The sequence below is a fragment of the Ixodes scapularis genome, unplaced genomic scaffold (assembly GCF_016920785.2).
Source record: "Ixodes scapularis isolate PalLabHiFi unplaced genomic scaffold, ASM1692078v2 PGA_scaffold1__304_contigs__length_218370807, whole genome shotgun sequence".
Lineage (NCBI taxonomy): Eukaryota > Metazoa > Arthropoda > Arachnida > Ixodida > Ixodidae > Ixodes > Ixodes scapularis.
The window spans coordinates 56,422,232-56,566,410 of NW_024609846.1; the positions used below are offsets into that span (position 1 = coordinate 56,422,232).

The 144,179-nt window shown below is 46.9% G+C and overlaps 3 protein-coding genes and 5 pseudogenes across 4 annotated transcripts; all 8 read right to left on the bottom strand.

Annotated features, from left to right (window-relative positions):
* Nucleotides 1-5,856: 5,856 nt before the first annotated feature.
* On the bottom strand, nucleotides 5,857-6,501 carry LOC120837524. The gene has a single exon (XM_040206952.3). The coding sequence runs from the start codon at nucleotides 6,499-6,501 to the stop codon at nucleotides 5,857-5,859; it is 645 nt and encodes a 214-aa protein (XP_040062886.3).
* Nucleotides 6,502-13,919: 7,418 nt separating this feature from the next.
* Nucleotides 13,920-17,157, bottom strand: LOC120837521. Of its 2 annotated transcripts, XR_005714919.3 has the most exons (4): nucleotides 16,976-17,157; nucleotides 15,941-16,204; nucleotides 15,102-15,276; nucleotides 14,496-14,910 (listed from the first exon to the last, which is right to left on the bottom strand). XR_005714919.3 is itself a non-coding variant. In XM_040499670.2 (3 exons), exons 1-3 carry the CDS (start codon nucleotides 17,090-17,092, stop codon nucleotides 15,202-15,204), a joined length of 456 nt encoding a protein of 151 aa, XP_040355604.1. In that variant the 5' UTR covers nucleotides 17,093-17,157; the 3' UTR covers nucleotides 13,920-15,201. The 2 variants fall into 2 exon arrangements, 1 of the variants encoding a protein (XP_040355604.1); XM_040499670.2 differs by having other exon boundaries at nucleotides 13,920-15,276.
* Nucleotides 17,158-21,836: 4,679 nt separating this feature from the next.
* On the bottom strand, nucleotides 21,837-23,047 carry LOC115325863 (annotated as a pseudogene).
* A 3,579-nt stretch (nucleotides 23,048-26,626) lies between these two features.
* Nucleotides 26,627-28,116, bottom strand: LOC120837525 (annotated as a pseudogene).
* Nucleotides 28,117-53,808: 25,692 nt separating this feature from the next.
* Nucleotides 53,809-54,681, bottom strand: LOC115325870. Its single transcript, XM_040206946.3, has one exon. It carries the CDS (start codon nucleotides 54,679-54,681, stop codon nucleotides 53,809-53,811), a length of 873 nt encoding a protein of 290 aa, XP_040062880.1.
* Nucleotides 54,682-58,051: 3,370 nt separating this feature from the next.
* LOC120837526 lies at nucleotides 58,052-58,882 on the bottom strand (annotated as a pseudogene).
* Nucleotides 58,883-81,529: 22,647 nt separating this feature from the next.
* On the bottom strand, nucleotides 81,530-85,985 carry LOC121046030 (annotated as a pseudogene).
* Nucleotides 85,986-95,839: 9,854 nt separating this feature from the next.
* Nucleotides 95,840-117,350, bottom strand: LOC115325861 (annotated as a pseudogene).
* Nucleotides 117,351-144,179: the final 26,829 nt, after the last annotated feature.

A 144,179-nucleotide genomic window follows, 5' to 3' on the forward strand; every position in this document is an offset into this window, starting at 1 on the left:
TTTGCTTTTTTTTTCGTAACGGCTCTGGCGGGAAAGTGTGCTTCGGTGGCGGCTAGCGAAAATGCAACGATGCGGAGCATTTGCGCACTTTGCGATGGCGACTTCCATGATTTGCGGGAGGCGGGGTACTTAGGCTCTTCATTGTTCAGGTTTCGTTGAGTTGCTTTACATTTTTCTGCAGCTTTTGCCAAATTATTTCGCGACAAACAAAGGCCCGTTATGTCGACTGCACCATGTTGGATAAAACAACAATGATATATTTGTCATAATGTATGACAGGTGGCAGTATAAATATTTGTACTATGCAACAATAGATGACGACACTTGCTCACAAAAGGACTTGTTAAAGCAGATAGTCTTAAGGTGAGAGTTTGAAAGTGATACTTACAAAATGACTTATAAAAGAAATAAAATAAGCAAAGTTGATGAAAATTACTACACATCTCCGGGATAACATTTCAATTAATAAAAAATAGAAAAATGAAAAAAATAATTAAATTTTTTTTAAAATTTTTATTATTTATTTATTTTTTACATTTCTACCTTTTTCAAGGAAGTTACTTATCGCAGAATTTTCAATTTTGGTAGGCCGAAAACTGTGGTACTCCTACGTTCCTGGAACTAGAAGTTATTGTTTTCGTTAAAAAAATGAGGAGAAAGAATTTTTTTTCATGTTTGGTAAAATAAAATCGCCGCCTTCCAGTGCTTTTTGTTTAATGAAAAGAACAGAAATCAAAATCAACCATTGACTCTAGCTCCAGCGAAGCTCAATATGTGAACACAGCTATCCTAAAGAAATCATTGAAGTAGACTACATAGTTTTTGTGAAAAAGGTACATGAATGACATAAATGTATGTTCTGAAGAAAAAAGACTTAAAGAAAATAGAAAGAAAAAATATCAGAACATTCCAGGATTGCAGTCTTTTTCTTGGGCAGCGTCACTGTGGCCTTTCTCTTTGTTTCTTTTGTCTTTTCTGTGCTGTTTGGCTTCATCTGTAAGCTTGTAGTTCGCTTTTCAGGATGATGATGATGATGATGATGATGTCAGTGTAGATACACACAGTGGACCAGGGGTGGCACCTAATTGCTTCAACACTTTGATTCGTGACATGTTTCCATCATTGAAGCAGGGGACGGCGTCATCAACAACTGTCTGATCAGTCTTAAAGCTGCCAAATGTTGTTTTCGGGCATCTGGCCTAGATCATTTGGTTGAGTGCCTCGTTAGCGTTTTGTGTTCTGCCATGAAAACACCACCTTGGACTCCACCAGTCCGCTGATGCACAATGAAGCGTGGTTATCACAGTGCGCATAAACCAAATGTTTTTAAAAAAAAAAACAATTGGATACTGACGTTGATAAGGCAGTATACAAGCACACTGTCATTGTCAGCAGTTGCTTCAAACCAACCATTCAAGTCTATTTTCGAAGATGAAGCACATGACTGTGGCCGTACCTTCTTTGCAGGTCTCTCGGACGATTGTGACTCTCCGTAGCGATTCATATGAAATTTCCTCTTTGCTGTCAGTCGTTGCAATCTTCCCGTTCGTAATATCAAAGAAATCACAGCAGTACCATGTTCACAGTAGCATCAAATACGCTTCGAAGGTCAAACTAAACGTTTGAACGTTTCTACCGCCAATTTCGTTCAAACGCGCTACAAAGAAACCACTAGTGACTGGAAAATGTGCGACGTACAAGAAGAAAACCGTGAAACCGAAACTTTGGTACACACAAAACAAGATTTTTGGTGTGAATTGGAACATTTGTGGAGTTTTCGTGAAACCACACCCACTTTTTTGCTTACACAGAACATGAAAGAAGGCATCAAGAAGCATTTTCCGCATTACTAATCCCCACATGTTATATATGATTTGAAAGCTAAGGAAACAGGCTATAAAAAAAAAAAAGCAAAATTCAAAAACAGGATTTTTGACTAAACAAAGTCTCACCCCACCTTAAGTGATTGAAGATGGTGATCTGATCCTGCAGAAAGGTCATGCCTATTTTAATCAAGTCCAAGGTCAAATGTTTGCTTGCAGAGTAGAGCATGCAGATTTTGTGATATGGAACTAAAAAAAACTAACATTTAACAAATTTATTGGAATGATACTTTGTTGGCAGAAAGTTTCCTTCCTCGTTTTTGGTTTTCTCCCTCATATTTTGTTTTTTCTTTTTACTATTGACTTGGTATGCGTCATACAAAGAAGTGAGTCACTTGCTGAAGATCTCGCGAATATTTGTGGCACGGTCTCCCGACCCGTAGGGTGGGGTCGAAGGGTCTGCGAGGGAATTGAATTTATTCTAAAAAGATACCAATTTCTTCAGACAAAAAGTTTCGAAGATGTACACACGTATGCAGTATTCTATGATGCCCAAGATAATTTTTATGTGGTTAATAAAGCTTTTTTTAGTTTTATATGACAGGGTCTGTTATATGAATGTATTAAAATGTCAAAGTATATGAGGGCTTACTTTATGTCGAATAGTTTATAAATGGAAGAAAAAAAGAAAAGGTTGCAGTATTAGGCTGTGAGGCACTTGGGCTATGAGCGACACGCCAAAGACTCCTTGGGGAAAAGAACACAGGGTTCAAACCCTCGGCTTTGTGCTCAGGAGGCCGTAACGGAACCTCAGCACCTGGGAAGTTCGTAAACAGGTCTTCACGTGTTTAACGTAAAAAGGAGCCATATACAAACAGAATTTTTTTGTCATAACCCATGCTCAATCAAATGTCTTAAATTGCTGCAAAGTACTCATGCAAACGTTTCAGTTGTGACCCTTTTTTATTGTACACATGCAAATGATAAAAACGTCATTGTTTTTATCATGGACATTCAAATTGCTTTCTTTGTACCTGATCTTGTTTTTACAGGCACGGCTCAGATTGGTGTTAGGCATCCAGTTTCTCTGTCACTGCAAACCTTTTTGTAATAGATCTTTGTTGTGTGGGTCGCTCAATATTCACTGCCGCCTGGTCGGTCTCTGCCCCACCCACTCTCCCAAGAAGTTACATGATTGCACCGAATTGGGTAAGCATATTACTTTAGGTCTCAGGCTAGCCCAGCCGTCCCCGATGTCCCATAGTCGGGTCGTCTGCGGTGGGGTCTCCGAGGCAGGCCTCTTTAGGTTCTGCCACTCTGGTCTTTTGGTATCGCTCGGTGGCAGTACTGTCGTCCGACGCCTTCGTTCTTCTGCCGCGCACCATCCGTCTCGCGCCTCGTGCATCACGGCTGTTGGTCTTGTGTCTCTTTTTGACGCTCCTTTTTCCTTTTTTCCACAACTGTCATACACTTTCCATGTTGTAGGTTACATCTCGTTTCTTTCTCCTTCAGATATTTATCAACATTAACACGTGCCACAATATTCATTTACTCGGGACTGATATTTTGTTGACTAAATATTTTAGTTTGTCTCTCGCTGATGACGTCACCCCTTTCGCTTCTGCTAAGGAGATCGGGATGAAAGCGTGGAATCCCCTTGTTCTGGGAAGGCCTTTCGGATGTTGGTAGTGGCTTGCGAGGTTCTCTCATTCAGCGTTGATGTTGTCCTTAGATACCCAGATGGGTTTTACACTGCAAAGGCTTCCCACTGCCCATTCATACAACTCTCAGGGCATGCAAGTCTGGTCATTGAGGGGGCATTGGAGGCTTGCTTTGGCAGCCAGTTTCTTTAAGGTTCCTCCTACCTGATCTCATGGACCCTTTCCATGTGGTGTGGCAAAGAAATGTCGCACTGCCTCAAGGCCAAAATCTTCATGGTGGAAGCAGAGATTGATGAACTTTTTCTTACTCTTGTTCTATGCAGCTGCGCCATCTGTGAAGTAATGAATTTTCGTTACTTCTTTCTGAGTGCATTGGAAGAGCTCGATCACCTTTCTTTGAAACAAATGCACGGCTGCATTATCATGTGTTAGGTCATCAGAAATTATTGTGAAGGTTTGGTGCCGAATTTCCTTTTCGCCTTGCGCCGGGTAATATACAACGTGAATAGTTGCTTGAGTTTTTTTCCAGTAGAAATACTGGGGAGAGTCTTGAACAAGAAAGTTGTAATTTTCAGCAAAATCTATTAGAAAGGTGGCTTGATTTTCGAGTAAATTCTGCTTCTATTTCCGTTAAAAACTTGACTGTTCTTTGGCAACGAAGTGATGGGGCTTCAGAGACAACAGCTGTCTGGTGAGGTGGTTCACAAACTCTTCAGATGGAAGCTGCACCGTTTCAAGTGTAGTGCGGTTTCCGGAGATCCACTTTTTGAATTTTATGGTTTCGGCCTCTTGCACTCTACGAAGATTGTCACCCAATAAAGTTCTAAGACTTTCCAAGCCGGGGCAGGAAAAGCATCGGCCAAACATGCAGTCTTCGTTCTCCATACTGCATACAGCAGAACGTAGTAGCTCCTTGTAGTTGTCGTTTACTCCTGCAGCGTGTAGCAGGAGCTCTATGTTCTGGTGATAGGAGCAGACGCAAACTGTGCGTGTGCCGGGTGCTCCTGATAACACGCACCACCATGGTCGCAATGAGGCGAAACTGGAAAATTTGCACTGTGCGTCTATTGGCTTTTCCATTGAAGAAAAGCCTCCTTGAGATTAATTAGCATTAACCGTTTTTGTTTTCTGCAAATGACGTCTTTTTTTTCCTGGCCTGCTGTAGCTTACTGCGTCATCTTCATAAAACTTTCTAATGGAGGTCTTTTGGTCAGTTTTTGGCGTCTGGTTCCGAAAGTACTCCGCCATTCTTGTGGAGCTTCCTAGCTTCGTGCACCATCCATTTTGTTGCACCAAAGAAATTGGCCACTTGCAACATACTCCCATGGTGCCGGTGCTAAGATCAAAATATACAATTTTTTTAGCTCTTGAGGTTTTGTACCTGAATTTTTTTTTAACTCGCAGAGAAGACCTAGGTGGTCATCCACAAGGGTCTCAACACAAGTTGTACTTGGGACATGAATGTTTAAGCTTCTATACAGCTTTGCTGAAAAAGTGTTTTGCATACTTTTTAGCTTTTTCTTAGCGTAGCTTTGCCGTTGTTTGTAGGACCTCTTAAGGGTAACTTTGGCTTCCCTACGGCAGACAACGAAGCTTTCAAGGATTCAAAGTTTGCATCGGGCTCAAGCGACGTTCCATCTGTACAAAAGTTCCCCTCGTGTTCACTCAACTGACCTGGTGACAGCTGTGCACTTCCAGCCTGACGGTGTCTACCGACCAGGAAAACCGGGAATTGTCAGGGAATTTTAAGACACCTGGAAAAGTCAGGGAATTGTCAGGGAAATTTCCAAAAAAATTGCCGAGTCAGGGAATTTATCCCATGCTCGCCCGCTTACGCTAGAAGCGGCAGGCACGGGCAGGCATAGCCACGAGCGCAGTCAAGTGCGGCGTCGCGACCCGCCCAATTTTCCACGCGCTATGCTTCACACGAGAGCATGTGCGAAACTGGCGACTCGTCGTTGTTTTAATACACTCTAAAGCCACTAAATAAGCTACACTTTAGGGTAGCAACGCTAAAGTATGGCGGCTAAGGAGTTACTCACAGTTACTAGTGAAGCAGAGTAGCAGCGGCAATTTTGTTTAGTTCGTGACTCTAATCAGGTGGTGTTGCTCTAGTACGAGGAGAGACAGTTGCTCTTGATGTCGAGTGTCAGCCCATACAGGCAGGCCGCCTTGTTTTCAGAGAATGCTTCAAGTGGGCTTCCGAAGCCGCCTCATCGTGTTGCTGCAGCCGTTTTCGGAGAGGCAGGGTTGCATACTAGGTCTCGGGAGTCAGCCCACACAGGCAGGCCGCCTTATACGCAGAGAAGGCTTCACGTGGGCCTCCAGCAGTTCCCGGAGAGCACAATGGAAGAAACACTTTGCCACACTGCTTACATATTAAGTGGCTCCACACCTGGAATGTGTGGCTGGCCTAATCCAGAGACAACTTCATCGCAGCTTTCATCTTCATAGGAGTCGTCGCTGTCATCTCCGGCATTGATTTCGATGATGATTGGTGCAACCTCTCTGTCCGACAGGCTGTCATTCTCCCAGAACTGCTTTTCCATCTTCTTAACATGCTGTATAGCAACGGTCCAGTTGTCTTTCGTGACATTGTTGATTGCCTGCTCTAGAAGCACCTTCACATCTTTTAGTTTGAAAGACGAGTTGCTTCGTGCAACCTCATTCTTCACTTGCCCCCAGATAAGCTCAATGGGATTCAGCTCACAATGATAAGGGGGCAGCCTAAGAACCGTGCACCCAACAGTTTCAGCACGTGTGTCCACTCGGTAGCTGAGGAACTTGTGTTGCACTTGGGAGACTAAAGAAATTAGTTCCACCTTGAGCATGTCTTTGTCCCAGTTAATTCCCTTTGAGCTTAGCCATTCTTGGATGACACTCTTGGTTGAAGATTTTGTGGGGACACACTCCACGCGTCTTGAGTGGTAGGAAGCGTTATCCATTACAATAACGCTTCCTGGCAATACCTTGGTCAGGAACAAGTCAAACCAATGTTCAAACCTGTTGCCATCCATCTCGTCGTGGTAATCGCCCGACTTCACTCCATGAAAAATGTCGAGGCAACCTTCCACAAAACCTTGGTCACCCCCAACGTGAGTGACAATCAGTCTGCTGCCTTTGCCAGATGGATTTTTGAGACCGGTGCTGAGGCCGCGATTTCCTGCTTCTCTGGCAGAACGCACCGTCGTGTCGACCCAGATCTTGTTGACGGTGTGTCCGGCGTTGACCCACGTTTCGTCGAGATAATAGATCGCCTTACCCTCTGCTCGAAACTTCAGGATCGAGCGGAGGTACTTCGCACGCCACACAAGGATGTCGTCCTTCTCAATGAGAAGAGAGTTGCGACTCCTCTTCTGCAGCTCGAACCCAATGTCATGCAAAAGACGGTACACAGTCGATAGACTCGGTTCCACGGCGACCTCATCATCCTTCAGCGCTTCAATGAGGGCTTCGGGTATCTTCGTGACGGTCGGGGTTTCGTTCCTTCGAAAGAAGCCGTGCACGCAGGATTGCAACGCAGACAGCACAAAAGAGTCGTACTGGACCAGGCGACGACGGGTGCCAACCGACTTTGGGCGCTTACCAGTTGGAGTTCGAAGGAGCCCGGAATTCGTGATGGCTTCCTTCTTTATGGCAACAACTGTCCGTGCTCCGACGCCAGTATACTCAGACGTCAGCTGGTATAAGTCGTTCCTCAACCTGTCCGGGTATTGTTCTCGCAGCTTGGCGTACACGGAAAGAACCATCTGCTTGCAATCGCTCGAGAGCTTGCGTCCTTGCCGATGCTTCTTCCACAAATTTATAGGTGTCGTGGCGGCTAACTTACGTCTCGACGGCGGTGGAGATGGAGCCATGGAAGCTACCTCAACGATATCCACAAAGGAAATACGCTGAATAATAAAACAGAACGATAAAGTTGTAAAAAATATCTGAACACGCAGAAGAAGAAGAACGCAATCGGGCCGAGCGCGTCGAGCATTCGATTCCCCGAATACAACAACAACATGACGTCACCGAGTTAACCGGACGCGTTCGTAAATTCAACAGAAGTAAAGAAATAGACACTCAGGCTGCAAGTCTTGCGCCGTTTAAGTGGACAGTTTGACGGTACAATTGTTTTATTTGAGAAAAGATGTTAGCCAAGTCGGGAGTGCTGGATTTATTAAGAAAGCAATTCTGTTTGTGAACGACTCACTCTTCCGTGAACAAACGAACGCAGTCAGTAGGGCCTCAGTCACCGCGCAGCGACTGCGTGCGATTCGTATTTTAAAAAGAATCACACCAATAAATTTGGACATATGAAAAATTAAAGCTCAAAACGTGCTACATCATAAGCCCTATTTAAGATGATTGGATTATCACGATTACGATGCTCGTATAGAACTTTTTCTTTGTAGACACTTTTTTGTTTATATTTGTTTCAAAAATGGCGGAGGAGCGCTTCGTGGTGGTGCGACGGTGACTGGCCAATGCGCGGCCTGTAGAGGTGAAGCCTCCCGTGCACAAGTTGGGGTGAAAAAGAGTATAGCCGATACAAGGTGGTGCGAGTCACCACCAGGGTGTAAGATAGACAGGTGGGGAAACGAGAGATAAGTGAGCGACCGAATTGTGTACCCCCTCGGGTTTCTCTTTTCTTGTGGCGCCATCTATGTGGAGCACCGCGAACTCTCACTCTAGGTGGGCGGCCGGTGGCGACCAGCTAAACTGACGGGGATAATTTCTCGTGAATTTTCAATGGAAGACTGTCGTGCTCTCGGTTTGTTTTGCGCACTCTCATAAAGAATTCCATGCAAATCCGATTCCGATTTTTTTTCCTCTCTCCGCAGCGCCATCGGTCGCAAGTCGGGGGTACCTGCAAGCAGACTAGTACACAATCCGGTCACGGCGCCACGGTAGACTTCTATGGGCCGTTTCCCCACCTGTCTATCTTACACCCTGGTCACCACTTACTCGAAAAAGAACAGCTGTCGTTCATTCATCTACCCTCTGAGAGGCGCGCGCCTAGCGATCCATTCGTTTGTCAGATATGGTGCTTTCGCGCTTCCCCGTTAACGCAACCTGGACGCCTGTACACTACGAGCTCTGCCACGTGCTTTGTGGCTGTGGGTTGCGCTTTCTATTGTGTTATTTTCCGAAAGTGGAGGTATGTGAAAGTGACTATGTCGCTGTCGAGAAAGTGCTCCTTCGATCTCAACTGGACAAACCCGGACATATGCACGAATGCAAGTTGGATTCGGCCCATTCCAAATGATCCAAATAGTGCTCACTGTGCAATGTGCTGCAAGAAGTTCTCCCTGAGCAACATGGGGGATAGGGCGATTGCTACTCATCTTGAGGGTAAGAAACATCAAGCTGCTATGAAATATCTGCAAAGCGTTTCCCAGAGCCGAGTCGTATTTTTCAAAACTGCGACAAATGTGGACTTGCCTTCCGCGACAGCAACGGGTGTTTTTTGTCCGGTGGTAACAATAGTGCTTGTAGGGCTCCGGCAATGCGTCTAACCACTGCCACGGAAGCTCTTAACCCCTTTGTGAAGACGTGGGTGGTGGCTTTTTATTGAAGAAGGAAGTCGCAAAGGCCGGGGATCATGTGGTGCTTGAACACTATAACAACTCATGAGTCTTTCTGTTCAGTGGCAGCGTCTGCCTCGCTGTTTCCGTTGATGTTCCCTATGTGTGAGACCGCCAGAAAAATTCAGCTTGGAAAAGACAAAGTGGGATATACAATTTGTCGTGGTATCACCCCTTACTTTCAAGACAAGTTACTAGCAAGCCTTTTTGACGTGCCATATCTGGTGGTTGCTTTTGATGAGTCACTGAACAAAGTAACTCGGAGAACAAATTGATGTACTGATCAGGTGCTGGGACCAAACTCCCTGAAACAGTAAACCCGGGTCAATGCTGTATTCTAAACATCTTCTAAAGTTTGCTTTATCTAACTTAAAGAAAATATTTTACGTTGTGAATAGTGTCTACCTATCTATCATATATTGTGTTTTGGTGTCGGTAGTTGTGGGTCAGGAAATTCAATTAAAATAGTCAGAGAAAACCTGGAAAAGTCAGGGAACTTAAGAAAAACAATTTGGTAGACACCCTGCCTGAATGCTTCATTTCGTCGTGCACACGAATGTTGCATTTCATGCATAGGTAGTTTCCAACTATTTGCTTCGAATAAAGAACTGCGGATTAAACTTTTGAGGTGATCACCGTCGTTCCACAACAAAACTTCTTCTGTAAAAGAAACGGATCATTGGACCGTGGCATCCTGTTAAAATCAAGATCAGTTTTTTTTTCACTTTACAGCGGTTTTGAATGATGCACGTTCTCTTGCTTGTATTTCACTTTACAGTGCTTCTGAAAGATGCGTGTTTCCTCACTCGCATTTTTGCCAGACGTCCAAAAACTAATGCCGTCTGCAAAAAGTTTAGCTTGCCCTTTTGTAAAAAACATTCCTCCGCCTTCAAGTCTTTGTTACTCGTGGCGTGCATCAATTTAAATAAAGCCTCGGAACACTTTTCTTTATATTCTATTAGGATTTGGACTGTTAAGACCAATTATGTCATTCCAAGAAATTCTCACAAATTTAGTTTCGGTTACCTTTCATTAATGTGAGTGTGGCATAAGAGCTGGCCCTGCAATCAGATCCTCCGTCTGCTTTACCGAGCGCACATTGAAAATGAATGGTAAAGGTTTTTATTACTATAATGCATTACCGCTGCTGTTCTAAAGATCAATAAAATAAATTGTAATGGGTGCTCGCTGCGATCCATAGCATTATTGTCTTCACCACTTCAAATGCATTTGCATGTTTTTTTTCTGTCATGCAACTAGCCTGCTCAAAAGTGCTACGCCAGATCACATCTGATTATCAAAAGGAAAAAAAAAAATTTCTTTAATTTCAGACAAGTACCTTTCTACATTTTTGATATTTCATTGATTTGATTGATGTATTCTCATAAATATGAATGCTCACCCTAAAATCGTCCGAGAAACTCGGCGCCTGCACGTACCAATGTCAAATTTTCATCAACGGTGTATTTTAGCGGTGAATTTGACCTTGTTAAATTTCAAAGTGTTGCTTCCTTCCAGTAAAAAACGACACCAACGAACTTGACCGGGTCAACGGCGGACGCGTTCGGGGTCTACTAAGTCGTCGTTAGCGAGCGCCGATGACCTTGGGAAGTCTGTTGGTCTCGTTTTTTACTGGAAGGGAGCAACACTTTGAAATTTTATAAGGTCCAATACATTTTTAATAAATATCTAAAATCTATACGTGCAGCCGCCGATTTCTGAGCGAGCCTCGGCAATGATGTAACCCCACTTCAGGCTGTGGCTGGAGGTCTCAAAGAAAAAAAACAACACGAAATCGGCCACACCCGTCTGTTTTGAGTCTTACGCATGTAGACAATGTTGCAAACATTTTTTTTTACTCGATACATGTATGAAGACAACACATCAAGTCGATTCTTCCCTCTTTCTTATTTAACCACAAGGCCGGCAGATGCGGTCGTGGTAGGAAAACAACTGCTCCCGTTTCTCTTTCTGGGTATGCGCATACAACAAACTGTGCAGCTTAGCCACTTTATCTCAATGTTTTAGAAATATTTGGAAACTGTGGGCGATTCTAACGTTTATAACAACCAAAAAGCAGAAGGCAGTTAGCGCAACAACGCGAGACTCACTTTAGCAAGCAAAAACGTGCGCCAGTGTAACGCACCATAATAGAAACGCTAACTCCGAGGCGCTCGCTCTTTGTGGCACATTAGCGACACAGCAGCATACCTAATCAATCTGCCGACTTGTATTTTCACATCAGTAACAAATAAGGGAACAAAAAATTGAACCTTCCTCGAAGTGGCAACTGCAAACATTCCCACAAATGTAGAAGTACATTCTCCAACATACGTTAGAGAATGTACCTCTACATTCTCCAACAGGAGGTCATGATCTTGATCAGCTTCGACCTCTTCAGGATAAATGACTCAGTATGTTGCGCTGGGCCTTAAGACCTTTCAGTCTTCTTGCGATAAAAAAAGAGGCCTCTTAGCACCTCCTCATTAAAGAGAGGGAGTGCTGGACCAACCCTCATCATTTCAAAACCGTTAGGAAAAAAAAAAAAAATTTGCTGATGTGAGGCCATAACCTTCATGTCACATTTTCACAGTCACTTCTCCGAGCCTTTCTAATGTAGTCAGCGTGCACAGGACCCTTCAATGTGTCGAAACCAGTGTCTATAAAACCGATCTAGCAGATACTTTACAAAGTGTAAAAAGTCTGGAAAAAAAAAAAGTAGAGTATGACTGTCATGACTGGCCTGCATTACATTAGCAGAGTCTCCCTGTCACTCCTTTTAATGTTGCGGGATCATGACTCGCGCCGATTGAACTCGAGAGGGGCACGAAAAAGGGAACGGGCTTTTTTTGCAGGACCGGTGGCCACTGTTGCGACCCGGCACAGGACCCAGGAATTGAAATTAGGGGAAAGTACCCCCTAATTATTAGGGGGTACTCCCTAATGGTTAGGGGGTACTCCCTAAGAGTTAGGGTGTATTCATAATTATTAGGTAGTAATAATTATTAGGGAGTAAGAAATTAGGGGGAAATTAGGAATTGAAATTAGGGGGGGCGTTGAGAATATAAGAGTCTTTGTGAATTAAGGGGGTGCCTTCGGAAAAACAAGGGGGGGGAGTACACTCCCGTAGGGGGATGTAGCGAAATCACTGCCCCGGCACAAAACACGTCCCGTCTCTCTTGTCCCGCCGTTTTTCTGTGATTGCACGTGTTGTCTACATGCCACTAAACGGCACCAATCGCAATCCATTTCACTCAATCATTAAAAAACAAACAAAAAAACACTGCAGCAAAACAAAGCGACGACGCGAACCACGCGGTCACAAGCAGTATGGCAACACGGCAATCCGAGCGGGAAAGAGCACGCCTGTTACCCGCAGCGCCCCCTGCCGTCCTTGCGCGCCGTCATCGCTGCGCCGATCTCCTCCCTTTGTTGCTTCTCGGCGTGGACGACACACTGCCCAGTTCTAGTACACCATAACATAGCTTCTGACACACTGTCGCTGAGGGCATGGATGCTAGCTGGATAACCTCCAGCCACTTCGAGTGTGCATCCATAACCAGTAAAAAAACTTTGCCTTGGAAGGGTCCCACAAAATCTTAGCCTTTTCGGTTAGAGGTGCTTGCAGGTATCCATGTGTAAGATCCAAGACTGTGTAGAGCGTCGCTCTAGCAAGTCCTTCAAACTGGTCATTGATGTTGGGTAAAGGGTATTTCTCCTCCACTGTCTGGGAGTTCAGTATCCTGTAGTCGACCACAATCTGTTTTTCTTCATTTTTCTTGTCAACTACTAGCACACGGCTAGCATAATCGGATGTTGTCTCGGTAACCACACTGAGATTTTTCCACTCCTTAACAATCTTCCGTATTGTTTCCCGTCCTTCGGCGTTTGTACGATATGGCCGCACAGCAAAAGGGGTGGTTCCCGAAGTCTCCACAAGTCCGTTTCCACGACTGATGTGCAACCCAATTCACGTGGCGTCATTGCAAAGCACTCTCTGAATTCATTCAACAGTTCTACTAGTTCAGACTCAATTCAATTACTCAATTTCTAAGTGGTCATTGATGTTGGGTAAAGGGTATTTCTCCTCCACTGTCTGGGAGTTCAGTATCCTGTAGTCGACCACGATCTGTTTTTCTTCATTTTTCTTGTCAACTACTAGCACACGGCTAGCATAATCGGATGTTGTCTCGGTAACCACACTGAGATTTTTCCACTCCTTAACAATCTTCCGTATTGTTTCCCGTCCTTCGGCGTTTGTACGATATGGCCGCACAGCAAAAGGGTTGGTTCCCGAAGTCTCCATAAGTCCATTTCCACGACTGATGTGCAACCCAATTCACGTGGCGTCATTGCAAAGCACTCTCTGAATTCATTCAACAGTTCTACTAGTTCAGACTCAATTCAATTACTCAATTTCTAAGTGAGAGATAAAAAAAAGGAAATAAACTGTTTCTCTCTACCTGCACCACCTGACGGTATAACAGGTTTGATCCAATATAATATAAAAAATGAGGGCCGTAATTGACCAAAGGTTTCTGTTGCAACTTGGTTACTGCAGGTCCAATGTTAACTTCTGTCCCCTGGATATATCGTTGCTCGGTTTTCCTCGCCTTGTTTTCCTCGCCACCAATATGGACTTCAGAAGTGTCCTTGATGTCAACCCGCAAGATCTCAAGTTGCTTGGCTCACCCAAGTGGTTGTCCCTTCCTGATGACCATATCACCATTACTTGCAGGATATATAGGTATCGTGACCTCACCGAGAGTCATGTCAATTAGAATGTCTGTCCTGCAGTGTCTGTAAATGACAGGGCCTGTGACCCTTTCGTCTGCCGTCAGAGTTATCCAGTTGACCGAGTCTTTCTGGAGAATGACCTCCTCCCCTGCTTTCAGTTGTAGTTTTTGGTGGTGCTCAAACGGTTCTAAGTGCGCAAACGGGCAGTCACTCAAGTGCCAGAATCGAAAACAGCCTCCAACTCTTGCACATGTCAAGGAGGGCAGTTCAGTAAATGTTCGTCCAACCAATAGGCCCACTGCCTGGGCTTCATCCGAGACAACAAGAATTGGAACGTCCTTCGCGATGACACCATCAATCTTTATGTCAGCTTTGCATCCTCCAATGCTCCTAGACACAGGCACACTGCTGTTTCCAAAACCATACAGGGGTGTTGACTCCTGAACGAGTTCTGTGCCACATCGAGCTGCCGCTGACGCACGAAGTAAACAGCCGGAGCTGCCCGTGTCAATCAATCCAATGAGGGAGAGCTTGTCATTTAGTATGATTTGCTTCAGCAAAACACAAACTCTTATTTGTTGACTTGATGGTCCAAGAAGTCACCGTTTTTAAAGTATGAATAAAACAAAGACTTTATTACGGTTAGATAAGGTTAAAGCAATGACAAAGAGTACATTGAAAGGTTTCCGACGCGAACGTCTTTCATCGGTGCCTGGAAGCTGAGTGTCTTCTTTCACCCTCCCGGGCAACGCCCAGAGCCCGCGGGGGTGGTCGAGGCCCCACGGCAGCAGACGCTCAGCAAACGATCGTCCTCCTCTCCTGTCTGAGCACCCCTCCTTGCCAGAGGTATAAACACAGCTGGCCCCCCGTCGGAGTTGCGGTCTCCCCCTTCATGTCCACGGGGTCGGAACACATTCACAAAGAAAAATAAGGTGCACTGTTGTATGTTGTTTTAACACATTGTTTCATTCGATGGTTCACTCACTGTGTTTGCTTCGTTACGCTCTGGTTGTGCCACCTCTCTGCAATGACGTTGGGTATGGTCAGTTCGTTGCAGCGCAGGATTCCATGGTCCCTGCTTCTTCTTCTTCCCTCGAGCCAGGAGACAATGTCCTCCTGGACATTTCCACTCGGGGTCATCACACTTCTCACTATGACAAGTCATGAAGTGATGTCAATCAAAATATTAATTTGGCTGGTCTGCTAGTACTTCCAACTGCCTGCCTACAAGCTCTTCCAATTGCATGTCTCTTACTCTCAATTTGGGTTACCACAATATGGTTTCCATTTGTGTTCATTATGCACACCTTTCTTGGTACTCCTCTGAGGGGACGTAGTCCTTGTCATGCTTGGCTCTAGGATCTTCCCTGCTTGCGTCTGGTTTGCCCAACTCGTCACAGCTGTCCTCTAGATGAGCTTCTTTTGGCTTCCATTGATTTGTCTGGCAAGCTGCATTGGTGTATGGAAAGAATGTCTGCACCCCTGGAAAGTAAACAGGTAGAACATATAGATTATGCACAAAAGATGAACTTCAAAAATTTAAGTTCTCACAAATGAAGAAATGCATCTACTCTGGCCGGTTAACTTATGGTTCAAGACATGTCACGACCTGAAACCATTATAATATGCCTCCTAAAAATCCAGCTTTCTGCAAAGAATAGATGTACAGTATAAGTTATGCTGCAAAAGAACTTGCGAATATTGTTTTTTTCTGGATAAATTAATACTTGACGATATCACATTGTTCCGCATGACGCGGCAGTTTGCAGGAGTCTTCTGATGTATGCTCGGGCCTAGTCGCACGCTTCAGACATTCTGGAAGCAATCACTTCCCTCTTACAATTTGGCTTCAGAACACAAAGAAAGCAGAGAGAACACATAGCAAAGTCGGTATGTACCCTGTTTTGTTACCGTTCTGCCACCTTTGCATTCTGCAATCGCAGAAGTGTCAAACAAGCTGAACTGCGCCTTCTATTTGTGGGTGGACCTTTAGGCGCCACAAATCAGATTATTATAACAGATTGACAAGATAGTTGGAGCACTGAATATTTACAGAATGGTCTATACACATAATCTGTATATATTTAGCCGAAATGCCTGTTCACTGCATCGCTCACATACCAATGTATCACGTGGGAGCCCTTACTTGAATGTGTGCAGACTTTGTCCCTGGCCTCACCAACACCTGCACATTTTTATCCTGCTTAGACGACTGTGAGGTGTCGCTGTTTACAAATGGAACACTGAAGTCTAGGGGAGCACTTGCATCTGGACAATCGCCATCCGCTGCCCCCACAGCCACTGACCCGGTGCAGTTCATGGCCTGAGTCAGCGGCTCTGCTGGTATTTGTACAGCAACAGAGCAGCTTGTGGGTGGTCCAGCCGGTGAAGAGAGAAGCTTTGAAACAGTCTGAAAAACAAATGTGAATCTGATCAGGGGCAGTTTGGCAACAAATTTATGTCGAAGTACAGAGACTAGGAATAATTCAACATGAAAGCAAGCTAGGATAATTAGAAACCCCAAACAATGTCTCATTTAAATTTTTTCAATCTGGTCAATAATATTACTTTGCCACAAAAATGTTGTACTCTGGGAGAACCGATAAACCCGCTGCCCTCAGCGTATCGAAAATCAAGGTAAGCAGATGCTCTAAAGCTTCTTATAATTGAAGAGAAGGTTGGACAAATAATTGCCTCAGAAATCGAGCAAAGGTTTGCTGCGTCGTTTGCGGTGTAGTCTTTCCCCGCATCAGCATTTCTCCTTCACAGCACTGAACAAATTGAATGGACCGTTCTGGACGCTCCATCCAGCTAGTATTTCATAAGTTTGTCATGCGAATTGCTGTTTTAGAACTCGCATCTCCCTGTTATTTCAAAACTGTGTCCAGGAAGCTGATCGACAGCGCACTTACTGAGCATTCAAGTACCGTCCGACAAAAGCATCCGTCTAATTCAGTGCACTTCGTGCTCGAGGCGTTTCCTACACTCACACTTTACTCTGAAACTCATCTACCGGGACACGGGCATGACTTCAACAGCTGCTGGTGCTTGAATGTGCGCTTGGGACTGTTATGCAACAACAAAGCGCGCGAAGTTGCGAATCTGGCTAGCGAGCACCGTTCGGGAGCAAGCATAACCCACAAAAATTATTGTTCTAGAAGTATGAACCAATGCGGCTTACCTCCATCCGCCTTCTCTTCGCAAATGCACCCAGTGTGCGCTGAGCTTGTCTCCTCTTGTGCGAGAAAATGGTTGGCACAACGTCTTGCTTCAGTCGTGGCTTGTAGTCCATGCCCATACTCTTTTTAAGCCATACCTTGTCCTCGTATGCGTCGGCCGTGAAATGCGCCGAACAAAACACGCTCTACTTGCTGGGCTTGGAATTGTCTCTCTGTATGGTGGAGACCCATAACTTGCCAATCCTGGGGTCGGCAGGAAAAACGTGAACATGAAACGGGCTGTCTCTCCGGGAAGAGTTGGAACAACCTACGGCCACACACACAGCTGGCATTGCTATTGCTGCACGGCTGTCACGGCGAAGGAGATGGACAAACAGCAAAAACTAAGGCGAAGACGGAACACCAAAGATAAACAAATCAGTCAACAACGAACGGAGGAATACGGCGAAACCGCGAAGCGCTGAGCACCCTTGCCGAGCACTCGCTAAAAATCGCGCGTAGATGACACCATAGAGAGCGGAGGCATGTATGTATGGATGGACAAATTAATACAACTGTACCCTTCAAATCGGGTGGCAACCTGCGCCATCTAGCCAAAGCTTTTATCTCCGATTATATTCGTTATCAATGGAGAAGGGCAAGCCGGTGCAGCTGTCATGGGATGGGAGTTCCTAATGTGACGTCACTTCCTCCTCTCTCAACTGCTTCCCCTCTCCCTTTTTGCCGAAAGGGCGGGGCTTCCCCGCTATTTTTTAAGTGGTTTTACGGCTGCTCCGCACATCATATTCAAGAATCGTTTTGATATTCGTGGTCCCTCGGGTCATAGGCAAATGATTCAAGCATTTTTTCTTCAATAAAGAACCACTTCAGTTTCCCTTTAATATAACATCAACCATACCTGCCAACTCTTCCGAATTTTTTGTAAAATGTATGAATTGGGACTAATTTTACGATTTTACAAATCTTGCTTCAAATTTTACAAAAAAAAAATGACATAAAAAATTTTTTTTTTTACTTTTTTTTGTAATAATGTTGCTGGCGGTATTTTGTACCGCCACAAGAGGGCTATAGGTACCGTCCATGGCAGCGTTGGGGTTTTTACTATCAGTCTATCCGGTAGTCACGGATCCGAAACCAATCCAAAACCCAAAGCCTTTGTTCGTGTGTTCGGCGGCGCACGTTGGTTCGGCATGTTCAAACGTGTTTGGGCCTCTCTGTTTCGGCCAGTTTCGAGGCGAGCAATGCGGCTTCTGTGTGTGTCTGGAGCACTTGTAATCGTAGCATTCCCCTGGTCGCGGTGGCTTCGCGGCGCAATGTCGAACTCCAAACCTCAAAAGAGGTACTTTGAGGTGTTCCTGAAAGTCCCACACGTCGGAATTCCCGTGCTTCGTGCCGACCAAAAATGGAGAGAAGTTTGTATTCTTTAGCACGTGCACGTGTGACGTAAGCGTTTCGCATGGTGACGAGGCTGGCATTAAGCTGCATATTGCTTCGCCTAAAGACCCCCCCCCCCCCCCCCCCACGGCCGCGTGAGTTTTACGAATTTGAGAGTCCATAGGTTGGCAGGTATGCATTAATTGACAAATAGAGTTAAAACTTGTGAAATTAAACTAAGTATAACTGAAGCTATATCTCCAGTAAGTTCAGGACAGTTTGTTCAAACCAAGATCAGTAAGCTTTATGTAAAGCTTTATGTAAAATTAAAAAAAAATATTTATTTTATTTTTAGAATCACCCAAATTCCTATATGCAGTTTGTGTTAATATTGTATAAACCAATACTGTTACAGCTGAGGTGAGAAAGCATCCTGGTCCCAGCCTCAGCATGCCTTTCCTAAACCTGTCCTGCATATGACCGACTGATTTTGTTTTGGGCAAAACCAGCCCAGAAAAGATTGCTCTGATTGCCGGTAGCAGTGCCCTCTGGGTGAATAGATGTAGATTAGTATACAGCTGAGCACTTTGAATGGAGCGACGGCTCCTGCCCTTCGCTACTTTTTTTAAATATAATTGAAAATATGTAATTTTCATTCCTACTTTCTTTCTCTCTTAATATATGCCCCTCTCTTCATCTAACAAATGAGCGTTAAACATTTTGACATTACTTCTGCCTAACATTGAAATCCGTGCGACGGAACTGCCTCCGCACCCCAGTGCGCATATCTTCCTTGATGACACATTTATCATTTGCAGAATTTATTCACGACAAAGAGTAAGAAAAAAAAATCACAATGCCCTCTCTACGAATCGCCCAGGAAAAAAACAGAATAATTATCACACTTTGAGTTATGTCTCCAGGAAAACTACTTCGACATGACCACCATTCAGGCTTATCAAAGTAAGTTTGCTTAAGCCTCGTGTTTTTCTTTTTCTTGGCTGTTTTTCCACCCCAGCACGTTCACTAAATCAGTCAATTCATTGAAAACTGAAAAGTGAGGCCCTTTACAATGAAGTATCAAAGTTCTCAGCCGTCTCATACCCATCTCCACATACCCCACGCACTTCACAAATTTCCGTGAAAGGGGGGGATTGCTGAGCTAGTTGGTTGTTGAACATGGTATTATAATAGTGCACAAGGATGAGACACAAGACGAAGAAAGGCACAGGACAGATGCCAACATGAATTTTATTTATTTATTTATTTCCAATACTACTAATCCCATTCGGGATTGTTGTAGGGTGGTACATCATACTGAAATATATATATTTTAATATATATATTGTAGAAAATTGTAGAGATTACTGCTTCGAAAATGTATGCAGTTTGTTTTTTGCATGATACAGTGTTTATCTATGGAGGCAACTTTCCTGCTGCTATGCCTTTGCGTTTTGGCGTTGTGACACTTTTTATGAAAAGATATGTGCTTGTGTTGTAGAGACCTGGTAGCGATCCTGGAATTTAAATAAAATACTTAGTTACAAGTTAGCACTTGTCATGTATTTTTCCTCGTCTTGTGCCCACCTTCTAGAGCTATTTTAATAATGTGCTAATTTCCGGTCGATATATTTTTGTCTTACACACTATTATTCTGTTTGGGCTGATGTATGAATACGGTGGACAATATCAATCGAGTGGTAACTTGGGCTGGCAGATGCTTTAAATTCTAATAGCTAAAATATACTAACCTCACATGCTGGAGAATGACAAGGAAAGCCCCTCTTGCCTTTAGCATGTGCATTCCCTGCCACTCTAGAGAAAAAGATACTGGGTTACCGTTTTTTACGGGCATTAGCTTGCACCACCTATCAATTGCTACCCCGATTTCTTCTCCTGTAGAACCCTGAAACTATCACCATGACTCCATAAAGTAATCAAAAACAGTTCATCGTTATCGAAAAAAAGAACAAAATTACGGTTTAAGAAGAAGCCGTTGGACTTCAGGTGCTACCACAGCTTGAAGTCCAACCGCCGTGGTTTTGTTGCTTGTTCGTCGAGAATCTCATTTGCAGATACGGAAACCGCACGGTGAACATTTAGCAATGCCAGTTTGTTTAATCTTAGCACCCCAGTCGTATTGCAGAGGTAGGTTTTAGGCGTCTCAGAGTTGAAAAAGACTCTTGAAAAAGACCTCTCGCTTGTCAGTGTCATTACTGGAAGAGTAGCCATAATTTGAAGCAGCTTTTGTATTACGGGAAACAAGAAAGACGGACATGTTTTAAGTGCCTCTAGTGGACTTGTGGGATATTTGCGTAGCCTTCGGAGCCTCTTATACCAGAGGTGTAGCTCTCCGACAACCAAGAAGTTTCCGTATGCAATATTGGTATGGTAGCGCTCACACAAGAGGTGTCTGCGCCCTCATCATTGGAATTCGGTAGTGGGCTTGACGACAAAGGAAGATGCACTTGAAATTAAGCAAGAATGCTCCTGTGCTTCACAAATCATTTGTCCATTTGCTCTGCAAAAGCTTTGAGGAATGGAATAAATATGCAATGACAGAAGTACTCATCTTGATTCACAGACTCCACATTTCAGCACATTGTTTGCAGACCAACGACCCTCGGCACTTCTATGCTTAAGCCAAGATTTGCACAGTTTGAAGAATTGTGCTCTAAAAGCTTTTGAAATTCTTCGTGAGCTTTGCACCATAGACTTTGCAGATTTCCCAAAACATCCTCAGCCAACTCAACAGCGGATGAAAGATTAAGGTTTATCATTTGCAGGTACTTGCTCAGAGGTAAGCTGAAACTAAGAACCTTCTCTGCCACGAAAAAAGAGAAAAAGTTTGCTCCTCTGTAGTACACTCAGTAGGAGTTGAATATTTGATGATCATTCCAGTTAGTGGCGATATCGTGAAGGGTTACCAAAACAGGTTCTAGGAGTTCTACAAAAACATTGAGAGCGTCATGCCTCTGAACCCTTCGGGCTGGACAAAGCGACTTTGATCGCGTTACGCGAGGCTTGAGTGCCAGCTTTTCAATCTGGTCGCTGAGAGCAGCTTGACGTTTTGGAGTGTGAAAGAACTCGCAGACTTTAGCTATTGTTACCATGCAGTTTCTAATCTGAGGTAGAGAACATGCACTGGACAGGCTCAAGTTAAAGCTGCGTGATCCACAGTGAACATAAATAGCATTAGGAAACTGTTGTTGGATGAGTGCCTGAATGCCATTGTGAGCCCCACTCATTGAGGCCGCACCGTCATACGCTTGAGCTGTCAAGTACTTCATTGCAACACCAGTGTCGTTCAAACTTTTCACTGTCGTGCTGGCGAGACCTTTCCCTGTCATGTCAGTCACAGGAACAAACTGCAGGAACTCCATTAAGGCATGTAGTTGGGCTAGTTGGTGGTACATACTGTTTGGTGGGAACAGCGCAAAAAAGACGTAGGACTAGGACGAAGAAACACACAGACAAGGCACTGACTTACAACTGGAAGTTTATTGCTCGGCAAAAAAAGAAATAAGCTCAGAAGGGAGAAAGGAACGAGAACACACAAAGCAAACCGATAACGATCGGCATCAGCCACGCACACACGCTGTCACACAAACGTGCCACACCTTTTTAACGAAATCTACCTTGTCATCTGCAAGAGCAACGGAAGGAGCGCTCACACAGTGTCAGCTCCAATAGACGCCATAAAATACGCTTCGTCTATTTCCCTCGCATCTTGTTTTTGTGTCGAGACAATATCTGACGGCGAGCTGCCACACCTATCAGAATGGACCGCTAAGTTCTCTGAGGCCGAAGAATGCAAAGAAAGCGAATGTTCCCTTGCCCTTACGTTTACACACTGCCCAGTCTGACCAATATACACCCGACCGCTGGACAGGAGGACAGGAACTCATCTTTTATAATGATCTGCTCCATGTCCATATAGCATGCACACAGCAAGAGCTGTTTCACACCCCCAATGTCCATTGTCTCATCAGCCATGACTGCAAAGCACTTTGCAGCATTCACCTTTGAGACAAGCGTTTGCAAAACAATGCTATTGCATGCCGACATAATCTCGTTTTGGGTCCTTCAGCTGCTGTAGGTCGCATTAGCACTGCATCTTTCTAAATGCTTTTTGAAAGGCTCATTGCCATTAGACACACACAACCTTAGAAGCACCTTGAAATTCTCTTTGTTTTCTCCCAGCTCATTGGATAGATTCATTTTCCCGTGTGTCTATAGCCACGCAGAGCATCTCCTTGTCTTTCACACCAGTCTACCTTTGTGATGACAAGGGTCAGGCATTTCCTGTTTTTAGCTATTTGCTCCTTTAACCCAGAGTCAGTGTCCTGTTCAATAGGATTCTTTCTCCCCTCTGATATCTCCAGAAACTGGCCGGTATCAAGGACGCTGTTTTTATAGAATGTTTTTGTTTTATGGTCCATAAAATCGTCACCTGCATTCTTCCATTTGTGGAATTTCGACAGCACAAGTTTGCCAGCGGGCAATCTTCTCTGGCCCACCCCAGATGAAGCACAAAGGATTCAGTACTTATAAAAGGTGCCATTCTTCGCGTTGGAGTAGACAAGCCAGTTCCATCGATGCAGTCACTTATACTGAAACTTGAGGTTCCTTTTCCCGTTGGCTTGAAAGGGAAGGTGGGGCTTGGCGTCCAGAAACTTGTTGGCAGCACTTTTTTCTTTACGTCCGTAACCTACACAAAATAGGAAGAACATTTATAAGTAGGGTTCAGCCTTGTAACTATACTTTCGGGCTTAAATCAGCTATTCTGATTAACCATCACAGACTGTTGCAGGCAGAGGAAAACGGCTAGGTTTACACGAGCTCATTTCACCAAGCGAACGAACAAGAACTACTGCTTGCGCACGTGTCAAGCGAGCTTCACCATGAGGAATGTATTGTCTGTAAAACTTCATTGTTCAGCATTGCACCAGTGGAACGAAGTTACCTGCCGTGCAGATAAGGCCCGACCTGTGTGCACGCCATCCGAACAACAGCAGCAACGCATAGGGACCAGTCACAGGACAACGGCAGGAAAAAACGTGGCCAACCCGTGGCATGGAACCTGTCCTAAATCCATTATATTATGTGCGAGTTACGAAAACAACATTTATGACTACAACCACTTCCACTTGAAATGTACTCATTAGATTATTTGATTACTTGACATTTGTGTAATGTGATTATTGTGGCTCGTCGTTTTATTTAGTGTGCCAATCTTAACAAACATATAGAGTGGCTCTCAGCACTAGTCTGAGTAAATACACGTAAATCTAAGAAATAAGAAGTTCCGGCAATCCGATTAAGTAAAATATGCAAACCACATTCGCTTAAATAGTCTCAAGGAAGAGTCATAAAACGATTACGGCTTCGCCTTTCTTGTTAGTCAACTCACATAAAAGTGATAAAGTCCACAGAGTCGAAGAAAAGAAATAAAAAAAAAGAGTGCTCGTTGCGACTGAACACATCGCGACTTTACTTTGACTTGTGTGGTCACGTTTTTTTAAAAACTTGAAACATAGAAACTCTGACATAACTTGAACAAGAAAGAAAAACCAAGCAAGAAAGACATCCAAAAAGCGAGGTCATTTCTAATATTCACTAAAAGTTGAAATTAATCAATCCCGAACTTAACATTGTTTATTTCAACTTTCAGGACATTTGATTAATTAAATGCAGCATACAATTTTGAATGTTATGTACATAAAAAACAGAATGAGAAGGATTAAAAAAAAAAAAAAAAAAATCTAGTCACACTTACTGACTTTAATGTAGATCTCCAAGTAATTTGGGTGAGCCACTGCAGAAACTGGAAGATGCTGGGCAAAGACGGATCGCTCAGAGTAATCCAGTGAGATGATGGCGTCTGCTGAATGATCGACTTCTCGATGCTGGGAGTCATACATTCCTTTTTGTCCCCTCGAAAGGAAACTTCCCTTGCCGCCTCGCCTTTCCGTGGAGCTGACCGTGACTTGGTCATTAATCGAGGTGGCATCGTCTGAATCTTTGAGACAAAAGAAGAAATGAAATATCACACAGCACGATGCATGAGCATGAACATGGGTCATAATATCTGTTAATTTATTTTTATTTTGTCTCGAAACCTAAGAAAAAGAAAAGCGCTTTTACCAGCGTGCTGAACTGTACTATCACCTTCAAAAACATTTCTCGCAAAAATACACAATAAATGTGTAACTCGATCCTAGATGGTTCGAAATATGATAGCGCACCAGCCCATGCAATTGCAATCAAATCATGTGGAATCCTTCTGTAAAACCTTTTTGGAAACAAATCTGAAATTTTATGTGTAAGGCATATCTCAGCTTTTTTTATACAACATTCCAGACTACCTACACTACACAAAAGTGAGAAAGCATTAATTAACCTAGAGTATTGAGGCTTTTTCTCTAACTATTGGGAACAGAACGTGATTCAAAAACGACGCAGTGGTTAACCGCTGGAACCCAGCGTCCCGCTTTGTCTTTGGGGAGTTTATTTCTTTAAATATGAAACATGTCCGAACATAGAATTAATAATGATTTTAAATCTCCTACAGTAGAAAGAGAAATCGAAGGAAAATAAAATATACAAATGTACACACTGTGACACCGGCGGTTTTTACATTTTGCTCCAACAGCGTGTTGAGAGACGCAAAATTTTAACATCTAGGTTGGGTCCTGAGATGATCCCATTTTACCATATAAGTAATTGTGAAAATAGTGTAATTTGTCAATGTATGATAAGAAAATCCAGAGCTGACTCCTTCGTACTAACTCTGTCACGCCGTGTACATTATCTTTAATGCAATGGGGGGGGGGGGGTTTCCAATTGACCGCTACAGAACTCTGGGGGGGGGGGGGGGTTAGGACCCTCAAACCTCCTCCCCGATGGGTGCGTCACTGCAGGAGACTGCACACACCGCGACATGGTTAGTGTGAATCAATCATCGGCGGCTTTTGCATTTTGCTCGGACAGTGTATCGAGGGATGCAACGTTGTGACACGTAGGTTGGTGCATCAGATGAGCACTTTTCACCATATAGGTAATTTTGCTAATAGTGTGTCATCTGTCAAGTAAGATTGTATATTACGGAAATGACTCGCTCGTGCCAAAACTCTATTGCGCCGTGCACATCACCAGTGCAGCGGCGAGGGGGGGAAGGTGAGAGGAGGAGGGGAGGAGCGATTAATTCATTTGCCCTGAAAGGTCCTTGTTGCGGACATTATTTAAGAAAAATCGTCAAAATACGGAAACAAAAAAAAAATTTCTCACGGGGCTGGGGGGGGGGAGAGAGGAGGGGAGGTTATGACCCTGAAACACACCCCCTTGGGTGTGCCACTGATATCACCATACACATGCCTCACAGACAACTGATGGTGCATCAGCTAACAGGTCCTTGCATGCATTGCATTGCCACTTCATAGTGTCTCTTTCGCACTTCAAGGACATGACAAACAGCACACCAGCCATCGGTGGCGAAAATCCCTTCACAGAGTCGACACAGAGCCCAGATGGCCTCTGGGAGCCTAGATGGAATAATTTCCACCTTCTCTTTGTCTGCAACAGGACATATATTTTCTGGATGTGCATAAGAGGGCAGAAGAGTTCGGAGCTGTGTTTACCCACAAAAAAATATTTGAGTTTTAAATTTGATTTTTAATGGGCAAGCATTATTACCTCGGTCGCCGAGTTAATGAATGCTAATTTGTGTATTCAAATAGGCTCTAATGTGCAATCTTACTCAGCCAATCGAATTCCTCTGTCCAAGGCACATCTGGCACCTCGATCACCTCCCAACCACGCCAGGACCCTTCCTTGCTTTTCTCTTCCTTCCAGACCTGAGAAGGCTTTCAGAATCCGCTTCTTTCGAGAGTGTCTGATGACCGTGACAGTGAAGCCTGCTAGGCGATCTCGAGGCTTTATCTTTCTTGGCATTTGAATGCCCTGAAGACCAAGCTGATCTGTTGTTGCTACCTAAGGACTTTCGAGCACAATAACTGCAACCATAGAGTTTGGGTGAGCTGGAGGTGCCACTGCTGTTGCTTCTCTAGAAACTGCTGGCAATACATAGTCAGGAAGCATATCTTAAAGTAGCTGGTGTGCCGTCATCTTTACTGGACTTGATCCTGAACTGTCTCTCCTGGACCACAAACAGAATGCCCTCTGGATGATCCAAGGCAGTTGTGGGGGGTGCACCCACCGGTCATCTCATGGGTGAGGGTCAGCGCCGACAGCATTCCAGCACTTGAAAATCTACTTCATCACTCCTCTGTCATCCATGGCAGTTTTGCTGCACAATCTCGACAGAGTGGCCATCTTCCCATTCTTTGATTATTGTCTTCAAGGTTTGGAGGCGCTGTAGAAATCTGTCGTTGGTTTCTTCTGAATCCAACTCTGCTAGGTACCAGTGGGAACACAACTTTGTACTTCTGTTGCTGCATCTGTGGTTGGGGCTTTTTAATAACTAGCATCACAGACACACCCAAAAATTCTGTGCAGGGCTCCTCTTGGTTGAACAACTGCTGTTTGCAGTGATGGTATTTCCTACTCCACCTCTGAGTGTAGAGCTCTTCTTCACAGAGGCTGCAGCCCTTGGACTTTTGCACTGCCAGGATGTGTTGACAGGGCAACATCATTGACAGCCTAAAGCAGCAAGAGCAGCTAGTCATTGTGGCGACAGTTTCCCTAGAGCCTGACTGGCATCGGTACTGGCCTTGGCTGTCTTCCCTCACAACAAGAGACTTGGAGAGCTGTTCTTGCTTCTTGACAAATGGAAAAGCATCAGCAGTCAGACGTCGCTGATATTGCTGGAAGTGCTCCTCGGTTTCCAGCTGTGCTGAATGCTTGTACACTGAATCTGCAGCCAGGTGGTCTCACTCTGGTTGCATTGTGGCCAGTATGCTCAATAAGGCTGGTACAAGCTGCTCAAGAGTGCAGTAGAGAGGAACGGCACTCTTCAGTTTTGCATTGATGCTTTAGATGGTTGTTTGTCGTGTAACTCGTGTTGTTAAAATTTCCAACTGAGAACTGCGGTCCTCGCTACCACTCATTCTTAGTAATGTACCAGTTCTTGTCATAGTATTGCAGTACTGGTGCTGGTGCCGTGGCATCAAGTTGATCTTCAACCTTCGTGAACTCTTCGTCCGATCTTGCATGCACCATCCTCTGAAGAAGCTGTAGGCATGGTCGCGTTGTAGAGCTGTTATGCCCAACTTTGTACAGGTGGTTCCACGTCAAAATGTCTTTTGAGTGTGAAACACAGATCCAAATGTCTGCCTGGGGAACATTCTTTTTAGGTATGACTCTCTCCGGCAAGTCTTTGTCTGCCATTATGTACTTCGTCTCTGTCCATGAGGAATTGAGCTCCTTGAACTTTTTCAGAAGCCACCTCAGGCTGCACCCATCTTCTTGGGGTCTTTTGACAGAAGGGCAGTGGCATCTGCCGACAGCTCTGTATCGGACAGATTGATGGGGGGATCCAGGCCTGCCTTGCGACGGCAGGCAGAACGTGCGAAGATGCCTTGGAGCACGTGTCTCCACGATGTCTCCAGAAGGTGGTCTAAAGATTCCTGAAATATTAACGAAGGTAGAATGTGTGTTAAAGCTCGTGCCGAAGCACCCAGTCATCAGAGGACGTAGCACAGTCCTCATCACAAGGACTTCCCGTGAGATCTTCCTTGTTATTTGTATAACTCTGTAACTGGAAGACCAACTTGATGGTTCGAAACGAGAAAACAGTGAACGGATTCATGGGCCGTGTTGTAATAATAATAATATTCAATCAATCAATCAATCAATCTTTATTATACAGTGCGCAGGAACAACCCTGAGGTCTTGGTGCTGGTACACTGGTGGATAAAAAAAAAACAAAAAAAAAAACACACTATACACATCTCCGCAGAAAATAAGATACATTTCTAGCATAATACTAGGCAGTGCACGAGTAATTAGTTCAATGAAATAAAAACGAGGCAGTAACAGTAGAGACGGAACACAAGACCGAAGGACAACAAGTGTAATAATAATAATAATAATAATAATAATAATTTATTTGTGTAGATATTTCTTCAAATCGAGGCACACACAAACAGTATCAAGCTCCTCATCCAGTATCTACTCTCGAGTGAAATAAAATATGATGAAAAAAAAAGCATACACATAGGTTCAATAACTACACTGTGATGCAATAAATAATAATAATAATCAAGAATCAAGAATAGTTTTTATTTGTGCCCAGGAACAACCTTGCGGTTTTGGCGCTGGCGCACGTAAAAAAAGAAGAAAGACACACACACACACACACAAAAAGGAAAAAAAAAAAAAAAAAAAAAAACCACGGAAGACAGTTTTACATAAAATTCTACAAAAAAAGAAGACGCGAGAAGTGTGTACACAAAATTGTACAGAAAAACAAAACAAAAAAGTGCACAAAAATTGCACAGAGAAATGAAGACATGAAAAAAATTGTTCCAATACATATGGATGCTTCACTTGGACGCAAACAGACGCGAACGTCTGAACACTACACATACAGCTCCGTACAAATAGAAACAAGAAATCAACAAGTCGTAGAAATACATATGGAAACCCGGCAGTTGATTCAAGAAGTTCATCAAAAGTCACAAAAGAGCTTCCGCACAGATTTAACAAAATCGGAAAAGTTGTCAAGAAATATATAGAGATTAAGAGAAGAGTTATTATAAAGGAGTTCCGCACGAGATACTGGATCAAGTGTATTAACTCTAGATGACAGACAGAAGGTTGACGTTTTTCTTGTCGTCACTCGCGGTACGTGCAGAGAAACCTGATGCAGGATGTCGGAGCTATCTATTTGACCATGTATACATTTATAAAGAAAGCAGCTCCGCAGTGTTTCGGCGTCCCTGCAAGTCTTGCAGTCGAATGGGTGAACTATGCACGTCATCAACTGCTTTTGCAAAGTTGAAACGGTGTTTAAAAATAGATACGAATTTCGCTTGTACCCGAGAAACCCTCAATAGATTAGAGTGGCACGTCCCACCCCACACAACAGATGCATACTCAAGGTGAGAACGACACAGGGAAGGTTAAAAATGTTTTAGGGTCACGAAATTCTCGTGATACACGACACACAAGACCCAGGGTGCGCAGCGCAGACTTCACAATATGCATAATGTGACCCTGGAAACGCAAAGCAGAGTCAAATACAACACCAAGATCTCTGATTTCGCCAACGCGGGATAGTTGATTAGTGTTAATTGTGTAGTTAAATGGTACTGTGGCAGTTTTTCTAGAGTAGGTCATGACTTTTGTTTTGGACTGGTTGATCTTCAGGTGATTACATGAGCACCAGCCAACAAACGAGGTTATATCAGACTGTAAATCCATGCAGTCAGGTTCGCCGCCTATTTCTCTAAATATTTTTATATCGTCTGCATATAGCAAGAAAGAAGACGTGGTGATGGCGCTTGCGACGTCATTCACAAAAACAGAAAATAGCAACGGGCCCAGTACGGAACCCTGTGGTACACCCGAAGTTGCGTTATACGTGGAGGAGCAAGACCCGTTCGCACGCACATAACAAACCCTTTCCCTTAGGTAGTCCTCCAGAAGACAGTATATCGGACCGCAAAGACCAACTGCAGAGAGCTTAGATAAAAGTATACTGTGGTTTACAATGTCGAAGGCCTTGCTACAATCAAAGTATATAACGTCAAGTTGACCTCTGTCGCACACAACCTTAGACGCAGCAGTCGCGAATGCCACAAGATTTGTCGTCGTTGAACGACCAGCGAAAAAACCGTGCTGGTTGGTACTTATCGTGCTTTGAAGTGAAAAAGACAGAGACCTGTGGATGACCTTCTCAAAGAGCTTAGAAAACGAGCAGAGTAAAGAAATAGGTCTGTAGTTAGAAGCGTCAGTCCGCTTGCCCGCCTTAAAAATCGGGACCACAACAGCAATTTTCCAAATACTCGGGAAAATGCCCGACTTCAGACAATTAATAAAGGTAGCGCAAAGGACTGGTGTTAAAATGCAGCCGTAAGACTTGAGTATAGCCTGGGGGATGCCGTCATGACCGGCAGATAGCGTCGGACGCATTGCTTTTATACAAGTTTCTACAGTAACCTCGTCTATCGCAATATTACTAACTGATAAAGTGTTTGTGCATGGAAGGGTCTCATTAGGAAGTGCGCCAGTATCAACAGTGTAAACCGAACCAAAGACACCAGCGAAAACATTACATACATCAGTTGTAGAGCTTCCGTTCCCTTCTATGACAATAGCATTTTCTCCTGCGCGATCGCCCCTGCGCGATTTAACTCCTCTCCAAAATCTTTAAGGGTTTCGCTGTAGATCTGACTCTACTGCTTCGGCATCTGCCTGCTTATCACGCTTAAGCAATGCCCTGCAACGACTTCTCACCTCCTGAAATTTAGACTCGAATTCAGGACGGCCTGTTTTCTTAAATTTTCTATGCAAAAACGACTTTCTCTTCAAAGCCGTACGGAGTTCAGGAGAAAACCAATAGGGAAACCCAGAGCGTACGTTTTTTTCTCAATGGGATGAACTTTTTCATTCCCTCCTGTACCACAGCGGTCAGTTGATTTACTTGATCATTCACGTTTGGAGACTCCAGAATGGAACTCCGGTTAAAGTCAGAAAAATATCCATACAGGCCTACGTAATCGCCAGCTGCGTAGTGAAAGGATTTCTCGACGTTTTGGCCACTTGGCATTTGGCGCAGCACTGGTGTTTGAATAGTCATTTTTATATCAAGCGCTGGATGATATTTATCCTCTGGAACGAGAGGAACTTTACTTTTGTCGACACTGACAGTCTCTGAGGTCGTTAGACACAGGTCGAGGAACTTCCCTTGCCAGTTGGGTGTGGAGTTTCGTTGTGTCAGACCTAAGAACGATGAAAAATTTACCAACGAGTCACATTTTGTAGTGATATAAAAATTATTCGATGTGACCTTCCATGTTTTCCAACAAATAGATGGTGCGTTAAAATCGCCTAAGATCAAAACATTAGCTGAGTCAGATGCGGTTACGGTTCTTTCAATCTCCTGAAGGCAGTCATGGAATGTTTCCGGTGACATATGTGGGGGAAAATAAAATGCTCCCAAAAGTATATTGTCTTTCGGACTGCGCACCTCAACCCAAACTGACTCGAAATAAGTCTCAAGGCCCGTCCGCTTAACGCAATCGTAGGACTGATCAAATGCGACCAATACACCTCCACCCTGCTTCTCTTCAGTAGACTGCCTGTCACTGCGAAAAACCCTGAAACTTGGCGGGAAGTAATCGGAGGAGGAGATGTCTGGACATAACCACGTCTCGGTAAGAACCAGAAGAGTTGAGTTTGAGCAAATTAAATTTTCAAAGATCTGCTTAGATTTTGTGTGCAGACCACATACATTCTGATAATAGATATTTAAATCGGTATACTTTAGTTTCATATTACGTTTTTATGCTATGTCATATAATAATAATAATAATAATAACAATAATAATTTTTATTTGCACAGATTGCGATACCCACTCTCCAGCATGCAAAATTAGGCAGAAAGGTTGAGACCCTTACGCAAGTGCGCCTGCTAGTCCGCCGCCGAGTGGGGAAAGGGATGTGGGAGAGGAAAATAGATACAAACACTCAAAACAGAAAGATGCTCATACTAAAACGGGTAACAACCCTGTGCCATTCTAAAGCAAAAAAAGAGAAAGTGTGCGTGCGCCCACGCACGCACACACGCGCACGCCCACACACGCACACACACATGCGCAGGCACACACACACACACACACACACACACACACACGCACACATGTGCACGCAGAGTTTACAAAATTTGCACGCCCGCGACCTTCAATAAAAACGGTTTCGGCCCCGCCAACGCTCGCAGCAGGGCCAACGTGGATAGTTACGCCCTTCCCCCCACGGACATCAGTTTACCATACCTTTTGCACAAGTCCAGGGACTCCTCCCTGCTCTGCGGGAGAGGCTAACGGTCCTTCAGCAGAACAGAGAGGAGTTCCCCGATGGCCGTGGGGAGCGGTGACAGGCCGTGCCTCTTAGTCCAAGTGTGCAGCGGCTCAGGCTGGCCGGTGCCCCTGTTCACACGTAAGGCTGTGGACAGGTATGTGCCAGACAGTGAGCCGTCCAGCACACGACACAACAGATGCATACGGGCAATGCTTCGTCTCTGTTCAAGGGATTGCCAACCCGCTATGTTCACTCGTGTTTCGTAATGTGTGTCGGCAGCACCTATAGCGTGTGCACATAAAGTTCTGGTTTCTCTTCTTTGGACACTCTCAATGCGAGTAGCAAGGTGCTGCTGTGATGGAGACCACACCGCACTGCACTATTCCAGCATAGGCAACAATATCGATGTGTACAATGTGAGAAAAGTCAAAGGGCCATATGGCTTGGACACGCGGGAGACAAAACCCATAGTGCGGCGAGCCTTAGCAACAACACCAGCGACGTGGGCAAAGAAGTCAAGTGTTCTCCTGAAGGTGACACCGAGTATGGTTAGCCTGTCATTCACGGCCAGCGGGACACTGTGGAGACTGTATGGGGGGCCTCCACCCTACGCGAACTGCTAAAACGCAACACAGAGCTTTTAGCAGGGCTCAGGCACAGAAAGTTTTGTAATGCCCACAGGGGTGGAACGGCTGCGCCATTTGCGCCATTTGCGCCATTTTGCGCCAGACGCATGTGTCTGCGCCATCCTGCGCCATGTTGCGGAAACTGCGCCACAGCCAATACCTCGCGCCATTATGCGCCAAATCGCAAAACGTGCGCCAAAAAAACGTTTTATTTTGTCTTGGTTTCGGTTTTTATCGACTCGATTGTCAACAATGAGGGCGTTTAGCCTGGTCGGCCTTGCAATCCCTTGTTCTGTGTATTCCCCTTGTCTATCCCGAGTCGGAAGCGCGCGAAAAAACTCGGATTCTAAGCGCTACACCACCTGCGACTGGATTGTTACTCTTCAACCATAAGCGGTAGGGCAAGTAGGCCGAGGTAAGGTCGAGTCGTTAAGCGTCAGATTGCATGAGGCTCTGCGGCCCGGGGTCCGGACGTCATCCAGTCAAAAGCAAATGAGCAAAATATTCCTTTTAGTGCTTCATCGTTAGGAGTTGGAACCGCATTCTTGCAAGATAAATCGTGATTTGATAGAACTGAAACGCGGTCCGATCCGAAACCTTGCCGGTCAGCAGCTCTACTTATCTGCTCGGCGTACTTTAAGCTTGCTCCTGCTTATCGCTTCAAATACAATAACTTCGCTAATCGTAGTCTGCTGCTTCGATATCGAGTTGCACAATAGGATAAACTCGAAATTTGTTGCCCTGTTCCTCCGTGCAACTGCACGTCCGTTGCTTACGCACGTCACGTGGTTCGCACATATAATTACTATGTCGAGCATGTGTGGGTTGTGCGATAAGCAGAGCTGGTTTGCATTTTGAGCAGCTGAAAGCCACTCAGAAAATATCAGGGACACTATCTTCAGAAACATATAGGCTACTTGCTTTTTGATTCTCATTAAGGCTCACAATGTTTCACGTTTTCGCATCTGTTGCACTGTTATCCCATCTACCTAGGTCCCTAACCGCTCGTGTTCATCTCTGCTGCTAAGCACAATTGAAATTGCTTTCGTGCTTGTCTAAGATACAAGCTGAAGTGCAATGCAAACTGATCTGAGCTGCTCCTAGCCTGCTCCAGAATGTAGTTTTAGCTGCTCCCAACCTGCTCCAAAACAGCTGTTTCAGCTGCTCCCGTGGCTGCTCCCAAGTACATTTCATGAGTTCCACCCCTGTGCCCAAGAACCAATCTTGACGAGGTAGTCCTGCAGATTGTGGTGCGTGGCAGATGAAACTAGTGGGAGTAAAGCAGATTCCCACAAACCGGAGGTGCAGGCGAAAAGACTAATTTTTGACAGGAAGATGGCGGCACGGAAGATTGAGCAGGCACATAGCCAGGGGGGGGCCCATGGGGACCGGGCCCCCCCGAAATCTTCCATTTTGCTGGTACCTCCTCTCCCCCCTCCCCCTCATACAGCATTTTGTCATGGGCGGGCCCCCCCCACCCCCCCCCGAAACAAAATCCTGGCTAAGTGCCTGAGAATGAGGATGGGTCAAACTCCGGGTGATTCAGTTGCTTACCTGCAGGACAGCATATTACATAAAGCTCACTGAAGTACAAGGTAGACGGTTGAGCGTGTGGGTCTAATTTACAATAACGAAAGAGGGACATGGAAGACAAACAGACAACACAAGCTTTCAACTTGCAACAAAACGTTTACTGGTTCCACTTCACCCCCCAAGCTCGATGGGGAGCATCAGGGAGGGAGGGTGGCGGGTGGTGGTAGAGTGAAGTGGTGGGTTAGGATGGCAGCTACCTTTGGGGGGGGTAGGCGTTGAACAAAGTACCTGTCGGGCACGACAGGTTACACGGCGCACCTCGGAAGATGAACTTCAAAGAGTCACGCACGAGCCCGCTTCAACCTTGAAGATTTCCTGCTCGCCCAGGGGTAAGAGAGCTTGACAGGTGCCCTGGCCGTCTAATCAGGGTCTTGAAAATGTTCAATTGGACCTATGCTCCAACACACGCTAAGCAAATCATGTGCGAGATTGCTGCCCCCCCGTGGGGTCTTAAAAATTCTCTCCTATATGTTTGATATTCCAAGACCTGAGCGCGAGTCCCATTCTGCTTACACAAGTATGAGTGTTGCATGCCAGAAAAAGCCAGATGCTCACAAATATTTTGCCTTATCGTTGCACGATGCAGTGCATTCTATTCAATGATCCAAGGGTGTTAAAAATGCGTAGAAACTTCCTGCAGGTGCTTGAAGACAGCCAGGAGTAGATAAGTAAGGCCTGCTTCAGATGGGGCAATTTTTTCCCTCGAGCCGGATCGATCCCAGCAATTCCATGTTTCAGCTCGAGGATCTATGAACATAGGTCGGCATTTTAAGCTGTCCTCACTCAAACTCACGATCACCATTTTTTCTTCAATCAGAACTCACGCCCACTCACGATCACGATTTATTCAAAATAGGATCATCACCCGGACTCACCCTCACGGTTCAACGCAAAACCAAAACTCACTCGCCGTCATCATCACGGTTGTCACGCTCACAGATCATCACGGTCATCACGCTCACAGGTCATCACGCTCACAGGTCATCACGAATCATCAGACTCACAGGTCATCACACTCACAGATTCTCACGGTCCTCACACTCACAGGTCATCACACTCACAGATCCTCACGGTCCCCATACTCACAGGTCATCACGGTCCTCACGGCACTCACATTCACAGCTCCTCACGGTCCTCACACTCACAGGTCATCCTGCTCATCACACTCACAGGTCCTCGTGGTCCTCACACTCACAGCTCCTCACGGTCCTCACACTCACAGGTCATCATGCTCATCACACTCACAAGTCCTCACGGTCCTCACACTCACAGCTCCTCACGGTCCTCACACTCGCAGGTCCTCGCGGTCCTCACACTCATACAGGTCCTCACGGTCCTCACACAGGTCTTCACGCTCGTCACACTCACAGATCATCACGCTTGCCGGTTGCTTTCATTGTGCTTTTCTTTTGTTTCTCTCAAGCCGTTGGTTTGTCTTCGAGTGAGTCGTGCGGCGGCGAAACTACCCCAATACAGTGAACTTCTGAGCCACTAATCCAATTTGAAAGAAATGTACTATGTTAATGTTTATGCTCCGCACATTTCTACCAAATTTCGTAAACCTGGATGAATTACGAAAGAAACTAAATGCAAGCTGACGAAAGTGGGTGCGTTTAACTTTCGCCGGCTGACAAGGGCGGCGGAAAAACACAAACGCGCCTTCCGACAGGTTACACAGACAACGTCGCAGTAATTAGAACATCGCCTCGCTGTGCATACCTCGCTCATTTGTACACAGATAAACAATTACTACATATATAACCCCCGTTTCTTTTTTTGTGCCACCCACAGGTACTTCTACGGAAGTTTATGCAGAATGTATATATAGTAAACATATGCAACGACCCATTTTTTTTTTTTTTGAGGGGGGCGGGGGAGGGGGAGAGAACGGTTATATTAGGTAGGGTGGTTTCACGTGACAACGGTGTGAAATCTCACCATAATCCCTGTTGACAGTGGTGTCTGTCAGTCGTATGCTATTCTATGAACTTAGGCCGCGGTGGCCGAATTTTCTTCTCACTCGAGTTGCTTCTGCTTTTTGTTGATCGACCGTGCTTGCCGGAGTAGGCTGCGATTTAGGGAGAATCATCGGCCGGCATTGTTTTTCAGTCATCTCGGCCTTTATGAAATACTGTCGGCATTTATTATCTTGATACATGCAGCCGTCCTTGAATTGATTTCGTTTGGACTGGTTTGACTTTGGCATGACTTTGCTTGGTTTGGTTTGGGGGTTTGGGGCCGTCCCCATGTGGTTCTTTGTCGCGCTCTCGATCATGTAGGGCGCGCCACTTTTCATGTGGCAAGCCGCATCATTCTTGACGCGCAGTTTTATAATGGGCAATCAGTTAGTCGAGCAAGGTTTCATAGACAGATTGTTTCATTGACACTGCGATGTTTCATCGGCAGATCGTTTCTTCGACATTCGATGCTCGACAGAGCTTACTACTCAGCCATCATATTACTACATTTCGTCGAAACTTTTTTTTTTTTTTTTTTTGCTCGTACGTATAGACGACATTTCTCTTTCTCTCTCTTTCATCGACGCGGCCACGCGGCGTTGGCTCCTTGACGTCATGCGTTCTTCGCGTGTTCGCAGCGCACTACGGTGTCCGCTTCGGACAGGGCGCATGCAGGTGGCGCAAGCGCAAATGCTCCTCACTCTTTGTACGCATGCAGTGCAGTGTGCTGTGCGTGGTGTTGGTGTGCGCTTACGTCGCTTACGTTGCTGGAGTGGTGCGTGCGGCGCGGCATCCTTTTGCACACGTATGGCCGTTTGGGCGCGTGCTCGGCCTGTCTAGCGGATATTTGTTTACGTAAGGAGCGTGCCCTATAAGGGAAGCTGAGGCTCGGCGCTCGGCAGCCAGACGGTCGGACGCAACTGTTGCTTTCTGTCGTGCTTTTGGCCGCGTGCACACTTGACACTCGCGAGATGCTGAATCATTCCAAACTTTGTCTAAAAAAAGTTTTTCTCGACGCAGTGGTGGCTTAGTATACCGCTCATTTTTTGTAGCATCATGTGAGGCTTATTTTGTGCCCAGTAATGCACGCGAAATTTCAAAACTGACGTTTTGCATTCTCGTCTCGCAAGTGTTCCGAAATACGTAGTGACGTAGAGGTTAATCTGTCGGTTTCGGTAGTCTTTATAAGTCCAATGAACGAGGTATTTGCATTGTTATAGAGTCGGAGCATGAGGAGTTTCAGCGAATATAGGGGGCGCTCCGACTGATCCAACATGGCGGAAAAGAGGGGGATAGATTTGCGACGCCCGTAGACCGGTAGCGTATAAATTAAACAAAGCGTGTGTTCTGTTTGTTTACGTGTGCGAGACGATCATCGCTTCAACCAAGACCTACCGTGATGCTACAAATGAAGTGTTCAAGCCAGTCGAAGGCAAGCAATCTTGCCATAGTCAAGATATGTGTGCAAGTGTTCGACGTGAGCTCTCACGCTGGTGCAGCTGTCATCAAGTTGAACCGAATGTACGCGGGTCCAAAGAAAGGTGCATATCAACAATGTTGGCGCGTTGAAACTATGACGCGTACTTTATATAAAACCAAACTTATCGGTCTGCGGCTAGAAACGTTTTCGTTGACGTTGCTTAGATGAAGTAACCATTCAGGCCTCGCATTAAACGGTGTTGCGAACTCTTCGGTTGTTCTAGTTAATTGTGCTAAAAAGCGGTTGGATGAAAAGTATGACAGCTACAGCATACAAGGGACGATTGAGGTCTTTATCCTGCGTTCTATGTATGGAAACATCGGTATCCTTGGTGTTATAATGCGATCAGCTGGTCGCCGATCGTCCTGTTTTTATGCACAATGTAAACAAGCTCCGGAAGCGCCAATCTCATTTCGATGTGCTTGTGCACCCCTACAAGCCTCGTTTTGGCTCTTGTGGAAAACTTTATTGTAATAGCAATAGTCTCATCGGCCGTTCGAGTTGTATGTACCACGGTGATATCTGCTGTGTGTAACCTGCAAAATAAACAAGTCTGTATTAAATGCCAGAAGGAGAACAAAGGTAAAGTTTTTTTAACTTTTTTTTCTTTTTTGCAAAAGAGGGCGAAGCTTCTGAAACAAGAGCAACCTAAGCTGATATTTGAGTGTGCTCAAGAATGAATGGCAAAAGGTGCTTATGCTAAGTGGTAGGAGTACACAGTTAATTTTCTTTTGCCTCTGCATTGTAAATTGAAAGATATGTATCAGCAGAAGACACGTGTCCTTTTGAAACTGTATTTTATTAGGGCAGAAATAGGTTTTCATACAGAACCGAAGAGTTCGCAACACCATTTATTGCGAGGCCTGAATGGTTACATCATCTAAGCAACGTCAACGAAAATGTTTGTAGCCGCAGACCGATAAATTTAGGTTTAGATAAAGTATGCGTCATAGTTTCAGCCTCAACGCCAAACATTGTTGATATGTACTACCTTTCTTGATGACAACTGCACCAACGTGAGAGAGCCCAGGTCGTCGAACACTTGCACACATATCATGACTAGGGTATGGCAAGATTTCTTGCTTGAAGTGAAGATCATCTCGCTACAACTAGCTACGACCACCCACCGCAGCGATGCAGGCGTCGAAGGGGTGTGACGCAGTCAGTCGCCGTCACCCGACGCTGCTCGTTTGACATTCGCGGCTTTCCGCCCAGGTGCCTTCATTTGTACTTGGAACCAAGTGTTATTTTCTGTGCTTATGTCTGTGCTCAGTGGCTGGACATGGGCCTCAAGAGCAGTTCTTCAGGCTCAATAGCATTTGCCGAAGAACTTGCGAAAAAAATGCCACCCAGGAAAAAAATCACGAAGACACAACGCATCAGCTTGGCGGACTATGCACTGGGCGCGGAAACCAGGCCCTGCGGATTATACACCAAATGCAAACTATCTAAAAAAAAAAAAAAAACATTTTTAGGCTTAAATTGGTTTTTGCGAACTATACGCCTGGACACTGCCTGTTATTATGCATTGTATATTCACTACTGTTTGTTGCGGCTTGAGACTGCCTTCCTGTAATGATGCAGAGGGGTCCACTGAACCTTGAAATAAACATATTTAAGCACATCTAGACACGATGTTCCTTGAAGCCAGATGGTCAGGGAAAAGGTGTGCCATTACCTTATTTGCCAACCGCACACCAATGGTCACAATCAATCAATCATTTTATTTTTTTCAAGTCAAATACAAATTCGACTTGAACGGTCCACTGGCACAAAAGGTAAACAGGTTGCCTGACGAGGTGCCAGCGGCCGGTAAGGACGGTAAAATCCAGCGGTAAATACAAAAAAGCAAAAAAAAACAAAAAAAAATCTGCGCATGCAGAAACCCACAGCAACACAACATCGTGATAACACCCAGACATCATACAAGGCAAAAAAAAATACATATGCGTACAAACAACACCAGGAAGCACAATAAATCACACCGCCCGCCATTAGACATTGTCAGGGAGTGATAGAGAAGAAACACGATCTGGAAATAAGACAGCAAAAAAAAAATGGCCTATAAAGTATACTATGTAAAAATGAGTATAAGCATGAATTACATAGGATAAAGTACATAGTGTAAAAAATAAGTATAATGCTTGTGTATGGAAAGCATTACACGATTAAAAAGTACCATATATTTTACGGTCGTCAGTCAAAAAGAAAATCTAAAACAGTGACAAATAAAAAACGGTCAAGAAAGAAACTCCTTGCCCATAATTCACCTTTAAAACGATAAGAACATATGCAGGCAAAAGTAAAAACCATTAGTACATTTACATAATACGTATCTCATGTTCGACCAAGAAGGAGCGAAGCTGTTTTTTAAAAGCCCCTGTGGTGCCGGCAAACAATACGTTGTTGCCTAGAGCGTTTAGAGGGAAGCTACGGAGCTTCTTGGAAAAAATGAGTTAGAAGTGAATTCTAGTATATTTTTACCCCGTGAACCCGAATACCTTAACCATTTGCTGCGTAAGTATTGTCAAACGCGAGAAAAACGCGAAAGAAGGTCGCTGTCCGTGACGTCATCGACGGCGCTTTTGGCTGCCCAAGGCTAGGGAGGCGGGGCTTCAGTCGTATATTGAAATTGCTCTTGTGGCTCTCCTGAATGGTCCTACCTGTTACACTTTTAGCTTTGGAAGTAAACCAGTTCACAAGGGAAGCAAACCTAATCGATCGTGTTGATTAAAGCACCTAAATATGGGAGAAATTATCAATCAATCAAAGAAGGACCCTCGAAAGGGAAGTTTTCTCGCCGAACGAACATTACTTTTTATTGGGCGTTCCGCAATGTAAGGCCGAGGACATTCACTCCGTGATCGGTACAGAAGCATTTGCTTTGTAGTCGGTCGTGCGTGATAAAAACAACAGCAAAAAAGTGAAAGCCGTTTACAACTCTTTGTAACGCCGAATTAGAGCGCAGCTCTTGAGGAGGATGAAGGAAGGGTACTGGGGGGGTTCAACTGACCAGGGGGGGTCACGTGACCCCCCAATGTCGATGATGTCATCACTGACGTCACTGATGACGATGCGGATACCGATGACGTCCTTAGTGACGTCACTGATGACTTCACCAGTGATGATGACGATGACGATGCGAATGTCGGTGACGTCATCAGTGACGTCACTGATGACGTCATCAGTGATGATGACGATGACGATGCGGATGCCGGTGACGACATCAGTGACGTCACTAGCGATGATGACGATGACGATGCGGATGTCGGTAACGTCATCGGTGACGTCACTGATGATGTCATCAGTGATGATGACGTCATCAGTGATGATGACGATCGCGATGTGGATGCCGGTGACGTCATCAGTGAAGATGACGTCATCGGGGGGGGGTCACGCGACATCGGCGGGGGTCACGTGACCCCGGTGGGGGGCTCGCGCGGTGCATTATGGGACATTTCCCATAATGCACCGCTCGGTTACGCCGACGGCGACGGCGACGCCGCTCAAGCCGGGAACGGGCGCCTAAGAGCTGCGCTCTAAAACAAAGGTGGATTAGAAACGCGATAGATTCGCCTTTGCACGGAGTACTTAAACTTAAAATCGTGTCAACATAAAGTGACTATGGCCCGCCATGCTAGCAGCTATATTAAAATTTACCCGTGTATTCGTCACACCCGTGCACCAACCGAAAGCGTTGCTGCAAGCCCCTCCGCCGTCAACTTTGATTCGCTGTTGAGTCTGAAGAACTGCTCTATGAGGTCCATATCGAGCCACTGAGCACATACACAGGTACAGGAAATAATACTCGGCGCCAAGTACAAACGAAGAACCCGGGGCGGAAAGCCCTGAATGCCCAACGATCTGCATCGCTGCGGCGGGTGGTCGTAGCTAGTCGTAGCAGATCGTGACACCTCTGTTGCTCGTACCGGAACAGTATTGCTGCGTAATATTCTTGCTGCCGAAGTTTATAAGCCTACGTTCGCGGCCAACGCATTTACACAAAGCCGACGCCCAGGGAACCTATCCCCCTCTTTCTCTTTTGGCGACCGGCCGCCAGGGCGGTGACATCGTCGCTGAAACTCCTCAATCGTCGGCGTCGTCTTTGCCATAGGGCAGCTGACCGATTCTACGTGCGCGAGCTCTCGCTGGACGCGTAATCCTATTTATATAGTGCTCATCCGTGTGTACTCAAGCGAATATTTCAGGCCCAACATATCAATAGTTTATTGTTATCAACCAGGTAAACGCAATATCTGTAAACACCCCCCGACAAAGAAAGAAAACGAAAGCTCGCCGTTCGCTTTGACCAACGTTGGCTTTGACCAATAGACCGATCTTACCAACCGTCTGGAGCGTGCGTGACGCAGCCATAGTTGTATTTCACAGGAGGCAGCTCCTGTGCACGGTAGTGCACGAGACGGCTCGTCTCGTGCACTACCGTGGAGTTTACCCTCGTGCGGAAAGAACACAGTTCCCGCAATTCATTGCGACAGAAGAGGCATTGCGAAACTGGCGATGAGGTCGGTCTATTATCCCAAGCCCGGTTCACAAATCTGCGTTTCGAGCGACAGAAACGACAAAACCAACACGAACGACATGACAAAGGGGACGATTATGTTCGCATTGCAGAGCGTGACAGATAATGCAATGAGCAGCTTTGTCAAGCAATCATGTGTCACGGTTGTCCCGGTGTCATGTCGTTCGTGTCGTTTCTGTCGTTCCTGTAGCTCGGAACGCAGATGTGAGAACCGGCCTTTACGAGCCTACTCTGATGTTACGCTTGAACGACACGGAAAATCGGTATTCTCGCCTTTTTCGAGGTGTTGCCACGGGTAGAAATACTAGCGGGGTATTAAGGGATTTGTTCGGCACACAAGCGTCAGTACAGGTTATGACTCTGTCAACATTGCCTGAATCCTATTCTAATTGTAAAATAAAATATCGAAGGTGTCTTCCCGGGCACAATGTCCGCCCTTATCAAAATCGCACTTGGCGGTGTTTTTAAATACAATATTTAGAATTATTTCGCGCATTTAGTTCCCGGAAATTAGCAGCACATTCGGGAAGTTGAAGTTGAGTGGTATTTTTTTTTCATAAATCGCGGAAATGATGACAAACGGTTTCTCCGGTCATTTGAAGCACATTCACAAGATATATTATAATTTCTGTTGCATAATTATCAAACCCGCGGCCTTTCTGTAACCATCGTTCGTGACAGATTCTTTGTCGCTCAGTTAGCAAGTGTTCATTCAACGCAGTAGCGCACTTCAACGACCCGCTGATCAATCTTGCCGTCTGCTACACCATTGTAAAAATTCATTACGGGCTTGAATTATCGCGATATGTTTCATATGCCTTCCAACGGTAAGAAGTGTTTCAGAATTGAATTGTAAAAAGTTGGTTATCAGATATATTATTTTTGTTTTACAAGAAATTCTTGCCTCACTTTGAGTATTTATGCATTCGACCATAATAACGTAAAAAAGAAACATGAGTAAACAACGGCCAAGGGGAGCACAGCGTCATGCACGAAGCCCGAGAAGCCCGGGCAATTGGCGCCTCGGAGTCGCGTCCAGCCGGCGCGCCGGCAACCCGGCCGTGGCCGTGAGGCAGGCGGCGCGACGTTGCGGCCACCGCGCGCCTCCGTCATCGAAGGCACACGGCACACGGCGAATTCTGCGAATCCCGATGAGCCAGTAGATTTATTGGAGTAAGACACATGGCAGCGTCTCACAGGCGTCCATTCTAGGTGCCACCTGTCTCTATACGACGCTCTATTGGCCCACTGAGTCGTAGCTTCCACAGTTTGCTAAGTGTGCCCATAGGCAACCAGCAGTGCAGCTTGGCACTACACGTTGCGCCATCTAGCGACTGAAAAATAAAACAAATTGGGTAGTCCAGGACGGCCCGGGTCGCGAGGACTGCGGGCGGACGCATTAAGAAACCACGTGTGAACGTGGCATTTTGGATCGGCGTGAGCCTTTTTGGAACTGTTTTTTCATAAAATTAAGTCTCAACTTCACGTCTCTATGACCTTTCCGTGTTCCTGTGACATCTCCCCTAAGCCTAGAGTTTCCCCCAAAAATAAACGCGGCTACTGCTGCGTGAAAGACTGTCACAGTCACGCAGGTGACCCAAGCGACACGGGGACAAAGTGGATTACTGGAGTGCGATGCATCAAGTAAGTGAATTTTACATTAATTGTTGAAGTGAACGAAAATAGATGTGCAGGCTTGGAAAGTGGTCTGACAGACTCCTTTTGCAAAATTACGTATTTATACAAGTTGTTTTACGAGTCTCCGAGACAGCCATTTAGAGAAATACAGTAGGAAAAATCGGGCCGATTGTTGCTTCGCTTTGACGTCGAGAATCAGGCGATCAGGTCTTCAAGCGAGATGCCCTTTGACCTGTTCCGGCACTCGTAGTTGTAGGCGTGCATTTGGTTGCGACCGCGCGCGCCGTTCGGCACGCGCGGTCGCAACCAAAACCTTTTAAGCATGCAAGCTTTCAAATAGTGGATTTTCGTAGAACAAATTTTTGTTTGTTTCGGCTACCAAATTTAGTGCTGAGTCTGGTAACAAATGTGACGGCGTGCAGAAAACAGGATACAATTTTTTTTTAAAAAGCTCATGCGAAGCGTAAATATCCTTCTCACACGCACACTTTTTTGCCTGTCGCCTTTTTACACCAGACTTGTGCACTTTTCTCTAGCACGGAGAGTTTGGTTCTAATTACCCACGTTTTATTCTAGTGTCGTGGGAGCGTCGGGAGAAAAAGAGGACGGTCGAGCGAGGCGCGAGCGGGGGCCAGCCGGCGAGGAAAGAGGAAGAGCGTGCTGCACGAGGCTGGGGCCGCGCAGGAACGATAGAGCCGTTCTGGCTGGTCCGGCCCATGTCGGTCGTCGGAGCATTCCACCAGCGAGCTTCGGATCAGGACCGGCGGAAACGGCGAGCCTGGCCTTATCGGCCTAGGCCATGACGGTCCAGGAGTGGTTCCGCAGCGAAACTCTGGCTGTGATAGCCCGGAACAGCTAGCGTACGCATTGCGTGGGAAGGACGATCCGCAGACGTGGACACGGACTCCGACTGCCAGCTATGAACGACGGGCGACAACAACTATAGGGTCGGCGGGTCCGGACTGCCGGCTCTCGAAGACGGGCAACCAGGAAGTACAGTAAACCCATTCGCTGCGTTCTTGTTGTGTTGTGTCACTTCCTGGGAGACGAGTGAATCACAGACCGATCGGGCGGCGATTATTATAGAGCGACCTCGCAAGCGCACGAAGACAGTTCAAACGGGTGTCCAAATGACAACTCCAGATTATGCTCTAAACACTTCGACCTATCAAGGCTCCCGATGGTTTTAAGAAACCGCATAAAATAAACAGGGACATGGCGCGCACGTGCACACGGGGACTGCTGAAATCGGGGTCGCCGCCGCTCGCCACGGCCCAACGGGCAGACTGGCCACTGGCCGACCCATTAAAGGGATACTTCAACGAAATTTGAAATATTCCCGTCGTGTTCAAACATAGGTTGAATATGATCCACAATATCTGGAAAAGGCAATCGCACATTTGTATTTTGAGCCTGGTGGCTGTATTTTTCGTTATAAACGGCCCACTCTGGAGAGCGCTCGGAGAAGGCCCAGCGGAGACCACGTGACATCCAACGCAATCGTGACGTAGGTCGTCTCAAGACGAGCAAAGCTAGGGCGAGGCTGACGTCGAGAGGATGGCCTAGTCGTTTCAGCCACCAAAGCGGCTGCTTTTGTACAAATTTTGAGTGACGGGTTAATCTTCTATAATCTTGTAGGGGGACAATAGCGACTTCTGTGACACACAAAAGGCATTCTCGGGAAGAGGGGAGTTCCTCATGCCCCTCTTCTCTTGTCGTGGCCGGAGGTGAGACAACCTCCGTCACTAGCTGCCAAGGTTCCTAGACGGGCATTACAAGCGGGGTGTTAGCGACATCCACCAGGTGCTCTTTGCTAATCGTTTAATTCGTTTTAAAACTCCTTGTCGTGACTTTTTAAACAAGATATTGGTTTGTTCGATTTGATGGTGCTTTTTTGAACACATATAGACCAAAAAGTGAGCGCCGAAATTTCGTTGTAGTATCCCTTTAAGAGAGACACCTCCGCTTGTAGCGCTGAATGCAGCACTCTCGTGGCGCCGCCTGGCCATTGCCGGCTGGCTGTCATGCATTTCCGCCATCTTGCCCAGGGGTGGGCAAAATACTTCGAAATTGTGTCTTCGATACCGATACTCGATACCTTCGAAAATTGTATTTTAGATACCGATACAAGATACAGATGCAAAACTAATCTCCGATACAGATACTGAATACTGTATTTTAGATACCTCGATACATCGCTAAAACCTCATCCGAGGTACTTTAAAATGGGTGTATCTTATTGCTTTAGATTAATTAACAAAGGTATTAGTTGAATTCTTGTGTTTGTTATATTGCGTCTTTTTTTCAAACGTTTACACAAACGTACAAACCTCCGTAAAAATATTGCAGCCAAGAGAGCAGCGAGGTATAAAGATACACGCTAGTTCAAATCCACAGAATCTACCAAACCGAAACGTTCTATCTATAATTGAGTTTTAGTCTCCGCAAGTTTTTTTCAGAAACACGGACTATGTGGTGTTAACGAGTTATAGTAGATCGTGTTTTCAGGGAAAGATATTTGTATTGGGAGCTCGCGCTGCCACATCGAAGCATGCTCTGAAGCGCGCGCATGGAGTGGTATCGATCCAATGAAAACGATATACTGAAACTCCCTACTGTCGCTGTCGGGGGCTGAAGCTCGAAAAACAAATACAGGCATTGAAAGAATCGGGAGAGCGTGTTGGTTGAACATTCATGAGGAGGAACGCAAGTAAGAAGAAGGGACACACAGAAAGATGAGACAGACATGGCAGTCGGTGTCTGTCTCGTTTTCATATTAGTCCCTTGAGTTTACTTGCGTTCTGAATCAAAATTATCAAAAACACTCTCGTTTGCATTAGCTCCAGTGGCTTCATCTTCAATTATTTGTATTGCGTATAAAAAGAAGAATGATATGTATCACAAAAATTAACCAAGTCAGCTGCACCAGACAAGAGGAAAATTAGAATCGGTGCATAACATGACGGATATTTTTCACACTTCTTGCATTTGTAATCACACGTTACCCACTTGGGTTTAGGTTATTGAGACAGACGTAAATCAGTCCTTAAAAGATCTGAAAAAATGTTTGATAATAAGTACAGCATTACCCTTACCCTGGTCAGTAATCTCAGAACAAATGCCGAACTCCCTGAAGGCTTTGGCGAATTTGCTGGCGTTGTCTGTGACCGTGGCTACGACCTTCTCCCGCGAGATGTCGAAGGACTGCCTAATGTCTTCCAGCATTTCTGCTATCCTGTCGTACGTGTGGCTTCCAGGAAACCTCCTGCAGGCCAGTGCGAGCGACCTCCGAGAAAGGGTGTCAGCATCGATCTAAATAAATATACAAATATTATCATTCATTAGTTACTTAATCATGATTTTCCACAACTTCTACTTTTTAATACAGAATATGTTATAGGAATGGCCTCAGGCACTTCCGGCGACGTCTTCTAGGTAACGAAGGTGCGGAACGCGAAAATTGAAATATAAAAGACACCGGCAGCGCTCCGATACGAACCAGCGTCCCTCAGATTATGAATCCGATGTCTTAAACACTGAAATAACTAGGGACTTTTTTACGAATCTCTGACCCTCATACTGTGAATCCGATGTCTTAACCACTGTACTACCGCTCTATGAGGAAACCATATGCTTCGATTCACCTTATACGTGGGCGAAGCATAAAATCTACGTGACCTACGCGTTCCACTCCCGCTCGAGCGCTACTTTTGGCAGGGCTTTCTTCCGGAGACGCTGTTTCCAGCAAGCTGATGGAAGCTCCCCAAAACAATGCGTACACATTCTGTGTTACCACTGCCTTTGCCACGGTAGTGAAGGAAAGGGACACATTTTGTTTTATTCAAAACACAAAGCGCTTACCCAATGAACCGTGACACCCATGAAGCTACGATGGTGAGTGGACCAGATGTCAGCTATGGTTGCAACATAGCTTTGACCAGACAACTTCTCTCGCGCGTCATCAAGAAACTTTTCCCATTCCTCATCAATTCGCCGACCTAGGGAGCGTCGCGACATCACACTAGTCCCTGGGCGCAAGCCTAAAATAGAAAAAGAGACAATGTACAATTATAATGCAGTCTGATTTCGCATAGAATTGAAAGCTCACCTGTTACAAGCTGTATGAAGCCTGGCTCTTCAACTGTCGATAATGAATGCAACCCATCCACAACGAACTTGACGATCAGATTGTCTACTTTAGGCTGAGTCAGTTGACTCCCGGGAGAGCAAAACAGTTTTGTTTGGCGCATTTTGTCAGCAGGGGCGTCGGCCTTTCTCTTGACTGCTTGTTTTCTTCACCCTTCTTTGTACTCATCGAACCTTCTTCGCTCTTGTGGATGCACGCGCTGAAACAAAATAAGTATCGATTAATTAAATAGCCGCCACACAAGTAATATCACACAAAGCGTACTTCCGTAAGCTATGCAAATGCACCGTTTTGATACATAAGACAGCACTGAAAAATTAGATACATATAGATACACTCTGTTCGACTCAATGCATTTCTTGGCATGTTACAAGCAAACAAAAAATCTAATTTATGTTGATTCTGCACCTACCTTTAAGTGAAGCTTGAAATTCGAGGTTGACGAGTAGGCGCCACAGATGGTCGCTTTGCAAAACGAACAGGCAGCCTTTACTCTGTCGTCCCTAGATGAACTCACGGTAAAATACTTCCCGTCCAAGATGGCACAGCGAGGAGTATTGTCGTTGTCTGCCATTGCTAGCCCGTCGACGCGGCGGAACAGATAACTGTCAACTCGAAGACTGGGACGTCGAAGTGCGCACCATACAGTCGGAAATATCAAGTGAAGTTCCGCCGAAAAGAAAACCAGGGACAGAGCTCAGCCTGGCCGCCTAGCGTTTTGCAGACGGCGCCCTCCTGTCTGGCTCCTGTAGTGCTCTGGCGGCCGTGCAACCCGGGTTTGCTATAGACACACAAAAAAAAAAGGATAATGCCCGTGCAGAGATTGCGAAACCGCTCGACTTTCTTTCGATCGTGTTTCTTTGTTTGTTGTTTTAGCCGCGGACACAAGATTTGTTTACTTGATGTTGTCCTTTCGGAGGCCTTCTATGCTCTAGCTTCCCTTGAACAAGAGTGAAAGAAAACGCAGCTTCGATTTAGAAGCGCACTTTTGCAAGTATCGGGTATTTTTACAATACACGATACTTTCAAAAAGTATCTTCGATACCGATACTTCGATACATGTTTTTCTGGCAAGCGATACCAGATACAAGATACTCAACTGTATCGAAGATACCTGTATCTTCGATACTGTTCAGCTCTGATCTTGCCCCAAACGACACTTAAAAGCATGATATCGCACAATGTGAAAGACCTCACACGAAGCTTCGATCGATCATAACACCGCCTTTGTTGCACTTCCTGAGTGATGACTCACTTGCGAAAGGTACGTTGAGGTGCGCAGAAAAATAAAATTCCGGGTGCTGATGAGGATCATGCGAGTCATTTAATTGTATTGCAGCCGTGCGAACGTTATAGCTTACGCAATCATAAAATTCTGTGCCCACTGACACCAACTTGACAACAGGAACCGAAATCCACACGAACCTTTCTATGCCACGGAGAGAGGAGCGCTTCCCCAACTCCGACGTTACCGCGCCGCCTCGAGGCGCCATCAATCCGTTGGCGTCTCGCAGTCTGCCGTGAAGCGAAGAGCGAACGCCGAGGAGAAACGAAAGCGACCCCCCCCCCCCCCCCCCCCTTCCTCATACCCCCTCTGCCCTCTACAGCTGGTTGAGACATTGCGGAGGGCGCTGGCAAGGAGGAGCCTGCAAGAACAAGCACCCCCCCACCCTCCTCCGCCCACCACAGGAACTGGCGCGTTCACAATGCGAAGGAGCAGGCGAGCGACACCCAAACCAACCCTGAAGGCCTGAACCTCGCGCAGTAGTTGCGAAGCGAGAGTCTCCTCGCCCACTAAGACGGCCCGGGAGCTCACGTGACCAACCCAGCTAAGAAAATACCAGCGCTCACCGCGACTCATCATGGCCATGGTCCTCGGGCTCAAGTCATCACGCAGACTAATGCGATCACCGGACTGGTATCCACCCTAAGACTCACGTCTTGATTCAGGCTCATGCTCATGAGCCTCGAAACTCGCAATCCCACTCAAGAGACCTCAAAACTCACACTCATGAGTACTTCACTTAGCGCTCAAGCTCACACTCACACTCAAGAGTTTTAAGAACTCACAATCACACTCACGATCAAACTCATGCTTATGAGTTCGCAGGGCTCACACTCGCACTCACACTCAAGAGTTTTAAGAACTCACAATCACACTCACGATCAAACTCACGCTCATGAGCTCGCAGGGCTCACACTCGCACTCACACTCATTAGTTCTCAGAACTCGCAATCACACTCACGATCAGACTCACGCTCATCAGTTCTCAGGGCTCACACTCACACTCACACTCATGAGTTCACGTAACTAACGATCACACTCACGCTCACACTCACAATTTTTCGAGACTCGCGGCCTCACTCACGATCACCTCAAATCTGACGGTGAGCGTGAGTGATCGTGAGTGATCGCACTCATGAGTGAGAATGCCGAGGTATGTCTATGAATTGACCCGTCTGTAGTGGGTACTTAGCGCTGCAAAGAGGGTACCTGGTTTCATTTTGTTATATTTTTAATGTTTAAAAGCTACTTGGGGTGAAATAGTGGAACGTAACATTCACCATATTTAGTCTACGATTGCAGTACATGGCAGGATTGAAGCTGCAAGGCTCTTGCATGCAATACATTATACTATGTACAACTTTGTTTTCTTTTTGGTAAGATCGCTGCTGAGGTGAGAACGAGTATAGACGGTTGCATTCACTTTATGCTGCAAAGTATTTTTGATTCCGAAATGTACTGTTCATTAACTTGGTATTTTTCCGGCAATTTATTGTTCTTGCATTTATGGTTATTCCAGTTCAGACTCCAGTTAATATTGAATGGGTTAAAACAGCACAAAAAGACGAAGGGCCAGTAAAAGGAAACACACAGACACAGCGTTGACTTGCAACTGAATTTTTACTTCTGCGTCATCCAGCAAGTAAACTTGAAACAAAATAAACATACAAGCAATCGACCCGATAATACGTCATCTTGCCATCAAGCTGTCTACACATATTTACTTCCCATTAAGCTGGCTACACATATTTACCTGCCTTTCTGATAACATTTATCTCATTACTAACCAGGGCAAGTGACGGAAAACTTATGCACATGCCCGCCTTGAAACCTTGTTCCTGTTAATATTTTGTTTTACGAGTCTTCTGAAGTTTGCCAAAAAAACGTCAATTTCACTTGAGACTTTACATTAGGCTGATGTGAACTCCCAGCTTTGTAAGTTGTTTCGTGCAACCCGTTTGTCCACGCCAGGCTGATCCCACTGCCAAGAAACCTCCCCTGCTGGATTACAAAAGTAGTACATGCGCATTTTCCTGGCAAAGTCAGCATCGTCACCGAAGTTGCGTGCATGTGTGGTCTCCAGTAAAAAGACGGATTCCCTTGCCGAGTCTAGGGTCTCGCGGCGCCCTCCTGCCACGGGATTTCCCATATGGTTGTCCTGATCAGCATGAGCTGCTGGGTGTTTTTTGCGTGCTAGAAGGTAGTTGTGCAGAACACAGAAGGACTTTACTACGTAATCTGCATTTTCTGGCAGGAGAATTCGCCACCGGGCAGCCATGATCCCGAAAGCGTTTTCAGCACATCTCCTGTTTGGCAGAAGTCCTTAAAGTGATTAAAGTACACACCACTGGAGTAAAAGGAATAATGAAACACACTGACAGATGTTCTAGACATGAAAACTGCATGCATTTGCATGCAATTTATGAAATAGTCTTGAGACTAAAACATGAGTATGACGAAACCCGACTGTAAGTCGATTCGCAAAACAAAATCATTGCAAGGTTTTTGTAGTTATGATAAAATCCTACAACAGTTTCTTAAATGTGTTGAACACTTCACAAGAGGCAGTCATAAAGTAATACCGTATTTGCACGAATATAACGCGACCACGAATATAACGCGAGCGTAGGTTTTGATGCCCTCAAAAAGAAAAAAAAAAATTATTTCTATTATAACGCGAACCGAGGCCGCGTCAATTTCTCGCACTCGGGGGCGTAGCAGATGTAAAAAGTCAATGGAAATAGAAGAAATATCAGTTTATGTTTTGACTGCACTCATCCTCACTGCTCAGGTCCTTCCGTTTGCAATCCACTTGACGACTATGCAGATAACCAGCAGCACGGCACCTGCTTGTCTGGTAGTTCCCTTTTCTTCCGTGCGAGCTCCTCGGCAGCCCACAATCGAAACAAGGCACGAAGCACCAGCACACAAACACCAGATCACTCTGGAGCAGAAACTAAGCAATGCGCTAACAGAAAAAAGACTGCTGAATCCGATACACGATCACACTTCAGGTTCTGGTTCCTCTGCATAAACAAACGCCTCATGTTGCACGATTGCGTAAACGCGGTTGGTGGCAGTGTTCCCAACTATTTTTTGCGGAAGTCCCTACAAACGTCTGAAAAACCCTACATGTCCCTACATCAACACCAAAAGTCCTTACGCCTAGCCCCACGCAAAAAAAAAAAAAAAAAAAAAAAAAGAACAATCAACTGCATACACGACATATGCACCACAGTAGGGCCCTCTTCCTTGAAATTTAATTAATTAGAAATGGAGAATATTCTTTTCTTCCTGTTTTAGTGAGTAAATTAAGCTTCGTTCACCTAGTCCTTTCATTCTCTTCCAAATTTGTTTTGTGGCGGTAAATGTAACGAAAACAGACATCTTACGTGAACTGCACGCCCTGTGCCTTTCAGTTTGCATTTTAGGATATCCATTGCTCCCGTTTCCTTTTCCTGACTTCGTCTCGATCATGCCTGCATTCTCGAAGTTTCAAGCGGTGATTTGTGCAGTGTTGGACGAATGGCCGCTTTCGTGGGGCTTCAAATAGTGATTTTCCTATGCGAGAGTTGTGTGTAGGCCACTGGTGTAAATACCTTAGCGCAGAAGAGAGGACACTCTCGTGCCAATCCCGACAGCCCGTTGCTCGCTTAATAATAATAATAATTTATTATCACTTCAAGCAGCAAACATTCAAATCCGCCTCACGTAAGCACCTTCGTGCTTGTTTGTGATAGCGGGCAGTTCCAAAGAGTAGGCCACACGGGCTGTGCATGTGTTGACAATACTATAGGGGATCTACCATGGTGGGTTAGTGTATGAAACAAAATTCTGATCCGAATGGAGCCCCTGTCCATGTCATTACGCGAGCGTTCAGTAACGTCATGATGACGATTGTCTAGAGGTACAGATGTCATGTCGAGACCGAAATAAATCTAAAAATTCGGATGCGTAAGCTACGACACTCTAGCCTACCACATAAGTTTGGCTAGGTGGTGGATTTAATTTGTAAATTTATTAAAAAATAATACTTGCCTCAGTCAAAAGTTACAACGGAAAACAGGAAATTTGCCATGTATTGCAATGATCGCTATCGTCCCCTTCTTATGTCTATTAAAACATTCTGGTGGCCCACAATAACGTTCCAGTGGCCGAAAGTAACGATTAAAAAACATGTATATACGGATGTTGAAAAGGAAAAAAACTTCTTAGTTGTACATTTCCTTGTTCAAGAGCTTCATATCTCCTTCTTTCACAGACAAGTTGACACACGTCTCTCCCCGGGTAGCCATGGCTGACTTGACCGAGAGCGGGGCGTTGACACTCTCTGGCCAAAGCCTGTTTCTTTTACGGGTCTTCATGTCACTCAACATTGAAAAGATGCGCTCTGTTTCTGCATTGGAGTAAGGAAGAGTGAGGACCAGCTTTGCCAGGGTAGCGATGTTAGGAAGTACTAATTTGTCATCGAACATCTTCGTCTTGCTCACCTGACCCCAGAACATGTCTGGCGACTTGGTTTGCAGTTCAATCTTCTCACTCTCTGTGAAGAACGAGGGAAGCATTCGCCATTCTTGCTCAACATCGCCGACACAGGGTAGGAGGTGCTTGGAGCGATCTTGAAGCACGGGCAACGATGGCAGACATTTCCGGGCCTCGTAGCTCAATGCCGTTGAGGGCTGCACAAACCACACTTCGTGGAAGAAGTGACCGGAGATCGGAAGCCTTTTCTGGACTTCGAGCACTGCGGTTTGATAAAAAGACATGCAGCGCAGCTTGAAGTCACGAACTTCGGATGATCCTCCTTCCATGGTGATCCTGTCGAGGATTCCCTGGCAGCCTGCTCCAACGTACAGCTCCTCGAAGGCCAGCAGACTTCTCGGGTCGAGTGGATTAAGTTTAGCAGGGTTCTCAATAGAAGACGGCTTCATGAAATTCTGGCATAGGCACCTCAGTAGTGTTTGGCTTTTCTCTTGAATGACTGCGATTAGGCTGTCCTTGCTCTGAAACATTGCGTTAAGCTTGTTGAAGAAGCCAAGCACATATTGCATGAACTCGAGATACGCCTCCGTGATGGGGTTCATGTCCTTAAAGGGACCATGAAATGACCTTTTTACTTTTTCCAGATAACTTTTACATTAAACCGTCAATGTTCACTGAATGCCGAACAGGCATCCGTTTTCGTCTCGGTTTATTAACTTTTACACAAAAAATTATTGAAATATCGACTTTTTCATTCTCTCCAACTGACCGCAAAAGAAGCCGTGACGTAGACCGTTTCCGGAACCGGAAGTTCTCTCGGCAGTAGGAGAATGGGAGTGTTAGCGGCAACGAGTTGGGGTGCGCCGGTAGGTTTTACTGCGCTGATGTCACCGACGTATTTCCTGAATCGGCGCCTCTCATCGCCGCATCGCAGCTGAGCGAAATTCAATGAGATATGTTGCGCTACAGCGACAGCATGGGACTAGTCCCATACGCCGGTATGCCTGTTGGGAAGTGCAGCGAGTCTTGTCACCACCCCGTCATTGTTGGCAGAAGGGCCGGCCCGTGTCAGTCGTTTGCAAAGCGACGTAGATGGCGTTTTTCGCGGCCTCGGAGATGCAGGAGCGAGCCGACGTTAAAAAAGATACGTTTGAACTACGAGTGTCAGCAAGAGCCACGTAAATACCTGTTTACACTCGGAGCGGACGCGCGCGCTTGATGGAAGTCTTGTATTCGCGCTGTTGGTAAGCGCTTCGGGACCGTTCTTTTACGATTGCAACTCGATACTGACGCGACACTCGGCAAAGAAAGGTTGGACCGGGGTCGACAGTGACGTGCAGTCTGTCAGAATAAAAATGGCATACCAATAACAAAGTGTACATACCGTGTTACGAAGGCAATCCATACGGCGTTTATTTCAGCTCTATATCACACAAAACAAGAAGATAGAATCGACGAGAGTCCCTTTTCGACGAGTGTTCGTCAACACTGCCTCGGAAAACAAGGGGAAGAGATTGACCTCCTCACCTCTTAATCTAGAATTGAGGTCAGTGATCAAACTATAATACGGGAAGGGTCCACAAGGGTCGCGCGGGCATATTCCATTTAGCACGCCAGCCGGTCGTAGGCAGACGATCTTGCGACGAAGCAGCGCAGCGCCGAGTCGGAATGCCTGCTAGGCCTATACGCATCGTCGGAGTCGGTGAATCCAGCGTTCTTGTTCGTCGTGGTCTGTTTTAAGTACTGTTTTCTTGCTGCTTGAAGTCGGCACGCGCGGGAAGAACACGTAGAAAAATAAACGTTCAGTCAGTCAGAGTTTTGAGAGGAAGGAAAACAAAGAAAATAGAGTAAAGCTATACGCACTCCGGAGTGCGCTTCGGACGGAAATGGCTATACGCACTCCGCTTTTCTCGTATAAAGAGAGTGGACACAACGAGTTTCCTAAGCGGTGCCATGGCGTAGGGGTTAGGGTGTCCGCTTCACACGCAAGTGGACGCGGGTTCGATCCGCGGTGGGCCTACTTTTTTTTTTTTTTTTTTTTTTCCTCACATTTTGTTTTGTCGATGCATTTGGCGATATTTACGACATTTCCTTTTTTTGCGATGAACAGTAAAAAAAAAAAAAAAAAAATCGAATGTTGTCGAGAAACTTTGCAGAACTAAATGGTATGGACTCCCTTTCCGGAGGTGCGATCGGGGACAGCGGGGCTTGGATTGCCGGCTGGACGCCGCGAAGCGGCGTGTACTGGTTACGCTTTGTAATTAGCAGCCGATACTGTCGCCGCGAAGCGGCGTGAACGCAGGCGGGGGGCTGTGTTAACGAGCGCCCCAGTGATTCACGCGCCGTTCGAATTGGTGGCCCGAGCGGCATGATCTCTCGGAGGAGTGCGTATAGCCATTTCCGCGCGAAGCGCACTCCGGAGTGCGTATAGCTTTACTCAAGAAAATAAATGTTCGTCGGTCGCCGTCACCCAAGTAACCAGGGTTGCCGTCGGGCAGACTTTGAAAGAAGCCAAAACTCAAGCTAAAAGTAGCCAAAAATAGCCATACCATTTAATCTTAGCGCCAAATTTGTAGCCAACACAAGCAATATTATGAATACTGTTTCTATTAGTAAATTCGAACAATCAGGGATAGCATTTTGAATCAACACAGGAAACAGAATAAATACAACAAACATTTTGGCACGTCTGCTTTGTCACAGGCATGGTCACAGGTATGTCGCAAATAAATAAATTATTAAATGTTTGGTGGGCCTGTACATAGTTTATCTAGAATAGATAGTGTTCTTGCCAGAGTAATTTTGACACATTCTAGTCAACAACTCAGTTTGGACGTTAAATGTCGAAGTTGTTTTTCCCTGAAGCTGTAGACCAAACTTGACTCGTAGGATCGCCATGAGTAGGTTCAGCTTCATTTTGTTGCGGATCTCTGTTTTTGTCAGGTTCATTCTTCTCGGAACACACGCTTAGCACTTGCGTGCTTTCCCATGGCAACAACGGTATCAGCACACTGGCACAAAAACAGCTCTGTCACCTCGGGGCTGCAAAAGTATTTCCTTAGTATCGTGCTTGTCGCGCCGCAGCCGTCGTAGCGTTGGGCGTTGCGTTACGCCGTCCAGATGGCTGCACCAGCTTCACCTTCGAGTGTGACTTCGGATGCGCAGCGATCACTGATCTCTAGTCATTGAGATCAGTGGCAGCGATCATAACGGAGACAGTACTTTCGGTGTACGCTGTATTCCCCAGATGGCGCGCAGAGTCAGCTGCTGCGCATGAAGTCACTGGCCACTCCACTGATCTCAGTGGGCCACTTATAGCGGTTTTAGCCGCGCGTACAAGGGAGGAAACACGGGGCATGAGCCGCCACGACGGCGAAGCTTGGAAATAATTGTATCTGCTATTATTAAAAAAAATGGCTAGTAAATGCGCCAAAAGACGAGTTCCAGTAGCCAGGGAGCCAACGTGAAATTTTCATCGCCAGACGAGATCGTAAAGTAGCCAATTTGGCGCAAAGTAGCCACCAACGGCAACCCTGCAAGTAACTGGCGGCCCTGCCCTACTGCGCACGCGCAGTAGTTGCTTCGTTTACCACACGATAGATGGCGCTTGGCTCTCAGCATTATCAAATTTGGCAATTTTCGCCACACATCTCTAATTATGCTACAAAATGTGGATCTGAATATTATTTAACAAAACTTTTAGGAAACATTCGCCGGCTATTTATTGTTTACGATCGCGGTGCTGGTGAGGTAGGCTCTTACCCAATAGGCGATGTGGATTCGGCTGACGTGCACCGATTCTGCGTATGCATCGTAGTGAACAGGCGAAGGAAGGAAGGCGCAAAAGAGTCCAGTTTTCTTTTAAAAGTTCTATAGCAAATAATTTTTTTGGGCTCCCTATTTTTGTGTTTTTGTGTTTCTTTTCACACCTTTTACGACGTGCGGTGGATGAAACTCGATTTTAAAATCATTTCATGGTCCCTTTAAGATCAGCTCAGCGGCCACAATGCAATCCTCTGTAGCTGCCTGTAAGAAGAGCAATTTCAAGGTCTCCTATTCCTGGAGGACGCACTCTACACACTGGTGCAGCACAAGCCATCGCGTCTCACTTGGTCTCAGTATCTTGTTTTTCTCTTTGTGGAGGTACTCTTGGAGTTCAGCGAGCTGAGCCTGACGCTTACAGCTATGGCTGAAGTAGTTGGCGATGTTTCTCAAGAGGTCCTCAACGTTCCTGGGAAGCTTTAGTGCTGCCTTGCTTGCTGCTATATACAGCGAGTGACAGATGCAGCGGATGGTTATAAAACTGTCATTTGCTTTTTCTCGCAGCCTTGTCATCAGGGAGTTGTGCTTTCCCACCATCACACTAGCGTTGTCGCATGCGAGTGCGATTATGTTGGTTAGCGGGACTTTCTTCTCAGACAGGCATTTCCCCTCAGCTGAGGCAAGCGACTCTGATGAGCACAACCTGGCGTCAAGTGGAGTGACTTCCAACAGCTGTGTGATTACTTGGTCTTGCTCTTCTGAAAAATAGCGGACGACACAGCAGAGGAGTTTGGTGTTTGTTATGTCCGTGCCCTCATCTACAAATATAGAAAACTTCGAGGATTTCCCTTTTTCTTTTTCTTTTGGGGCTTGTTAGCAGCGCCACTGGTAAAAGCTGGAGTGAATGGGCTTCTCACCCCCCAGAATGGCACTCCTCGTTGACTTCATAAAATTCAACATAGCATGCCTCCGGCTCTGGCCCATGAGCTGCTGCGCTTTCTTCTGAAGAGATTCCCTTCTGTACTGGACGGATGAAGTCATCATTGCTGGACGTCTTTATGTTTCCTGACATGCTGCTGAATAAGGAGAAAAAAATTACCTTAATAAAACAGTCATTCAGTGCCACACATCAGGGCCATAGCCAGGAATTTTTTGGTAGGGGAGGGCTATGCATTTAGCTCGGGTGAAGCAAAACTGTCAATGTAGGGTCCGAGAAATGACCCAGTAGTGCAGTGATCCATAGTGTCAAGTGCTTCAGCAGATTTTGCTGAGTTCAGCATGAAAAATGGCACCAAGTACATAGGCTTGACCACATCTCGTGAAAGGGGAGGAGGCAGGGGGGGGGGTAAAGCTTAACGAGCCACCCCTGGCTATGCCCCTGCCATACATGTCTATGCAGAATATTGTGCACAAAATTTCACACCATGTGTGCATAGGTCACTGCACATTTCTAAACAAAGTGCAGTCACTAATTGACAGTTTACAATCTTCTCTATGTTTCTGGACCTCTAATATTCCAGGCAAATAGTACCATTCTATCTCTTTCTCCCTGTACCTTTCATCACACTGAGTATTAACCAGTAGAAAGTTCACATTGTGCAGGAAGCTTATGCTAGCCGAAATGTTAAATCGGCACAGCTATGTAGCTTACTGAGGCAGCTCCAAAGCTACGCACAGAACTTATGCTGTACTAGGATGTCAGTAAAAGCGCCGTAAAATTGCATAATTATATTAACAATAATATTTATTTGCACTTGGACAGATGCTGGTGACAGTAGAAAGTCCAAAGGTCCATACCAGAGGCATGCGCATGTAAAATCTAGCGTAGCCTCGACGGCTATCAAATAATTTAATCGGGGAACATTATCAGAGAAATCACAGTGCAGGCATTACCTTTGTTGCTCCAGGCTATCTCGCACAAGGAACATTTGCTTAAAGTGTGCCCACGCCATTGGGGCTTCCATGTCGTCGGCGCAGGCGCTGCTGGTCTTGGTCTTTTGCATGTCTCGCAGCAGGCACACCAGCTTGCCCCGGAGGTACCTCCAATGTTTCTGGACTTCGTCCACTAAAATAAAAAGAAGTCTCAGATTGAAGTGAGCCTCCTTCGTTGGTGAAAGTTGTGGCTTACCGCGATCCTTGTCTTCCAGCAGAAAAGGATCCCCAAGATCACTCCAAACTGCAGCTTTTTTCTAAGTGTCCTTGTAGTCTTTACATTTCGCCTTCCAGAGTGCAGGACGCTTGTGTACTTCGCTAATTATGCGTTCATTATTTATCGCCATTGTCGCAAGGTTTGTGGCGAAAACAGTGGAGAAAGCTCTGACGCTCCTTGTAACGAGTGAACACGGCCATTCATTGGTTATTGCCTGCTAGATGCGGCGGGAGACGCAATGCCGAAATGAAAAATATCTGGCTCCTCCAAATACGTTGGAAAGTCAAAATACGCTGCGTTTCGCCCCGATGCCGAAAGCGATGTGAAGGCGCAGACGCGGGCGCGACTCAAACGCAAAGAAAAGTGCGCCATGTGGGCTAGCCTCTAACATAGCTGCAGGCGTCTGTAGAGTGATCAACGAGAGCAGCTCGTCTATTTTAATGAGTGTGAGCCGTTCTGCGTTCACCGAGGTGTTTAGACGAAAATCTCCTCAACCAATCTAGTTCGCAGCAAACAACTGTTGTGAATACACGCCTTCAGAGGCGCTGTTGGCGCTGTGTGGGGGCTTGGGTTTGTAGCGGGCGGTAGAAGGACTAACTTAAACCTAGCGTCCCACTTTCACTATGCTGGCTTAATCTGGCTTGATTTCTTCCTTTGAGCATGTTGATGCTGAATACAAATATTGGTTCTTGTAAAAGCGGCCCCGTTGCTCTGTGAATGTGTGATTGCAACCATGGTTTCAGTGCCGAGAGGATACCTACGCAAGCAGCAATTTACGAGCAATTTTGCTGGAGGCAATCAGGCGTTTGGCTTGCATCAAGTTTGTCTAGGTTTGTTCCTGTCATTTTGCTTCAAAAGGAAAGTAGCTCTGCATTTTGCAGTGCACCTGGCCTGCTGTTGCAAATATTTTTAGGTCTCGTTTTAGTTGTGCATCATGACAGAAAAGCTGGAAGGACTGCATATTTAGTTTGTTGATTTTTTTTTAGTTCTCTCGGTCGCTTTTTACCGCACATCAATATACGCTGACGGACGCTTGCATTGGACCCTGGCTCGTGAATGATGGAATGCTAGAACGCCGCTTTCATGGTAGCATCCTGCAAGCGTTGCTGACATTTCTAGACGGCAGCAGAATAGCAGACGGACAGAGGCGAAAATGGATGCTGACGTGCAACTTCCTTGTCCGCATCTCAAGGGCACTGCAGACGACGATAGACAATGGTGAAATAGCAGATGATGCCAGTGGCCACCGCTCGCACGACTGGCAAGCGATGCCCAGACAGATGCACCGAATGTCGCAAAGGGGTAGACACTAGACTCTTGGCGTGTTTAGCCAAGCCTGTCCAGTAGTAATGGGTGGGGCCACTGATCTGTGGGTGGGGCTTGGAGTGTGCCTTGATCTCCAACTAAATTGCATCTAATGATATAAATATTGCTAAAAAAAATTTTAAAGTAAAATTTACAAAACATTTTTGCATGTAATATTTACAAAACAAATATTAAGCCTTTCAAGAAAACATTTTTCACTTCAGTGTCCCTTCAAACAAATGGCAGATAATGGGCATATACTAATACGGAAGTTTCACAAGTAGAGGGCAAGATGCAAAAGTACAATAAGGGGAGGGGGACGGTACCACACTTGAGTATTCCAGCACAACGGGGCTTGCGAGGTAAAGGCAACAGGCAAAACGCCCCATCCACCAGCTAAAACAAATCATTCCCAGCTAAATCGATGCCGGTTGGCCAGAGCTTTGGGCAGGAAAACTTGCTGTCTGAAAGCCAAAGAGCCGGAGGGAGTCAAAACCGTGGCCCCCCTGATGAGGTAAAACACGCCCCCCCCCCCCCTGTGGCAGCCCCGTCCCGACCACCACCCAAGAAAACAGATTCGAGGGGCGCTGTGTTACGCTACTTTAACCATTGACTGGCTTGACCTTAGAGACCAGGTCTTTTTCTGTGACATGCGTTCAACAGTTGCCTTTATTTTTGCTTTTTGCGACAAACTGCAAAGCACCTGTTTTATAGTTAATTTGTTTTAATTTACTCTATTGGAACTTACGGGCATGGCTAATGGCTTACGCAGCAAGGTGAGGGATTGGGCTTTCAACATGCTTTCTACCAGTTGCTCAACTTGGAGATTTCTTAAAGCTTGTCCTGTGTAAGCTGCCTATGGGTCTGTAGGTTAAATGTTCAGTAAGAAACACTTATTTTTTTTCTCTTTCTCAGAGCTGCGCTTTTTGAGGAAAAAGCTATTGAAAATTGTCCCGTCGAAGTCTAACCTCGTATGCTCGGGAGGGCTGAGGTTTGTGAACGGGCTTTGTGCGGGACAACCAATATAAAGCTTGTACATCAAGAAATTATTTTGCGAAGCAGAGAGCTAGGTAATGAAAATTTAAAAAATTGTTTGCATAAAAAGTAATGGGCCTATTTATTCTGAATCAACCTAAATCTGACTATATGACAAGTCTATTCATGCTTAAATAAGACTGTGGAACAAAGTTGCTAAAATATCAAGCCTCAATTAATTGTAACTGACTAGAAATGTGTCATAGAATGGAAATGATTAAAGAGCGCATGTCGATAGTGCATAGACCGAGCCAGAAGAAGCTATGCAGATTCTTGTTGTGTACACTCAAAGTTCGGCAACATTTATTTACATAATTTTGTCCCAATATTTACTATATTGGGCGCCTGCAAGAAAATCAAACCCTGTTTTTGGCACCGCAAAATTAAACTAGACATTGTGGAGAGCTCAAGTTTCATTGTAACGTAGCCCCAGCCGTTTGAGCAAGATGCCAGAGTTTGGACACTTGCCACTGCCTGAATAAAAAGTTAGAAGAGAAAAACTGTTTTCGTCTATGATAGGGCGCTCTCCGTGAAAAGCGGCGGACAAAATGCTGCTGTTTGCGACCACATCTCACAGATGGTGCCTCCATTGGCCAAGGGTTTTTGATTAGTTTTGGTTTCGGTCTGGCGTCTGGTGATTAAGGTGGCCACGGAATGTTCGGCGACCCCCGGCCCATCCAGCGTCCTGGGAAGGTGATGTCCTGCCAGTGCCTTCCACTTATCGCCCAGTGGGGTGATAAATGCATAAAAATTTATTCATAAAAATGCATAGTCCTGCTGCATGTGCTGTGCTTCCCACTCAGGAAGGAAGTCATCCTGCATCATTTGCAGGTAGGTGTCTCCAGACACGTTGCCCTCAAAAAAAAAAGAGGCCAACGATGCACTCTCTCTAGATTCCACCCCAGACTTACTTTCAACAACTGCAAAGCCCTCTCGAGCTTCCAGTGTGGAGTCATAAAACTCTAACAGCGGCAGTTCTGGGTGTTGACCTGCCCGTCCAGGTGAAATGTCGCCTGATCAGCAAACAGCAAAAACTGCAGATGTGATGGATCTTGTGCAATCCTGAGGAGCTCGAAAGTCTAGTCATTTTTTTCAGAGTCATGAGGAACTTCACTTTAGCAATGCCTATGTGTTGATTTCCCTGCCGGACACGCCCAGAAAAGGTCGAGTCATTTCTCGTAGTCACCGGGCAACAACTCATAAATTAGGCCAAGCTTCACTCTAAGAAAAAGGGGTGTATACGGGTTCTCCCCTCAGGGGAGTCAGACTATGTCCCATATGTGACTCCCTTGGGGTGTATATGGTATAAACTCAAGTTGGGGATTTCAAGTACTCCCCAAATATACAAGACCACTTATTGCGACTCCCCACTTTGGGGTTGCTTTTGTACACTAAGAGATTCACAGAGCTCCTAGTGGTGAGGGTCCTTTTTCAGAGCCCAAAACTCAGCTTACTGGCTTGTTCAGGTGCGCTGGAGGGGCGATTCCTGACGTCAGCTCTCATACGAGAGCGTTCTGAATTCTTTGCGTGTCAAGTTCCACTTTGAGGAGGTTTCAGAGAGAAGATAATATTATTCACTGGCAATGTGCTGGCATGAAAATTTAACGGAGAACTTCTAGAGACAAACAATCCAGACATTTAAAAAGGTCATGCCAGTCATGTTAGCCAACAGTCATGTCAACCAGGTTTTATTGTGAAATTGTAAACTTAAAAAAGTCAAAAGCATAAAGAAATATTAAGTAGTAAAAACTTAGAGCCTGTTAAGAAGCTTCAGGACAACCATTCCCAGTGGCGTTTCACCCCAATTGCGCGCTCAAAGGAGAGCCAAGGTGGACTTGATTCCTGTTACATATTGAATGTCAAAAGTCCAATACATTGCGATCATGGGGCTGGTGCCATGAATGACGTCACCAACATCCACCGATAGGTCCTCCACCTGGACTTGGACAGCTGCAGATGAGAAGGCGTCCTTTCTAGAGAATAGGGCCCTCAGACGAGGGTATCTTTCTCCTGGAACCTGCAATATTAAAGTACCACAATTAAAAAAAATAAATGCAAATATGGATAATGATATGTTTTACAATTTTTAATGATTAGATATTGCCGCACGCGCAGCTGACTAAGTAGACAGTGCACTTGTGGCCTAACGGTTAAAGGGCTTGTCTTCCACTCAAAAAGCCAAGGTTCGATGCTGCGGGTACACATTTTTGTTGACTGTAATGATTCGAGGTTAAAATTTTCTACGCGCCGAACCTTCTACGCCGATTGTTCCAGAAGCCCAGGCGTGTACAAAAGGGGCTCCGCGTGGCAAGCCGCTGTCAGTTTTTTGCCAGCGTTTGATCCTGCCACATTGCCGTCATCAACGCTCGCCTTCGACACCTGTTATTATTCTTTTGTTTTGGCACAAGTTTGCCTTTTTAGACATTTAGTATCTTCGTCAGTCCCCGTCTCGTTAATCCATCGGTGATAATACAGTAATAGTACTCAGAGTTTGCCTGCTTCCGTATGCTGTGAGTGCATAATTTTTCCTTTAATGTCATGCAAGTGATTTTGATGTTTGCTGCCATTGACTTTGCAAACACTCTAGGGGCCTTTCTCAAAATGGTCGCATATCACAAGATAAAGTGAACAAGTAGTGTTTAAAATATTTTAGCATGAAGGTGATCTTCATGTCCCTAGTATGAAGCGGGCAAATGTTGAGGTGATGCATATAACTCAAATATGTATTTAAATCAATTTGACCCCATTATTGTCAAAATGCCGTACAGGATTTGGTCTTGTACTAAGGTAGAGAATTGGGGTCATTGTCTTACTTCGTAATTTTTCAAGGGTCATGAGGAACTTGACTTTAGCAATGCCTTCGTGTTTATTTCCCCGCCCGACACGTGCAGGAAAAGGAAATTTTTTCTGCGCAGATCGCGTTTTTGATTGAATCAGTGTTATGGGCATACCTCGGCGAAGTCACTCACGAACTCGCTCACTCACACTCACTCACGCTCACCGCGTCATGGTGAAGGGCTGTGAATGACTTCGTGAACTCGGACCAAGTTGTGATGTGAAGGGGATGTGACTTCGTGAATGCGGAAGGAGTCGTGATGTGAATAGGCGTGACTCCGTGAACGCGAAAGAACCCGTGATGTGAAGGGGATGTGACTTCGTGAACGCGGAAGGAGTCGTGATGTGAACAGGCGTGACTCCGTGAACTCGGAAGAAGCCGTGATGTGAAGTGGATGTGACTTCGTGAACGCGGAACGAGTCGCGATGCGAAGGGGAGTGACTTCATGAACTCGGAAGGAGCCGCGATGTGACGGGGAGTGACCTCGTGAACTCTGACGCACCCGTGATGCAGTGGTGAAGGACTTCGTGACTCTGGTGTATACGTGATGTGATGGTGAATGAATTCGTGAACTGAATTTGTGATGTGATGGGGACTGAGTTCGTGAACTAGGAGTCAGGACTCAGGAGATGTCGGTATGGATTTGCTTGCGTGTGCGTACTCTTGGCAACTGATAGCCGACTTGACATTTGGTAGTGTCTGCAGCATGTTGGTGCCCTTACACGCACAAACATGCTGTGGCGGTTAGTATAGAGTGTAGATGGAGCAGAAACTTGGAAGGAACTTCTGTTAGAGGCCAGAACGAGATTCGTAGGGGTGGTCTGGTAACGTTTGGGGGAAGCAACTGCAGGGGCGTTTGCTTTGGAGGACTTTGAGAGAGGATGTGACATTTTGCGTGTGCGACTGTGCGCGGCTTAAGCGCGAAATCGGAAAGGGGGAGGGGACTGTGTATTGCAGACGAAGCGGCACCAGCGCTTCCCAGATGTCGATTGGGGGGGAGGGGGGGGGGGGATGTTTGGACCGGCACAGACTTAGCGGCGACTCCAACGAGTTTGGCGGGCCTCCGCTCTTCTGCCCCGATACTGCGGGCGTGCGTACCCACGTCGCGTAGTACACGTGCAGCTTAGCGAACGTTAGGGGGGCTTTGTCTGTGCGCGGCAGACGTTTGAGCCTCCTGCATGGCCGTGGGGTTCCGTTTACGCGGCGCGGCTTGGCGGCTCCTCCTTTCGGTGTGTGTGTCTGTGTGTGCCATTGTGTGTGGGGGGCCGGGGAAGGTGTCGTTTTGCCACTGTGCTATTCTGCCACGGGAGGGTTTCTCTTCGCGTTGATTGCATCTGCGTGCGTCCGTGCGCCCATGTTTTTGTCTTTTGTAAGCGCGTGCGTGCGCGCACCCCTCAAGGAAACACAAATAAAACCGTCTTCCCGGAGCTTTTACGCGAGTACTGGTGTGACCCTAACCGAGTATACAATGTTTGTTTTCTCGCTCTCGCTTAATAATGCTTACAGATATTCTGATGCTGGTAATATGCGGCATACGCTCGTTTTTATCCGTCCACACGAAAAAACGTGCGCCGGATTTGATCTGTTTCGGCCGCTTCCGGATTTTTTCAAACGCTATTTAGCATCTAAGATCTCGGGAAGGCTTGACTCCATTCTAGAAAAATCACGAAAGTTTACGGGCTTTATCCATATGCCAGAGAATTATGATAATTTTAAAAATGTGAGGAAGCAGCCGATTGGCATCACGGTTTGTCGCTCACCTTTCCTAACAAGCGCGCGGACCTGTCCGTTGCAATAACAGGCGGAGAGAATTTTACGTGCTCTCAGGCGTTTAGGTGGGGGACTTCGCTTGCTGTTGCCGATAATAGGTTTCATCACAGTCGTGCATATGCCTGAGTTCTTGAATTCTAGGAATACGATCAGAGTTCTTCGATCTCCGTTGAACGTGAATATTGACTAAAGGGGTTTTTGTTTCTGTTTATTTGAGCAAAAGTCAGCTACTGGCACGATACTTGTCTGTAAAAGCCGGACCCCATCAAAAAATATGCGACGAACACGTGTCGAAACTCAATCCACTAAGCAGCCTAGCCTTACTCCGTGAACAGCGCTTCGAACGCGAAGGCGGAGTACGAGTGTTCGAAGATTTTTGATAAAATGACATAAATCTTTTCCAAGGGGGGAGACAGATAGTCCGTCCCCATTTCTGAATTTATCTATTTTTTTATGCTAGCTAGTTTTGCATACGAACCATATCGGCCACATTTTGCTGGAGTGCTTTTCATTTGAAATCGAGACCACTCTTCTTACATAAGCGCTTAGACATTCGTCTCCTCATTATTTTCCTGAGCAAGTGACTCATTCAAAGGTCTGCTGAGTTTTTTCAACAGCGTCGGAGCGATACGAATGGCTCTCACTTCGATCGGAAGTGAGAGCCCATCACACAGGACCACAAGCAAACCGCGATTGCGTTGTCATCACCGTCATCCTTCTGTTGCAAGCAGGCTACCAATGAAAAACAAGGTGCGCGGTCGAGGTCGAAGTCAAATTCGAAGTAAGTGTTATACGACGTGCAAGTAGGGGTACCAACACGTGTCTTCCGCGCTTGCGAACGTTATCGTGACCCATTGAAAAGAAGTAAATACGAAGAATATCACAACAATCAGCGGGAAACATAAAGGGCGCGCACAGAACGCGCGAAGACGAGACAGAAAAGCGCGCGCCGTCATTGGTCAAAATGAGGTGTAAATAGCGGTACATCAGAGCGTCTGAGGGGTAAACAAACACACGAGGTGCGCAAAGAGCTGAATAAGCCTGTTATTTTTAAAACATGGAGAACTATTGAACCGGGCTTGCCGCGTTCCTTTAAACTTTTTTCATGCACGTCGCTGGGCTGTTCTGGGGCACGTATCGTCGGTTCACTCAAAGAGCTTTTACTTTCCCACGCTCTTTAGAGCCTGACATTGCACCTTTTTGTCAGATGAGCCGGCGATGACCAGTTTTTCTGACAGGCTGTGTTCCCCGTCTAGAAGTGTGGACGAGCTGTTTACCCGTTCTCCCATCTTGCATTTCCCACCAGACCTTGTTTCAAAATGACCCTTCTTTTGTAACAAAAACAAAATTAAGAACCTGCCTCTATTCATCTCAAAGACTATGTTTGATGTTCGCTGAAGGCGTCCTCACTGGCTCTGTCTGCTTGAAGAAATCACCGGTTATCAAGGGGAGCTGAGGGAGCGAAGACGACCTCTGTTTCTCTTCCTTTCGAGGTTAGTTAGCTTGCTTCTCCTTGCTAACGTCGTCTTTAATTTCACTAGAAAAACGATAAACGGTAGGGAGTTCTTTTAGACGGTTTTTGTGCTCAGTAACGATACCCAATAACGATACTATGCATGCACAAAAACGACAGAGGAGTATCGGGTATCCTTACAGGAATTATTGGAACAACACACAAAACTCCCTAGTTTCTTAGACGTGTAAAGGAAGTATAAGCACTTACTTAATTCGTCCCCAACACGCTCGTTTGTGATTAGTGCTTTTGTGTTTCAAGCTTGGGGTAAGCTTTTGTGTTTCAAGCTTGAGGCAACCTGTAGGTACAAAGTTTGACCTTGCCAAGTGTAGGGAAAAGTTCGCTGTTCGGCTTTTTCCTTACGTCCTTTGTCGACTCGTTGTGACCTGTTCTTTTTTGTTACGGGTTACGTGTGGAGTCTGTCGGTTTTGGTTTTAAGGAGCCTTTTGGTTTTGGTATTGAGGAGCATCTCTGTTACGCCCAACGCGCCACCACCGCGCCGTGACGTAACAGAGATGAGTTCATGTATAGGCGAATATGTCGCCGAAATTATGTTCTGGCTATACACGAACCAACGAACTCATCTCTGTTACGTCACGGCGCGATGGTCGCGCGTCGGGCGCACTTCCGGTCTGGGGCTGAAGGTGGAAGTCCCTATGTGAGACGTGTATTCTAGGGTTGTATTAAAAAAAAAAACCTGACAAAAACTTGCCTTCTCGTCAAAACGCCGCGACTGGGGCTGCACCAAAAGAGTCGAGAAAGGTTTGAAGATCAGTTTTCATGTGCTCGGTTCGTCCGAGAACGTGGATATGTGCCGTGAAAATGGAAAACCAGTCGCCGTCAGACCACGATTGCTTGGGCGGGAAGCAGTTTGGGTTAAATTCACGGATACTTATGTCATCAGATTTATTTGTTTTGTTCCGTCATGAAAGCGGGAATACTGCCAAGTTGTTGGGACCGCCTGCATGCGGACGTTCAGTGCGTCTTCAAGATCGAACGGCCGCCTGATCGCTCGAACTGTCGTCTGCTCTTTCAAACGCTTCTGCTCGTCGTCTGCTCTTTTAGACGACACCGGCCCGTGGACCAAATGTTGGCCCGGTACTTGCGATAAGAAGTGAGTGCAGGCCTCAAAATACTTAAGTTTGAAAATTGGTAAGCAGGCTCGATGTAAACAGTGGATACAAGGAGATGGTGATCGTTGTTACCAGTGACCATCAACGACTTGTTATGCCTCATTCACTTGGTCCGATTCTGCTTGCGATTTTCAGTATCGATGTTGAACATCTCAGCTACTGTTCACGCTGTTGTAACCCGAGCGACGTCATGACTGAAAATTGCGACCGAAATTTCATCATGCGAATCAGGCTTTAGCGTACCCTCTGCGGCGTCCACGTGGAATGAATCGCCGCATGTCACATTATTCACGCGACGTTTTGTGGTATAGCGAGCCTCAGTAATTTCGTTGAGGCTGCTCAAGTAGTCAGGCATTGCCCAGGAAGACGTAGAATCAACAATTCCAACGCAAAAACCTGCGTTGGAGTCAGACCACCGCCGACAACAACGCAATTCAATGGTTTGTTTATCGGCGACGCGGCGAGCTTCTTGCCCACACCCCATCGCGCATGCGCGGCGCCGGTGGCGTCGGCTAGGAGCGCTCCAGTTTGTTTGTAAACATGAGTTGGTGTATAAAATATAGTGGAAAAATGACGTGAAATGAGGTGCCACTGAGCACCACGTTTTACATGCTCACGTCACGTCATGTGAGTATAACGTTAGGAAATTCATTTTTAAGTCTAGATACTTTAGACCTTGTCATTCGCAGTTTTCTCCGTTGGTAGCAGCCGCCTGCATTACTGGTGTTCTCGCGGAAAGTGGCGCACTAGCTCCCAATCAATTGCACAGCGCGTGCCATCCTGACTGAAAGCAATGTCAAGGGGTGAAACTAGAAGACCCTGTCCTCTAATAAAACGTTTCGTAGAGATTCCCGCTTCAAGAACTTGCGTCCCATCAAGTTTCCGAGTCTATTATATTCGCGAACACCGCCCCGTCGGACTTTAGCAAATGATTGACTCTTTGTCCAACAAATGTTTAGTCGAACTGTGGTAAAGTTTGAAGGTAGGCCAGTCGGTGCTGACACGTGTGACGTCACTGCTCCTCGCGCATACGCAGCACGGCTCGCCAGAAGCCACGTGAAACTGCTCAACCTCGGCCAGTGTAGACTACGCTACAAAATAAACTCCTAAAAACACGCTCCGATTCTATTCAAACATGAACTCCGAAAACACAGTACGCTACCTATAATACGAGTCTATGCGCAGCCAAACCCCGGCGTAAAACAAGGAGCGCGAGGCGCGCGTGAGTCGCGCGCCTTGCCTCGGTTCAAAGCTGAGAAAAGTGGAGTCGACCGCCATTATTAGTTATCTCGACTGCATTTCGCTCAAAGTAGGTTGAGCGACACGAACACGCTCGGAAGTAAACATATTGCTTTGAGGTGAATGATCCAATGAGTGGTTTAATTAATGATGAGGTGTACTCTGACCAACGGGTTCGAATAAAACTCAGATTTCATTGCTTCGGCAAGCTGCAAACGTCTTAAAGAGGCGACCTTTTTAAGAGGTTTTTCAGGCGAGGCGCTTTCTTTTTTTATTTATTTGTTTAACTGACATACCCTCAGGGCCATCAGCATTACAGAGGTGAGCGGGAGTTAGAAGAGAACAGAACAAAGCTGTACACTTTGGAGCTCAGTCTGAGCTGTATAGATTATTTACGGCAATTTTTAAACATATAGTAAGTGGCAATTGTGGCAACATATGTGGGAAGGTAGTTCCAGTCCACTGAAATTTTTGGGAATGGATGACTCTTGTTTTGGAATGTCTACTTTATATATATATATGATGAAATCCGTGACAATATATTAGACGGGTGATTCAGCGGTCGGCTGTGAAGTACTGCGTTATTATGGTATCTCTTATGAAAGTGACATCAACGCGCTATTTTACGACGTAAAGTGAGGTAGGAAATGATAGGCTGGTTGCCATGGATCATAATTATTAAGATAAAATACACAGAACAATTTTGTACTGATCGAACGACGGTTTAGCGAGAGAAACCTGGCCCACGACGTTTCATCGCATGCCACTTTAGCGAATGGCGGCGTTCATTTGACCGAATAGATAAAATGAAGGCCGCCGCTGTCCTGTTTTCGAGCTTGCCGAACCTTTGGCAATGGACGCTCGAACTTGAGTTCATATTATTTTCCCCAAACTATAGCGAAGCACCCCTTGCTATCGTTCTGAACAGACCGCCTGGCGCGGTCTGTTTGGATGCCCAGTTCGCCGCCCCTACAAATGCCTAAACGTCGACTCGCGTATGTGATCTCTATTCGCTAAACTCTAATGCGCTAAAACGTCTTCGTTCATATATGGACTCGCATTAATGTTTGTAAGATGTTTCACAAAAATCGTGCACGCAGGTTCGTGTCTGTCTCTCCTTTTTGCCCCCTCGGCGAGCGGTCGTTGGCAAAAATATAAGCGCCTTCTTTTTTTTTTTTCGTAGAAAAAACCGTGCGCAACAAAAGGTAAAAAAAAAAAAAAAAGGACAGGCCAGAAGGTTTTGAGGTGGGGTCCCCTCCACATTCACAACGCCGACAACCAGGCGAAGTCTAGGGAGCCTTCATGTGCGCTTTGCTAGAGTGATGCCACCCTTTGTAATACCGCTCGCCCACAAACCAGCAGCCATTTTGGTTCTGGGCATCCATGGGGCTAATAACTCTCCCGGAAACAAGCACCTTATCTCACAAGTTCGGAGCAGGGAAGTCAAGAAGCCGCTCGCTCTCCACAGCATGCGCGCTCGATGAAGAAAGCGCGAAACAAAACGAAAATAAAAGAAACGGGACAACAAAACTAAAACCAGAGGGAACAAGCTAAACAAAGAAAATGACAAGTGCAGGGTGCGTCGCCAGGCCCAGCCCAATACCCCCCCCCCCCCCCCCCCCCACACACACACACACACTGACACACACATCTGGAGCCGTCAGCGCCGCTGCAAAAGAACTTCGAGGATGGCTGAGAGCCGGAGGCAGTGGCGGTGGCCGCGGCTGCAGGGGCCGACGCCGCTTTCCGTGACCTCGAGGCTCGGTGACTCGGTGAATGGCTGTGACTCGGTGAATGACTGTGACTCTGTGAAGGGCCGTGAAGTCGAACCGGTCGAACGACTTCATGAACGGGATCAGTTCACGGACGTGAGGGGAACGACTTGCTGAACTCGATGAGCTCGTGATGGGACGGTGAGCGACTTCGTGAATTCAGAGTTGGCGGTGATGGGATGGGGAATGCTTCATGAACTCTGTCGGATTCGTGATGTGACGGTGAGCGACTTTGTGAATTCAGAGCTGGCGGTGATGGGATGGGGAATGCTTCATGAACTCTATAGGATTCGTGATGTGACGGTGAAGTACTTCGTGAACTTGACGGATTCGTGAAGTGACGGTGAATGACTTTGTGAGTTCAGAGATTGAGGTGACGTGATGGGGATGAGTTTGTTGTCCGGTTGAACTCCGTGATGTGAATGGCCGTGACTTTTGGACGTCGGTGTACTTTGTGATGTGAAGGGCCGTGAATATTAGACATCGGTGTACTCTGTGATGTGAAGGGCTGTGACGTTTGGACGTCGGTGTACTTTGTGATGTGAAAGGCCGTGACTTTTAGACGTCGGTGTACTCTGTGATGTGAAAGGCTGTGACTTTTGGACGTCGATGTACTTTGTGATGTGAAGGGCTGTGACTTTTGGATGTTGCTGTAATTAGTGATGTGATGGTGAGTGAGTGGGTTCGGAAATGCCGACCTATGGTTATGGGCTGTGTCATTCGCTTGGAGTGCTCTGTAAGTCGAAGTGATCAACCCACCGCACATTCTGTGAGGACGTAGAGAGGAGTTTCGCTGTATTTTTGTGATGGTTAGGTTTCCTTGGTAGGTTACTTTAGCTACTTTGTAAGATAGTGCTAGGAAGAAAATAATGATGTTATAAACTCAAAAAAATGCAAGGAGTCAGATGCCTTTTGTTACAATCACTGTTAATTGGATATTATCTTTTATCTATTATTTAATTATTGGTAAATATTCAAAAGGGTCCATGAGGTTTTGGAGTGCATTTTGTGGCATGATGTAGGAAGTGTTGAGACAACAGGTAGCTTAACAGAGAAGTAGGTACCACTGAATGCAAAGTGGCCGCATTTGTTAAAACACAGCAGCTTGGAGCATGTGGAGCGAATATTCATGCTGCAGAACCGAGGGATATCAGTCTCAATCCCCACTCCTGAACATTTCGATCTGGTCGTGCATTGTTTTGACATTTGCTTGTATAATCACTACTGTGTGATGCAGGTTAAAGACACCAGATGCCCATTGGGGCTGACTGGCTTCCCCTTGTCTAAACAAACACACAGTGAAGCAACTCACGAGTTCCTGAATTGCAAAGGTAATAAAAAATGATATTTGAAAGACTTGTTTTAATTTATTAATTTCCTTCTGAACCAGCTTGCCACAGGTGTGATTTCACGTGGCACTTTCTGGTCACGCTTTGTTTTATCTAAACTCGAAGCATCAAAATCTTATTCTATGTACTCCAGGACAATAACGGAAAACTACCTGAGGTATCAAGTGGTCGGAAATTATTCATAATTTACTGAAAACTCAACACATAATCACCTATACCTTTATCGTATCTTAATCAAGGTTAGAATGTTCTATGCGCCGAACCTTCTACGCCCATTGTTCCAGAAGCCCACGCATGTACAAAAGGGCTCAGCGTGGCAAGCCGCGGTCCCCGATTTTTATTGGCCACAACAAGAATCAACAATACAACAAAACTGTTAAAAAATGCACTTTTGATCATTACTGCTTTCAAATACTCTCCCAAACATGTAAGACTACTGAAGGATGTCTCTTATAGTCATAGTGCAAATTGTTGCCTTTGTATTAGGCTTTCTTCGTTTGCAGCAATGCTCTACTGCAGCCTTTCAGCAGAAACTTACCAAGCAGCCAGCCATCAGGCATAGTGCCTGTATGGAACTTCTCATATAGGAGGTTGCATTTCCTCCACATGAAGCTGTCATGAGTGCTGCCTGGCCACTTGACGGTCAGCTAGGTGACTATGTTGTCTGCATCACATACGGCCTTGACATTGATGGAAGCATAGCCTTTGCGGTTGTGGGAACCATGGGGTTCCCTCTATCCCTATCTAGGCCTAGCTTCAAGCAGGCCGTGGGAGTCGTTGTCACCAATGGCGTCAGCCTCCCGGATACAAGGAACCACGAGGCCGAATTCCCCGAAGGGGCCGGCTCTCCCTTGCCCATTTTGGGTGAACGCGCCTTTGGCACAACCTTGAGAGTTATAATGGGCGCGACTGCTAGCGGCCTCCCTGGGCGCGTCCATTCTCCAAGGCTACATAAGCTGGCCCCGAAGAAGTGCCGGGGGCTCTCGTCGGCGGAGGCCGTGGGGAAGTCGGAGGCCCACAAAGAAAAACCGAGCTCCGTAGAGCCAGGGCCTCCGCCGACGAGAGCCCCTGGCACTCCTTCGGGGCCAGCTTATGTAGGCTCGGAGAATGGACGCACCCGGGGAGGCCGCTAGCAGTCGCTTCCATTATAACTCTCAAAGGTGTGCCGAACGCGCGTTCACTCAAAATGGGCAAGGGAGAGCCGGCCCCTTCGGGGAATTCGGCCTCGTGGTTCCTTGTATCCGGGAGGCCGACGCCATTGGTGACGATGACTCCCACGGCCTGCTTGAAGCTAGGCCTAGATAGGGATAGAGGGAACCCCATGGTTCCCACACTCCCTCCTTCTCAAGGCTAAGGTTGGCCAAAAAAAATAAAATGGCCTACTGGCTCACAAAAACAAAATAAAAACGCTAGAGCGAAAAGAGCAAGCCGCAAAGAAAACCACAAGTAATAAAAAAACGATCAGCGTGGTACATGCTGAAAAACGCTAGCTCGCTGCTTGCAAGTGAAGCTCAGGTACAGTCGAACTCTTCAGCCCACGCTTCGTGGCAGGCTTACCGGGAGCAGCGTTGAACAGTCCGCGTAGGGGCCTGGCCGGGGGCAGGAAGGAACGGTCCGGTCACTCCTCGACAAAATGTTCGCGGAACCGCGGAATGAACGACGGCTGGGCGTCTCTTCCTGGGGACGCACCATGTGGCACGGGCACTGTCACTGGGTTCGGGACGGGATGCGAACTGCTTGTCCGCACGGGTCCACAGCTTGGGTCTGCGACTGGATGCCACGTGTTGCTGGCCTGGAGACAAGTCCAGGCAGAAGAAGGTGGCTGCCGCCATCTTGGCCAGATCTGAACAGGCAGGCCGGCGACGCTGCGATGACGATGATGCTCCCTGGCGTCGATGCCACCTCGATGTGGCCCCATGACTCAGGAACCACCGGGCACTGGAATGCAGCCTGCGGGGAATAGACGCGCCCGGGGAGGCCAGTAGAAGGTCACTCGAAAACGGGACGCGTCCATATTCACTCCGAAGGGTGTGCCGATAGCGCGTTCACCCAAAATGGGCAAGTGAGAGCCGGCCCCTTCGGGGAATTCGGCCTCGTGGTTCCTTCTATCCGGGAGGCCGACGCCATTGGCGACGACTCCCACGGCCTGCTTGAAGCTAGGCCTAGATAGGGATAGAGGGAACCCCATGGTTCCCACACTCCCCCCTCCTTAAGGCTTAGGTAGGACTAGAAGTAAAACAAAATGTCCTACCGGCTCTCAAAACAAAAAGAACTTAAAAAAAACAAAAACAACTGCGTCCTGTACCTTGAAGCTGCCCCGCGGGCGTTAGAGGAGGACGGCCTCCTCGTCGTGCAGCAACTGCACCATGTCGGCGCCGAGGTCTATTAGGCCCAGGTCCTCTGCCGGTAGAGGTAGGGGGCCCGCCCCAGCAGCCCAAAAGTCTGCGCTGGTCTTCCGGGTGCAGGTGCAGCAGGACGGTGGGGTCCGCCGCGTCTCGAAGCCGAGGAGCCGTGGCCATGATGGCCGCCGCGAACGGGGGGTCCCGCTCCATCCGCGCCAGCACCAAGGCCAGCGCGTTGGCGCCCCGGAGACCCACCTCGGTGAGCCGCTCCACGTGGCTCAGCGATCGCAGGTAGGCCCGGTGGACGAAGAGGGAGCCGCAGGCGCGGCAGAAACGGAACCCCAAAGGGGGCTCCAGGCAGGCGCCCCCGGCCGCCTTATCAATGTCAGAAACAGTCTTGCCGCGGAACGGCTCTTCCACCTGCGCCTCCGCCGTTGTTCTGGGCACCCGAGGTTGCTCCTCCCAGGGGGCCGCCGAGACAAAGAACTGGGGTGGCTCCTGGCCCTCCTGGTACGTCCAGGTGGTCATGGTCCTTGTCTCCACCGGCGGCACCCCATGGGAAGAACGGGACCGACCGCCGTTCCGGTGGGGCGCACGATCCCACCGCTCTCCTCCGCGACCTGGGGCTCACATCCTTTGGGGGTGGGCAGACATGGCAGGAACGGAAACAAGAAGACGACTGACCTTTTGGTCGACTGTTGTCTTCGAGGAAAACTCCTCTCGTGTTCCCTGGTGGGTGAGATTAGAGCATCGGGCGACCAACCTGACCAATGGGCGGTGGCCTACCCTTTCCCTCAGATGCCGTATATAGGGGAATCCTCGTACGGGATGATCCGGGAGGGAACGTTGGGGTGGCCTTGTATCTAGGTCACGGCTTGCCAACAATGGTGGCTGACGCTTTCGCGAAGGCAGCTGGTGCAATCTCTGCCCTTGCACTTCCCTTAGTGTGACATTTCGCCACTTATTGGGACTGCCTTTGTGAAAACTCTGAATATTAGTTTCTCCGAGTTCGCAGATTGTAGCGGGGCGCCTCGTTCTTGGCGTCGTCTTGCGTTTCGCGTGCATTCTTGCGCAAGAGTGGTTTTGGGTTTTGCTCCTCGTTTTCCCTTCTGTGGTAGGGTTTGAGATTGCAAATATGCACTGGCCCTCCGACTTTTCGTGACTCTTGGTCAGTCAGCTTGTACACGAGCGGTGAAAGTATTTCTCGCACTTCGTATGAGCCCAGCCACTTAGGTGCCAGCGAAGCAGAAAAGCCTTTGCTGGCATCGCTCAAAACGTGGTTTCGTCTGAGCACGAGATTGCCTACTTTGTAGCGGAGTTCTTGGCGAGAGCGATCGTACTGAGCCTTTTGTTTAGCTCGCGCTACCCCAAGATTGCGACGGGCCTCCTAGAAGGCTTCCGTCATCCGATTTTGTAGCAAGCGTGCGTGTTCAGTCTGTGTCGACTGCACGTCGTTTGCCCCGGCGTTCGCCCTTAGGACACGGTCCCTGGGATTCGCCAACTCTCTTCCGAATGTGAGGAAGGCGGCGGTGAAGCCTGTCGAACGATTGACAGTGGAACGGAGAGCAAACCCAATTTCAGGAATGTATGCGTCCCCGTCGCGGTGCTTTTCAGCAAATGCTGCCAGCATGGGTTTTATGTTTCTGTTACATCGCTTCATGATGTTCGCCTGTGGGTGGTAGGGTGTGGTTGTTTTGTGCTTGATGCCCAGGGCTTTGCAAGCGTCCGCAAATACCTTCCCGACGAAGTAGCTTGCTCGATCTGTTAGGAGAGCTTCCGGGAACCCGCATCGGGTGAATACCTCCATGAGCTTCTTCATGATCGCTCGGGCTGTCAGCGTTCTCAGTGGGAAAAGTTCTACCCATTTGCTGAAGCGATCCGTGACAACCAACAAATATTGGTGTCCTTTGGGGCTCCTTGGCAAAGGGCTGACCACGTCGCAAGCCGCCAAAGACCATGGTTCTTGGCTGTGGGTCGGCTGCATTAGGCCCGGAGGTTTGCCACCTCTTGGTTTGAAGCTTTGGCAAGTTTGGCACGTGCGGGCGTAGCGGAATACGTCCCTTTTCATGCCCAGCCAGGTTGCGATGTGACATAACTTTGTGTAAGTCTTGGAGCCCCTCGCATGTCCGGCCAAGTGCGAGTCGCGATAGTAACGCATTACTGCACACCTCAGACTTTTTGGCACTACCACCTTGAACACATTATCCGTGTCCTTCTCAGATGGAATATACTTCAGCAGGAGCTCGTCGGTGTTCAGCAGAAATTGATCCAGCGTGTCAGTACCAATACCAGATACATCCTGACACTCGGCGTTTACTGCAATACCAGCAGTCGTACGCCCGGTGGACGCACCGCCCGACTCCACGGGGTCCGACTCACTCGAGAGTCCGTCGATCACCTTTCGACAAAACGGATCATTCTGCTGAGCTTTCAGTAGCTCTTCTTTGCTGAACACGATCCCCACTGCGCTCACTGCGTCTACGTGGTTCACGCTCTCGTCCGAAGAGGTAAGTAGTGCTGCCTCCTTTTGGGACTGAATTTCGGCTTCGCCGGGCATTGCATGTGCCGTTGGCTCGGCCAGGCTCCTCGTGGAAAGATTTGCGCAGCCTAACGGGGCTCGCGACAGTGCGTCGGCCACAACGTTTGTGCTGCCTTTCCTGTACCGTACGACATAGTCGTATTTTTGCAGTAGCAAAGCCCATCTTGCCAACCGCCCTGTGGGTTCGCGAAGTCTTGACAGCCATATTAGGCTCTGGTGATCTGTTTCGATCGTGAATGTGGTCCCGTCGACATAAATGTCGAAACGCTTTAAGGCAAATACAATAGCCAAGCACTCTTGTTCGCAGGTGCTGTAGTTCACCTCTGCCGGCACGAGCGAGCGCCGTAGCGTCGGAGATAACTCACCCCCTGCTGACTGAGTCATGCAGCGTGTCAGGGCAAGAAAAAGCCCGTCTGTCGGCGTTGTTACGACATTTTTGGGATAAACAGACACTCTCCTCAGCCTGTGTCTTAGCTCCCTTTTGTGGAGAAACTCACTCGTCCGAGTCACTCATCGTGGTATCTTCATCACTTCCCTGTAGCATGCAAGCAGTCCTATCCATTGGGACATGTCGATGCAAACTGTAGAAAGTTCTGGGATCCATTCCTGAATGAGACCATACAAGAACAGAGTGAAAAGGGGATATAAAATATCACATCATTTTTCTTACATGCAGAAAAGTTTGCAAAAATTGTGCTCAGTGTTGCATAGGAATGAAACACCTGATTTTGGCTCGTGTCTTGAAATGATTTGAAAAGATGACTTGCATCATGGCCACATGTGTGCCCAGGTATGCAAAGACCACGCACAAATATTATCAATGAGATTTGAAAAGCCACTGCCACAAAAATAAAAACTTGGAAACCTCTGTGCACTTTAGCCGTAGCAAAACATGAGGCACACCAGTTCTTTAAAGCCTCTGTAGCTGGGAAAAGTGGTGCATTCTCTTCCCTCCTCCTTCAAAAAACCCTCCTTACCCTACCTCTAACTTCCGGTTTGCGACGGAGGCGCTCTCTGGATGTTCCCAAGGGTCTCGATTTCTCGGTCAGCTGGAGCGGCCTGATGCCGGTCGTGTAGACTTTTCTTTTCACATAATTAAGTGTGGGAATGACCTCATTTAGAGCCCGCATTCGCATCCGACAGCCCTGAAGCCTCTCTAGATTTGTTCGTCCAACTGTGGATTCTAAAAGTGCTTTGGATAATTGTCCCAATTGTCCCTACTGAATTGCATTATCGGTCAGTGTCTCAAGGGGACCTATCTGCCCCTTTGGCTTCACAGGAATCACAAATCTTTTTTTTTTTTATCATAACGAACTGCCAAATTGCAAATCATTCTCCACACGATTTCAGATGATTCACTACTTATTTTTAATGTGTGGAGAGAAATCATACTCGTGCTTGTTACACTGACTTCGCTCGCACCTATCCTAGGCAGACAATAATGGTTGGCAACATTATGGCCCAACATCCTTGGCCAATCCAAAAATCATTGGCCATTGCCTGCCCAAAGGGCACAAACCATTTGTGGGGATCGACACTGTCCTTTCAGTGGCCAATCTGTGATTAATGACTGGCAATCAGACATGCCCAGCACACAGCCAATGTTGGCCCACACTCATGTCAAACACAGGCAGCCAGTTCCAAAGCCTAGCAATATTGCTGGGCAGTTTGGAAGGCAAAATAATTTTCTAGCTTACCCAAGCAGGACCAAAAGATTCATTTCGAAAGTTTGCCCTCTCCTGGCAGAGGTGATAATACTGTATAAAGGTGTGTGCAAGACAGTGTACAAGTGAAAGACCAGCAATATTGCTACAAAATGAAGTGGTATACAAAAGTAATTGCTACACCTTTAAAAGTGCAGTATTTGCATCACTGCCAGTACAAGGCAAAATTTTGAAAGTTCTATAATTGGCTACAGTGGTAGGCACTTTCTGCAATAAGATACCACTACATAAAGATTTTGCTATATTCATGGGTGGTAATTGTTAGTTCCCTCAGCACACCTTCACGCAATATGAAAGACCCATTTGACAAGACTGCAGATGGCTGTGCTGGATTTGCCTTGTCCTGGACCACATTGATTGAGGCGAGGGAATAAGTAAAAATTTGCTGTATCTACTCACTCCAAATAGAGTGAGTCTGGCCCATGTGGGCTTTGCACCACTGCGTGCAGTGAATTGGTCTTTAATATTCGGGAGACTGCACATCAAGAAATAAGACAATAACGAGCAAGGTCACAACCGAAACTTGTTATTCATTCTAGGGGCATGTTGGAAGAAATGGTGAACTAAAGCAACAATAAATAAAATATTTTAAACAAAGCAATATCTGGTATGTTCAAAGAAATGGTGAGTTAAACCAGCAATAAAGAAATTTAAAATAATGAAATATCTGGAATGTTACAAGAAATGGTGATCTAAACAAGCCATAAATTAAAAGAAAATTAAAACAGATCTCTGGAATGTTTAAAGTAATGTAAGCTAAACCAGCAGTAAATAAAAAAATTAAAATGAAGCAATATCTGGACTGTTCAACTAATCCAACAGTAAATAAAAAATTAAAATGAAGCAATATCTGGAATGCTTAAAGAAATGATGAGCTAAACCAGCATTAAATAAAATATTTTATACAAAGTGATATCTGGAATGTTTAAAGAAATGATGAGCTAAACCAGCAATAATTCAAAAATTTAAAACAAAACAATGATTACAATGTTTGCTTGGGTGCATAGGAAGCCTTTCGTCGTTTCAATGTTCCTTCAGGCGCACAGGAAGCCTTTTGTCGTTTGTTGCATCCCCCATGTCTGTCTCCCGCATCTGCTAGCCAGGGCTTCACCACCTTCTTTACAGAGGTTAGTGTGGCGGTCCCGACGCAGTCGTGGTCCTTTACAGAACCTGTAACAGTCATAAACCTTGTAAACAGCTAGGACATCTCAATGGCTTTGTCAGCCATCAGGCATTTTCAAGCAATCTATTTACCCTCTGTTGAGTAATGTGAACGACATAAGCTTGAAAGTAAAAAGAGCTATGGATACTAGTATAGCTCAGTCCCTCTACAGCAATTATCTTATATAAATGTCAATATGGGGCTGCCAAGAGTCATCTTCAAATTGTCTTATGCAAAACATAGGATCAGCCAAAGGTAATTAGTAATCAATGCTTTGTTTGAATTTATTTTTAAAGCCCCGAGGAAACATTTAAGGTGAGTATTGCCAAGATTGCAATATTCCCAGATTAGCAATACTTACTCATACTGAATATGAGGCTCAGTGTCTGCTCAAACTTCCGAAAGCTTCCTTTAGTGCCGCCAGACCCTTTACAACTCAGCCGAAGGGCTGCTTCATTGGCCGTCAGATCCCAAGAACCGCCCTGACGCCATCATTGTGGACATTTCTCCCTTTTTTTGAGAAGAAATGCGCCCGGAATGGAGTGACAGAAAATACTGCACTGACCAATGCTTCCATGCTGGATTCTTTTTATAGGTATCTCTCAATGTCCAAGAGTTCACTTATGTTTATTGCTGGGATTTTGGGGCAGTCCTCAGGGAAGCCTGACAGGCTTCGAATTTTCGATGTGGGCCTCCGCAAATGTTCTGAAAGTATGTGGGCATGGTTGTGAGGCACTTTCTCCTCAAAGGCTGTAAGAAAATAAGTTTATATTAAAGTTCCTCTCATGAAAGCATGATTACATTAGGGAACCTTAAAACATTTAGAATACACACCCAGCTGACGAGCCTGAAGCTTCAACAACAAATTTCTGTTGCTGCCAGTGCTGTAATTGTCACCTGAAAAAAGTAGCCCTTTAGCGTACAATTTCAGCATGGCACCATAATCTGAAAAGGAATTGATGTCGCATGGTTACTGCCTTGCTTCAAATCTAGTTCCTTCCAGTCTAGATATGTCTGTAACCAGAATAAAACAGCATAACGTCTGCAATTTAAAGAATGTTGTTTAATAGCCTATCGTAACATTTAATTCTTCTTACAACTGTGAGGACAATCAAGGTAGCATTATATCTTTTGTTGATAACACACTTGAAGTTAACACATCATATTTATCAACACATTTTATTCCAGCACAATGTTTTAACAGCAGCGTAAAGATCCGAGCTTTTTCATTAATCTTCAAGAATGGTACAACAGAAAAAAAAGAAAAGCTATGACATCCAAGACCACCATTCTCAAACATCTTACCAGGGCTCTCGTGGAACAATGGTTCACGCTTTCTCAACAGGGCCGGTGCACTTGAGTGGGTCGACATGGCAGCACAGAATGAAGAGCCACGTTTTGTTTCAAGAGTGTTGAAGAATGGCACGACACAAAACAAAACTACAGCATTCGAGATAAACATTCTCAAGTATTGTCGTACCAGAGCTTTCGTGGAACGACACTCCACTCTCCCTCGACAGGGCCGGTTCACTTGAGTGGGTCGACATGGTTGGCTGGGAGTGTCTCTGCAAATACAGTGCCAGGCAACAAGGCAGCTTTACCCATGTACTTTCTTTGAGCGCTGTGTTGCAACAACAGCACAAAATGAAGAGCCATGTATTGTTTGAAGAATGGCACGACACAAAACAAAACTACAACATTCGACTTAAACATTTCCATGTACTGTCATACCAGAGCTCTCGTGCAACGACACTCCACGCTCCCTTGACAGAACCTGTCACTTGAGTGGGTCGATATGGTCGGCTGGGAGCGTCTCTTTGCAAATGCAGTGCCAGGCAAAAAGACAGCTTGATCAATGTGCTTTCTTTGAGCACTACTTAACCATGTAGTGTTTTGTAGGCACTACACAACACATCTATACTTACCTTTTTTACTTGTGCTTGTTTGATTCAAGAAACAGCATGCGTACCATGTTAACTGGTGTAGATATTATTAGAATAGAATAATTACCTGGTGGGCATGTGTAGAGTGGCAGAGAGGGCATCAATCATGACTTCACCATTTCCACTGTCGTCGGATAGTATGATCCTTTCGCCTTGAGCGCTTCTCTATTTCACTTCCTTCACTTTCTAAGTTGTAATGTTTGCGTTGGCAACAATGTTTGAAGAGATGGTGGATCGTCGAATTGATGTGACAGAGAAGACAAGACAAGACTTCGTCGGTGTGATCACTGCTCCAGGAGTAAATTCAATGATGATTCGAAAGATTCAATGATTCGACAGGGAAGACTACATTATCAGCTGGAACGTGAAGAGTGACCATGCAGCTGTGTCAGTTATGAGGTCAAGAAATCAATCTCATCTTTGGAACGGGTGATGGTGCAGAAGCACTTGTGTCAATCGTGTTCACAGTGAAAGGCTCAACTCGTCTTTCTTTTTCAAGGCTGTAGTCATAGAGGGGTAAAAGTTGTAGGCCGACATCTCAGACAATCTCACATCACATCAGAACAACACAAGAGCGATGCAACAGTTTGGGCAGGTGCCCTTGGTTAAAAGCGACAATACAACAGGAACGCTGCAACATTTCGGGCAGATCAGGCGACAACACAACAAGATTTTGGTTTTGACATCACTCGACAAAGATCCGCATGCTAAGATCCCCACAGCTTTCTGGCCTGTGTGCTGAGCCAGACCTTTTTTTAAAATTTGGCGGATCATTAAAATCAACCTGCCTGCGCTGCAGCTGGTTGTGTTGTCAGTACAGAACCAGCTGCAGCTTTGCAGCTGGACGCCTGCATAAAACATTAATCTGTTAGTCCTTCAATTTGAGCTTACTAAATTTATATATTGCAAAAGATTGATTCTCACAAAGCGGACATATTTATGGCAACAGCAAATTGTCCTGTAAACACTGCAACTTTGTTCTGATACTTACTTCACTAGAAATGATGCTTTGCTCACTACATCAACCACATTGCTAGGTTGATGATCCGACATGAAAAGTTAGGTTAGCACTTTGACTAAAAGAAACAGTTTGCATCCACAGTTTACCAGAAAAACACTGCTGTAACTAAATGAGGCACATGGACTTGATTTGGCGTGTGCAAGCAGGGCAGGCAACTGACAACAATTTGAATTCCATATCTTAAGGCGAAGGTGATGAGTTATTCAGAGAGAGCACATAATACCGTTTCGATCTAGTGTGGTTGCAAACCGTGCTTCTTGGTGTCTGGCTTTACGCCGATTGTACCTGTGTCAAACATGCACTCTGGATGAGCGCATTATGCTCAAGTCCAATAATTCACTAAGCTCTGCTAAATATTCTCATAACATTTGATTGAGAAGTTTGTTTACCTGTGCATTTTATTAGCATACTTCCTGTTGTGTCCAAGTGACAAGCTGGGAGCCCAGTCCAGATGATCAAGGTCAAACAGGTCAGATGGTTTGTCTAAGGATTTTAATGGTGCATTTCACCAAATCAGGAAACATGACTGAGACAGCAAGACACCAATTGTATTTGGTACGGACTACGGATAGATATTGTGGAACAGTTGGCACCGGTGCTCAACATTCACTCGGATTTCCTTCATCCAAACATCATCGCACACGTCTAGATTGCCTGTGTAGTATCAGCACGCACACTGTGCAGGTGGGGGGGGGGGATTCGCATTCATCATTCAGCAATCATCACCCAGCCACATGACATGGGGGATTTGTATCATAGGCTTTTGAAAGCAGGACAAAAAGGGCTGGGTGTTTGATATCAGGCGCTTTCGTGCACCACCCGCAAAAGGCTGCTCTAACTCTATAAAATCTTGCATTTGAACCATTTTTGCTGTTATTTGTGCAACCTACAGCTGCGCGGTGGTGAGGCATGACTACTATGAAGCCAAGCCGCGAGAATAGCGGAGGTGTCGAGCACCAGCGCTGTATGAGCGACCGAGCAGACGAGGAAGCCTCCAAAAATGGTGCCTTCCCTTTCCTCCCCTCTGAGTCGGTGCATGCGCCCAGTAAAAAAAAACGCACTGTATGTGAAAAAAAAAAATAGCAAGATAATAATTATGTACATTCAATATGCGGTTTCAGTTGCGAGAAAAGGAAAACTGATTGTAGCTTTTTTTTCTAGCTTATTATTAGTAGTAGTGAGCACTCTGGAAAAAGGCCAGAGGTCATCATAACCATTCAGTTGATTATGTAAGATTTACATTCATATGTAAGTGTGACATCAAGATTACTAATTTGGCGATCCTCACCAAAACCTGACCTATCAGCTTCATTTTAATAAAAATTCTCAGTCACAATCATATGAACGTTTGGCTATTCATGCAAAACATTCCTTTTGCAGTGGCTAAACAATATTATATCAAATGTTTGAATGTGTTATGTGTGCCCATGTTCCCACTCATACAAGACAAAATCATGCAAGTGCATGCAAAATAAACTAGATGCATTTTCGCATGGTATGCCATACCTGCAACTACCTCCACTTCTGGCGTCGGTGGCTGTTTGGGTAGTTCTCCCGATGCCCTCTTCTGTGGAGCCACAGAGCCACTGACACTCCTAGTTACCAGCACTCGGCTCGTCCAAATAGCCTGTGCAGCGTCCTTAACAATGAGCGTCGGCTTTCTATTGTTCGGTATCTTGGCAGCCTGCCTGCCATTGATGATTACTGTCTTTGCCAGGTGGAACTAAAAAATGTGAAATTGGGGCAGGATGTTATCACATGAGGTGTTTCCAAGCCTGACTTTCGAAAATCCTGAAGCTGCATTGTGAACAAATCTCTTGTTTACATTTGTAATGGGGGAACTATTTGCAGACTACATGAAAGATGCGCATCTTTCATGTCGGATCTGTTTATCCTCGCGAGCCACTCCCGTCATCTCGCCGTTGATAGTTTTGCGGTCTTCGGACACCCAGACAGTCGGAGAGCCGGTAATCGAAAGAATCCCACCGCTGGAGTGTTTTCATCATTCTTTTTCTTGTGGGATTGATTACTGCAGCGAAATATTGCGCAGTTTACTATGACCTACTCGTACGATCCGTGCAACGGTGCCTAGACTTGCCCCACCAGGATGTCAGCCGCCACCCAAAGCCAAGCTCCAGCATCACATGTATGACGCATGTGCAAGGTGCGTATTCCCGCCATCATCTGGCTAGAATGCCTGATGGGAATGCATCATTGATTTTCTTGGTGTGCATTGGGGCAACAAAAAGCCACACCAGGAGGTTGCATTCTGTTGATCGAGGACGTGCGGTGTTCACGGGTGCACTTGATTAAAGATGAAGGGGTGCACCTCGATGCCCCGATGCACACCATTTGGTGGGGGTGATCGAGGATGCTATAAATAACCTAAAAGTTATACACCTTTCCAAGAAACACTCGACCCCAGGGGCAGCAAACTGTTTTCGAGCCCAGTCACCAGGCTTGAGGCTAGACTCTCACCGGTGTCCCTGCTTACCCTAACCGAGCGGACTAATTACGATAGGCGCAGCCTGCATAGGCACAGTTTCAAATACTGCTGGCGGCTAAATTCTCATCTTTTCCCGCTGTATTTTGTGTTTAATGGCGTATGTATTTCCCCAAGGACATTAAAAAAGCATTGTACCACAAGTAAAAAAAAAAAAAAAAACTATTTTTTTGGGTAGGCACGTGACGTGACAGAATAAATGCAACTGAAATGTTAGTTTTCATTTTTTTTTTTTCACAATAAGTTTTGACGGCACCGCCCGATTCGACAAAGCACTTAGTGGTCAAAAATAATTTAACGCTGAAGATAGCCCAAAGGCATGCATTTTTCGCGCTCACAAACAAAGTGTTTACTGATGGGCAGGACACGGACATACAATTTAGCATGTGTTAACATTCAATGAATATATTGTACATACCACAAGATGCAGCGTTATCTGAAAATAATTTATTTGAGAAAGATCTCAAATAAGGCACTCATAGTCGACGACAGTCACATCTTGACGATCGGGTGGAATCCAAGATGATTTTGTTTTTGGGCACGTTTTGGGAAGAGCTTACTTTTTTCACACCAGCACCAAGGCAAAGAAACGGGTGCGACTGACTCCAACCCGAACAACTATTTTTGGCTATGACTGGGAATAACTCTACGCGGATTATCTCTGGGAGGAGGGAGAACAGTTGTCATTGTTCGCAAAATCGCATCGAGGGCCGTTCGGCGTCCCTCCCCTTCTTCGTTTCCGGTGGATGTCAAGCAGAGACGTATGAATAGCAGGCACTTACCAGCCCTATTTCTCACAGTGGAAGATAACACAGAGGGTATGCGCATGCATCGGAAAAATTACGTGGGAACTTTCAAGAGGGGCCAGTAAATGTCTAATGCAAAACCGCAAAACAAGGGTAGAGAATTGTGCTGAGCGGGTTTCCATAGTCCAAGAGAGGCAGACAACTTCTAGCTGATAGGGGACGCAAGAGTCGCAGCAGCCGCATCAGCATCAGCAACATGGTGGGGGGGGGGGGGGGGGACGGACGCGTGCTAACATACTTGGCGGCACATTACAAAAAAAAAAAGCTAATCCGAGCTGTCTATGTAACTAGACCCATTCGCTAGTCATTCGAGGAAACGTCGTGGTCTCGTTTTCATTCGCTAAAACGGCGTTCGATCAAGTGAACGCCTCCCACTTATTTCGGCTCGGCAGAGCCGCGCTGCCGCAGATCGCGAAAATCTGTCCCAAACGTGCCACAAATGTAATGTCGTATACAAGAAGCCAACAATCAAGCATTTGAAAGCTGCAAGGAAGCGGTAGCGAAATATTTACTATGCAACGAACCCGGACTGAAACGCGAATGTCAAGGGTCAGCAGACACCGAGAACATTTAAGACAATAAAGGTTTTCTCTTGTTTTCTTGATCGAGATGGGGTTCTCGAATGTTCACGACATCTTATCTGTTGAAGAACGGGCCGCGGAGGCTTCTGGTGAAGACATCTTTCACAATGTGCCGGTGCAGTCGGACAGCCTGCCGCATCCAGCTCCCCAAAGCAACTCCGCCAACACATTCAGAGAGTTTTAAACTAGCAATAAAATCGGTGCTCAGATTTTAGTGCAAAGCTTCCGAGTGCTGGACGGCACTTGGAAGCCCTGAGAGGTTGTGAGCCCCAAACGTTTGCGCACCTTTGTTCCACAAAAACTCGCTCCGCTAAAGATGTCTCTTTCAGCAGTAAGGAGAGCATCGGGCATACTCAGGAGTGTGATCAGGGGCGCAAATAATTTCAGTAATGGTGGAGATATCGAACATGCCCAAACAGTCACAAAGAGTGTTTGCCTTCCTGCTGACAAACTATTCAACGCAATAATGTTATCATTCATTTAGTTGCTTTGATGTTAGTCACGCTAACTTCTCGCAGAGAGGTGGCATTTCGGTTATGTTGTTCGGTCACTATGACGGATGGTTCGTGTAACCGATTTGGCTTTAGTGCTGGCAAAAGAACAGGTGTGAAAGTATGGCTTGGTTTGCATCAGTACTTGTGCTTAGAAAGCACTTTCGAAAATCATGTGCCCGCACCCATGCCTTTGTCTGCACTGAACTCAACAGCAAAATGCGCCTTTCGTGCTTGTCAGCAAAAGCTCATAAAAAATAATAAATATATAAACTAAGGAGGTTGCCAAGAGCACATCTTGAGTGGTGGATGCTGGGGGCAAACAAAAGCACTTGAGCGAATTCCAGGAGTAATCAAATGCACGAAGCGTGAAACTAGCTGATAAACTTGCGTGCCATATAAAAATTGACTCTGCTTGAACAACAGTCTGTGCTCACGCAGACTCTAACCCGGATCCTGATATCAACCATTTAGCTCCCTGCTTTCAAAAGTGGTTTTAGTACACATGCGCCCATTTTGGCCTGCTCCTGACTTTTGCTTTAGGTAAAGTACAAGATACTTTACTTTTTTAATTACAATAGATTTCGAGCACAAAGTTGCTCTTTCTGAAGCTGAATAAAACTTGCCTTCATCAAGCCAGAGACGCTCTGGCGTCCTGCCATGTGCGCAGACAGGGTGGAGTGGGTTAGGGTGCTCGTGGATGTTGATGATGTGTCGCATCAGAGAGGTCCACTTGGCCAGTACCAGCTGGCCATCACCATTGCTGGTCCAAGCACACCAGTAGATGTGCCTGATGATAGTCTTGAGCCACAGCACGAGCACGCTGTGCTGTTTGGTCCGTGCCACCGCGATGATTTTCTTTTTTACACCTAAAAAGCAGTGTATTAATCCTATAAGGATACGTTCTAGAGTGCATGAGGGGAAAACAACAGTCCTTTGATGGTTTTAGTCTGAAAGCTTTACTTTGACACTATTGGAGAGAGAAAGCCAACCACTTTAGGGGCGGTATTGAGAATCTGCACAAGTCTTCGGGGCAAACTATAGATTGGATAGCGTGGATTTAGGAAAGACAGGGCCAGTGCCACGGTGAAAGCACACCGTGCGACACTGTCAGTGCGAGCACAGCATGGTTGCTTTTCCCCATATTTCTCAGACAGTGAATTAACCCAAGTTGTTGTCTCAGATGAGCCCTTCCCATCGCATAGGTAGCTTTCATGATAGCTTTTCATTTGTCAAACTAAAATAGCAAAAACTGTGAATCGCTTGCTCGTGCTGACTGTGTCGTGCTCTGTACGTTTTCCTGAGGAGATGGCAGAACTTCTTTGGGCAGGGGGCTCACCTTAGTTGTGGAGTTTAAGCTGTCTAAAAGGGAGTCATGGCGATGAAATTGTTCCCCATTAGGGTGCAATTTAAAAGTTTAGGGTGTGCTGACTTCTGTAGAATTTTGTTTCACATAAGCTCAAAACAAATTTTCAGAAGCAAGTTACTATATTAGGAGGCCGGCAAAAATTTCAGGGTCTTTGCAAAGGCAAATATTCGTGTCTACTTGCAAAACCAACGAGGGCATTTGGCACGCCCAAGCGGAAAACGGAGGAATAGTTTTGTCCACCTGATGATTTTCTAACAAACAACCGAAATATTGGTTACCCAGCGCCTTCTCCGCAATAAGCTTCCTTTATATTGGGAACACTTAGGCCGGGATTCGAACCCATCACCTAGAGATTCGGAAGCCGGCACTTTGCCTTGGAGCCACTGAAACAGCCCCCCAGTGCCGTGCTTCAGCAGTTGAGAATTGCTGTAGAGCAGGGGTCCGCAACCGGCGGCCGTCTGCACTGCACAACATTTCGGCCCGCCACAGCAAAAAGGTTGCTAACCCCTGCTGTAGAGGAATATATTATCATACCTTTGGCAACATGCCATACATCGAAGCGATGGTTAATCTCTGGGTAGTGGTCCCTCAGAGAAGCCTTGCCCTCCAAGTGTTGGTCCGTCACCAAAATGTCGACAGACATTTCTTGGGTACGCAGGTAGTTAAGGCACCGCTGCAGCCCCTCAGCTTCCATACGGTTGCTTGAGGACACTTCAGTGGACTGTAAATTATTTTTTACATATAAGAATAAAGGATTGGGTCCAGACATACCAGATTAATACATTAAAGGGGAGTGCATAGCACAAAAGAGGCCAAAATGTTGATCCCGACTGAGGCTGCCACAATCGAAGGCTGGTTGCTTGAACTATCTGCACTGACATGTTGCTGCGTGTTGAAGAGCTGTGATATTTGCAACATTATCCTCATTCTTTTGCTGGTGCATTACCAGGCCTTAGCTGTAGTTTCTTTCTGACATGAACCCTAAAAATGTCCAGCCAGTTTTGTAAGTGGAGAGCAAAGTTCCACCGCTAAGTTGAATGCAACACTATTTACTGCATATTGCTTTACCTTCACAAGCTCCGTGTGTATGACACGATTGGCAGTCGTCTCAAGGAGTGTGTACGTGCCGAAGTCCGCAGAGTGGCCTGGCGTGTCAGCTCTGCCATCTCCAGCAAGGCACAACTTTCTGCCTCGAAGCTCATCAAGCAGAGTTGCCTGCTCGGCGAGCCAGACCTACAAAATACGATAAATCACAGGTATAATCCTAACAACTATAGCAGAAATGCCAAATTCCCCGTACCTCAGTGACTGCGGGCACCAGATAGCATAGCTGAATCTTGAAGAACGAGGTCTTGTGCAGAGACTGCATTCCCATAAGGGAAAAAAGTCTTGGCACTTTTGTAGGGCTGCTCCCTGTAAACAGGGTGGCAGCACACACGGAAATGTTCCCCATGGGCCTCCGATGGAAGACGGGCTGGCTGCGCCAAGTCCTTGTGTGGGACGCTGGAAACGTCACTGCCGCTCGGACCATGGTCCCTACAAAGTCTAGCTGAATTTTGCAATGTGGTGCACCACAGAACAAGCACCTGTCAAGGAGCTCCCTAAGACATGACTCAAACACAAGGAACTTGGCCTCGAAGATCCTGTCTGCCTCTACTGGTTGAGTCGATGCATTGGTCCTGGGATAATAAAACACAGAATTGTATCATTTTATCAATTTTTTTAGCAAACCTTGTGAGTATACTTTTATAAAATGAACTAGTTTAATCAAAACCTGTTGTACAGAAGCTAGTACCCCATTAGAATTTGAATGCCACAGATTGACTATTGAAACCTGACAGATATGCACAGCTGGGGAGCGACGATTGAAAATAGAGATTAGCAGTGATGTGATTGGCCTAAGCCGTTCTGCTGCAAGCCTCGCTTTGCCCTCGACAAGTAATGAATGTCTAATTTCAATGTCTCCAAAAAGACATTGAGACATCTCGCTGCAGGCGTTGCCAAGCAATTCCGTAAAACCGCTTGCCAACATTTTACTGTTCCCGACATGCCAAATTTTCGTTAAAATAAGCAAACGTAAAGCAATGAATTGCAAGCGACCCGGCTGGTGCCTCTCTTGTGCAATAATGTTCGCATGCACGTGAGGGCAACTTCGGCAGCTTGCAGTCGCTTGTGCTTCGTCGCGCGAGTGGAGACGGCTGTTCAATCGAAACCGAAACCATGCCACTCCGCTCCCTCGCCAACTGGTTCCCAAAATTGTATGCAAAATGTAACTGTCCAGCAGCGCGTGCTTGCCAGGCCTGCGGACAAGATACAAGCTAAACACACCGAAAAAAAAAAGAGCCTGAGCGCGTCGATGCAAGACATGGCGAGCCAGGGTCAAAAAGTTCTTGGAGCGCTTTGTGCAACGACTGAACTTGAGACAAACAAACACGCTGTGCGGGTTCAGCGTGCAGACATTGCCTTCTTTGCTTTAGCTCACTTCTCTTCACCAACTTTCCTTTGCGGCAGATTTTTTTACGTACCCGGGTCCCTCTCGAAAGAAAGCCCACCGAGAGAAACCTAGGTAATCAAAACTTCGACACAGCAGTCTGAGTTAAAGAAGGATTTTTGTAGTAGCGCAATTTAAACTATAACAAGAATGTTGATGACCTTGAACAAGCATGGTATAGGCTTCGTGTGCGGCAAGTTTTCCTCTGCAAACTGAATCCTGTGGTACTTAGACTTGATAGAAGAAAATATACCTTCAACAAAGTTTAGGCTAAGAAGTCCTGCGAGCATGTGAGACACAGAGAAAGCGGACAGCAAAGCATGTTTGACGTCTTCTGCAAACCCTCGAAGTGTGTTCTCAATCAAACGTTTCACATCGCTAAACACAAGCTCTGAAACAGAGTGTGCCACCTTATGTTGTTCTGTAAGTTTTAGAAAGAGGAGGCACATTCTTTCCCGGCTGTTAGGGACGAGATCTTGAACGTCAGCCTGTGTCGGAGGGCTATTTTTCTCTTCCACGAATTCATTCATACTTTTGTGGTCAATAACTTCTCTAGAATCTGCCAAATGGTCAGGTGCCTCCATAGGCAATGCTGCTTCAACCTCACCCAAAACATGCGTGTGCTTTTGATGAACATGCTTCATGTATGAATCAACACTTGCATACTTCTCAATGTTGCAAAGCACCTTGAAGTTGTGCTTGTGACCGTGGGCATACCACAGGTGATCGACAGCTGCCAGAAACCTCGTCGCAAAGTGTTCATATAGTGGGCAACGATAACGCACATAGTCCGCCGCGAATGTCGTCCCCTGTCGCCGTCACTCACTGCCTTGAATCAGCACTATCACATCACTTGCTGGGCTTAAGAGTGGCTCGGGGTAATCACAGCGTTAACATAGTGATTGCAGCATTCCATAGTTCTAACTGTCCAGTTACACCAGTCTAATGACCTAATGTTGCTTTACACCTCACTTAGTTGCATATTCCAACATGGTTCATGGTATCCCACCTTACGCCAAGATTCAGTGCACGTTGGGACATTCGTTTCCGAAAACTGCCCTAACTCAACTCGGAGCTGAGCAGAGTCGCCCCCCCATAGCATCCCTTTCCTTCTTCCTTTCTCACACGCGGAAGAAGTCCAAGGGAAAGACGAACGGGGATGGTTTCGATTAGAACACTAAAGCGACAAGACCTCTTTTTAAGTACCTTGTTAGAGGGAAAGAGGGAAGGCAGCAGGGGCGGAGGGACATGTCCCACTGTGACCTTTTTATAAATATACAATGCAATACCATTTGTAGACGCAACTTTGTGCAAAGAAAGTTAGTACTGGCCATATACAGTCCAAATTTTTTTTTAATGGAAACAGGTTTATATAAAGAAAGGGCTCACCGCCGTATGCATTATGCACCTGCACAGTATACAGTATACCAGGGCTCACTGCCATATGCAGAGTGTTAGACCGCATATGCATGCGGTCTAACACTGTTTCTTGAGCTCGGCGGACATATGAGCAGGTAATCGTCATTTTCTGTAGTATACTTAACTAAAATTTGTTAATTAATGTTTCAATAAGTAGCCTTACTGGCAATGTTTCTACTGCAGTTTCGAAGGCTACCACTGTGGAAGGCTAAATCAATTTACAAAAGGTATACAGAGGCCATCTGCTTGAAGATACTAGCTGACAAACTGCATTGTATCCAAACTGCAATGTATTCAAAAAGCTGTATAATTAATTTTAATAAGTGTTGTATTAGGCTGTGGGAAAAAATTAGGCCAATTTGGCAAAACACTTGCTAAGAACGTATATACAGTTTTAATTCACGCAGGGCAGGATTCGTTTTTGTATAAAACTTGGTGCGCGTTAGCTGGTAAACCTTGTATATTTACAAAAATTAATCATGGAGGACCATCATCAAAAGGTGTGGTAGTCGAGATTATGTTGATCACTCGTGCACGTCATGCTTTTAATGTGTACCCAAGCAGCACAATTCCCTGGTTCAAGCTTGAGCCTGCTTGGGCAGCCGGGGAAAGTTTCCCTGGCCCAAGCACCATTTCGCTCCAAGGGGCAAGCTAGCCCCAGCCTGACTAGCCACCCTAGCAGTTCAGTGGGGGTTCCCTGTCTAGCCAAGCTTGGCTCTATGGCGTCTCTACAGCCAGGCCCAGGCTGGCAGTTCAGTGGTCAGCCAAGCTTGGCAAAATGGTCTGAACGCTGCCTGGGCCATGCTGGCAGTTCAGTGGTCAGTCAAGCTTGGCAAAACAGTGTAAATGCGGACTGGGCCAGAGTGGCAGTTCAGCGGTCAGCCAAGCTTGGCCAAACGGTGTAAATACAACCTGGGCCACGATGGCATTTCAGCAGTCAGCCAAGCTTGGCAATACGGTGAAAATGTAGCTCGGGCCAGGGTGGCAGTTCAATCGTCAGCCAATCTCAGCTGTACAGTAAAGCTCGGTTGATTTACCTGCACCGGTGTATAAAAGTGCAGGGTGGTGTGCTTTCAGTGGTATCTCAATACACACACCAGAAGTACTGCCCTACACTTTTCTGCACCATTGCAAAAGGTGCAGGTAAATCAAACGAGCTTATAATAAACACGGTCCATTGCCAAGGATCCATTTCACTTAGCTGTGAGCAAACCTTGCAAGCATTGTGGGAGGCCCAATTTGTACCCTTTGATAAGCTTGCATTACATGAGTCTTTGTATCAAGAAGTATATGATAGTGGACAAAACCCATTTGCAATTACCTAGTTCAGTTTGATTTTTCACAATGTCTTCATGAGTTGCTAAATCGCAACAGAACAAAACAATTTAAAATCTGCCATTTAAATTTTGCTACAAGTTTATGGATGGAATGCACGAGAAAGAAGGCTCAGACAATGTTTTTTTTTTATTTCTTTATTTTCAATTTTTGCTTTTGCCATGCTTGCCGTCACGTCTGTGAGCTGTTGCTCAGGGTGTCAACGTGAACGTCGGGGTGGATGTCAAAGTCCCTCTCTGGCAGGCTGCTGGGCAGGACAGTGACGAATTAGGCTGAGAGGATGGCCGTGTCCGGAATCTTCTTGGCCATCCTCTCAGCCCTGCCTCCCTTGCGATAAGGGGCCCCAGCCAAGTAGTCCCCAATGGCCCGCTCTACGTCCGCCACGTTGCTTTCCACTCGGCTCCGGATCATAGCTGGAGAAAAAGAAAACAAAAAATCAGCAGAAACGAATGTTATGCATGCCACAAAGCAAGTCACAAAATGCATTAGGGGCCTATAGAAACGGGGAAACTCTCGTGCAGTAATTTATTCCAAGTCGAGTTTAGGGCTGCCGAGAAGGAATTACAATATTTATTCTAAACAGGTTAACCATTTGCTGGAAACTGTTCTTTACCAGTAGGAGTTGATCTGTAATCATAACCAAACAAGGTAGACCAATGCGCTGTTTTAAACAAGCCTGCATTTGGCCACATTAAATGTGTGCACTGTGCATGCACGGAAACGAGCTTCCTGTGAGGTGAAGCGTCTGTGCACGTACCATTTTGACAACAGCGTCACTGCGGTGGCGTGACATCAAAGCCTTGTGTTGGTCTACAAAGGCCTCTTCACACATACATCACAGCAGCAACTCGGTGAAAAGCACCGACTTTGCGCATGACCGGTGGTATCACAAGAGGGAAGGGTGGGGGAGGGGTGGGGAGTGCACGAGACGAGCGGCTTGCATGCTTTCGCATTCAGAACTCACAAGTGGGAAAGGTGGGGGGGGCACCGCCTTAGGTGCAGCGCTCGGGGGGGGTGTCATGGCGGGCCACGCAACCCTATAGACCGACACGCGGGCTTGACGTCACGGCGCTGCGATCGCGCCATAGTCGAGGGGTGTGGGCAAAAGGGCGCACGTTTCGCATGGGCGTCATAGTATTTCAGCATGCCGCGAAGCTGTGTTGCCCTTAATTGCACCGAAATGTACAAGAAAAGTAGCGGAGTGAGCTTCTACAAGTTCCCGGCAGACTCTGAAAGGCATAGAAGGTGGATAATATCCGTAGATCGAAAATTATGGTCGCCTCGCGCGTTTGTGCGGCAAGCACTTTCTTGGAGGCAAGTGCGGCTTCCATTTCAATCTTCGTCCCGAGGCTTGCTTATGTACAGGGAAACCGTCCTCTGATCGAGACCACCCGGATTTTGTTCCCACGGTGTTCGCGCACAAAGCACCGACCAAGTGCTCGTCGGAGGCTCGCTACGCCCGTGCTACCCAGCAGAAGGGGATCGGCGACAGAACGGCAGTGTTGTAGGCGTTACCAAAAAAAAAGTAACGAAATACGTTCCTCGTTACTTGCAAATCAAAGGTACGCGTTAGTGAGCTACGTTGCCTACATAAAATAAAAGGAACGCGTTACCGCTACAGATAAAAAATAACGCACATTACTTCTCCGTTACTTTTTAAATTATGATTTAACACGTTTTACGGTTTTGACGGTACAGGTATGCATAAGCTCATACATCAAGAAACATTATGTTCATACAGAAACAGAACATAATTACTTTATCTCTTTTTATGGTTTCACCTAAACACTGACGAGTAAAAAACAAAAAAAAATGGCTTGACGCCTAAAATTAGGAAAAACTTGAAGTGTAATTGTAGTAACGAGGAACATAACTACGTTACTTGAAATAGTAACGTAATTATGTTACCCGTTACTGTGTCGAAAAGTAACGAGTAGGTTATTACGTTACTGAAAAAGTAATGCGTTCCTGGTAACGCCGTTACTTGTAACGTGTTACCGCGAAGACTGCAGAACGGACAAAGCGTTACTGCTTGTCATGCCTTGTGGTCATGAGAGTAGGAAAAGTAGCATACCTTGACTTGAAGACGCTGTGTGTATTTATTTTTTTAATTAATACACTTCCGCAGACCCACAGTCTGCTGATCCCGTCGGCAGTGCGGAAACCGACTCGAAGTAATCGTAGGCCTCGAGAGACTTGTACGCCTGCTCCGTGTCCACCGTGAACTGGCTTGGCGAAAAAACTAAATAAACGACGACGTGAGCCGTCGACTTCGGTGGCAGCAACTTCACGTCGGAAGTCTAGCAGCCCTTGTTTACGGCGTACGGATCCTCGTAGGCAACGCCGTCCACGCACAGTTTGTTTCGATACTGCCGCTGTTCAGGCTCGGGTAGCGAGCTCAAATAGTCGGGCATAGCATACGACATACGTTGCCAGAAAATATGGCGCACAAATAAAGCTAGAAGCGTTCCTACAACGTCAACAACGAGCGCACGCCACACAACGCAATGGCGAAAACACGGAGGGACGGGACGCTTTTGCCCACATAGCTACCGCACATGCGCGGCCTTCTGGCCGTGTTGGTAAACAGAGCCGCTTTGCGTGTCGGTCTATAGTGACATCACTGCACATGACCCCACTTTTTCCTGCTCACACACACAATTCAGAGCCAACTTTAAGCATTGACAGCAGTGCTGAATGTTATTTCACCACCGATATTAATCTGCTAACTAACCTAAGAATAAGCAAAATGTATGCCCCGTTTGAGAGAACCCAGGCGCTGCTCTCACCAGCCACTGCAAAGCGATGAAGCTTCATGCACGCGTACCATGAGCAGTGCATGATTATGAACTGTGAGCTCCGTGTGAAATTAAATTAGTGCGACCAGGGTACTTAAGCCGCTGTGAACGACGGAAGAGAGCATGCGTGCTGGACAAAGAGATGAAGAAGCAAAATGAAAAAGAGGTGTAACAGTTGAAAAGGCAAACATGAGAAACAGAATTAATACAGATAACCCCATGAGAGTTCAACAGGACCCCCATTCCCGACTGTAACAGCCGAAATAATTTTTAACTGGGAATGTATAAATGAGGTTCTACCGTATATACAAACAATACTTAAAATCGAAAGAACAGAATGCGGAGGACAAGCACAGGACAACCACATTCTTTCGTAATTGTCCTGTGTTTGTCCTCTTTGTTTTATTCTTTCAAATTTAAGTATTAATTTTCAACTCAGTCGCTTTTACCAGTATAGAAACAAAAGTTGAGAAATATTTTGCTACGGTACAAACTAACACACATTTATGGTGCAATTTGTTTAGAGTCCCTGAAAGACCAAGTTTTTCATAATCCAGATTCCATAGCAATACCACTAACATGGTGCATTACTTGAAACATCAGCTCACCACCTAAGATCACTAGCCAGAAGGGAAAAGCCTCGACTTGATTAGAAAATCAAGGGATATGGCTAACCATGATGATAAAGAAAGTGCTTGCTTTACTAAACACCTATTCAGGAATTATATGAAAATACTCTGGCCACTTTACGCGCACGTTTACAAGCCACAAATTTTGCTTAAAACTGATCCAGTAATTTTTCAGATTCTCGGCAGCTGACGAATTGAAAGAAGTTGCCATCATTTTTAATTAGCAATGAAGGCGTGGAATGAAAACACCTTACCAACGGCCACGGTGCAGAGCTGCGTGCCTCTGAACGGCCGCTTGTTGCCCCTGCAGCCGCAGATGCTTAAGTGCATCTGCACCTGCTTCCGCAGGAGCCGCTCCAGGGTGCGCCGCACAGCCTCCATGATTGTGGTGCCACCCAGGCCGGAGAGCTGCTCGTTATACACGAATAAAAGAAAAAATATTGTACTTTAAGAATCATAGTTAATTTAATATTAGTAAGATGAAAACTGGCTACTGTAAGGCATCCATATCACGTAAGTGAAAGGGTAATGTGAAATTGCATTAATCCTGTTGACAGTATTCGCTACACTATTATATAAAAGAGAATATAGAAGGTCTAATGAAAATAAACCCTGGAGAAGGGGAGCAAGGAAAAAAAAGGACGAACATTAATCTCCAAACACACCTAGCTGCATTTGGAGATTTGTGTTTGTCTTTTGTCGCCATACCTCTTCTCCAGAGTTACTACTGTTATTGTCCAGCTCGCTTGCACCTTTGCAATAATTGCATTATCATCATACTGAAGATCTATCCAGACTTCTACTGAAAGAATAGATCAGGTAATTGGCCCCTGCTGAGCTTCCCTCCTGCAACTGACTATAGTTAATATATTCAGTTTAGCACACTTTTTTGATACCCTGCTGCTTGGATGCTGCCCTTCGACTGAGTCCCCCTCCAGAGGACCGCGCCTTAAGTAGGCCCGGCCCCCTGGCGACGAAACCCTCTCGACCCACGGAGATGTGTGTGGTTGAGCCGAGAGGGGACGTCGGCGGGGTTCCCAGTCGTTGGGAGCCATCTCAACCAGCTTCCTTTATTGGTCAGAAGAACAGTAGCTGCAAGAGCTTCAATGAAAGAAAAGGTGCGGCCATGGCCACGGGTTAGGGCGTACACAATCGCCTCGTTATCACAATGGACCAAAGTCCGCGGGGGGGAACAAAGCAGGGCAAGAAAAACAGCATACAATTCTCGTCGATAAATGCCATGAGGTGTGGGGGAAATCACGGCTAAGTTGCCACCAGGCGCACAGATGCCTAGGCCAGACAAGCTAGCATCAGAGAAAACAGCGTGCTGCACCGTTGGGGGCACGAAAGGGACCGCAGCGGGCAGCATAGCTAAAGTGAAAGAAAAAACATCCACCCACTGCTGTGGGGGGGGAATCCCAGTAAGTGCAGCCTGGTGGAGGGGTCGGAGTGCATGGTAGTGTCCCTGATAAATTGAAAAATAAAAGTTCCACAATCCAGCGAGGCGTTGGTAGGTCGGGATCGTCAGGGGGGTCTTGAGCACTCGGAGGGTGTCCAAGAGGTCTCTGTAGCGTGCCGGTGTGTGTCCAATGGTGCCAGAAGCACCGTCGAGAAGGAAACCCAGAAACTTAATCCTTTGGCTGGGCAAGAGTTGTGAGTCCTCAGGATTCATACGGAATCCACACTGAACGAGGTCGGTCACAAAGTTCCGTGTTTGTGCTTGGGGAAAGTCGGGGTCGGCGTGGGAAAACAAAAAATTGTCTATGTGCGACCAGCACCACAATCCACGCGACCTCGCTTCCCTGGTGATAGCCGTAGCCAAACTCTGCATAAAAAAAGGGGCTATCCTAATGCCAAAGGGGAGTACGCGGAACTGGTAATACTGCCCATCAAGTCGAAAACAAGTCAAGGGCCTAGTGCGTGGATGCAGAAAAAAATGGTAGTACGCATCCTTGAGATCAATCTTAGTGAAAAAAGGCCTCTTGGGCAAAGGACACTGCGTTAACACCTTAGGCAAGGGTGGCAAGCAAAAAGGGGGGGAAGGCAAATGGGGGGTTAAATGGGAGCAATCCAGTATAAACCGGGATAGTTCTTTTGTCTTAGGCACAACTTGGATGGGGGAGAGGTAGGGCCCTCGGACAGTTTCTTCGATCACTCCAACACTGAGCATGGATGCGAAGGCATCTCGGAGTACAGGGAGTTGGCTTGGTGGAGGGTTCCGGGCATTAAAGACGGAGGTCTTCTTGCTCTTGATTACCAAGGCTCCGGGGTCAAATGGAGGTGAGAAACCGAAAGTTGTGCTTACTTGTTCCCAGTTGACAAGGGGTGGTGGTAAACTTGGTCGAACCGGGGGGTGGGGTGCGCCAGCAGCCAGGAAGGCCGGTCTGCGGCTGTCGGACTCGTCAGCGGCGTCGTCCGGATCGTCTTGGAGGGGAAGTGGCTCATGTACATGAAGCCACCGCAATATACGAATTGCCGCGTCCTCAAGGCTGTCGTGGTCCTCCTCTTGGGAGTCCTCAGTGTCGCTCGAAGAGGTGGAGGAAGGCTCCTGTTCTGTAGGCGACAACGAGGATTGGGAGGTACCTTGCAGTCCAGGTTCCCTGGGAAGGCCAGGGGGTTCTGGTAGTTGCTGTTGACCGGCGATGCCGGCCTCCCTGATGGCTTGCGCAAGGATGTCTTCTGGGTAGATCACATCTTGAAGAAGTGCGAGCGTCGGGGTGCCATTAACGATGGCAAGTACGGATTGTGCCTCGCCGAGGACGAGGTCGAGTGATGCAGGTACCCCGGTTGTCGCATCGTAATGCCTTAGGAGTTCCCAACACTCAGGGGGGATGGAAACGCCAGGGGGTATCGGCACTGGTGACACATAGTCTATGGCACCGGTCACATCTTCCAGGGGAAGGCCGATCGGGGAGACGGAGGGTGCCAAAGGGGGGAGGTCCACTAGGGAAGGCCTTGTGGTCCTTTCGCTGGGTGTCTGGGTTGCCGCAGGGTAGTCTCCTTCGGGAAGGCCTCGGGAGGGCGGTTCCTGTGGCGGGGTTGGGACGCTTAGGTCCGGGGCGTCGGGGAGTCCGGCGTCTTGGTTATTTCTTTGTTTTCTTTGGAGACTTGGGGGGGGGTCGCTGGCTCCTCGTAGTTGGTCTGTTCCGGGTGGGGCTGGTGGTCCTCTCCGGAGAGGCTGCTCGAGGTTGGAGGGGCCGGCGCGTGGGGACGGGGGGGCCGAGGAGAAGGGAGGCGCTAGGGTCGGCGTAGCCGTCCAACGCGGCTCCCCAACCGGACTGGGCCACATGGTACAGTAGACGCACTCTGTCAAAGATTTTGAGTTTGTCTCGGTTGGGGAGCCCCGTACACCTACAGTCCCATACCTGGACGAACATTTCGAGCAACTGTAACTCCGTGACTTCTCGCTTGCCAATGTGTGGCGAGTGTCTGGCCGCTTGTTGGACGTGTAGGAACGCCTCGGCGATGTCCCTTCTTGCGGGAGGGTCGTGGATGGTGAAAACTCGCTGGCGGCCTGCCACTTGAATGTTGTAGGGCTGGTTGGTGAAGTCAACGGGCGTATAGAAGCGCCCGGGGTCGGGGGGCGGGAGCCCAAAGGGCTGCTGCTGTTGCTGCTGAAGCTGCGGGCCAGGTCCGGTGACTGCTGCGGCGTGAGTTGCTGCGGACGGATTGAACTCTGACTGCGATACCGGCGGCCAGGGGTCGGTGGGAGGGGGGACGATGATGGGGGGCTGGGAGTCCGCAGGACCGGTTCCGAGTCTGAGGCCCCCGAAGCTGGTGATGGGGGGCTGCGTGGGCTGGGGGGGGACGGCCTGGGCTGCTCCGGCGTGCTGAAGTCCTTGTGACAGGACGCGGCCAACTGCATTGGCGACGGCGTCCGCCATTTCTCGGTGAGCCTCTTGCTGTTGGCGGTGGGCTTCAAGGAGCAAACGCTCCAGAGTTTGGTTGGCCGCCACGCGGTCTTCATGCACGAGGTCCTCGATGCGCTGGGCGTGCGTCTCGAGGGCGCGCACCACGGTTGGGATGTCAGACTCGCTGTCTGAAGCCTGATCGTCGTCATCCCTGAGAGGAGCAGTCTTGGGCGGCATGGCGCGCAAAGGATGGTGGTTGCGGCCAACAAGAGCAGGTACGTGCCGGACGGGTCTGCCACACTGAGCTAAGGGGGGGGTCTATCCGGCGAATAACGAAGTTTTGATACCCTGCTGCTTGGATGCTGCCCTTCGACTCAAAGGCCAACGACCAGTTCGCGCTTTCCACTTTTTCCTCGCTTCCTCCTCTCCCCCTTTCTACCCTGTCTACCATTGCCTGTTTCTTCCTCCCCCATGGTGAGGAGGATCTTCTGCCTTGCAGAATCTCGAGTCTGTTCGTCGGCCTTTAAGTGAACTATTTCCTTGGGTCCCTTGAAGTTCGCTCAAGTGAGAGTTGTGGGGTTATCCCCGTCCAGCTCCCCCCACCCCGAGTGACACAACGCCACTCTTGATATAAACATTTAATCACTCACATTGATGAGTTCTCCGTCGGTTGCACCTCACGGTATTCCCACGTCCGTCCCCTCTGCCAAACCCACCCCCTCGCGTCCCCACCGACCCTCCGAGCACCGCCGGTCTTTCCCTCGCACCCCTCTTTTCCCGGCGCCAGGCCGACGGGTGCCTTCATCCCGGCATGGGTGTCCTGCCGGCTCCCTATCCACGCCGTCCAGGCCCTCGGGGGTCGGGCTCCTTTGAAGGGGGGGCCAAGGACGTCCGCCGCCGCCACCAGCCGGCCATGACCAGCTCCGATCGGCCACCGAGGGTGCCGACGGCTCGCTCTTGAGCCGCTTTCGGCCGCCAACGTCTGGTAGCAATCAGGCGGCGGCAGAGCGGGCCCCCACACCACCCCCCCCCCCCTCAATTCTCAGACGCCGACGCTGCCAAGAAAGAGTCCAGGTCAACGTCCATCAAGGACGGCGACGGCGGGGTCCGAGTGATAGGCCCTCCGGGCCCGGCGGCAGATAAGTTCGCCGGGGAGGGGCCGATGAACTCGGCAGGCCGGACTGGCTCGGACTGCCTCAGCGGCAGGAGCTCCAGTGCCCGCGGGATTGGCGTGGCAGGGGGGACCAAGACTGGGGCCGGAGTCAGGAGCTCTGGCCGCTCCCTCCGTAGCAGCTTGAGGGCTGCCTCGATGTTCCCCTCGGTGGCAGCGGCCGCAGCCACTGCGTCTTTCTTCCGCTGATCCCTCTCCGTGTGGAGCTTGCCCCTGGTGTCGGCCTCCTGGCACACCACCAAGACGGGGCAGATCGGACAGAGGTAGGGGGCCAGTATGTGGGGTTATCCCCGTCCAGCTCCCCCCACCCCGAGTAACACAACACGACTCTCGATATAAACATTTAATCACTCACATTGATGAGTTCTCCGTCGGTTGCACCTCACGGTATTCCCATGTCTGTCCCCTCTGCCGTCCGTCTCACCCCTCTCGCATCCCCACCGACCCTCCGAGCACCGCCGGTCTTTTTCTCGCACCCCTCTTTTCCCGGCGCCAGGCCGACGGGCGCCTTCATCCCGACGTGGGTGTCCTGCCGGCTCCCTATTCACGCCTTCCAGGCCCTCGGGGGTCGGGCTCCTTTGAAGGGGGGGGGGGGGGGCCGAGGATGTCCGCCGCCGCCACCAGCCGGCCATGACCAGCTCCGATCGGCCACCGAGGGTGCCGACGGCTCGCCCTTGAGCCGCTCTCGGCCGCCGGCGTCTGGTAGCAATCAGGCGGCGGCAGAGCGGGTGGCAGAGCGGGCCCCCACAGAGTTTACTGTATATGGCAGCCCAAAAAATATCCAATTTACAGAGAAGTTTGCCCATCAATTAAGTTTTAATCCCCCTGCCTTCTGGTTAGATTAACCATGCTTAATAATTCCAATATAACCGCTAATGGCAGATTCGCATGACGAACCAAATCATGATTCTCATCCGCAGGCCGTGTACCATGCAACCGTCATGTCACAGATTCCTGCAATCCACGCATCGTCCGCAGACACGTGGAGTAAAATGACCCCTTTTTGCTTGCGGATTTTCGGTGGGCTATTGACTAGAAAAGTGTTTAGTCTAGCAATGGGCACAATTTTTTCTTCGGTTTCGGATGGTTAAAAGAAAGATGGTGCATCGTTGTATTTCGTGCATTTGTTAATTCATATTGTCATGCGATTTTCGCTTTCACATGTCAAAGAAGGTGCAGAAACTTTGACCGGTTAACATGGATTCTCCGGATTCATGTCAGAAGCTTCTGTCAAAGCTTGGCTAGCACGCTGCAATATGTTTTGCATGTCCCATCAGCCTTTGATCCAGCACGTCCCTTCTTGTGACTGCGGTCTACAGAAGTGTTGTGCACGAGCACAGAGTGTGTGAAAGCGTCTCCAAATGCCCCTCTATGAGCCCCGGACTTCGTTGCGTCTACGCTGAAGCCTTCTCGAGTAGGAGCATGCCTATGACTCTGTCATGCTTAAGCTAAGACTGCGGCGGGAACTACGTGCCCGCTGAACCAATCTACTGGCTGCCTCTCGTCCCCTGACCCCGCATTTTGTGCATGGGCATGGGCGGGAGCATGATCGCTGGCGAAAGAAAGGTGTATGTTTGGTCCACCGAGGATGTAGTTTTTACAGCAGCCTATCACATAGTTCCGTCTTACTCTGTAGCTGCAATCGTAAAAGTTGAAATCGTAAAAGATTGGTCCGGAAGCGCTTACGGAAACGCTGTCTAACAGAGCGAATCCAGCACTTCAATCAAACGCACGTGTCCGCTCAGAGTGTGAACTCGTAGTTCAGACGTATCTTTTTTAACATCTGCTCGCAGCTCGCAACTCGGCCGTGCCAGAAGCGTGCTCACGTCGTGCCGTGCAAAGAGCCGCAACGAGAACGAGCTTACTGTGTCCAACTACGCGACTACGCTTTGGCTTTCTCCGCCAAGGCCTTACAAACGCATTCAGGCCTAGGCTAATTCTGCCGGCACGCCGTATTTCTGCAGAACGGCGCTGCTCCTATGCCACAGGTGATGTCACGAGAACTTTCACACCATCCACCAGATGTAAATTTGAAATCGTTTAATTAGGTTTAAAATTAGTTCTCCTGTGTTTTACAGCGTGATATTGATATTTCCGAGGGGGTGTTTGTCCCTAGCCCATATTTATGCAAAAAGATTGTCGCTAAAATTTTGTTCCCGTACCCCTTTAATGTTCTCATCAACTTGGGTCCTGGTGATTATAAAAATGTTTCTTTCAATTTACAAAATTTGCATAGTGACCCCACAGGCAACCAGAGTGGAACTATAATGCAACCAACCAAAGGTCAAATCGATGTTCTTGTTGCCTTCTTCCCTTCATTTTATACTTTCCAGCGAGCACTGATTGCCCTTAATTATTCTATATGCCCCTTAATTATTCTATATTCTATAGGCCATATCTTCAATCGTAATGCTGCCTTGATAAGTGGCTGTCTGTGACTAAATAGAGATAATGGTTAAGCTAACATTTTGGTAAAATTTAGATGCAAAGCAGTTGAACATATGCCGTCGCTCCATTTCTCAAACCGGTTGAGCCACAAGGCACTAACATATAGTGAAAAAAAGTTTGATATTCACCAGGACAGCCTGATCGGCAGGGTTGATGAGGCGCCTCTCTGCCGCCTCAAAATCTTCTATTGTCGCCAGCGGTAAAATAAAAACAGCTGGCGGCACTGGGGCATCAGGCGGGCAGTTTGCACGCTCAAGCTGAGCGATGCGCCAGCTGTTCCTGGTTTGCCAGGACCTGCGCCGTGTCCTGGCGGAGAAGGTGCACCTCGTGCCGCACATCCAGGAGCACCTTCAGAAGCTCCGACTGGAAGGCTAAAATAGAGGCAAAGAAAATTCTTGTGGTCAAAGATCTACGAAGGAAACGTGCTGAAAACAACATTTCATCTAAGACTAAAAATAAAAAACAATAATAAAAAAAATTATAGCTGGAAAAAATATTTCCAAGCCTTATGCAATTGATGGCAGCAAATGTAGGCCATCCTGCCAGTGGCTCTTTCGTCGCACATATTGTTTACGTCCAAGCAATAACTTTGTTCCACCTTTCGAGAGACCAGAAACCTACAAATCATAGACGTTATTGTAGCTTCAAATTTAGCTACTTTAGAATTTCCAGCTCCAAATCTGTACCTGTTATCACCTCAAGAACCACAACAAAAAAAAGTCTGGCTCCTAGCGGATCATTACGAATTTCCCCCTTTATGTAGAGAATTAAGATACATGCAGGCACATTTTATATCAAATATATATTATCTTATGGAGCCGTACACATTTCAAATTCCAAAAGCATTGCTGCCTCCTCTGACAACGAAATCTTATGAGAACTACTACTTGCAGCATATGAGTAATGTGCAAAAGTTCCTTGTGAAAACAAAGTATAGCTATATTTGAAAATGATATCCCCAAATTTAGCTACTCCCTCCCCCCCCACCCCCAACCACTCCCCTTGGCCAGTGACCATGGAAAGCAGGGTTTGGGGGGGAGGTGAGGTTTGAGGGCAGCACTGTTAAAGGCCTAGGGTGGCAAAATGCTAAGTTCACCTCTCGTCACAAGACCTTCGGAAGCGGCACAGCGTCACTGAAGGTGCACAGCCTCGTGATGCGTTTGTGGCACTGGACTGGTGATTATGGTTTATAGCATCTTCTACTGTCTTGTCTAAGGTGAAATAGAGCATAGAAAACAGCCTCATCACTCCACAAGATTTCAATGCAATAGGTAGGCTTCTTAAAACAAGCTAAACATTAGTCACTTTTCTTAATCAGGTACTAGTTTTTTTTTTAGATGTTTGAATAATATTTGTTATCAGCTGTAATAATAAAAATAAAACAGCTAGCTTGAACATGCAAATCAACCCAAGCTAAGGGCACCAGGTTGCCCCACCTAGCCCAGAGTGGCGGAGGGGTTAAGGCCGCAGGTCTTTCTCCGCCGCCACTACTGCCGGCTAAATGGTGCCACCTGCTGCCCAATGTGTGTGCTTACTTGCACAGTCACCGGCATTTTTCACTGATGTAAGCGATTGCTGGCATCATCTGTACAAAGTCTGCTTTGGGGTCCCTCAAGGCACTGATACCGACGGACGTTGGGGTTTCTTAAGATACTGACATCAATATTGACTGCTACAAATGCCACTGATAAAGAGGTCGCAACCGTTGGACATATGGAAAACTATTTTATCTCAGAGTTGATGAAATGACATGTCGCAACTAGGATGCTTTCATGTACACTTTGCTCAGGTTGGCAATACTTGCACTTTCATAACGATTTTGTTTATTTTTTGCTTAGGAGCATGAGAGGTCTTCAATTTGTGATTTCGGAGTATGATCATTTGTATACAGAGTATTGCCATAACTGCAGACTTATGGCAAGGCCACGTCGAGGCATGTCGAACACTCCTGTTTCGGATGTAAGCACCGAGTGCCTGACTTGGGCCTCAACACGTTTATTTACAAGACCCCCGCTGCTGCCACCTGTCGGTGCCACAGTGCAACTGCCATCATGACAGGCATCAATGTTCAAAAGGCAGAACTGGTCTCATGCAAAGCTAGAGGTATGAACAGATAGGTTTCAAAGGTGCTTCTGCTGCACAAGAATTCATGCAGCCAAGGCCTATTTCTAAAGTAAGGGGACTTGCAATTCATGTTGAAGTGAGATCAGCAATGACCGGTTCATGCAAAGATGTCAAACATGTTGTTCTTAACAGGTAATCTAACATCTCATTCTTGAAATGTAAAACAGAGCATTACGAGTGATAAGCAGGTTTTGTTTTGGTGGTCGAACTATATCCAGAGTATGGGCATTTAATGTCATACTAAGGGCATTGGAAAAATGAAATGTACAGATGTGATTTTGCCAGTCTTCTAAACTTGGTCAGGTCAATATTAAGCAGTGATCGTAATGAAACATCTGCTATGCTTACGGGATATGGTAGCCTCAACCACCTCAGCTGCCTCCAAATTCCGCCTTCTGGGGGCTTGCCGCTCTGCCAGGGCTATGGTAAAGTATGTTTTAGTCTCAGATTAAGGTCTTTCAACTTGTCACTCAAGTCATTCACACTTTTCAGCAACTACATATCAGCCATTTTGGCACAGCCAGTGTCCCTCTCTGCCCAACATCTCAAGTGCAGTCAATGTCAAGAAATCTGACAGATACGCTTCAAATGCACATCTTTTTGGGAGGCAAAGTATGTTTGTCAGCTCCACTTCCAAAATGAGCATAAGGTGTCCAAAGCTTAAGCCTGGTGACTTCTTTTATAAATGGTTTTCGAGGCAAGCAAAAAATTTTATGAATAACCGGAGGCAGCAGACTGGAGGCGACAGCAAATTTTCTGCAGTCTGCCAAAAAAATGTGTATGTGAAACGTGTCATCACAAATGCCGGTATAGACAGCCTTTTTTTAAAGGATGCTGAAATGAAAATTAAAATATACTTCTCACGTTAAGAAAGAAGTTAAATGTAGTCACTGAAGTCAGCTAGTGACAATCACACACTAGTATTTTTAACAGATGGTTATATTTTTCATTCCAAACAGCCAATTCCAGCGAGCACTCTGAACAGCCAATTCCATCGAGAGCAGCCGTCGGAGAGCACTATGCTTCTTGAGAGATCCAGCACCTACAGCGCGCTCGTAATGTAAAGTTTAACTTCGCGGGCAAGGCTACAAGGAGGCTGGTGTGGCTGTGAACTGTGCCACTTGGTAGTGTCAACATGTTACAATCTGGCGCTTCAAGAGGCCCGCTTCCTGCAGAAGTTGAATAGGCACGGGAAAGAAGAAAAGTTCGGTTCCGCCAAGGGAGAGAAGGGAAGTTCAGTTCCGCCAAGTTTAACAGTCTATGCACGCTCAGAGCTTAGCACAATACCTCTAGGGAGTGGCACTGCTTTTATGTGAAGTTTTACTTAACATTCGGAAGCATCCACCAACTGTAATCTGGTAATAAATTTTTTTTTTCTTTTTAAAAAGTGTTTTGGTGTCAATTGAAACAAAAAATTGGCATCTTTGTAGTGTGGCCAAAATGTGCTTGGTATTTAAAGACGAAAATAATCCCTGGAGAAGGGGAACAAGGGGGACAAAGGACAAACATAAATCTCCAAACACAGCTAGGTGACTGGTGAGCGACCGAAAAATTTCGGTCGCTCACCAGTCACCTAGCTGTGTTTGGAGATTTATGTTTGTCCTTTGTCCCCCTTGTTCCCCTTCTCCAGGGAAAAATTTCGGTCGCTCACCAGTCACCTAGCTGTGTTTGGAGATTTATGTTTGTCCTTTGTCCCCCTTGTTCCCCTTCTCCAGGGATTATTTTCGTCATTCTTGTCCAGCTCGTTTGCACCTTTGCATTTAATTGCATTATAATTGGTATTTAAACCATAAAATAGACTCTAGGCATTTTGCTGCAGTACCCCTTTAAAGGGATGCTGAACCGAAATTTTGATTCCACAAAACACGCGGTAAAAGTGTGCAATGGGATGCTACAAACACCAAAACACCACTCATACAGCGATATCTTGAACGGATGACCAAATTTTTCAAGAAAAGGAGGCGCATTTGACGGAGATGATGTCGTCATGTTTCTCCAAGAAGGAGAGGGAACGGCCTCGAGTCTTCTCTGCCTCACAGCCTTGAGGGAGCGAAGCGGAGAGAGGAGGAAACTCAGTATAGTGATGTCACGCGCCTCGTCGGCCTAGTTCAATCTCGACCTCTTTTTCCAAAAATACGGCCATCCATTCGAGATATCGCCTTACGAGTAGTGGTGTAGGGATTGTAGCGTCCCGCCTACATTTCCTGCATTGTTTTTTCTGAAATCCAAATTTCGGTTCACCATCCCTTTAAACTAATAACACTGGCTGTATCAGACGGTGGACAAGGGGAAACATCTCAGCTGTCTCATTTATGCTCAGCAAATCATTAATTCCAACAGTTACAATTGTTACAAGAACCTTACATGCAGAATGAAAGAGGTATAGCAGCTCAAGAGTGAAGCCACTGATCTCTGACAATTTGCTGGATCGCGCATCCCCGCTTGGTTGCTGTAGCACAAATGTGGCCACCGCACAGTCACCTTGCCACAAAAAATCTACCTTTTAGAGCGCAGCTAGGGTGGGCGGCAGCGTGCTGAAGACACGTTTTCTGCTTACTTACTGTCATTTGTCGTAGAAGTTGTTTAAAACCTGGCGTAAATGGTGACCTTCGTTGGCCTTCGAGAACATGAGCAAATTTCTACAAAAGCCCAGCACCACAGGAGGAAAGCACAACTCCTTGAAAGCAAGTCTAGCCGGTCTAGCGGCATGATTGAAATTTCCTTGGTATGCCGAACTGCTGCATCTCTGTGCCTTTGCACACGTGGATAGCGATCAAGAATCGACGCCGTGTTGATGTGTTTTGCATGTGCAATGTGCGTGAAAATCTACGTGCCTCTGGAGCAGCGTTTTACTTTACTGTGATGACTGTAGTGTCGAGACCGGTTATAATGAAATAGCGGCTACATCAAAGCAATCTCAATTTCCCATTCCCTTTCACACTTCGTTAACCGAAGTCAGTTATAACGAAATAGCGGATATAGCGAAGTGATTTTCGATTCCCGCTGACTTCGTTATAACCGGTCTCGACGGCATTTGTAAATTGCAGCCAGATAAGTCTGATGCAGTGGCGACGGACGAGGGGGGGCGGCGGTGGTTGAAGGGAGGCTTTCTTGTGGGCACTTACCGAGGCGGTGGAATTCATGAGTAATCGCATGAGGTTACGATAGAGCAGTTTGCAGTAAGTATATAAGCAATTATTTTATTAAACAAAGTAAAGTGTGCTATTTGAGGCATTCAGCAGTTCCAATGAATGCAACACTTCATGCTTGTTATATAATGAAGCACATAAAAAAATGTTCCGGATTAGACTTTTTACTGACCCATGAAAATTGCAGTATGAATGTTACTGGATCTTATGCTTAGGCCCGCACTGTGCTCTATAAACCGCTTGCCTGGTGGTGCAGTCTGATCTTTGAGTAGCACCAAGCTGTTAGCTTGACCGGTTTTCAAGGATGCGAAGGCACAGAGATGCAGCACTTCGGCGTGCCAAGGAAGCTTTGATCACGTTGCGACACCGACAAGACTTGCACTTGACGAGTTGTGCCTTTTTCCTGCGGTGCTGTGCTTTCGTAAAACTTTCCACGTGTTCTCAAAGGTAATTGTCACCGGTTACACCAGGTTTTAAAAAAATTCTCCGGCATATGATAACGAACGAGCAGAAACATATCTTCAGCACGCTACCGCCCAGCCTCGCTGCGCTCCAAAAGGTTGATCACCTGTGGCACGATGGCCAACCGGTGGCTGCATTCGAATAGCGGGGAAGCGCAATCCAGCAATTATCATAGAGATCAGTGAGCGAAACAGATTAATGCTGGCCACAGTTTGTTGCACATCTAAGAAATAGCTGATAACCTTGTATATGATATCTCTAGACATACAAACAAGCGGATTAAATATACAACTTTCCTATGTCAGTCTGATTATCTGTGAATCGTTGGAAAGAGCCGACTGAAACTTACGAGATGTGGGAGCCCGACTTTCCTTGGACCAGCCCTTACTGGACGGAGGGTCTGGGGCCCTGCGCTTGCGAGGGGCTGGAGAAAAGTATCACAATTTACTTTCCACATGGGCAATTATGGCTTAGCCAGAGTGCCCCTTTTCTTTCTAAAATCTTAGACAACTTTTATCTACTCGTTTAGAATGCAATGCAATGCAAAAGGCATGAACCCCCCCCCTTTTTTTTCTTGCTAAAGCAACTGCCATACTCTCAAAATGGAACATCAGAAAGGTTTAGGCTGTGATTGTAAAAGAAACTCTCTTTAATTTTATAAATTATGGTTTCCTTATATTCACATCAAAGAGGAATTTTGTATCCACGAGCATCTTTCAAATAACAAAATCTTAAAATCCCAATTCAAATGAGCTGTTTTCTAAAGTCAAATGAAGGAATCACTTTTTACAGTTCTAGATAGGTTTGAACCTTCATGAATAACGTGTAGATTCTCATGTGTAAAACATGTGGAAATAAAGCAAGAACACTTTACTTACCCCGTGCACAGGCACCTCCCAGGCGAGTAGCTGCAAAATCAATGTCAAGTGTAAATACATTGTCAGTGTCTCTCGCAAAGTAAAAAAAGATGAAATATATTTTTCTTTACTGTAGGCTGACTCACGTGAAATGGGCACTGAGAGATGCACAGGAGCGTCGGCCGTGTTGTCTTTCCCAGTGGCTAGAACAGACATATTATCAGAATAAAATTAGGTTAAACAAGGACGACCATTTCTTCTGCTGAAAATGTTAAATTGCTATGATCAACATACCTCCATCATCGGGCTCCCCAACATCCGTGCTTTCCAAGCACGAGTTGTCGAGCCCCTCGGTGGCCTTCCTTTTGGCCTTCTTGTATGTTTCTTTAAGAGTAAGCAAATTGATACAGAACCACCTCGTGCAAAACCTGGTTTACAATACTGAAATGCCAACCCATAACAGAGCAAAAATCACTAAAACCAATTTACAATTTTCTAGATATGGTTCCTTTCACAGCTTACAATACCAAAAGGATATATTATTGTAGTGTTCTGCCGGGAAACCGGCATTTGGGGGCAATGCCTGATAGCAGCACTCTTTCAAGGTCAGCATTTGTAAAGGCTTCAAATACTTTTTTTTATGTACAGCACAGTGTGGTGTCTGCTGCTAGCATGAGAAGCGCACTGTTGCTTGCATCATTCTGAAATTTAATGCTAAAAGCCCCATATGCAGTCATGGTCCGAAGAAATGCAAAACACCTGCAGCTGCATAATCAGTTGTCGCGATTCCGCAAACATCTATACAGAGCAAAATTAACTATGGCTCTAAAAGCAGCAATGCCACCGAGAGAATAAACACCCATGACTGAAGCACTTAGTAGTGTATTTGGGTTTATGCGTTGAGAAACTGACTGAGAGAATATGACGAGAACTCAAAGGGACGTCGGAACACTGAACTCTAGTTGGAATGATTAGTGGTAGAAATAAAGCTAGCTGTTTTTATCTCCACTGCACTCATCAAACGTGTTTGAATTTGAAAGCCCAACGCTGGACGCTGGCATTCCCATTCTGATGTGTTCGACGAGTGCAGTTGAGACAAAGATAGCTAGCTTTAGGCCTGCCCATCAATCATTCCAACCAGAGTTCAGCGTTTTGACATCCCCATCCAACCTCGTCTTCTCCTCTCGCTCAGTTTTTCGCCGCATAAGGTGACACTTTCATTTGTAGAGCGAGTGCAACTTTGAAATGGCATGCACTAGGAGCAGCCAAAGCAACTTTAGCTGCTGCTTGCGAGCTTCAAATCTGTCCATTGTATGTATAGCCCCATTCACGCACTTGCATTTGACTACAAACGACTGAGACACGACCAGTTTTTTTTGCCTCTTGCGACTGCCTACGACCGGCTGCCATTGCTGGACTGCCGGTAATAGGCCTTTGCAAGAGGCTTAAAAAATCAGTCTTGTCTCAGTCGGTCCTAGTCAAATGCATCTGTGTGTTAACGGGTTTTCATAAGACCTATAAGGGGAAACATGCAAACCTGTGTCACTCAATACAAACATGGCAACCTAGCAAGTGCTACGCTCCCTTTCGTGCGTGTGCAGTGCAAGATTACGGCTTTTTGAAGAACAGAGATACTCCAGGCTCACGCTCGTTTCCTACACTGGCTGCTGACAGTGCTATGGCAACTGTGAGGGAAAACGTGCACGTAAAAGTGCTGCTCTATCGCCACATGATATATATTTTTGACTATGACATTTCAATTGCAATTATACTCCCAGAGAGCTCGCATTTCATTACCAGTCAAGTTTCTGATGCTGCTGCCAGGTTCGATGGGCTAGCTCAACACCATCTCAAATAATCAAAGCACCTGCACTAGCATTTCAAAGTCATCACAGTGAGATCGAGCACTGAAACAGATCAAGTGCTGCATCTGTCATGTCATCGTGATAATGCGCCGAGCTACTGTTTCCTTTCTGTTATCACAAGTCATATGATCTGTTTCATCTGTCTATATTTATGGTTGCACCAATAAATGGGGGATTCTTGGTCACTCCCGAATGGCTCTCTGGTTGTCTGACCTGTCTGAGACGTCATCTTTGATCATGTCTGCGGGTTTGTCGGGCTGTGAAGGCTCTGGTGCTGGACGAGGATTGCAGTCTACGTCCGGCAGTAAGACCAGGGACGTAGTCTTCCGCAGGAATCGTCGTCAGCCGATCCTACTGCCGGATGTGGCTGGTGCTCGCACACCAGCCAGGCTGGTGCGCAAGCACCAGCCACGTCCGGAATAAAAGCCACGTCAGGCCATTCGGCCGCTTCCACCCACGTCGGGAATAAAAAGCACAAGTGGGTGTTCCCTTCTGGCTTCAACTCAAAGCAGTCATATGATCAATACAAGCTTGCCGTCGTCCGTCAACAAACCATTGGAATGCTACGTTTTCGGCGTCGATGTGTGTCCCCGTGCTCTTTTCTACATTGCAATTTTTGCTTCTATGTCCTCCTGGAAAAGTCGGACTACTTTAGCAGCCTAAGCAAAATTAACTAGGCTTGTTTCACTGCATGTGGCGATTCATTCCGCGTAGACGCCGCAGAATGGACGCTAAAGCCTGATTCGCAGGATGAGATTCTGCTTGCTATTTTCAGTCATTACGTCGCTCCAGCTGCAAAAGCATGAACTGTAGCGGAGATGGTCGACATTGATACGAAAAATTGCAAGCAGAATCAGTCCAAGTGAATGAGACATAACAAGTCGGTGATGGCAACTAGTAACAATTATCAACATCTTGTATCTACTGTTTACACTGAGCCTGCTTTAAAGGTCTTTTGAAGGCCTGCGCTTACTCCATATTGCAATTACCAGGTCAATGTTTTCGCTACGGGCCGCTGTCATTTGAACGAGCAGGAACGTTTGGAAGAGCAGACTACGGTTTGAACAATCAGGTAGCCGTCCGAACTTGAAGACACACTAAACATAGTCCGCGGGTGGTCCAAACAACTTGGCCGTTTTTTCACATTCATGTTGGAACAAAACAAATGAATTTGATGGCCATGAGTATCCGCGAATTCAACTCAAAGTGCTTTCTGTACAAGCAATCGTGATCCAACGCCATCTGGTTTTCCTTTTCACTAGCCCTGTCCATGTTTTTGGATGAACCAAGCAGGCAGAATTCTCATGAATACTCATCTTCAAACCTTTCGCAACTGTTTTGGTACAGCCTCAGTTGCTGCATTTTGACGAGAAGGCAAGTTTTTGCCTGGTTTCTTCTAAAACAAAGCAGGCATGCACGCCCCGCATGGTGACTTCCACCCACAGCCCCAGACCGGAAGCGTGCCTGACGCGCCACCACCGCACCATGACATAACAGAGCTGAATTTATGTATATATATAGACAAAGTTTTCGGGATTGAATTGGGTAAATACTACATAAACCTTTGTCTTAATAATGTGGCCAGCTTACATTATGGACAATCTTAGGAAGGAACGGAGGTGTCCATATTAACGAGGCATCCCTGTATATGCAAACTACACTCTCAGTCCAAATCTAAACATTGTTTACCTTTAGATATACTACATGATCATATCAATGACTAATTCCCCTAGGTATGTGCAAAGATTTCTCAACTTGAAGCCACGAGGAAATCATACAAACACCACTTACTGCAATAGGAGAATACCCGCACAGGGTGGAGGGGCCACTCCTCTTCATTCCCACGTGGGGCCTGAGATTGGGCCAGTTTTATGACTGATGCCGGTGGCACGTTTCCTGGCAAGGAACACATTGTCTTGTCATCATTGAGCCAGGCCGTTGGAACAGCGGCCACGCTGTCATCCCCGAGAAACTCAACCACAGAAAAAGGGCGGTTTTCCTTTCTGTAATGAATATAACATTTTCGTTACTGCAAGGCAAAGCCACAGCTGATTAGCAATGGGTAGTAATTCAAGATTAGGGCCGTGCTGCTGAGAAAGGGAGGATGGGCCTAAAAGGACACGGAATAAGTTGATGAGGGCTCACTCGCGTGTGACTGAAGATGGACGGTGCCTGCGGCCCAGCAGACCCGCCAATAATGAAAGACGTCCGACTCCGTCGGAGGTTTGAGCACGACTGATCTATGATCACGGGCAAGCACTTGCAATGCACGGGCTCAAATGCGAGCCCGTGTAAGTGGCACACCGAGTTCGTGGTGTGCCGCACCATTTATTTTTAAATACTACCGTAAAATCCTGAGAGAGAGCCCACCTAACATCAAGAGCAAATCGGCTGAGAATATGGAGTGGGCTAACTTTCAGTGTACGATCAAGAAAAGTAAAAAACAAATTCCTATCTTCAGGTCGTGTCCCTTCCAAGCTTATTATGGAGGCGAGCGGCAACAAAGCAAAGATGACTGTACTTCCCAGTCAGCAATGTTCGCTTATATCCCACCATAGCGAACTACCCACATTTACGCCGAGGCCATCATTGTTCCCAACACATTACTAGGAGTGGGCTAGCTTTCAGAGTTTAAAAAAATATAGCAAATCAAGCCAAAAATAGGGGTAGGCTATCTTTCTGGGGTGGGGCATCTCTCGGGATTTTACGGTACATTATGTACCTTGGTTTAACAAAGCGACTAAGAATGAGAAAGAGTTCCTGAGGGCCGGCAATCAGATCATTTTATTAGGGGAAAAAAATGAGAGCAAAATCAGATTTCTTTTCTTACCTATGCCTGTTAAATGAAACGTCCCAAATGTTTTTGTTTTTTTTCCTAAATTCACACGAAAAGGTGTGCATACTGACCCAAAAAAAGAGAAGAGTTTCATATTTTTGTTGTAACTTATGATTAAAACAAGTTTGCTGTTTGATATTAAAAAAAAATGCATTAACTTACTGATCTCTACGACAATTGTTAGATCACGCGTCTCCACTCCGCGAATGCGGCCACGAGACGGCCATCATGTCCCAACGGGATGTTGACCAGTCAAAGTGTTTTAAAGGGATACTTCAACGAAATTTGAAATATACCCGTCGTGTTCACAGATAGGCTGAATATGATCCACAATATCCGTAAATGACAATAAAACGTCTGTATTTTGAGCCTGATGGCTGTGTTTTTCGTTATAAACGGCCCACTCTGGCAAGTGCTCGGAGAGCAGTCAGCGGAGAGCACATGGCCTCCGCCGCAATCGTTACGTAGTTTGTCTCGAGACGAGCAAAGCTGCGTCAAGGCTGACATCGAGAAGATGTCCTAGACGTTCCAGCCACCGAGGCGGCTGCTTTTATACGAATTTTGAGTGACGGGTTAATCTTCTATAATCTTGTAGAGGAACAATAGCGGCATTTTGGGACACACAAAATATATTCTCGGGGAGGTGTTAGCAGCAGCCACCGGGTGCTCTTTGCTAATCGTTTAACAATCTTTTTCAAATCCCTTTCGTGTCTTTTTCAACAAGAGATTGGTGCGTCTGATGTGATACTGCTCCCTTGAACACGAATAGACCAAGAAATAAGCGCCGAAATTTCGTTGTGGTATCCCTTTAAGAGGCTTGGCGGCAGTGTGCTAGAAGACACGTTTTCGGCTTAATAGCAATCATTCGATGAATTTTTTTTTTTTTTACCCTTGTGTACTTGGTTATAGGTGCCTTTGAGAACACATAGAAATCTTTATGAAAGCAGAGCACGGCATAAAAAAGTCACAACTCATTGAGTGCATGTCGTGCTGCGGGATCAAAGAACATGCCTTGGAATGCTGAAGTGCTGCATCTCCACCCTTGCACACTTGGGCATACCGAACAAGCATTGAAATCGTGTAGATGATGCTGAAGGTGTGTCATGTATGAAGATTTATGTGCCTCTGAAGCAGCGTTTTACTTTACTCTGAAGACTGTATTTGTAACTTGCAGCACTCGTGGGCCAGCAATTAGTTTGATTTTGTGCCGACAGAACACAGCGGCGGCGGAGATCGTTCTTTGCCTTCGGGACATTTCTAGCAACCAAATCTGTGGAAGGGAATAGAAATTTATCTTTCTCGATTCCCCCATCTCCCACTTCCGACACCCCTGGTTGCATAGCTCAAAAGCGTCAATGTGATTTGTAATCCACACATAACTGTGCTGCTCTGTTTTCAGGTGACATGAGTAATTCGGATCCATACGAGTACATTTTAAACACTGCCGATAGCGCATGATAGCAACCACTCATAGTGCAACCAAACAGAACTGCTGGACTATCCAGAGATCTGCGAGTGATATGTATGCGGCAAAGACATGTAAATTGCGACACACCTTCAAAACCTTCCCGAATGGTTAACACATTCACACGACGTCTACTTTTTATCAGTGTCCAAACGTGCGAAGGCAAGGACGCAGAATTTCGGCGTGCCAAGGCATGTCCTCTGATCATGTCATGAGACTTGCATTTGACGAGTTCTGCCTTTTTCCTGCAATGCTGCACTTTCGTAAAACTGTCCACATGCTCTTGAAGATAACATAGTAACCACAGGTTTTTAGAAAAATTTTTGTCGAATGATGGCAAACAAGAATGTGTCTTCCAGCAAGATGCCATCCAGCCTAATGCTCCAAAAGGCTGACTTCCTGTGGGCACAAGATGGCAAATACAAAGCTTTCGGTGGCCGCACTCGTGCTGCAGCGACCAAGCATTGTCTACTGGTGATAAGTGTACTGATCAGCACTGATCAGAGCACCAAGCACTGAACAGTGCGACCAAGTAGGGCATTACAGTCACATCTTCGCGCTAACTTACCACTTCGGAGCATGCAAAACTTATTCTTAATATTTATTTAGGCTGACAACTGTATGGATTGCTACCCATTCGGCCCGCTTCAGACGGGGCAACTTTTCAAGCACTTTCGGGGTTGCTGGCGGGTTGTTTCATAGCTTTCCCTAGATCGACACGAATTGCTGAGATCGAGTTCGGCCCCTGTGGCGAGTGGGCTAGAGCGCACACCCAGCTCGACGCGCGTGGAGCGAAAGCTAGCGCTGCAGAATCCAGGGATCCTGGGTTTGAGCCCCACCCCTGCCCATTTCGATTTGGATGAGCATTGTACCAGCGTGCGGTCGTGTATCACTACTGCGTGGTGCACGTTAAAGACCCCACGCTAGCGGTTGTACAGCACTGGCTAAATTGCTCATCTACAGCAAGTGACGTGTCACAACTTTAAATTGCTGACCAACTACAGGCTGTATTCACCAATGTTTATTTGCAAACAAGCTTGCTGCCGCCCACTATCGGCAAACCCCTGCGCGCTTCCAGTTTTCCTCTTCTTTTCCTCTTGCCACACATCCTTCTGTTATTTGTACTACGTTCTACAAAGCACGAGCTGGGCGACGAGTCGTCTGAGCTCGTCCGGTCCCCACCTTTCACAGGAGCTGCATGGGCACCATGCTGCTCCTTCGGTAGGGGGGCCCTCTCTAGCGAGCAAGAGCGAGAAGTTCGCTCCGTCTCCCCAGCGGGGGACCTAGGAGAGGGGGCAGGCGTGGCTGTTGCCGGCCTGTCCTTGGAAAGAGGAGCAGCACGCGTGCTACCACCAGGGACTGGAGGAAGCAGCTGCTGCCCCTGTCGGGGAGCTGGGGCCCTGAAGTCGGCTGCCAAGATCTCGGGAGAGACCTGAGTGGCCCTCGACTCCGAGCGTGGTGCAGGGCCCCTGCGTACCACCTCGGCAAAACTCCCCTTTGATAAAAAGGAGAACCGCTTCTTGGCTTCTGGGTACGGTATGTTTTCTTGTGCTTTGATGGTAAGGATGTCCTTTTCTAACTTCCAAGAGGGACATGCCCGATAATAAGCAGGATGTGGTTCATCGCAATTAGCGCAGTGGGCCACAGCCGCCTCGCAAGTATCGGAAACATGACCTTGACTACCGCACCTCGCACACGTCTCCTTCCCACGACAGCTGCATGTTCCATGACCAAAACGCTGGCAACGGAAGCACCGCTGGGGGTTGGGGACGATCGTACACTTCGTAATAAATTCTTAGCGGAACCAAGTTAAAAACCCTTTCCACGGCGAACATGCTGTATGATACATTCGCTTTCACGCCGACTCGGGTACGGGAAGCAAGTGCAAAAATAAATAAGACATCGCTATCATTACCAGTCATAAAAGTATAATAACAGTGCGAAGCACACGCCGGATAGTACAAATTCCCCGATTTCCGGCAAATATAAAAAAACACCAATTTGCATAGCCTCAAACTCACTGCGGGCGAGCCATTACCAAACATTGAGAACTCTATTCGAAACCTTACAAGATTCAACGTCCCTAAACATTCCCCGAAATGGTTCAGAAAAGAAATATGGCTTCAGAAAAAAGCGGCTAAAAAACTATGGACAGTAGATACAAAAGTGGATACATTTTCTTTCAAATATTTTTAGCCTCTATACACAATTTTCTATCGAAATTTTGTAGAAAGTGGACAAATATTTTTGTTAGGGAGCCGTGATACACATTCACTGGAAAAAGGGGAAACAAATGTTTAGAGAGCAAGCTGCACCGCCCACTTAATAAGCACTTTTTGCTCTTGGTTTGGCAACCGCCTCTGTTAATACACTATTAACAGTTAAACCTGTCTCATTGCTTACTAGCCACTGAACAGTGCAACCGAACTTTGTCCAAAATCCGGTTAAGAAATCAAACATGTCAACACAAGCGTATTCTGCAAAACAATTTTAAAAACCTTTTGTGGTACTCCTCTGGGCAAAGGCTAAAACCACCCAGACCTCGAAGTGTGCTATACAAGGCAACACACACTCCTCGAAAATGTGTCACACTCTCTATTATGGGAAGAAAGTGATTTTCCAGTTGCTGAATGAAATGAAAGGCAGCCTGTGGTGGTACTACTAAGTTCCCGAAGAATTTTCCAGGCACGTGGTATGCTTTAGGAACAAGACAGTATTGGTGAGGCCTGGTCAAGTTATTAGACTCATCCGATAACAGCTGAGAACAGCCATAGCTGTAAGTTGTCTGTTCAAGCAAAAGTTTGATCAAATAGCCCCAAACGTAATAAAAAAGTGGACGAGTCATCAATTATGTTAGACCTGATGTCTGATAAAAGCTCAGAAATATCCTCTAGTGGCGGGAAGTTATCAATTGGAAGACATTCCATAATGTCTGAAATTAAACTTTCATGGTGCGAAGATATTTGCAACTCCTTTAGGAGGTCAGCCTTGTCATCCTCTACGTTTTCATTGTCCGACAGTTTGAACAGTTTCTTTATCGAGAGGTGTTTTAGTCCTGAGGTGAACTGATGCACATTTGGGTTTGTGTTGCAGCCCAGCATTTGTCGTATATAGCTCCAAAAACGTTCTCAATGTGTCTTGCTGCAGGCGTCGTGTAAGTAAGTCATGGCTGCTTGAAAGCAGTAGTGTAAGTCATGGCTGCTTGAAAGCTCATCCCAGAGCACGAGGACACTTTTTATAGTAACTTGCCACCCAATGATGGCTTATGGCTGCCTCCTTCTTTGGAACTGCCATGCTGAAATCTATCCGAGTTACTGGTGGAGAAAATCAAGTATTTCAGATTCTCCCTTCAAAATGGCATGACGCAACTTCTGCCCTGTCTTCTTGAATTTTTTAGCTATTTAGAGAGTCAAAAAGTATGCACATCCTATCACAGAAATAGGCTGTAGCCATGGCTGCCTCAGGAAGTTCCTTGGCATAAACAAGGGATATAATTGCAAGAAAGAGTGAGGCACTCAGTACCTGTGGGGCACAATTTTCTTCCATGATACAGAAAGGTTCTTGAAAAAATGTCTCTCAGTAAGTTTCGGAGCCAATTGCAAGCTCATCTCATGAATAGAACAATAAAGTTCAACAATAGAAGACCACTCAATGACCTCATTTCCAATGCAAAGTTTGTGGCCTTGGAGATTGCTCTTGGTTTTTTTGGGGAAGGTGCGGAACATTAAAGACAAAGTAAACGTGTTCGTTGTCAACTTCAAAAAATGGCTTATCAACACACACACCAAGCTTACGTTTGAAGCCCCCTAACCACAGACCACAGCCTTTACTGTGAAGCCAACAGTCTTAACCTCCCGAATGAGAGAAATGAGGAGACTGCGTTAAACAGAAGACGTTGTTGGAGTGTGCACAACAGTGTATGCAAGGGGCTAAACGCACCTCCTGGAAATTTCAGACAGCATAACAACCAAGGCTCTATCTGCAATGTTAGAGGTTTGTTCAACACCGTCATCTGTAAACCCATGGACAGTGTCGTGTGCAGGGTCGTTAGTTAAATTCTTTTTTTTTTAAACTATCGCATCGAAAATCAACATGCACACACGTTCAAGTGCAGCCAGACAGCCCGGCAGAAACAACAGCGCGAGAAGCTCGAACCGATCGGCTCCACGAATTCACGCTGAGCATGCGAGCACGCGGGCGGTCATGCGTCACCTTGATTGATGCAAAGTCGACCGAACATGATGCAGCAGAAAGCACAGAGGGACGGCAAGCACGGCACAGACGAACGACGCAGGGACGAGCAGAGGCCATGCAGAATGATGCAGAGGCGATGGCGTGCAGGCAGGCAGGCCATGGCAGGTGTGGCAGGCGCCATTCATCACGTGGTTTTTGTGACGTATTTGATTTAAACTATTTAGTCGTTTTAAGTGCTTTAAATAATTTTAAAGCATTGCCATTTAAAAAATAAACACTTTACACAGAAAGAGTTTTAATTAATTTTAACCAAATTGCAGAAAAGCGCCACGTAGCGGAGGGTATTAAACGCACTATCTGGGCCGCGAATCGGCTCCTGTGTCCTCTCTTTACGTTTACTATATTACTCTATGGGATAGTGAGCTAAGCGAGCGCTCACGGCTGCCGCACTCCGTGTCGACAGCGCGAGAGGACGCCACTAAAGCGTGTTGTGGATAGGCTGTATATACAGCGGGCAGCCAGAGCGGCTCTCATTGCATTTGCTGTGCGATTAAACACTAATTCGGCACGACACTTCATTGGCCACAAACGACAGCAAACACGAGGTAAAGATCAGTTCAGAATGGGAGCCACTTCGCGCTGCCGTACCGCGAAACGGTCAAAACGCAAGAAAAAGCTGCTCGCTGAAGGCCTTCGGAACGCTCGGGAGCCGGTCGGATCCTCCAGTCTGTAAACGACCGCAGCGCCGCCGCGTACATCCGGGACCTTTCCGTGTCGGCGCCTGATCCCACTACTCCTTTCTAGTATGCGCCGCCTTTTCCACCGCTTGGTGGCGGGTATGTCGACAGGTCATTTCTTGTTTCCGTACTTTACAAACTGCATCTGTTTCTTTTCTGATCTAAAATACTGAACAAAAACTACTTTTATAACTATTTGAAACGGTTCGCGCCTCTTATATTTTGTATTTTGACTAAAAAGAAGCTTTTAGCGGCTCTGACCAGTAGTAAGCCCAGGACTAAAGACGTCACATTTCGCGCGCTTTTGGTACCGCGGGTCGCCCCCGTCGGTGGAGATTTCCGCGTCGTCCGGTTAAAATATGATGCACTCATGTTTAGTTACTCTCTCCGTGCCCGCTGGCTTGCCCGAACCCCAAGAGACGTAGAAACCGCAAAAAAGGTAGACGCTTAAATGTGATTGCAGGGCCCCTTTAAATTCATTAGAACTAAACTGGGGTCCATTGTCAGTACACACCTCCATGGTAGTCCATATGCCTTGCGAAGATTGCTGATAATACTTTGACCACTGCATCCGTCGTGGTGTCTGTGAGCTGCTCGACCTCCGGAAAGTTAGAGAACGCATGAAAAGCAACTAAGTATGTGTGTCCACCATACTAAAACAAGCCCACATCAAAGTGCACCCATGGGTGAAGCGGCACTGCTCTCATCGACAGTGCTTGCTGGTACGCATAATGCTTGCATGTGGAGCAGTTGTTGAACGTTTGTACAATTTCCGAGGACATTCCAGCTAGAACATTAAAATATGCGCTTTTGATTTGCATTTGTTGGTTCCAAATGACCCTCATGCAACCTCGTCAGCATCTCCCTTCTGAGACTCTTTGGAATAACTACCTTGAGTCTCTTAAGAAGCACTCCCTGAACTCCTGACATTTCTTTGGCGCACTACCTGTAACGGCACGACTGAGGCACTGGCAGGTGTTCGTGAAGGCAGCTGATTATTTCTGCCAAAACAGTGTCCTCGGCTGTCGCAGCTGCGAGCTTGCTCATTGTGGTATTGCTCACCAGGTCCGACAGTGTTGCGACTGCATGAACTTTGGCGTCATGTTCCTCACGCACTGGTTGTGTGTCGCTTGGAGCTGGTGCACGCGATAATCTGTCTGCAAGTGTTAGCTGCTTTCTTGGAGTGAATTGAAACTTCTAGTAATAGCTCAATTTGAGGAAAAAAGCACTGGATGTGAGGGGGCATTTCACCGACATCTTTTTTGAGATGGCGATAAGGGGTTGATAATCAGTCTCCAAGATTATGGGCCGTCCATATATGAAATCATAGAACCGCTCACAGCCAAATGTGCTGCCCAGTGCCTCCTTCTCGATTTGAGAGTATCGAGATTCGCATTCTGCGAGCACTCTTGACCCATATAAGCCATTGACCTCCACTTTGTATTATGGCGCTGGATGAGAGCTGTACCTAGGCCATAGCTGGACGCATCAGTGGACACTTTTGTCTCCAGTGCCTCATTGTAGAATGCAAGGACGGGTGCTGTGGTCAACGAAGTCTTGAGGTTTTGCCACGCATTGCTGTGGTTGGGGGTCCACTCAAACACTGAGTCCTTCTTGAGCAAGTTCCGCGAAAGGGTGGCTCGATTAGAGGACAGACGCAGGTACTTGCTTAAACAGGTGAAAACACCAAGCATGCGCTTAACGTCCATTGCATTTTTGGGGACTAACATATTTACTACGCTGTTATCTAAGTTCTGGTCGGGCTGAATGCCCAGTGCGCCAATCCTGTCTCCGAGAAGAACCACCACCCTCATGCCAAATCTGCATTTCTTCTCTTCATGTTGAGGGTGAGTCCTGCTTGAAGGGCAGCCTTTAGAGCTGTATAGAGTCATGCCTCATGCTCGGTTTTGGTGCCCCCCCCCCCCCCAATGATGATTTCATCGATGTACACGTTGAGACCAGGCAATCTTCAGAAACCTGTGACATTCTTTTTTTGTAAAACCTCGGGTGCCGCTGCAAGACCGAATATCAGCCGCTTGTAATGATAGCGCCCAAAGGGTGTGCTAAATGTGCAAATCTTTGAGGTTTCATCATTGAGGGGGATTTGGTGAAAACCCGAGGTGGCCTCTAGCTGTGAAAAGACTGTTGCATTTTCAGGTCTGCCTCAATGTCCTCTCGTTTAGGCATCTGGTAGTGCTCTCTCTTAAGGCACTCATTTATATGCCTCGGATCCATGAAGACTCTGACCTTGCCGTCCTTCTTGCGGACAATGACCAGTGGGCTTACCCATGCAGTCACTTGACTCCGTCATGCTATACTCCCGGCATCTTCCATCATGTCCAGCTCCTGCTTGGATGGTTCCTTCAGCATATGTGGTACTCTTTTTGCCGGCTTGATAACAGGTTGAAAACCGTCCTTGAGGACCATCTTGTATGGCTTGTTCATACAGCCGAGGCCCTTGAAGAGCTGGGGACAGTCTGAAGAACCTTTTGTCCCAGGTCCGATGTTTCAGTGACGCTGCCCACACGGCTCACGAGACCGAAGGTTTCACTTGCCTGAATGTTCAAAAGTGTCTGCCGAGCTTTTCTTACAACGAGGAATTCAGTCATGCCCTTTTTGCTTTGATTTCTATGGGAAGACACACAGTTCCTAAGTGTACGATATGGTAGCCGCTCTAGCTTCTTAAGATGGCCCCGCTCGGTTGTGGCTGTCCCGCCTTGTTAAGCCTTTTGAACACACAGTGCGGCAAGATGTTCACCTGCACTCCGGTATCCTCCTTGAGTGTCACCATTTGGTTAGTGACTGACGCCTCCACCAGCCAGTTGGCCTTGTCTCACGTGACCACCTGCACCTACAGCACGGTAAAGTCATGGTCGTTCAGCTCTTGCTGAGTCTGTTAGATGTGCCTGCCGAGGTCGATCGCGCGGTTTAGTGTCAGACTCTTTCTTTCAAAGTGTAGGCGCTCGCGTATTTGCTGCGATGCTGCCCCCTCCAACAGCTGATCGCGTATAGTCTTGTCAGCTGCCTCTCCAAAGCTGCAGTCCGACGACAACTCACGGAGGGCGGTGGCGTAGACTACGGAGGCTTCCCCTGGTATTTGATGGCTTTGACGAAAACAATGTCTTTTCATCAGTTCGTTCGATGTAGTTGACAAGTGGTTGTCCAGCACGGCCAGTGCTTACTGGAATAGGTTCTTTTCGTCATGTCCTTTCGTGACTCCTTCCTTTTCTTTTTCTTTGATGGTCGATGCCGGACTAGTTGGTGCCAAACTATTGTAGATCCAGTGTTTTTTTAGGCCCAGCGCATTGAGCAGAATAGCCTTCCTGCGTTTTGGAACATAGTCATTGTCGCCAACGGCTCCCAAGTAGTTTAGGAAGGCTAACTTCCACTGCTGCCACGGCACGCAGGCTGGTCCCGGCGTAGCGAGGAACGGGGGTGGTGACAGACTGTAATTGAACATGGCGTTCATTCACCGGCAGAGTTCACAGCACGCAGTAGCAGGTCCGGCAGGGTTCCTCAGCGGTCTCCACTCGTCGCCATTATGTGGTGTCCGTAGGACGTGAAGAAAGGGCCGACCAGTCCATTTGCACGTTGAACGAAAAAGTTTTTTTTATGCCCGTGATTTGTTGCCAGATGACGTTATGTTATATATACAGCGTTGGCAACATAAAAACAGAACACAACACACGTTTTCAGCTTACGACAAAATTTATTTATTTGCCCAAACTTCGCCCCACTAAACATCACTTGGGTGAGAGGGAACCGGGGGTAAGAGAGTGCCTTGAAAACACACCAGATTGAGCCGCCATGGCTGACCTTCTCTCGTCTTGCTGAGATGCCGAGCCACTAACGCAGTCTTTGAGGAGCCTCCACAAAGGCCTATGCTGAGGAGAAGGACATAGTAACACCTAAAGTGGCACTAATCTGTCTTGCTGTGGCAATGATGAAGTGAAGCAAAGGGAATAAGAGAAAACAAACTGAAAGTCAGTTATGGCAGTGCCCAAGCACAGCTGCCTGAAAGCGTCTATATACAGACCACGGTGGAAGAAACATTTAGGTGTCGGCTCTCTGTCCGACGTGGCGACAACATTGTTTTTGGCGCACCGAGTGCTTCACTCACACAGGGATAGATGGCACCCCCGTATCGGGTCCCTCTCAAACCGACCGCTCCGGTTGTTTCTCCCACCAATGTTCCCGCATTCCCTTGCTCACCGCTTCTTGTTGTACCCACGGTGGAAGAAACACACTGAGGTGATGACTGTCCGACGCGGCGGCCACGTTATGTTCGGCGCACCGAGCGCGCTTCACTTGCACAGGGATAGATGGCACCCAAGTATGGGATAACAAACAGAAAACCAATCAATCAATCCTTTATTTCACATCAGAAACTGATGTAGGTTGCAGGGGCAAAAAGTCAAAAGTTTGACTTGACAAGGCCTCTGCAGCCTTACAATTGGCACACGGCGACATACTGCACATCAAGTAATAATATTCAGTTTTCAGCTTTTAACATTAAGCAAAAAAAAAAAAAAGAACCAGCAGAACAGCATAAGTTAAACATGCTATCAAAGCAAAAAAAATGTATATATATGTATATACATATTATGTACATGGACATATATAGACCGACACGCGGGCTTGACGTTACGGAGCTGCGGCGGCGCTGCGATTGCGCCGGAGCCGGGGGGTGTGGGCAAAAGCGCGCACGTTTCGCATGGGCGTCATAGCATTTCAGCATGCCGCGAAGCTGTGTTGCCGTTAATTGCGCCAAAATGTACAAGAAAAGCAGCAGAGTGAGTTTCCACAAGTTCCCGGCAGACTCTGAAAGGCATAGAAGGCGGATAATATCCGTGGATCGAAAAGTATGGTCGCCTCGTGCGAACGACCGTTTGTGCGGCAAACACTTTCTTGAAGGCAAGTGCGGCTTCCATTTCAATCTCCGTCCCGAGGCTTGCTTATGTGCAGGGAAACCGTTGTCTGATCGAGACCACCCGGATTTTGCTCCCATGGTGTTCGCGCACAAAGCACCGGCCAAGCACTCGTTGGAGGCTCGCTACGCCCGTGCTACCCAGCAGAAGGGGAACGGCGACAGAACGACAGTGTTGTAGGCGTTATCGAAAAAAAGTAACGAAATAGGTTACTCGTTACTTGCAAATAAAAGGTACGCGTTACTGAGCTACGTTACCTAAAAATAAAAGGAACGTGTTACCGCTACCGATAAAAAGTAAAGCACGTTACTTCTGATTCTGCGTTACTTTTTTTTTAAATTATGATTTAACACATTTTACGGTTTTGACGATACAGGTAATATATCAAGAAACATTATGTTCGTGCAGAAACTGAACATAATTACTTTATCTCTTTTTATTGTTTCACCTGAATACTTACGAGAAAAAACGCACAGAAAATCATGGCTTGACGCCTAAAACACGTAAAAAATTGAAGTGTAATTTCTTTAAGACTTAGGAAGTAGTAACGAGTAACGTAACTACGTTACTTGAAACAGTAACACAAGTACTTTACCCGTTACTGTGTCGAAAACGTAACGAGTGGGTCACTACGTTACTGAAAAAAGTAACGCGTTACCAACAACGCCGTTACTTGTAACCTGTTACCGCCAAGACTGCAGAACGGACAAAGCGTTACTGCTTGTCATGCCTTGTGGTCATACGGGCAGGGAAAATATCATACCTTGACTTGAAGACGCTGTGTGTATTTAATCAATTAATGAATACACACACTTCCGCGGACCCACAGGCCGCTGATCCCGCCGGCAGTGCGGAAACCAACTCGAAGTAATCGTAGACCTAGAGAGACGTGTATGCCTGCACCGTGTCGGCCGTGAAGTGGCTTGGCGAAAAAACTAAATAAACGACGACGTGAGCCATCGACGTCGGTGGCAGCAACTTTACGTCGGAAGTCCAGCAGGTCTTGTTTATACGGCGTACGGATCCTCGTAGTCAACGCCGTCCACGTACAGTTTGTTTCGATACCGCTGCCGTTCAAGCTCAGGTAGCGAGCTCAAATAGACAGGCATAGCATACGACATACGTTGTGAGGAAATACGACGCACAAATAAAGATACAAGCATCCCTACAACGTCAACAACGAGCGCACGCCATAGAGCGCAATGGCGAAAACACGGAGAGCCGGGCTGCTTTTGCCCACGTAGCTACCGCGCATGCGCGGCCTTCCGGCCGTGTTGGTAAACAGAGCCGCTCCGCGTGTCGGTCTATACATACACACATACGTATACACATATACATACACACGCACACATACACACATATATATAAGGCACATAGCATATTTAGGTACATGACAGGACTAAAAATAATAATCGTACTACCTCAAGGGTAACTGAAACAGAGAGAACACACGACCCCACAATACAAGCGAAATTTTAATGCAGGAAAAATTTCTAATTGTACTAAGATTCAGTCTCTCGATATTTGTCAAATTATGCTTCTGAATTTTATTTAGAATAAATGGAATATTATACCTTAGCATTTGGAAACCGTAATTTGTACGATTTGTTGGTATTTTCCAAAGCTCCCCCTCACGAACGTCATATACCCGGATATTTTGTGTTAGGTTTGAAATATGTCTAAGGAAAGGCTCGTTAGAACGGAGGGCTGATCTGTATCGTGTTAGTAGAGTATACTCATATAGGTTAGGGACAGTTATTAGACGTAGTTCTTTAAATAATGGAGGTGTATGTGTATCGAAAGGAACATTGAGTATTGTGCGAACAGCCTTTTTTTCAAGAAACGTTTGAGGGAAGCCCGATACGGGCTTCCCTCAAACGTGCGTGTTTATTTCTCGATTTGACATCTTTGTCTCACCGCATAATGGACCGCAGAGGACGCTACGAGTCATCCCAGCCAATCCAGCTGTGAGAGAGCTGGATTGTTGGTTGTGGGCTGGATTGTGGGTTGTGGGATTGTGGGGCCCTTACCCTCTCCGGTGTGCTATGCAGAGTGCAAGGTCATGTAATTCTCTTTTATCCCTCGATTGGCGAAGACGGTCTCTAGCGTCCGCTAAGGTTCACTGTGCGGTGGAACGGAGTGTGGTATGAAGCGCGAAACACATGTACGACGAAATCGTCCGATCCGACGTCCGACCGCGCAATACGACGGTCGGAGGCGAGGGTTTTCAACGCTCTCCGATGCTACAAAAACCCTCTCCCCCCCAAGTTCATTCCGGCAGTCCGCACGTCGGACCGGAAGGTTTCGTCGTACATGTGTCTCCCGCTTGAGGCAGTGTTGCGGAATGGGCACCCTCATTCCATTCCAATTCCATTCCGAGGAATTAGAGTTTTCGATCATTCAATTCCTTTCAACCCCTAGGAATGGGGACACTGAGCCCATTCCCACTCCTGGAATGGCTGAATCGTTCCATTCCATTCCTCTAATTCCTAAACACAAAAATTTGCACTTGACAGCTACATTGCGTTGCAGGGTTGGACAGAAATAGTCAAAAATGTATTTGAAAATACAAATCCTGGGATAGATAAAAATAGTAGCTAAAATACTGATACTCAAATATATCTGTAAAAATGTATTGTGATACGTATCGGAAATACATTTTAAAAAGAGGCAAAAAGTCTTTTGAAAATCAAATACAGGAATACCGTAAAATCCTGAAATAGCGCCCACACTCGATAGATCGCCCACTCCGCTTTTATGTTCGAACACGTGTTTCCCTCGAATACTGATAGGTCGCCCACCTTCCAAAAATAGCGATGCCCGAAGGTTGAGAAAGGTGCCGGAGGGTAGGGGAGAAGGTTTGGAAAGCCTAGGATTCCCTTCGCAGAAAGAAGAGGCCACACACAATAAGGGAGGTAAGATAACAGAAGGAACCCGGAAAGCGGTCAAGGTCACTTATTGAATGACATCAGGAAAGCGTTGAAGGTCACTTAGTGGTTGTTGTCAGATCGCCCGAGAACCCCAGAAAATTTTTCGACCAGCAAACTGTGAAGACGTTCCTTGTGTATACTCGAAATGAGGTCCAGCTATACCATCCAGAAGAAAGTGGAAGTCGTGGAATGGCACCGCAAGAACGGAGCTAACGTGAGCAAGACTGCGCGCCATTTCGGAGTTGACCGGAAGCGTGTACGGGAATGGAATACGAGCTACCAAGTACTTCTACAACAATGCCATGGAACGAACAAGTTGAAGAGAGCAATAGGTAGGGGACGACCCGTTTTTAGTGAAGAAATCGATGACGCACTGATGGACTCCCTGGAGACTGAGAGATCCGCCGGTCGAGCAGTCAGCAATCGCCTGCTTCAAGAGCATGCGCGGAAACTGGCAGAACAGATGGGCCTAGGAAACTTCCAAGCTTCATGCCAGTACATAGCTAACTGGAAGAAGCGATTTAATGTGTCTATGCGGGTGGGGTCCAACGAAAGTCAGAAGCTGCCTGCCGACTACGTTGAAGCAATTACGGTGTTCCGAAAGGCTGTGTCAACTCTGCGCCTGGAGCACAACTACTCGGACTACAACATAGCCAACATGGATCAGACTATGGTCCGGATGGATTGCCCTGCTGCGAGAACCAACAATGCTGTCGGCGAGTCGAGTATTCGCATCGCCAACACCGGCTGTGCTCGGCGAGGGATGACGGTGGCCTTGTGCGTGACGGCAGCGGGCATCAAGCTACCTGCTTTGATCGTACTGAAGGAGCCAACCGGCCGGATTCCCCCCAGAGTACTCTTTTCTCTAAGGATTCCAGGTATGTTGTAATTAATCACCATTCAGGGTATAAATGTCGAAACAAAGCCTTAGAAATACGTAAAATAAGGCTGACAGCATTTTTTTTTTAAATAGAGCGACTGTTGCGTCATCCATTGACAAAACGCCACAGCCCGTTTTGTTTTGTATCGCCCCATTTCCGAAAGATGGCGTAGCCGTTCTGGCCGGCGCCATCTTGAGCGCACGAGCAGTTGGCGCGTGACTTGCTGGCTTTCCGAAGCTTACTCACTTGCGCGTGCTTCGGCGCTCGGCCACAAAATCGGGCAGTTCGCATATCTTCACTCATCGGCGTAGCATGTGTAATGTGCGTTTGGGGCCCGAACTGTTATTTCATGTTATACTTGTTGTACTTGCAGCAAATGTGCGAGTTACTTCTTCCAAGAACGGTTGGATGACCTCTCCTGTCCTACTGGAGTGGACTAGGAGAGTTTGGGGCCCGAACGCCGACGACGTGAGAAGACTGCTCATACTGGACCAAGCACCCATACACAAGACAGAGGCGGCCCGAGAAGCGCTCGACGCAAAAGACACCGACGTCGTCTTGATACCGGGCGGTTGCACGTCCATTTTGCAACCCGCGGACGTCTCATGGATGAAGCCCTTCAAGGACGCGCTGCGTGGAATTTAGGCATCGTTCTTCCGGAAAGGTTCGGTGACTCCAAAGGGCAACCTTCGCAAGCCGTCGCGTCAAGAGGTTGTGGACTTGGTGGCTCAGGCGTGGGCCTCCGTCTCCGAGGATACCGTGCGGAGTTCGTTCAAACGGTGCGGAATATCCACAAGGCTCGATGGTTCCGAGGACGGCGAGCTCAACGACCGTTTGGCTTCGGTAACCAATGGACCCGAGAATCCCGAGAGCCTCATTGACGAGGCGATTTAATCTTCGATAGCGAAAGCGATGTGTCGTTTGACGGTTTCAGCGATGAGAGCTAGGGAAATAAAAACCCACGCTGCTTTGGCGCACGCGTTACTCGATTTTTGTTTGTGATTTTGGTTATTAAATACTGAAAGATCGCCCACCCCACTTTTTTTGCCAATTATCTACGGCGAAAAGGGGGGCGTTAATTCAGGATTTTACGGTACATACATTTTAGGGAGGGCAGAAATATAAATACTGATAATGCAATACATTTTTCACATTTCTTTGAGACGCCAACTGAGATGAGGCTTTAAGTTTGAAGTGGAAGTTCTTTTTTTTTTTTTATCCCGAAATTACTTTTCCGCAGGCTTGGCGCTTCGCCTTAAAGGTAGGGGTTCCGGACAAAGAGGAGTCTTCAATGGGTTCAAAAAACGTTCCATGTAGGATTGACCGCGGTCCCTTATCTGGCATCCTGTTTGTCTGACCAGTGAAAACAAAAAGACTTCGACCTCTAAATCAATTCCATCAAAACATCATCACTTCCTTGTCCAGTAAGGGCGCCCCTGTCAACACTGATCACATGACGTCATGGCGGAATGAACTAGTATTCTTGTATCTGTAGGTGTGGCCTTGAACATGAAACTTTGCCCACGCTGCTGTATGAAAGTACAATACATACTCTCGTTGTATGTAACCTCGGTGAAGACCATGCAGGCAGTTGCATTTGGGATTTCCGAGAATAGGGTGGACCACCTGAAGCAACCTGGAGCACATGTCTTCTGTTCTGTTACGGTTGAAAAATCGATACGGTGGCATCTCTGTTGCGACGGCCCTACCTGCCGACTTTCCGCCTCCAATGCATGAATGGCAGTCCTCAAGGTTCGGCTAGCATCATCCAAACAGAGATCTGTGGATTGCGATCTGAGATGGCTGGCACAGGTGTGAGCACTCCGAGAAACAACGCACTCGAGACGAGTCGCAGGAGTACGAAGTCTGGGTCGGCACAGCGAGGCCACGTCCCGCCTCCTTCCTGGGTATCGGATCACCAGAGTAGCGTTTACGTCGGCTGATGGCGTACCCTTTAAGGGATACTTCAACGAAATTTGAAATATTCTCGTCGTGTTCAAAAATAGGTTGAATATGATCCACAATATCCGTAAATGACATTCGCACGTTTGTATTTTGATCCTGGCGGCTGTATTTTTCGTTATAAACGGCCCACTCTGGCAAGCGCTCGGAGAAGGCCCAGCGGAGACCACGTGACATTCAACGCAATCGTGACGTAGGTCGTCTCAAGACGAGCAAAACTACGGCGAGGCTGACGTCGAGCAGATGGCCTCGCCGTAGCCCTCCAGCCACCGAAGCGGCTGCTTTTGTACGAATTTTGAGTGACTGGTTAATCTTCTATAATCTTGTAAGGGGACAATAGCGACTTCTGCAACACACAAAAAGGATTCTCGGGAAGAGGGGAGTTCCTCCTTCCCCCTTCTCTCGTCGTGGCCGGAGACGAGACAACTTCCGTCACTAGCTGTCAAGGTTCCTAGACGAGCATTACAAACGAGGCGTTAGCGACATCCACCAGGTGCTCTTTGCTAATCGTTTAATTCGTTTTAAAATTCCTTTTCGAGACTTTTTTAACAAGATATTGGTATGTTCCATGTGATACTGCTCTTTTGAACACATATAGGCCAAAAAATGAGCGCCGAAATTTCGTTGTAGTATCCCTTTAAGCCATGCAACAGGCGCAGACGCATTCGGATTTGTGTTGAACTTCACTGATGAAAGGTGCCACCGCCGCCCCCCTTCCCTCCCTCCTTTGTTCTTTGCTTTGACACTTGTTTTTTGTATTGCATTTTTTTTTTTTTTCATACAAGTCTGGTAAGGCTTTACGCGGGTTTGCAGTTTCCTGCTCATTTTATTTCTGAACAACTGACTCGCTGACTAAGTCGGTATAGCTAAACGTAAAAAAAAAAAAAAAAAAAAAAATGAATAAAAAAAATATATAAAGAACCGGACCCCCATTCCGTTCCCATTCCATTCCGGGAAAAAGGCATCTAATTCCATTCCCATTCCATTCCCCTCACCGTTGCCGCCATTCCATTCCCATTCCATTCCGGGGTCGCGAAAATGTGGAATGATTCCGGAATCATTCCAACTCCGGAGTGGGAACTCCGCAACACTGGTATGAGGACGTTGAAGCGAGGCGCCCGGGGACCTGGATCTTCTGCCGCTGGAATTCACGCGGCTCTGGCTAGCAGTAATAATAAGGAGTGCTGCGTTGTATATACAGGCACATGCGCACTCCTAACAGCATTGTTGGAACTCAAGCGGGTCCCCCACTGGGTCTCCCTTTCGAGTGACTTTAGTGAAATGGAGACCACCCCGGGCCTCTTTCAAGATGCGCCCTATCTCTCCCCCCTTCCCCACTTCTACACTGCAGTTCCGCAACCCTCCCCCCCCCCCCTCCCGGCCGTTATACAATGTTCTGGAAAGCTTTGCTACAGAGCAAAATCTTCCGCTTTATGGAGGCTCTGGCGGTTACATGTGCACAAATTAAATATGAACAACCCGATAAAAGCGAAACTACTGTGGCTTAAAGGGAGTAGTGTAGTTACCGTGTAGCCTCCACCATGCATCGGGAACGGCCGCTCCTTGGAAGACGGTGTAGGTGGCGCTTCGATCCGCAGCTCCGTTAGGGTGCCTCAATTGGCCGGCAGATAGAGGCACCCTAACATGCTTCATAACTAATATGAATACCTCAAAAACAATGTTTCCAGTGAACTTCCAACGACATAATTTGTGTTTGAAGGTGAATAAAAATGTGAAACTAGCATGTAGTCGACAGCTGTGAATCGGCCGGAGCCAAGCTGACCAAGCGGCCAAGCCGGAGCCATAGCCGGAACAACGGTGCTGCAAGTGCCAGCGCCACCTGCGGCTGTCTTCGAACGCTGTGCCGCTTCTCCGGTTTCGTTCGTTACACTACCCCCTTTAAGGCACTGTAGAGAAACAAATGCATTTGTTATCAAAAAAGGCAATATCGTCCTTTGACATACCGAGGGACAATGTAGCAATGTTTTAGGACGCCTCTGTAATTTTTAAGGACTGGACTATCTTCGTTCCGTATGGATAGCTGTGAGCCCCTAAGGGCGCAGGTCTCCTGGAATCGAGGATCACATCTCTGATATATTTCGGCATGAAGTGCAATGGGATATGACCCTCCTGGTCGTGGCATGCTCGCGTTTGACCAATACGCTTGGGTCCTTCGTTTTGGGGTTTTTTATATTGTAAAAAATCGGGGGTAAAAATCGGGCGCTTTTTATTTGGCTGATAATCGTGGAGAAATCAGTTTTTTTTTTTTTTTCAGAAACTATTCCGTAATTTGATTTTTTCCCCGGTCTTATTTATAAAATACGCAAGTATACAATTAACAATAGCAGAGATTGGTTCCCAGGCATAAAATTTGTTATTTACAAGAACAAAAGCCAACAAAGTATATGATTTAGCAACTGTATTCGAAAATTTTTTTTTTTTAACTCCCGAGTGACGATGTCAAAGAAGGGTACCGCTGACCGAGCGACAGGGCCACATACTGGTGGAGAGTCTTATCAATGAAGAGGGACGGAGGCGTGTGTCAGATATATAAATGAAGTTTAATTTGAAAGGGGTATAGTAGACAATTAGGCGCTATATAATATGCAAAAATCACATAGATCAAACGGCAGATAGCACAGGTACGCACAGTATAACGGTTTACAATTTCATGCTCGAGGTTGCCTAGACAGTGCTAGAAAAATACTAAGTTTAAGAGAGTCTAAATGGTAAACTAAAATAGGAGGATAGGTGAGTGCAAAAAAAAGTCATCTGGCATAGAGGTGCAGGCCCTGCGCAATCCATCCGAGGTGGAAAAGTTCCGGCGGGTGGCTTGGCACACCGTGGGCACGACTCACTGGCCCCGCACGCCCACTTTTTACGGTCGCACACTCACTGGAAGCGGGTCCATATCACATGAGCGAATCACGTTTTAGCGAAAAGCGACATTTGAGCGAATCGACGTCTTAGCGAAGAATGGGGGCGCGCGTTAACCCATCCGCCGCGCTGCGCTTTACGCCGCTTCGCGACGACAGTCTGCGGCGGCCCATTACAAAAATGTGAATCCATTTGGCCCACCCGAAAATGCCGCATTGCGGCGTCCGACTATTCGCTAAATTGTCATTCAATGAAACGTGGGCGTTCGCTAAAACTTCATTCGATCAAGTGAGTGCCTCCCCACTGGAAGCTTCATCCGGTGCCTGGCGTGGGGCCTTTGACAGGGTCTTGTCGCATCCCTCGGCGTCGCGATGAGTCCGTCTGCCTTGAAGTTTTTTCTCCCACTGCCAGTCCTGGCGACCCCGCGGTTCCCGCTCTCTCTTTGTTCCCACAGTAGGTTGTTGCCCCCTCGGTCTGACCCCTGACCCTATAGCAGGGTTCTTCGAAACACTAAGACCCGCCAGGCAATTCGGGCGCTGACGAAAAACACATTCCAACAGTGAGCCGCCAGCTCGCCTCATAAATCTGGGGCTGCAGAGAGGCGTAACCTGACACGCGCCTGACCGCGAGCTCATCCGCCGAAGGCGGTCATTTACTTCCCTGGGCATTATTCTTCTGCAGGCGTCAGCACGACTCCTGTCGGTTTCTGGAACAGCCGGTTTCAGTGACACAACCCCTCAACTAAAAATATTCACTCGTGAATATAGGAAACAGCACAAGAAAACGGCCCACACCACACATGCTACAGAACTAGTAGCTCTACTAAATGAAACGGCATCTCTGCACTCTGCAGTAAAAGGAACATTTGCAGCCAAAGTAGTAACACAACACTCTGCAAGGCCCCTTCCCCCAAAACGGAAATTGTGGCAGATATTTTGTAGCACAGTTTGCCGGTGATAAATACTATGCACACAGAACTAATACTTGTTTAACACACAAAAAAGAAATATTGCGAAACGCGACAAAGCGTTATGGTACACATACTCGATAGTTTGGCAGGTTACTTCTCGAGGTGCATATCAGCTTGGGCGCCTAAGGCGCCTAAAGCCGACTTAGGTAATCTGCTCCCACATTTTCGCTGCCTTTAATGTGTTGCACGCGAAAGTCGTACTCTTGCAGCTGGAGGCTCCAGCACATAACGCGAGCGCTAACATGATGTGTACGATTAATATACAGAAGGGGTTGATGATCCGTCTGAAGCACGAACGGTCTGCCATATAGGTAGGTGTGGAATTTCTGGATGGCCCATACCAACGCCAGTCCCTCCCGTTCAACTGTCGCGTAGACAGTCTCTCTCGGCAGTAGCTTTCTGCCTGCGTATGCTACTGGGTGTAACACCCCATCCTCCTCCTGAAACAAGACTGCTCCAATGTTGTGATCGCAGGCATCCGTCCTCAAGATGAATGGTTTCTCGAGGTCCGGTAGCTTGAGAATAGGGGCACGCACTAGCAGCTGTTTCAGCTTGTTGAACGCCCTCTCGTTCTGATCCTCCCGGTCCACCCGATTGCTGCCGCCCTTCCGAGTTAAGTCTGTCAGGGGGGCGGAGACCTCGGCGTGACTGGGAACAAATTCTCGGTAGTATCCGGCCAGTCCCAGGAACGAACGAACTTGCCGCTTGGTCTTGGGCCTTTTTGCGTTTCGGATCTTGTCGACGAGTCCCTCCAGTGGAGCCATTTGGCCTTTGCCCACCTGGTGTCCCAGAAAGGCCACCTCCTCCTACCCCACCTCGCATTTGGTCGGCCTCACCATCAGTCCGGCGTTCCTGATTCTCTCCAACAACCACCGGAGTGCAGACAGGTATTCCTCTCGCGTCTCGGTGGCAATCAAAACATTGTCGTAGTAGTACCTCACCTCCGGCACTTCGTCTAACAGTCTTCGCATGAGTTTTGTGAAAACCGCAGGAGCAGTCTTGATGCCGAAGGGCATAAAGCGGAACTGGTATAACACGGTTTTGGTGGTGAAAGCAGTTTTGTCTTTCGACTCCTCGGTCAGAGGGATCTGTCAGTATCCTTTGCAGAAATACAGTGAAATATCATTTCGAACCCACATGAGCAAAGAGTGTGTCGACCCGGGGTATCGACTCGGCGTCGGAGACCGGCACGTTGTTTACTCCTCGAAAGTTGACACACAGCTGGTGCGTGCCATCTGACTTCTTCACGACGAGTACGGGGGAGTTGTAAGCAGAGTTAGATCTCTCAGTGATGCCCATTTCGTTTATCCTTTCCACTTCTTCCTTGATCGTCTGACGCACGGCAAAAGGCAGCGGGTATGGCCTGACGTTGATTGGCCCGGTTGTTTTCAGCTGCAACGTGCATTCCGCCAAATTTGTGCGTCCAGGCAGGTCCAAAAACACAGTGTCGAACTCAGCAATTTGCTGTTTGGCTTGTCTTTTCTGCACCGCTGTCAGTCCATGAGAAATCACCACATCTAGGCTGTCTTCTCCCTTTTGGAGGTTCAGTTGTGCGATACCTCATTCCTCTTCCCTGTCAATGGTGACCACCGCACACTGGATCACCTCCGGTAGTTTGGTCTGGGCGTCCGTTCTTCATATTTCTTTAGCATGTTCAAATGAAACAGCTTTGTAGCGTGTCCCAAGTCCACGGCATACTCCAAATCCCCCTTCCTTGCAGCAACATGGCAAGGTCTTTTCCACTGCATCAGCAGTTTGTTGTGATCAGTTGGCAACAGGAGGAGGACCTTATCTCTTACCTGCAGTGTGCGGTTGCGAGCTTTCTTGTAGTGTTGTTTGTAGCGGGCACTCGACCTCTCCAGCTCCTCGTGGGCCACTTGGCAAGTATTCTCAAGACCGTTTCGGAGCTCGAAGTCGCACTGGTACGTTGTCCTGAGCTCCGGTTCCAGGGACTCGTTCGTCCAGAATTCTCTCAAAACAGAAAGGGGACCCCGCACCTGTTGTTCGTAGGGCAACGCGAACAGAGAAAAGCCAAGGCTGGCCTGGGGCACCTCCCGGTAAGTGAAGAGGAGGGAGCCGAGGTACCTATCCTAGTCCTTTGGTTTCTCCTAGGCTCATCCGCTTGAGCATCATCCTCAATGTTCCATTGAAATTTTTCACTAGCCCGTTAGCCATCGGATGGTACGGCGTCGTGTGCAGCTGGCGTATCGACAGCAGTCGATACGCCAGCTGCACACTTCGCACATGAGATCGGAACGAAAATTCATGCCGCGGTCGCTGAGAATTTTTCTCGGGCTCCGGTCCGAGCAAACATCTCTACCAAGGCCTCCACCGCCCGTTCGGTGGTTATGTCGGGAAGCGCCACGGCGTCCGGGTAGCGGGTTGTATAGTCCACCATTGTCAGGATGTATCTGTTTCCCTTCGTCGTTGCCGGTGCGAGGGGTCCCACGATATCGACAGCCACCCACTGGAAGGGGGTGTTGTTAGTCGGCATCGTTCCGAGTGGCGCTTTCTACACCTTGCCCTTAGGAGTCGTCCTTTGACATTGGTCGCACGAGTTGATGAACTGCTTCACATTACCTTGAGCTCCCGGCCAGTAGAACTCCCCAAGTATGCGGTGGCTTGTTTTCTCCACGCCTTGATGCCCCGCCAGTATTCCGTCGTGAGCCATTCTCAGGACAGTGTCCCGGAGGCCCCAGGGAATGACCAACTGGTGGTATTCTCGCTCGCCCGGCATTCGGAAAACCCGGAAAAGCAACCCCCACTGCATGACGTACTCATACGTGTTGCCACTTTTCCGCCATCTCCAGACTTTCCCCACGTGTTCAAAACAGCTTCTCAGGGTATTGCCTTTCCTCTGCTCTTCCGCCAGCTTCTCGGGCTTCTCAGGTTCGCCGCCGATCAGCGGGACCCGAAGGGGACTACTCGTCTTTTTCTTCTGCTTGTTGTTCCTTGTCTCCACAGTTGCGGTGACGGGGGATGCTTCCTCTTCCTCTCCTTTCCCCTTGTGTGGCTCTCCCGCATTCTCTGCCTTGAGCAGGTTCCAACCCTGATGAGGGTCTCCTGGGGCGCGAACATTCGGAATGTTTCCGAGGATGACATCATAAAGCAGGTTCTTCATGCACAAGGCAATTAGGTCCCCCGTGAAAGAGGGCGTGTCCGCGTACACCCTTGCCTCAGCTAGGATTCGCACAGTGCCGTCTACTAGATAGACGGGACTCGTTTCTCCCGTCGGCCTGAGTGATCAAACTTCTGCGCACCACCACAGTATTACAGCCGGTGTCCCTTAGGACGCTAACTGTCCTGCCTTTGATTCTCCTTGCCGTGACCGGCATATTCGTCATCAGCGGCTCCGGCTCCGACACCGCGTTCAGGACAGGTAGTTTCGTCCCATCCTTGAGCTCCACGTAGCCCTCATGAACACAACTTGCGGTTGTATTTTGCAACTCTGGGGTCTCCCTGAGGCAGGAAACCTTGTTCTTCTCATGGGGCTTACTCCAACACTGGCTTGCTCCGTGTCCGGTCTTTCCGCATGTCGGCACTCGATGGCCTTATTGATCGGCGGGCTGGCCCTGCAGTCAGAGGCCTGGTGTCCAGTTTTATCTAATAGGAAGCATCTCCTGGGCGGGTGCGAGCTTGCCGAAGGTCTTGCACCTTGCTTGGCCGTGTCGCTTCATCAGCCCCACCACTCTTGCCGTGAGTCTCCTGTTGTTGTGCCTCTATGGCGGTCAGCCAACTATGCTATGTCGTCCATTTCCTTGCTCTTCCTTTCCCGGAGGAACAGAGACAATTTTGGGGGGACTCCGCGAATAAACTGCTCGTTGAGGAACAGGTTTCTTAAGGCGTCAAAATCCTTCGCAGTCTCTGACAGATCGACCCACACTCTAAGAAAAAACGGAGGAAAAAACTCTAAGAAAAAAAGCTACCCTTTATTCTGCTGTTTAAATATACTACGGTTCCTGGAGAAACTGCCCTAGTGGCGCGCTGGGATGAGCCCTAGAAGTTTTCGGGCTCGCCACGGCGTAGCTCCGTACACTTAACACCTGCCGCAAGTCGCGGCTTTGACTGCATTCAAGTTCATCGAAAAGCGATTTCTCAGCCCGTGAAGCATCACTTCCAGTTGAGTGAATATCCGCTCTACAGAGATTAATTCAAGACGGCAATTGCAGCTTTGCGCGACCAGCACATATAGAAAAACCAATAGAAATACAGGCTACGACGTGCCGTGTGGAGAAACAAACTCATGGCTTCGAACCGCATTGGAGCGGCTTGATTTATTGGCTTGCAAATAATTACGGCATGATCGAGCGTTTACTTTTTAATAAGAGATTAATCCCCTGAGCCATTCAAAATACTCTCAGAGGTATGACACTGCTGGGAAAAAATCAACATGCTGGGAATATGTTTTATTGCTTAGGGAGTCACCGAAAAGTTCCGTACGTTCAAAACGACCAGTATAAAAGACGGAAACGCAGAGCACGGGTGGAGTGTTCGGGTCAGTGTGGTGTGCCGTTGTATTGATATTTGTGTGTGCCGTGTATATGCTCAATGTATGTTCACCTGATGTATAATAAGCGTGATGTGTGTATAGTAGAGGATCCCCCAGCGCAGTAGTGGCCTGAGAAAAGCTAATTATTTTTTCTAGAACATGAATTGGGCGGTACCTAGCGCCACCTAGCCTAGGTACTTGCAATTACTCTGCTTGACCCCGCCATCTGGTGGCTGGCGAATTAACCTTTCACGCTACGCGATAAGCAGCGGCTTCGAGTTTGTTCTTTCGAGAGCGGTTTTCGGTTTCGCGGATTGAGTTTGCCCTTGTCCGTGATGTGCGGTTGACGAAGGGGTTGTGACTCGAGGAACACCAAAGGTAAGACGCAAAGTGCGCGAAGTAACTGGGTATCGGTTGTCTCCGTTTAACATCGCAGTGCTGTCGACGAGAAGACCGAGTAACTGCTTTCGAAACTCAAGTTTCTGTACCTGTGGGGGGAATCTGGCTTCGGAAATAGACACAGTTTGCGGAAAGCTCGTGTTACGCTTTTATTTACTGCTGCTCTCGTCTTGTACAAGAGACGTAGAGTCCTCGTCAAGCCTTATTGGGCTCGATTTGCTCGATTCGGGGCCGCCATATTGAGATGCAAGCGACGGAGGAACTTTGCTCCCCTGCTTCATGGACGAAAGTTTCTCCCTTTCTAAAGGAACATAGGTTACAAGACCGTTCCTCCCCTAAGGGAGGACTATCCATACCCTTTTTTCTAAGAGTGCACCGGTCGAGAAGGCTGGCCAACTTGGCAGCAAACTGGGTGCCCATCTCCCCTTTTTCCAGCTTCGCGTCCCTGAACGTCTCCCCCGGAAGCCCTCGGCTGCCAGGCTGGAGCGC

Coding starts and splice junctions, on each gene's coding strand:
- LOC115325870 (XM_040206946.3), bottom strand. CDS start 54,681: ATGAACCCCATCACGGAGGCGTATCTCGAGTTCATGCAATATGTGCTT.
- LOC120837524 (XM_040206952.3), bottom strand. CDS start 6,501: ATGGATGGCAACAGGTTTGAACATTGGTTTGACTTGTTCCTGACCAAG.
- LOC120837521 (XM_040499670.2), bottom strand. CDS start 17,092: ATGGGCATGGACTACAAGCCACGACTGAAGCAAGACGTTGTGCCAACC. Junction 16,205..16,975: donor CGAAGAGAAGGCGGATGGAG/GTAAGCCGCATT, acceptor TTTGTTTTTCAG/ACTGTTTCAAAGCTTCTCTC. Junction 15,277..15,940: donor CAAAGTCTGCACACATTCAA/GTAAGGGCTCCC, acceptor TTTACTTTCCAG/GGGTGCAGACATTCTTTCCA.